Source organism: Prionailurus bengalensis, chromosome C1 (assembly GCF_016509475.1).
Source record: "Prionailurus bengalensis isolate Pbe53 chromosome C1, Fcat_Pben_1.1_paternal_pri, whole genome shotgun sequence".
In the NCBI taxonomy this organism is placed as follows: Eukaryota; Metazoa; Chordata; class Mammalia; order Carnivora; family Felidae; genus Prionailurus; species Prionailurus bengalensis.
Genome location: NC_057345.1, coordinates 20360864 through 20485808, shown reverse-complemented (window position 1 = coordinate 20485808; position 124945 = coordinate 20360864). Strand labels below are relative to the sequence as shown.

Genomic DNA, 124945 nt, shown 5'->3' with positions numbered 1-124945 from the left:
CGGCCTCCTGCTACTTGCTGCCAGTTCCCAGACTGCCCCACCCCATCCCCATCTGTCCCCGTCCCCCATCGCTGTTGCCCTCCCAGGGGTCAGTACCGGCCCAGCCTCTTCTGGAACCCTCCTCCTCCCTGCCTCCTGGCCTCCATTCAGCTTCTCCAGCTCTGCCTGTGCACACGGCTGTCAGAGGACCCTTTTAGCACCCCACTTTTATCTGTCATTCCTCAGCTTTGGAAGGTGCTGGCAGACAACCAGGGTGACCCTGTGTCCGGTTCACAAATGTGCTCCCAACCGGCCCAGCCTCCCTTAGACACTTTAACTCTTGGGCTGTCCTACTCCTCAGCCTCACCCCCAGACACCCCACTCTGATGTCCTGGTCTCCCACATCCTTAGGGCCCTCCCCAAAGACTCTGCTTCCTGTCCCTTCAACACCCCGGTCTGCTGGCACGCCCTGGTCCCCAGCTGCAGGAGTGGTCTCCCCACTTGCCGCCGCTGTCCCTCCATGCTGCGCTCTGCACTTAGACTGGGCAACTCTCACCGCGAAGAGGCAGGGACCTGGAGGCCAGTGGGTCTGGCTTAAACTTCTGGCTCTGCCACATGGTCCCCAGTGGACTTGAATCAACGACAATCTCTTTAAGCCTCACTCTCTGCCTTTATAAAACAAGGGCAATGACAGCAGCCATCTCAGGGGACCACTGAAAGGAGTGTCCCTTTACTCCATTCTCCTTTTTGATCATAGTACCCAGCCCTTTGGAGAACAGCCCCTCCCCACTTTACCCCTTGTGCTCCAGCCAGGACATCTTGTGGGGTGGCTCTGGAACCAGGCTACTGAGCTTGAACACGGTTCCACTCTTCCTACCTCTGTGCCCTTGAGCAAATCACTTTACCTCTCTGTGCTTATTTCTTCATCTGTAAAATGGGGACCATAGCACTGACCTCATTGGGCTGTGGTGAGGATAAATGATACTTTATTCCAAGGCCTAGAGCACAGTAAGCACTCAATAACTATCGGTGATTTTTATGGCCCCTTTATATCCTGTTTTCCCAAGGCTAATTTAAAGTTCTGCTGGGCTGGAGCAGGCCTTACAACTTTTTTCTGTTTTGGTGTGGTTGTCCTCTGTACAGGAACTCCACCCCCCACCCCCCCAACTCTCAGATGGATCCCAACATGCAAAACGGAGTTTTGAAAATGCAATTGCTCTCAAGTGGGGAGGGAGTGGCTCTGTCTTGCCCTGGAGAAACCCCAGCCCTGCAGGGTCAGGGATGAGTTGACAGAGGCTTCCAGGGCCCTGAGGGCCAGCAGCTAGAGCTGCCCTCAAGATCATCCTCAAGATGAACACAAAGGGCCCTCAGGATTCAGAGACCAAATCCTTGGCTAGTTCAACTAAAATGATAAGATGCCATAGAGCAAGTTAGGAAAGACGTCACTAAGGAAGTGGCTTTTAAGCCAAGCCTTGGCAAGGAGGGCCGTAACTTCAACAGGAGGAAAGCAAAGCAACAGAAATGCTGCCATCGTGCTGGAGAGCAGGGTCCTGGAGGGCCCTGAGAAGCGGGGTGCCATGGGGCGGGGCGGTGACCTGATCGCTGGGGGTCAGCAAGAGGAACTCGGCGACATGACCGATGGCTAAGGTAGGGGCCGGGGCTGGGGTGATTCCCAAACTGTGTACCCCTGGTTGCCCAGGGCGCTGCTCTGCACAGCCCCACCTGCCAATCAGTACTCATCTGCATTGAGGAGAAAGCCCACGGATGGTGGACACGGGAGGGTGCGGAGCTCCCACAGCCCTGGGCAAGGGCCGGGGGTACCGGAGGGAGGAGGACATGCCTGCCAGCTCTGCATGAGGTAAGCACTGGACGAGGACTCCACCACGGCCCTGCCAACCAGACCGCTCTCCAGGGGGCAGGACGGCAGGGAGAAAGGAGCTGAAGGGGCAAGAGACCACTGAAGGCAGAAAACAAGGACAAGACACCTTGGAGTCTGGAGTCAAACTCTTTATTGCCCTGCCCAGGGAGCCCCGCACAAGGAATCCATGGAGCGGGAGTGAGGGGCAGCACGTGCCCTTTCTACAGCTTGAAGATAAGGGGAGCTATGGCAGGTGGGAGGACACGGCTCCCCTCCCGCTCCCTGATGGCACTGGCTGCTCTGACGGCTCCCCACATCCTGGATGCACGGGGTGCCCTCACCGATGCGAGGCCCATACCTGGGGCTGGAGCCCAGTTCTGTTTACATTGCTCTGGGCTACAGGGGGTCGCTCTGGACATGTCAGCATCACGCTACCTGTCCAGGAAGGCTGGGGGAGCCCAGGCCCCAAACTGCAGGGGAAGAAGGGCTCAAATGCCGGGAAGCCCAGGGAGAGTAGGAAGCAGGGGCTGCAGGGGCTGGAGGACACCAGGAGACAGGGCACAACCTGCCCCTGGTGCAGCTTCTGGCAGACACTGATTGGGGGCCCATCCAGCCCTACTAGACCGTTCTAGAGGCTAGTAGTCAAGGTCCCAGAGCAGCTTAGCTTATGAAGGTTTCTCGGTGTCCTCCACCCACCCTGGGACCAGAGCCCTGGCAGGCAGATGTGCTCCAAATCCAGCTCTGGCCCCTTGTGCTGCCTTGTCCGGTGGTCCAAATGTGCTCCCCTCCCCACCGGGCACTGGGCTGAGGCAGAGGGAGCCCCGCAGGCAGTGGCAGGAGCAACGCTACAGAGGGAAGCTAAGGCTTTTCCAACAGATGAACAAAGAGGGTGCCTCAAGGGCGGGGGTCACAAGCCTGGGAAGGAGGGGACAGGGAGCTTCTTAGTGACCAGTGAGACACAACAAATACCCCCGCCCCATGCTCATCCTCAGCCCTTATTCCATCCCATCCAGCCCAGACCCCTGGGTCAAAACCAGCAAACCCATCCCTGCCTTTTGGGGTGAGAAAGAATCTGGAACCAAAAGGGGTGGCGACTGCCTCCTCAGGAGTGTGGTGGGTTCAGGCCATGAGGCAGCCATCACCGAAGGTTAAAGACGAGGCTGACAGTTAGGATGATGCCCAGGAGGAGGACGAAGGGCAGCCAGGTCTTCACGAAGGCCCCGACACTGACAGAGAGAGGGGAGTCAGGATGGGAAGGGCCCGATGAGTGGGAGCACTTCACAGAGCCCTGTCCGGGGCCGCTCCCGCTAAGGAAGCTCCTGGAACCACGACTTAACCCCCAAATTTGGTCAGGTAAGGGAATGGGGCCAGTCCAGCTCGGCACTGACTACACAGGACCACCAATCACAGTCCTATGCAGGGGCTGTTCCAGGTTCCTGGTGGGCATCTGACACCTCACTGGGCAGGCGTGTCTGCCATCTCTGGGCCTCACTGTTCCATCCACAATCACCCCTCTCTAGGGAGGCCTTCAGTCTCAGCGTGGAAGCCAGGCTGCCCTCTGCCCACAGCCCTCAGAACAAGGCCCACTGGGAGGGGAGGGATTGGCAAGAGTCAGCATAATGTTGTGGCTGGAGCTGAGGGATTGGGAGTCAGGGCTCTGCCTCAGTCTCTGTGTGACCACAGTTATGGTCTTCTCAAGGAGCCTCTAAAAGACTTTTGGACTTTAAAAAAAAAAAAAAAAAAAAAAAAGACCCCTAAGTGTCTCCTTTTTAGACGCTCTTAATGATGAGTGCAACTACAGGAAAGCTCAGAGAGGTGGCCAGGTGAGCCCAGGTGAGCGCTGCCTCCCAAGTGGGTGAGTCACTCAACCTCTCTGAGCTCCCTTTACCTGTTAATTGGAAAATTGCCTTTGACCTTACAGGTTGTCAGGCTCTGGCTTCAAAGGTCCTCCCAGGCCACCACTGAGGCCCACCTGCCCAGAACCCTGCCTCTGCTGAGGGATGGGGGGGAAGGGATCCTTGGGGCAGTTACCACACCCTTCTTTGAGGGTCTACCTGTTCACCTGACCTGAGCAGGCTCTGTGGACTCACAGCCTCTCCCAGGAGCCAGAATCATGATCTCCATTTTATCAAGGGGGGTTACAGCTTAGAGAGGCCAAGGCAGGTGGCTGAGATGTCACGGGTGGGACCCAGGTGGAGGTGAACTTCAGCAGAGTCACCTTCCTCTCCACCAGGAACTCAGCTAGTCGCTCTAGAGATTTCATGGCTCCAACCAGCATCTGCTTTGTCCCTGTTGGCTACAGGACTCCACAATGGCCCTGCTGGGATCCTTGGGAGAGAGCAGCCCCAGGGGTGAGCGGTAGGTGGACAGCTCACCTGACGTACTTCCCATAGAGCAGGCAGAAGAAGCAGAGCGTCACCATATTCCAGTTGGTGCTGTTGTTATAGCGCATCAGGTTCAAGGCCAATGCCACATGTGAGTGGCAGTTGTCACAGCAGAGACTGTGCTAGAGACGCAGGAAGGGCTGGGTCAGGCTGGGCTGTGGGGGCCTTGCCACCCTGGCTCCCGCTCTGAGGAGCAGCTCACCTACCATGCGGTGCTTGTACTCCTCAGAGGCGTCGTGCACGGCGGTGTCCCATGCGTTGGGCCCACTAGCGTAGACCTGAGCGGGGTCCAACTTCCAGTACCTGGGAAGAGAGAGGGAGTTCTGGGCACTGGCTCACCTCTTTTACGGTCACTCAGCTTCACAGATGTTCCCTGACGCCTGCTCCGTGCAGGGCCCTGAGCTGGGTGCTGAGGCTGTAGGGGTGAGGCGAGTCCAGGGGAAAGAGCCAAACGGTGGACAACTGTAACCCAGTGTGACATGCCCAGTGCCATGTGGATCCTGGGGAAGATACAGACTAGCTGATGTGGGGGGTATGAGAGGCTTCTGGGGTGACATCTGAGTCTAGTTTGAAGGAAGAGGGGTTAGCCACGCACAAAAGAGGAAATGGGCACGCTGGCCAGAGGAAGGAGCTTGAACAGAGGGAGAGGCACAAGACTGTGCGGGGTACACCAGGAATTAAGTGGCTGGGCAGTGCTGGGGGACTCACAGGGAGAAACAGAGCGATGGGACGTTGGAAGGTGAGTTGGGAGATGCAGGTGGGGCCATGTCGTGGGGGATGTGAATGTCACCCTGAGTTTATTTGCAAGCAGCATTCCCCTAGTCCCTCCCTCCCCCAAATGCCCGATGGGGATGAGGGGGAGAAGAGCCCATGGAGCTGAAAGCTCACAGACCTCAAGCTGAGACCGGCTGTTCCAAGCAAGGGAGTGCCCAGAGGGTCTCAAGTCAGGAAGTGCTGGGAGGGCAGGGTGCCCTCTGGCGGTTGTGTGGGGAATGGCTTGGTGGAGGAGCCTAGAGGCAGGGCATGGACTGGGGCTGCTCAGAGGCTCCTGTCTGGGAACGGGTACCCTGAAAATTGACCTCGAAAAGCAGCCTTGCAGCAGACATACAGCCCAGAGGTCCCTGGCCAACATTTCCACCTGCCTGAGGAAGTAAGCAGGGGTCAGGGAGCCACTTTCAGGCTGCCTCTGCTGTGTGGGATACCAATTCCTCCCTGGGACCTGACTAAGCGGGGGCAGCCTCAGACCATAGGGACTGTTCTGAGCATACTGACTGAGGCACTGTCACTAGGCCCATAGCTGAGGTGGGCCCCCAAAACAGAGAAAATAAAGGGGCGCCTGGCTGGCTCAGTTGGTGCAGCATGTGACTCTTGATCTTGGGGGTTGTGCGTTCAAGCCCCAAAATAGGTGTAGAGATTACTTAAGAAAAGAAAAGAAAAGAAAAGAAAAGAAAAGAAAAGAAAAGAAAAGGAGACCAAAAATCCCAAGCAAAGTATAGCAATAGCTCCTAGAGGACCTGACTACTTTTATTTTCTCTAACCAGAATTCCAAACAGTGCCTCCTTACACCTTAAATGGCTTGTTCACTCCTGAGGGGCAGAAGAATCTAGATTTTGGAATGAGACACCTGCGTGTGAGTCTCAGCTCTGTTACTTCCTGTGCAATCTTGACTAGACCTTTGTCTTTCCTCATCCTTCCAGTGGAGCTGAATATGACCTAGCAGAGCTGAGACAAAGTCTCAGAGTGTAGGCGGAGTGTAGGTAAAGGACCCAGCCAGCGACTGGTGCAGGAAGACGCTTGGCACAGGCTGTATGCTCTGGTGGGGCCTGGCCACCCTTCCCCTCGCCCCCTTCTCGGGGGGCTGGCTCCTGCTGTGTCTCAGAAGGCCTGCCCTGCTGCTTCGTGCAGGAGCCTGGCCCTAGGGCTAGTCACACGGGTGCTCTTCACTTACTTGGCAGGCTTCCCAAAGGCCATGTTGTCTTCCTGTTGAGGGAAAAGTGCAGAAGTCAGTGGAGAACGCGCATCTAGCCTGGCAGACAGACCTGGTCAGCGGTGGAAGTGCAGGGACTAAGAGGGGGTATGACAGGCGGGCAGAAGTGGGGCTGGGCTCTGCTCTGGGGCTGCCACAGCAGCTGAGGTGCCAGCAGCAGTTTCTCTGTGAGAAGACAGCGCTGCGGCAGGAGTGCACAGAAACCCGAGACTTGGAGGGGCCGCCACAACTGCCCCTCTGTGCGGCTCCCAGGCAATTTTCTCACCTTCTCTGGCCCTCATTTGCTCCAAGTTCTCCAGTCAACCTCTGACTGATCACAGGGAGGCAGTCCCCTCAGTGGTAAAAATGACAACACCCTCTGCGTTCCTGACCCAACGGTGGTGGCCCACGCAGTGGCAGCCTGCCTGCATTCAGAGCACGACTAGGGGTTGGGGAGGGGGCCTGAGAGGCTTCCTAGGAGGGACATGTTTCACTCAAGTCCTGGACCTGCCGCATAAGATCTGGGTACGGGAGTTATGCGGGGACAGATGCTGAGTTCAGAATCAGGAAGACCAGCTGACAGAGCTGGTCAAAGATGAATTTCTATAAAAATATACGAGTAAAAGACCTATGTCATGTTAAGATGATCACGACAACTATTAATATAAACATCTTGGTACCACCACATCTCTTCATTCCAGCCCATAACGGAGATGAAGCTGCCACCTGCCAACAGGCAGGATGCTGCCCACTCATCTGGAGGAAGCCCACCGTACCCATCTTGGGCACATCCCCAGGAGACAGACCTAAGAACACAGTGGGTTCACTCTACAAGCCCCACCTCCTCTTCTCCGTGGCCACACCCAGGGAACCATGTCAGCCTCCCCTGTGCCCCCACCTTGTGACTCCCACCTTCTGAAAGTCCAGAGATGTGCTTCCTGGATGATCTGACTCTCCACTCTTGCCTCTAACCCCTACCCATGTCTTGGAACCCCAGGGGTGGGCAAAGGACTGGGTCAGTTAGTTAAGAATCCTTCTGGCCACAGTGCCCTCCTGGCCTGTCCTGGAGGCAAGAGAAGGGGGAAAGGGGTCAAACACTAGTGGGCCAGGGCCAGGACTGTATGGGGCCTGCATTGTCCTGGGCCTCGGGGAGACTGGAAGGCTGCTTCAGACAAGACAGGCCAGCCTTCTGCTTAAGGCTTGGAGCCCACCAGAGGTGGGCAGAGTGGGAACTCACCGAGACGAAGTAGGGGCCTGCAAAATCCCGAATGACTCCTGTGGATGTGCAGATGCCCATGTGGCCGATGATGGGGAAAAACCACCTGTGAAAAAAGGACAGGGAAGGTACAGGGCTTAGGGGGGGTTTTCCAGCTGGTCAGACAGACACTGGGGACACTCCATCCGGTGTGAGAATATGTGAATATGATTTTATATAGCGAGTGTCAATTAGGGTGGCCGGGGGGACTGGGGAAGCAAGAAAAGAGGGGCAAGTACAAATGAACAGCACAATGGAACACCACTGCACGCCACGGAATGGCTGAACCCAAAGGACAATCACGTGGAGTGTGGTGAGGGTGGGGGGTGACTGGAGCTCTTCTCTGTTGCTGGAGGGCGTTTTTACTGCCTTCAAAAACTGGCAATTAGGCTATATGCCTCAGCAATCCCACTTCAAAAAAAATTTTTTTAACATTTATTCCTGTTTTGAGAGACAGAGAGTGACAGAGCATGAGTGGGGGAGGGGAAGAGAGAGAGGGAGACACAATGTGAAACAGGCTCCAGGCTCTGAGCTGTCAGCACAGAGCCCGATGTGGGGCTTGAACTCACGAACCATGAGATCATGACCCGAGCCAAAGTCGGATGCTTAACCAACTGAGCCACCCAGGTGCCCTTCAACAATCCCACTTGAGAGTATACACCCAACAGAAACAAATCCTTATGTCCACCAATGCCATGTGCACGAACATTCATGGCACCTTCATTCAAAATAGCTGGAAACATTTGTCAAAAGTCACTGAACTGCATACTTAGAATGTGTGCAGTTTATTGTATATACATTATACCCCAATAAAATGGATCCCCCTCCCCAGTTTTTATTTAAATTCCAGCTAGTTAACATATAGTGCAATGTTAGTTTCAGGAGTGAGATTCAGTGATTCATCACTTACATACAACATCCAGTGCTCATCACAAGTGCCCTCCTTAGTCCCCATCACCTGTTTAACCAGCCTCCCTCCATACCTCCCCCAATAAAGTTGTTTTTTTTTAAGTTTATTTATTTATTCTGAGAGAGACAGAGCTCAAGTGGGGCAAGGGCAGAGACAGAGGGGGACAGAGGGTCTGAAGCAGGCACTCTGCTGACAGCAGAGAGCCTGATGAGGGGCTCGAACCCACGAACCGTGAAATCATGACCCAAGCCAAAGTGAGATGCTTAGCCGACTAACCCACCCAGGCACCCCAATAAAGTTGATTACCAAAAAAACAAACCTAGAAATAATCCAATGTCTAACAATACTAAGAGGAGTAAGTAAATTAGAGTATAGTCATAAAATGAAATAGTATGTAACAATGAAAAAAGAACAAACTTTTACACACAACACATATTCTCAAAGACATTAGGCAGTGAAAGAAACCTTACATAAAAGTACATGTATAAGAGGCACCTGAGTGGCTCAGGTAGTTGGGTGTCCAATTCTTGGTTTCGGCTCAGGTCATGATCTAGCAGTTTGTGAGTTTGAGCCCTGTGTCAGGCTCTGCGATGACAGTGTGGAGCCTGTTTGGGATTATCTTTCTGCCCCTCCTCTGCTCACACACACACACACACACACACACACTTACTCTCTCTCTCTCTCTAAATAAATAAATTAAAAAAAAAAAGTACATGTATAAATCATTGAGCCACGTACTTAAGATTTGTCCCCTTTATGGTGTATATCTCAGTAAAAAAGCTTAAAAAAAAGTGGAGGGCATTTAAACCAATCTGTGTGCAGGTTTGGGGCGGGGATTGGAGGGTAAGGTTTTAGGGAAGGCTGCTCTAAGGAAAATAACAGTAAGTGGAACGATAAAAGATACGGATAAAAGCATGGTATATTCCAGGAACTTTTAAAGATCAAATTTTTTAAAAACCAAATTTCAGTTGGACCCCAATATGCAAAACATACAGGAACCCCTAAGCTCTCTGTAGTGTGAGAACCATGGTATTCCGGGCTCTACCTAGGTGCTGGACCAACTGATCCAGTTTAAGGACTCACAGGGGACAAAACAAAGGACTCGTTACAGGGCCAGTGGCCAAGTGCTGGGTTCAAAGCTGCACCTTGCTAGGGAGGTGGAGGCCGAACCTGGAGGGAAGCGATTATTAGGGGCTGGGGCAGTTAGCAAAGACCTTCACGGAGCACGTCACTTTTAACCATGGCCTGTGAAACGACAGGATGTCAACAGGCAGACGAAAGCAAAACTCCAAAGCAGCAAAGTGCTGCACGTGTCTGGAGAACGTGAGGGGACGAGAGTGGAGGGAAGAAGCGTGGCCAGTTCAGAGGCTATTCTGGAATATTGGCCAGAGATGAGATGCTAACTAGAGTATTGCTGGTAGGGTGGTGAGAAAAATGGATTCAAAAGGTCCTTAAAAGGCACACTGGGCGGTTTTATGACTGATGAGACAGAGGTCTTCCTAGGTCTGCAGCCCAGGCATCTGAAAGGGTGGTGCGGCCAGAGTGGTCTTTTGAGAACATAATTCAGGTTCCATCATTCCCTTGCTTAACACCCGTTCATGGCTTCCTATGACACTTAACATGCACTTAAGACTCCTTCTGACAGTTTGGCCCTGCCTATCCCTTGAAATAACCTCACTCCTCTTTCTAGCTGCTGTCTGCTTCTGGTTCCTCAAACACACCAAATCCTCCCACCTCAATGCTCTTTTTGCATTTGCCTCCATCTGGAACACTCTTCCCCTAGATCTTCACACAGCTGGCTGCCTCTCATCATTTAGGCCTCAGCTTAACTATCAACTTGGGAGGGCTTCCTTGGCCAGGCCTTCTAGAACAGCCATATACCACCCCAGATGTCATTCCTCTGCTTTAATTTCTTCACAGTATCTGCTGCTACCCGAAATCATCTTGTTTACTTACATGGTTACTGTCTGTCTCTCCCGTGTATAGAAGCTCCAAGAGAGCAGGGGTTTTCTTATTTACTATGGTCCCCAGAGCAGTGCCTGGCATGCAGCTGGAGCTATGAATTCATTGACTGATAAATGATGAATAAATCAATGTCCTGCATTTAAGAGTGGAGTCAGGCTCTGACGGCAGAGCTGGGTTGCGTCTTTGTTTTGGGCAAGTTACTCATTCCCAACTTTGTCAGTGAGGGGTGGAGAGGAATAATTACCTCAACGTGGGGCAACTGTTGTGAGGATTAAGTAGGCTATGTTTGCAAAGTGCTTGACACACTTCCTTGCATTTGGTAGTTGCTCAATGTTGTTACCATGAGGTGTTTATGATAAACACTTGCTATCTAATTGGCCAGACTGGCATAGAGTAAGTTGCTGAACAGCCACAGTGGCCACAGGATGGACACTGAGAATTACGGGAAAGTAGCTCCTCTGGCTTCTCAGACCCTGATCTCACCCGCCTAATTCTTTCGGCCAATTCCTTTCATCTGGTTTGACCAGTACCCCACATACCACAGCTGTGTCACAAATCAGAGTAGAGGCTGGAGACAACAACTCTCCAAGTAGTTGTCTGTCTGGAAGCTCCATGAAGGCAAGCTCCAAGGTGGCTTTATGGACTACTGTCTACTTAGACCTAGTACATAATAGACCCTCAATACTATTCATGGAAGGAAGGAAGGAAGGAAGGAAGGAAGGAAGGAAGGAAGGAAGGAAGGGAGGGAGGGAGGGAGGGAGGGAGGGAGGGAAGGATGAATCAGGTATTGACCCTAGAGGGTTCTACCTGGTAAGGTAGACTGTCTCAATGGAAAAAGCCCCATACTAGCTTCTAAGCCTTTATTTCCTCATCTATAAAACGGGGATGACAGTATCTATTTTCATTAGGTTGATGTAAGGACTGAACAAGATAATGAATATAAAATGTTTAGAATAGAGCCGAGAACAGAGTTCCTATCCAATCTTAGCTGCTTTTATTAGTAGCAGCAGCTATCATCTGGCTTTTCATGCAGAATTGTCAACATCTCTGAGGGGGTGGACAAATCTTTGGATTCAGTTGCCTCCTTTCTGATCCCCCTTCCAAAGACACATGACGGTTCCTTGTGCCACATCTATTCCTAGCTCTGCACTCTAGGTCAGCAATCATCACAATGCACTACAATGGTTAGGTCATCTCTCTCTCTCCCTCCTGCTGGAGGTTTAACAGGGAAACTATGGCTTATTTATCTTATGAACGCATGCATATAGATGTGAATAAAAAGGGGGTGTGAGCTGCTTCTAGCCGAGATGACTGGGGATCATGGTGCCTCCACCTTATGTTGCTATCAGTTCTCTGAAGAGCGGAGGACTCTACGAATGTGTTTCTGAGAACCGAGAAAAGCCAAAGAGGTCTTAAGAAAACAAGATGGGTTTCAGGGGACGCCTGGGTGGCTCAGTTGGTTGAGCATTTGACTTTGGCTCGGGTCATGATCTCGCAGTTCATGGGTTCAAGCCCCACATCAGGCTCCGTGCTGACAGCTCAGCCTGGAACCTGCTCCAGATTCTGTCTCCCTCTCTCTCTGCCCCTTCCCCTGCTCGCACTCTGTCTCTCTCTCAAAAATAAACACCAAAAAATAAAAAAATAAAAAATAAAAAACAACAAACAAAACCAAGACAGGTTTTTAGCAAAACCAATATATTCCCTATCTCTTCCAGTTATTCTCATGTTGCCATTTTATTTTCTTCATAGCACTAATTATTATCAGAAGTTCTCTTATTAGCTTATTGTTTACGGTCTATCTCCTTCCACCATGATTTAAACTCTATGACAGCAAGCACCATATCTGCTTTGTCTCTTCAAATCTTTATCACTCAGAACTACTCTAGGCACAAAGGGGTCACTGAGCAAATGTGTTACAAGCACACTCAATGAATAAATGAACACTCTTTCTTAAAATTTTTATTTTTAAAGGATTCAGACTTGGATGCTTTAAACAAATGCATAAACAGTTGAAAACACAAAGCAAGTGAAGCATTTTAACGTGATACAGAAATTAAAGTCATTTTTGGATCAGCAACATATAAAGCCAAAAAACCATCCCTTCTCCACACCACCACTTGGCTCTTTATGATGGAGGGAACAAATTTCTCTCATCAGGTGAGGGGAAGTAGTCAAAAGAGAGCATGTTGTGGAGTCAGAAGATTGAGTTTGGGATGCCCTTGCTTACTGGCATGTGAACCTGATCCAGACCTTTAATGGTGCAGAGGAAGCCCAGCTTCTTCATCAGAGAAATCCCCACCTTAGAAAGTGACTGTGAAATTCAGAGAAACTGTGAGGTTTTGTGTGGTTTTCATCAGTTGTCAAGGCTGAAATAGGACAGCAAGCCAGCTCCCCCCCAACCCAGAAGCTCCCCACTAAAACAGGCGGCAGAACTACAGGGGCACCTGCTCTCTCTCCTGACAAAAAACGAGGCCACAGAAGGAACACTGCTTTGAGAGGCAGACACTCTGGGACCTAAACTCGCCTTAGGACCGAAATGGTATGTGATCTCCAGGCTCATCATCTTTGAGACAAAGGGTTGGACTCCCAGATCTCTGGGGGCCTTTTCAATGTTGACATCCCAAGAAGCGGTGTGGTCCCAGCCACACTCCCACTCTCGCCTCGGGACTCCGTCTTCTTGCGTACAGGAAGTGATCAGCAAGCATTTGCTCAATGAATGAACAAAGCAGTGAATGAATGGAGATGTCTCCTCAGACCAGGTAAGGGGCCCCTCTTCTGCACGCCCACAGGTCCCGAGCTTCCCAGCCACGGAACCTTTCCCGCCAGTCTACAATTGCCTCTCTCCCTGACTAGACCAGGTGTAACGAGGGCGAGGAGCGTGTCCCATTCGTCAGCAGAAACTGGCTCCGCGCAGGGGGCGAGGAGTGCGGGCCGGACCCTAGAGAAGGGCTTGCAGGGCGTCGGAACCGGAGGCTGGCCTGGGGCCGCCCGACACTCCGCGTCCCCGGGTGGCCGCCGGGGGGAGACTCACGTGAGCACCGGGATGGGCGTCCACACCACGCAGTAGGGGAAGCGGCTCCGGTCCACGTCCATGGCGCTGCTGCCCGAGCCGCTGAACTGCTTCTTGTCCGTCTCGGCCGCCGTCGGCACCTCCACTTCCGCCATCCCGGGCGGGGGTGGCGGCGGCGGCAACAGGAGCGGCGAACTCCCTTCCGCTTCCGCCATGCTGCGCGCGCCCCGCTCCGGCGGGCCCCTGCTCCGGCGCCGCTCGCCCCGTGGCGTCACTTCCGGCAGGTGAGGTCCGCTGGCTTCGCCTTCCCCCGGAGAATTGGAACCGTATCCCTCCGGGCCGGGCCCGCCTGACTCCCGGTCTCGGCGCCCATCAGCCCGGAGTGTTTGCGCCTACACTGCACGGCTGCGGAAGGGATGCCCTCAGGCAGCGCGGAGTCTAGCGCGAGAGACTGAACAAGGAATTCATAATTCAGTACGCTGAGGCCTCCCAGGAGGTGTGATATAGTCACTATTTATTGAACACTTCCTAGGTGCCAAGCACTTGACATACAATGTTTTGCTTTTAATCCCCATAAACTGGTCAAACATGCGAATTTGGGTTATTTCCCTCAGGTTACAAGTTGGAAACTGAGGCTCATGAGGTGAGGTGAGTGGCCACGACTCAAACTCAAGTCTATCTCCCATGTCCTTTTCATTGTGGTCTCTGGCGAGGTAGTGCTAGGGTAGAGGAAGGACAGACTAAAACGCTGTGCGTGGTGTGTGTATAAGCAGGGGAGACTTGCCGGGAGATATTTGAGCTGTCTTGATGTTTGCCAGGTGGCACGGGGGTGGGGGTGCAGGGATGCGTGCAGCCGTGCAAAGAAAGAAAAGGCTTTGCAGAGCGCAGTGTGCAGGAGTGTGAATATCACCTTGGCTGGAACAAATCACAAACCTTAGATTTGATCCGATCCCTTCATTGTGCAAATGGAAAACTGAGGCTTAGGGAAGTTAACCAATTGTCTGAGATCACACACCAATATAAAGAAGATAGGCTTAAATCATGGATACATTGGGCTTTTAAAAGATGCCAAGATAGCCGAAGAAAATGGAATCTGCTGGGATGGGAAGGGGAAATGTAGGGTCAAGAAGAAAGGCAGCAGCTAAAAATCATGCTAGAGGGAAGTAGGGACAAAATCAGAAAAGTGGGAGCTATGCCTTTTTGGGAATGTATTTTTCTTCCATTGAATTACCCCCCCTCCCCCCCAATGCTGATCTATAATAAGCCTGCTATCCTTCCTGTTTCTAACAGCTAATATCTTAATACATTTTGGGGGTTATGTCTCATGGAACTCTAAGGTCCTGATTTCAATGAGCTAATATAGTTTCTAGTACAGATGTGCACTAGATGTTTATTGATTTAATGATTGAATGGGTGTTTTATAAAGGCCTTGCAGGGGCGCCTGGGTGGCTCAGTCGGTTAAATATCAGACTTGGTTTCCCCTCAGGTCATGATCTCGCGATTTGTGATATTGAGCCTCCTGGAGCCTGCTTGGGATCCCCTTTCCCTCTGTCTGCCCCTCCCTCACTTGCACTTTTTAAATAAATAAACACACACATTTAAAAAATAAATTAACAAAAAAAGGCCTTACAGAGATCACAGATGATGATGATTCTAACCTAGTAAAAACATTTTGAGTGGGTTTGTGCTTCTCCCCTGATCCACGTGTAGTGTGTGATCCTTGAAGAACAGCAACCAACATCTAGCACAGAGTTTGGAATAGATTCAGTGTGCAGTATATGTTTGTTGAATGAATAAGTTACACTACTTCTTGATTCAGTCATTATAGCTAATCTCTTCTGGATTACAAGCTCCGAGGAAGGTCTTTGCCTTATACATTCCTCCATCAGTGATGGTGGGTGCCCTTTAATCATTTATTGTACATATAGAGGAATAAACAATCAAAGAAGTCTTTCTTAGGGTCTGCCACAAATTTGATAGCACTAACACAAGTACCACATTTACGCTGACAACCTTCAGTGGCTTCTCATTGCACTTAGGCTAAAACACAAATCTCTTACCGTGGCTTACAAGGCCCCGCGTCATGCCCTTTGTCTTACTTGTTCACTACATTGCAGCCACCCTGGCCTTTTTTTCAGTTCCTCTCATGTGCCACACACTTTCATGCCCCCAAGGACTCGGCACACATTCGTCTGCTGAATGTTCCTCACCTCCTTAAACTGGCTAACTTCTATTTATCCTTCAAGTCTCAGATTAAATGTGGCTTTCTTGGAGAGTCCTTCCCTAAATCAGAAAGTCCCTGTTAATCTCCCTTGGAATACCCTGTTCTTTTCCTTTATAGTACATTTGTAGCTATGTATTGCTGGATTCCCCCACTAGGCTGGAAAGTCTTCGAGGGCAGAGACTATATTTGTCTTGTTTACTTCTGTAAACCTATTGCCTAGAAGTGTCTAGCACATAGAATTTGCTTAATAAACATTTGCAAAAAATGAATGAATGGCACACACAAGCTTGGTATCATAGGCTGGCTGCAGACAGTCCCAGGGCAGGAGCCTAGCTTATCACCTGCTACTTTTTGGTGTCCCAAGCTTCTTAAAGAGGACCATGGAGGCTGCTGGGCATGTAGTTAGGAGTAGTGTCTGATCAGAGGTCCTGAGCTCCTTAGCCTAGGCAGCTACAGAAGCAGAGTCATGAAGAGGGCCAGGTACCTGGAGGAAGAACCCAGCTCCTATGACTCCTTTGGGACGTCTCTCCCAGGTTTCTCCCCCAACCCCTCAGCCTGTCCACAAGGCCCCCTCTCACATGCACACATCACTTGGGTGTCCTCACCCAATAAAAAAGCCTCCCTGGCCTGTGACTTGCCTCCCTTGCTGCTGCCACCTCTATCACCCACAGACAGATGGGAAATCTCCATCAAAGACCAACACTTCCTTCCAGGCTCAGAGGATCACAGCAGGGTCCTGGAAGAAGCTCCTCTAACAGACAGCTCAGGAAAGGATTGACAGGGCTCACAGCTGCCCCTCCCCTCAACACACACACCGACCTAAAATAGGAATGACCATCTGGATCCACTTACAGGGCTGGCTGGGGGAGGGAAGGATAGTAGAGCTGGAACTGCCAAGCTGGGAAATCTTCGAGGGCAAGATGCTGCTTGAAGAGTGAACTCAGGGCACATTCTCTCCGTGGGAGTCACCCACCCCCTCAATTGGCCCCATTTATGAGTCCCCAGGGCTCACATACCACCTCCCTCAGGCGACCTCACTCGTCATCCTGGCATTCAAGGCCCCCATGGTCTGGCTCTAAACCCCAACCTGCTTTTCAAGCCTCATTGCCGTCTCCCTTGGGATTTGCTTGGAGTTAACCTCACTGGGCTGCCCTTCAGAGAATGAGCCCAGCACGTCATCCCTCATGGCATTGCTCACACTGTTCTTTCAGTGGAATGCCCTTCCCCTCCTCTCCTACACTACTTTCAAGGTTTCTGGCAAATGTTCCCTCTTTGCTCCCAGAGCACGAGAGCTGTGTTTTCTACCTATTGAATATTCATGTGTACTTGCATTAGCATTAGCTGTTTACATGCCTGTCTCCCCAGAGAGACTGTGAACTCCTTGAGAAGGGTTCTGACTGGATTTATTGGTCCTTGTAGCCCAAGCACAGCACCCAGCAGATAGGAAGTGCTCGTGAAATGTCACCATTGCTATCCGTTGACCATAGATGGTCTCCTTAAGGGCTCTGTGGAAGAATCACCTCAATCAATAATCCAGGGGAGCAGGGCCAAGCCAGGGGCAATCACTTCTGCAGGCTGGAGTTTCTGCTGGGCATGAGGCACTGTGCCTGGCATGTGGAAGGGCAGAGTCCTCTCTTCCTCAGTCTTCCTGCTTCTGCTCCATTCACTACCTTCTTTGGCTCCTAGAGACAGGGATCCTCCCCATTAAACCCTAAACTGTCTTCCAGGATGGCTCCAAACCGTTCCATGGTGGGGAGGGGACATTCCCCCCCCCCCCCCCAAACTCTTCAGACATTAGAGTTTACAAAACGACTTCCTTCTCTGTTCCATTTTATAGACGGGCAAACTTGCCCAAGATTACAGAAAGCACAGCCAGGACCAGAATCTAAGCCTCTTACTTCCAGGTGGCAGAAAGCACGATGGTTAAACGTGAACTCTGGTCAGCCAGCAAGCCCCGTGTTTCAACTTAAGCTCTGACAGTGGTTATCATACCTTAGGGAAGTAACTCAGTCTGTCGGCATCAGTTTCCTCATCTCTAAAATGGGAAATGCTAATTCACATCTTATAGAGTTCTTGCAAGGTTTATTTGATAGGCTATACCTAAACCATACTGGTCCCAAACAAACACTCAATGTTAGCTATTATAGCAGTGAAAACCACACACTACCATTGTAGAATCCTTACTCACTTAAAAAGCACTTTGATGCACCTAATCTCACTATGATTTGGGGCCTTCTTACAATGTGGTAAAGTAACCAGAGCAGGTAACAAGATACTCATTTTACTGATGAGGAAAATGAGCCCAGAGAGGTTCAGGAACTTTTCTGAGATCTAAGCATGTATTAGACTGAGTTGGGGTTTTGACCTTGATCCTGGTCACCTCTGCTGGTGACCCCTCTGAGGTCTACTGACGAGTGATGAGGCTGAAGCCGGCCTGAGATTCTGTAAATCACCACAAAATTGGTGAAAACTACAACCTCATTAGGACCAGGCTATTTTATACACACACACACACACACACACACACACACATATATATACATACATACATATATGTGTGTGTGTATATATATATACGTATATATATGTGTGTGTGTATACATACATATATATATATATATATATATATATATATGTATGTGTGTGTGTGTATGTATACACACACACACACACACACACACACATATATATATGTGTATATATATAATGAGCTGGGAGCAGGAGAACAAGACTGAACAATAGAATGCCCCCATGCCTGCCCTCTGTCCATCAGGATGCTTTTCTCCTCACATGACCCCTGCCAGACGGAGCACTCGATGGCAGGATGTACAGGGGAGGACTCATGATTCCCAGTGGAATCTAATGTTCAGGGACCATGCACACTTCACATTCCTATTCCACATCTTTCAGATAATGTAGAGGTTCCAGTAGGGCAGGGACTAGTCTGTTGTGTGCACTTTCATTAAACCAGTGCTAGGCACGTGTAGGAACTCAAAAAGTATCACAGCATTTAAATAAGAAAATGATTTTTAAGGACTTGGACCATGAATCAGAGATTAGGGATCCAGTCCTGGTTTTGCTTCTAACTCACTGGGGTCCTTGGGGAGCCCATTCTTTTCCAGCCCCTCTTTAGAACTGATTGTCTCTCTTTAGAAAATGTGGAGATTAGGGCTAGATCAGTGGTCCTCAGTTCTGGCCATGCTTAGAATGAATCTGGGATGCTTAAAAATAATGGATGGAGGGGCACCTGGGTGGGTCAGCTGGTTAAGCCTCTGACTCTTGGTTTCGGCTCAGGTCATGATTTCACAGTTCGTGGGTTTGAGCCCCATATCAGGTTCTGTGCTGACAGTGTGGAGCCTGCTTGGGATCTCTCTCTGCCCCTCCTCTGCTTGCTCTGTCTCTCTCAAAATAAATAAACTTAAAAAAATGGATATCTCAGATCAATTAAAACAATCTCTGGGGTGGGACCTTGGTAGTTTTTAAAGGATCCTGGGTGATTCTGATAGTATAGCCAGAGCTGAGAACCTCTGAGCTAGATGCCTTTTAAGTTCTGCAGCCATATTTTAGCACATGCTGAAGCAAAGAGATGGGCAGCAGGCCTCTAGGGCCATGTCTGCCCCCACAAACACAGGAGGTCCACTTCTAATGTGTTTTGCTATACATTCACCGGGCGGGCTTATCTGACCCCAGCCTCTCTTATCGGCAGGGCTGGTGACAGCTCTGGGTGAGTCACACATGTGGAAACATGTAGAAAATGGAGCACCATGCAATCTTTCTTACTCTCTCTCTAGTTTTGTCTTTTCCAGAATGTCATATAGTTGGAATCATACAGTGTGGCTTTCAGACTGGCTTTTTTCATTATGCAATATGCATTTAAATTTCCTCCATGTCTTTGTGGCTTGATAGCGCATTTCTTTTTATCACTGAATAATACGTTGTGTGGCTATACCACAATTTATCGATTCACCTTTTGCAGGACTTCCTGGTTGCTTCAGTTTGGGGCAATTATGAATAAAGCTGCTACAAACATTTGTGCACAGGTTTTTGCATGGACGTTCAGTTTTCAACTCATTTGGATAAATAGGAGAGCGACTGCTGAATCCTATGGTAAGACTATTTATTGAGCTTTGTAAGAAACTGCCTGCCGTCTTCTCAAGTGGCTGTGCCATTTTGCATCCTCACCAGCAGTGGGCATTCCTGTTGCTCCACATCCTTGTCAACATTTTCGGTATCTCATTTTTGACTTAATTTGCAATTCCTTAATGACATAATGCAAGCATCTTTTCATATGCTCACTAGTCACCTGTAAATCCTCTTTGGTGAAGTATCTATTCAGATTTTTTTGCCCATTTTTAAAATTGGGTTGTTTTCATACTGTTGAGTTTTAAGAGTTCTTTGTATATTTGGGGGTACAAATCCTTTATCTGACATGTTTTGCAAACAATTTCAGTCCTTGGCTTGTCTTTTTCATTCTCGTAATGATGATTTCACAGAGCAGAAGTTTTTAATGAAATCTAATTTATCAATTATTTCACGGATTATGCTTTTGATGTTGTATCTGAAAACTCATCACCAAACCCAAGGTCACTCAGATTTTTCTCGTTTATCTTCTAGAAGTTTTATTGTTTGGTGTTTTACATTTGGGTTTATGATCCATTTTGAGTTAACATTTGTGAACAATGTACAGTGTTTAAATCCAGCACCATTTATTGAAAAGACTATCCTTTCTCCATTGGATGGACTTTGCTCCTCTGTCAAAGATCAGTCGATTGTATTTATATGGATTTACTTCTGGGTCCTCTCCTCATTCCATTGATCTATTTGTTCCTTTGCCAGTACCACACTGTCTTGATTATCGTAGCTTTATGAGTCTTGAGTTGGGTAATGCCAGTCCTCCTTTGTTCTTCTTTGACTTCGTTGGCTATTCTGGGTCTTTTGCCTCTGTATATCAACTTTAGAACCAATTTGTCGATATTCTCAAAATAACTTACTGGGATTTTGATTGGGATTTCACGGACGCTATAGATCAAGTTGGGAAGAAATGACATCTTAATATTGAGTCTTCCTATACATGAGCATAACGTATCTCTTCATTTATTTTGATTTTCCTTGATTTCTTGAATCAGAGTTTTGTAGTTTTCCTCAAATAGATCTGTACATATTTTGTCAGAGTTATTCCTAAGGTTTTTTTGTTTTGTTTTTGGTGAATAGCTGGAGCACAGGGGATTTCTAGGGCAGTGAAGCTATTCTGTATGACAGTGTAATGGTAGATACATGACGTTATGCATTTGTCAAAACCCACAGAACTATACAAAGACTGAACCTTACGGACTTCAGTTAATAATGGTATATCAATATTGGCTCATTAATTATAATAATGTACCACGGTAATGCAATAAATTAATAGCAGGGGAAACTGAGCCAGGGAGGGGGGGTATATGGGACTCTTTGTATTATTTGCTCAGTTGAATGTAAGCCTAAAACTGCTCTAAAAAACAAAGTCTATTAAAAAAAAGAAAAAGAAAAAGGGAGTACCAACTCCAAATGAAAGGGAACTCCTGGTGAAATCTTCCAGTGACTCCTCCTTGCTTACAGGATCAAGTCCACAGCCTCTCACCAAGCACAGGGAGTTCTCTACAATTGGACTGCCCCTTCAGCCCATGAGCCAGCCTACCCTCTACAGTGCAGCTGAACTGAATCACTCAGGCTCCACGAGGGAATCTGGGACTTTACACTAGTGCCTTGGCCTGGAACACTGTCTCTCCTTTGCCTGGTCTGCAAGTGTCTTGAAGAAGCTTCTAGAAGACTTCAGTTTGGACACAAAGAAATAGTACCAGTCCAAAGCACCTGCTTCATAACACAGCCTATTGTGCTTCTGTTCCTGGTGGGATCTCCTTCCAGTCTCCTGCACTAAACTGAGCATGCCCTGCTGCCTCTCCCTCCAACCCCCCACCCCATTCTTTCCAAATGTACAAACAGAAGAATCACAAAATTCCAGCAGTGAAGCTGTTGCTCCCACGATATTAAACCACAGTCCTGAAACTTCACCAACACACCTTAGGGTGCCATAACAAGTTCATAGGGGGCACAGTAGGAGATTTTAAAATTTGAGAGATACTCAACATCAGTTGCTACTGAGAGATCTACTAGCTCAAGGTAGTTCATTGTTTCATCATTAAGTTGTGGCACATTCCTTTGATTATGTCATCTTTGAGAAGCTGGGTTTTTAGTGGTTGCTGTGATAAAAAGCAACTGAAAGTCAATGTGGAATAGGAAATGAGGGTGGTAGTGTCTAATCTGATTAGAAAGTTTGACAAGTTTTATAGTGCCCAACAAGCACACAGATCCCATTAGTTATTGTATTTAAAAATGAAATAGTTTTGGGGCGCCTGGGTGGCTCAGTCAGTTAAGCGTCCGACTTCAGCTCAGGTCATGATCTCACGGTCCGTGAGTTCGAGCCCCGCGTCGGGCTCTGTGCTGACTGCTCAGAGCCTGGAGCCTGTTTCAGATTCTGTGTCTCCCTCTCTCTCTGACCCTCCCCCGTTCATGCTCTGTCTCTCTCTGTCTCAAAAATAAAAAATAAAAACGTTAAAAAAATTTTTTTAAAAATGAAATAGTTTTTTCTAGTTTATATGTACTATTTTTTAAAATGATGACTGACTTGGTAGGACATAAATTCTTATAATGTGATTTCGGTTTAATTTCTTGATAAATTGAACTGTTAGGTATTTCTTTTGGTTTAGAGACTCCATGGGAAAATTATTGAGCCACTAATGCTGGGGTGAGTGCTGTGAACTGAGAAAGTTTGGGAATCTGGTCTAAGAAATCCTCTAATCCAGAGCACATCAAAAAATTGTAGGGTATAGGGCGCCAGGGGTGGCTCAGTTGGTTGAGCATCTGACTGTTGGTCCTTGGCTCAGCTCATGATCTCACAGTTTGTGGATTTGAGCCCCAAGCTCTGCACTGGCAGCCCCAAGCCTGCTTGGGATTCTGTCTCTCCCTCTCTGTTCCTTCCCGGCTTAGTGCGTACTTGCTCTCTCTTTCCAAAGTAAGTAAACTTACAAAACACACAAAACTGTAGGTTGTTAGGGGTACCTGGCTGGCTCAGTTGGTGGAGCATGCGACTCTTAATCTCAGGGTTGTGGGTTTGAACCCACATTGGGTATAGAGATTACTTAAAAATAAAATCTTAAAAAAAAAAAACAAAAACAAAAAAACTGTAGGTTGTGAAACCATTTAGTGGGTTATGGCCAGCATTTCCTCTCCTTAATAAAATAGAAAAGTAAATATGAATGATAAATAGAACATATTGCATGTAGCAAGGGTAATGAGCATTATTGTATAAAACTTATGTTCATTATATACATACAAATAAGCATGGGTATCTTGGGTCACAATGTAAAATGTGTATTTCTGGTTTGGGTTCTGATTTTAGAAGTCTGAAAAGCCACTAAGACTTCACCTCCTTATTTTAGAGTTGAGAAAACAGCCCCGAGAGTGAAAGCTGATTATTGCAATTCACAGCCACCAGTGCCAGGCTCTGCTGCGCTTCGCCCTGCTAGGCTGAGTGGCCACTGCTTCACAGGGATCCTCCAAGGCAGGTCTCATTCTACCCAGGAGAGGTATGGTTACTCAAAGTCACATAGCTACACAGGTGAGGGATCAGGTGCCCTCACTTTGGTCCCAAGACCCCCTCGCACCCCACAAATGCCAGCAGCCACACCTAGAACAAAATGGTTTTAATCAATTGCGTCACCCTCACTCTCCTGGGAGCGGAGCAACAAAAAGGCTCGGCTCCTGCCCCCAGAGGACAGTAAGGCTTAATGTGTCTCTCCACACTGCAGGGCCCAGGCTGGGGGAGGGAGGGGGAGAGGGGGGGAGGCTCGGAGAGAGGAAATGGCAGGTGGCTCCAACACAGGAAAGCAAAGGGGCCCCTGCTGGTCTTTGGGCCCCAGGGCCCAGCCCCAGTACTCCTGCTTTCCCCTCCCTGGCTGGAGAAAGGTCATGGAGAAGAGACAGGGGAGCAAGTCCCAGCAGCAGGAAAAGCAGCAGCAGCTGTTTCCTTCACCAATAAATATACTTCATTACCAAGCTAGAAGAGAAGGGCGGGAGAGGGGCTGGGTGGGGAGGAAGGGGGAGAAGCTGCCACCTGTGTTGCTGGGATTAAAGCAATGACGAGATGGTGCCAGACCCCCCACCACTATCCTCACCCCCCCTCCCCTGTCTTCTTAAAACTGTGAAAAAGCTTTTAACATGGCCCTCCTGTCTCCAGGGCTGCTCTGAAGCCTGACTGAGAGGAGGCACCTGGCAGAGACCAGGCGGAGGGAGGGAAGGACGGAGGGAGGGAAGAAGGGAGGCTGCAGCTCCCCAGAGGCTGCAGCTGGAGGGCTGGAGCCAAGTAAGCACTGAGGGGAAAGGGAGGGAGAGGGAGGAAGGCTGAGCAACTATGAGAGCAGCTCCCAGCTGAGAGCCAAGGGGGCAGAGAGATGCTTGGTGAGTGGTGGGGTGACTGCTGTCCAGTGTCAAGCTTGGGGCTGCTGAGGAGGGAGGGGGCTGAGTTACGGATTTTCCCATCTGAGTGACTCAGGAGACCCCCTCTCCCTCCCCCACCCCCAAGAGCAGCAGGGGACAGAGAAAAGCCATCACTTCTTTGGTCTTTGTGGCGGCTCAGCACATGGGGTGGGAGGGAGGGCAGAAAGGGCCCTTAGCAGAGAGTGCCACCTCAGCGAGAGAGAATAGGCCTGGCTGGGAGCTCTGGCAGAAAGGTCACAGTGAGGCCAAGGAGCCCCCAGAAAGAGGAGTGGGAGTGGTTGCAGTGCAGCGCAGAAGGGGATGGTGTGGTGCCCCACCCTCTGCCAGGGCCCTTGGGAAAGGCTAAGCCCCCTAAGCCCCCAGAGATGGCCAGTGAGAGCAGGCACAGGGTCCAGAGCTAGCACTGGGAGAAGGGCGAGAAAGCTCTAGTGCCCAGGCAGGGGCCTGGCCTTGCCTACTGTAGGACTCCCACCTTCCTTCTGCTTCCACCCTGAAACGGGGCGGGGGTGGCGGGTGAAGGGAGCTCGGGGGGGGGGGGCGGGGGGCATCCTTTCTCAGAACCTTCCCTGAAGCCATGGAGGAGCTAGCCTTGCCTGCAGGAGCAAGAGTGGCAGCAGGTCAAGGCCAGCCCTTAGACTGGAAGTCCACTCCCCTTCCTGCCGCCAGTTGAAGGGTAGGACAGTCCTTGAAGACAGCTTCAGCCCTTGCCTCCCACCCAGCCTGAGGCAGGTCAGAGCCCTCCAGGGATGTGGAAGCGGGCATATGGGTGGGGGGCATATGGAGGGGCTTCCCCTCCTGCTCTTCTGCTCAGAGCTGGGTCCAGTCAAGGGGCAATCTGCCCAAAAGTCTGAAAGCCAGCAAGTTGTAGCAACCCCCCACCCCCAATGCCAAACTAACAAACAAAACAGGGAAATGAAAAAAAATGTGGGGGGGGGGGACAAACCAAAACAGAACCCCCTGACCTCCTGCCCATGGTCGAGGGTCCAGCCAGCAGCAGGCGCTGGGGACCAAGGCCAGGAGGGTCTAGCTGGGCCGGCACTGAACCTGGCCCTCGGAGCTGTCCTCATCATCGGAGGCCCCAGCACCCCCACTGCTCAGGCCTGTGATCCGGTAGCCCATGTTGAGCAGCATCACCTCCAACGGGTCAGCATTCATGCGCCGCTGGTTGGCCTGGGAAGCGCCCTCCATGTCCTCCACAACTCGGCCTGTGAGGTCTTCACTCTGGGGGGCGGGAAGGCACACATAGTCCTGGGATGGATGTGTGGGGAAGTCGGGAAACACACACACAGCTGCAGCAATACATGCAGAGAGGGGTGTACAGAGCAGGAGATGCACAGGGGTGTCCATTTGTACATACGCCCTTATGTGTACATGGGTGCAGGCGAACGCACACACTGGGGTAAGTACAGGACACATGGTCACCAGGATATATATGTGAGGGAGAGGACACACCAGGGGGTTACACACATGGGGGGCCACATGGTAATATATACAACTGGGAGGGGACACAACATATATATGAGGGGGGTGCACATGCTGAGATACATACTGGGGGGGCATACCCATATCAGGGTACACATTGGGGGGGGCCCATACCAGGAAACAATAGGGACTCACACCAGGGTCTGCTGGGCATACTAGATACCCAGGATGGGGGCATTGTCTGTGTCCTCCACCCCACTCTTGTCTGTCATCACTCCCAACAACCCTTCATCCTTTTCCTCTCCCCTCATGGGAGAACCCCTGTAGAGTTCTCTTTAAAATTCACAGTAAATTGCCTCTGTAATTAGATGCACCACTTGACTTCTGTTTTTCTGGCTAGAAAGGGAAGGCAAGTGGGACAGAGGGCAGGAGAGGCCTCAGGCCAGCCTGCCTGACTACCCACCCTGGGAGTAGAGGGGACCACACCATCCTAAGTGTTCCTGTGGGCTGGACACTTTGCATCTGGAGGCATCACTTTATCCTTAAAGTAACCTTTTGAGGTGGGGCTGTCATTCCCATTCCAACGTGGACGATAAAAACCTGGTCAGAGGTAGTTCAGTCCCTCAAGTAGTGAATGAAGGGACCAGGATTCAAACTTAGGCTCACCAGATGCCAAAGCCCGCACACTTCTCATGTAACTAAGCGACTGGCTTTGCCCAGCTTCTGGGGGACACAACACAGTGGTATAGGAAGGGCAGGGTACCCAGGGAGCCTCTGAGGTACTGCTTTCATGCTCTCATGAGATGGTGCCGGAGCTCTGGTACCCTCCCGACCCTCCCGCATCCCTGTCCTTGGTTACTGTTTCCTGTGAGTCTCATCTTCTCAGCTCATTCAGGGATATGACCCCAGAAACCAGGAGCCAACTCCTGCTCCTGGAGCTGCCACTACATTTGGCACTTTCAGAACTTGATGGCTCCCACCTTGACATGGTGTTGAGCCCTTTGGTAAGAGCTTCTAGCCTTTGGGTGACTCATGTCCTTTCCCAACCCTCCCAGGCTCAGCTGAAGGCCTTGCACAGGCTCCAACCCAACCTTCTTCCCTGTCTAGTTCTGGCCATCTTCTCTACACCCTCACCTCTGGCCGGGGGTTCCAGAGCCGCACAACAGGGTCAATGCCGCTGGTGGCCAGGAAGCAGTAGCTGGGGTGTGGCTGCAGGCAGTTGACGATGGACTCGTCCCCCTGGAGTACGCGGACCAGGTTGGTGGTCTCCTTTTCCCAGATGAAGAAGGAGCCATCGTCAGAGCCACTGACGATGTACTGAGCGTTGCTGGCAGAGGGGCAAAGGGCAGGGAGGTCAGGTGGGGTACCGCCCTACAGCCTCAAGTAGAGGCTGTGTGGCTTAGGGCAAGGGGGAGCAGGGAGGTCTGGAGCTGCTGAGCCCCCCAAACTCTGGGGTCCTCACTTGACTTAGAACTCCCATACACATGGTAATCCTTTCCATACTACAGAGCTCCAGTTGCTGTCCAGCTAGTCTCTTAAACTCAGGATCAGGGACTGCTTGGGACCCCCCACGATACTCTCCCTCAAAGTACATTATAAGCTCCTCGTGTGCTGGATCAGATCTTGCATCTCTTAGGTCTTTGGGAACACTCTTGTCTAAGCCTTCCCTCAGCAGTCCTCGGCTTTCGGGGTCCAGTATCCTGATCCTACAGTACGTCTGCCCCCCACACACCGGTGACACTTAGAAGGGATCTTGATGGAGAGGTTCTTGACATTCAAGTGTCTCACCTACCCTAAGAAAGTACACCATCTAAAAGGAGGGTTGGGGGCGACAGGGTCTGATGTGACACGGGCTACGTCCCTCAGTACCTGGGGCACAGTTCTGAGAAGACAACTGTGCCTAGACTACCAGCTTCTGAGGCTCTTGCCTCATAGCCTCAGCAGAGGGAAGCACCAAGCATCCACATAAAGAAACCAAGCTCCAGCACATGGAGACAGAGGAGGAGGAGGTGGGGGCTAAAGGCATTGTCTAGGCCCCTCATTGGGTACTTTATGGATTACCTCATTAATCCTCATTATGGCCCCACGAGCGGGGATGGTTGGTTTCATTTTGTAGATGAAGAGGCTGAGGCCCACAGAGTTGTGAAGCCATTTGATCAAGGATATAGAGGCAGAGCTGGGATTTGAGACTTTTTTTAAAAGCATTATGCCCCCACACCCCCTTCAACCTCCTGTTGCCAACCAGGCTGTGCCCTCCTTCTCTTCAGGGCCTCGGACCTGCCAAAGAAATTGGCCTCCTTGATATCCGTGGTGGTGTTGCAGTGGCCACAGTATCGGAACTGGTAGTCGTAGCTTCGTTCCCGCAGCACCATCTCATCCTCCGAGATGGAGTCCTTGCGGCTTGTGCTGCGGAGGCGGACGGGGCCGCCACCACCACCACCAGCTCCCTTCTTCTCTTCTGGAGGCAGAGAGCAAGGAAAGGTGAAGCCTGTCCCTCTCTCCCCTCCCCCATTTGTCTCCACCCCGGCCCTGTTTTCAGCCCAGGTGCTAGCAATGTAGGGCTACCTGCCTAAACCTATCTGGAAAACTGGGAATGACTCTGAGGAAGAAGCATCTTTGGACCCAGCCCTTGAGGATGTTCAAGAGGTGACCTATGATGCTAGGAGGGCCTTGGCTCAGGTCCCTGAATAATGTCTAGAAGCCCCAAGAACGCATAGACCCATGCTTTCTGTTTCTGTGGAGGTGAGAGGCAGGGAGGGGAAGGTGAAGCACTTCTGAGAGAGCCTTGAGGGGGTGGTTTTTCTAAACAGATCCATAGCTCTGAAGGCAGTACGGTCCAAACCCTGGCCCACTGAAAGACAAGTTATCATGGATCCCAGCTGAGGCACTGATCAGTTAAGTGCCTTGGGTTAAAAACAAACAAACAAACAAACAAACAAACAAACAAACAAAAACCCACCAGTTTTCTCGTGCCTTAAAAGTGCCTTGATTCTGCCTGCCTCGGGGCCTTTGCATGTCTGGTCCCTAGGCCAGGGCCAGGAATTCTTGCCCTCCCACAGCTACACTTTGTATCCAGTTACCTCTTCCTCCTCATCCTTGAGATCTCAGCTTAAATGTCTCCTCCCCTAGAATCCCAGCCTTTCATCAAGTCCTACCCCATACACCTATACCACATCAGGCCCTCATGGCACATATCACACCGTTTCTCCTTCATCACTTGGTTCCTTCCCTAGAGCTGTGAATTCCTTAATACAGAAATACCATCTGACTTGTTCACAGCTGTACTCCCAAGACCCAGCACAATGCCTGGCACAAGGTAGATACTTGGTAACTATTCAAACAAGTGAATCAATCCCATGGTTAGTAAACTGCATAAGGAGAGAAGTGAGGATCCATGTCTGCCTCCAGAGCACAAATCCCACAGATCCCCAGCTCACTCTCCAATGCTACTGAGGTGAGCTGGGCAGGGCTTCAAATGCTCTCCGTGCAGGTAAAGGCAGTGTGTTCAGAGAGGCCGTGCTTCACCCGAGATCACATGGTTACCACTTGGCAGAGCTGAGGTTGGAGCCCGAGGTTCCACACCCCATGTGTGAAGCATTTCTGTCGCCCTGAACTGCGGCCTCTGCCGCAAGCATGCAAACTGGAACGAGTGCAAGCCTCAGTTGCTGCCCCTTATTCAGATGACCAACGGGACAGCCGAGGCCCTGTGTGTGAGCAGGTGAGAATGCCCAGCTGGAGCCACACGGCCTGATTGGGCTCAACTTACTCCTGTCTTGAGTCCCGGGCATTACACGAGGTGTTTGAAACGTGCTATTGCTAATCCTCAACAGAAACTCTGAATGGGAGGTGCGATCACTCTCCCTTTACAGATGAAAAACCTGAGTCTCAAAGAGACTAAGTGACTATCCCACAGTCACATGGTTTCTGAATTAGCAACTGAATCCAGGCCTCTCTGATCTCAGAACCATGTCCTCTCCAGATGTCATGTAGCACCTCAAATAGAGGAACAGCACCCTCTCCCCAGTGCCCACTCACCACCATCATTTTTGGAGAAGAGGGCTGCTGTGATGTCGCGGCCCAATGCATCACAAGCGCTGCTGTGGGCCTGCTCCGGGAACTTCCCTTTGAAGTCATCCAGGCACTCCAGGGCCTCAGCCACGTACTTGAGCTCAAAGAGGCAGCGGGCCAGGCGGAAGTGTGCCTTCAGGTGGCATGGGTTTAGGGAGATGGCCTTGAGGCAGTCCCTCAGGGCATCGTAGTGGTCACCATCCCTGGGAAGGCAGGGGAATGTGGCTTGGAGGTGGGGCTGCATGGCAATCAGGAGTCCACTCAGTCTCCCCTGCTTTCTGTGGCCACCTCAGTCCACCTCTGACAGATCTCAGGATAAGGGTATTTGGGAATGAAGAGAACCCTGGCTCAGCCCAGGCTTTGCTCCCCAGGAGACACAGTATATTAAGGAGATAAGTCAGGAATCCTGAAGTCTAAGAGGAGGATGGGGGAAAGGGAATGGGGGAGGGGGTAGGGGGTATGTGTGGGGAGAAAAACAAAAAAAAAACAGTGCCAGGCTGCCCTCTGCTGGGCACAGAGTGCAACTGCTCACTGGCTCACCCCAGGCACCCGCAGCTCTGCAGCAGAAGGCCTGGCATCTTGCCCACCTCAGGCTCCCCAAGCCCTCCTTCTCTCTTTCTCCAACCACCTCCTCAAATCCCCCCGGCTGGTCTTCAAAGCCATGGCCAAGGCAGGGGGCTCTCAAGGACAGTTCTGTGGTCTGGAGAAGCCAGAAGTGCCAGGCTGGGGACCCGGGGTCTGACCAGCAGGCAGCAAGCCCTCAGCCAGACCCCCCTCTGTCCTGGCTGACTGATCCACAGCAGCTGTGGCCTCTACCTCCCGGGGCTGAAGGATGGGGCCTGACAGACTGGCAGAGTCAGCTCTCTGGAAGCTGATGGTAAAGGGGGGTATGCACACCAGGAGCTCCAAATCGTCTCCACTCACTTCTTCCACCTCCCAAAGCATGGATAAAGGGAAGTGGGGATGGTTTTGGGGGGAGAGCAAGCAGGGACGGGTCAAAAGAAAGCCCCCGCTCTCCCACCCCATGCCAGAATATAGGGTACACTCCCCGCAGCACCTCTCATCTGTTCCCACCTCTCATTTGGAGAGCCAGACCGGTCACAGGGGCCACTTCTCCTTTGGCAGCTTTTTTTTTTTCCCCTGCTGGGCTGAGGTGGGCCTAGCAGCACTCCCCAGAGTTGATGCTCCTTCCACCAAAGCACAGCTCACAACCCGCCTGCATAGGGCCAAAGCATGCCCAACAGGGGAAATGTCCTCCTGACTCCTCTCCTACAGCACCAGAGGGAGCATCCAGCCCTGGCAGCAGGAACAAGCAGCTCACCAGTGTGGGAGGAGGCAGGGGACAAAGTGCTTTGAAGGCATGGCCTGCGTCAGAACGACTGGCTGTGATGAAGGAGGAGGGACTGTTTGGAAATCCAACTGCCACCTGCAAAGTGCCCCTCAGAGCTCCTGGAGAGAGCCAGACAGAGACCAACCAGGAGCCGGAGGGTGACAGCTCCCACTGCATCCAGGAGCAGATGGCAGCCCTGGAGAGACTGGCCTGGGACAGAATGTGACATTCTAGGGGTCACTGGCAGGCATGTGGGGATGGGGAGAGAGCAGGCTGGCCCCAGGGCTCACCCATCCAGACTCACTGCCAGATCAATCTCCCTGAAAGGACAGCCCTCAGCACATCCCTCTCCTGCTCAAAACTCTTCAGTAGCTGCCCATCATCCCACTGAATCCAGGCCAAAACGCCACCGCTCTGCATTCCAAGTTCTTCCCAGGCCGGCCCCAGGCTACCTCACAGACTCATCTCCTGCCAGTCCCTTCCAGAACCCTCTGCTCCAGCCAAATGGATTTGTTGTTCTGCAAACAAGCTCTTCAGTCAGGCCCCCACCCCCATGCCTTTGTTCACACCATTCATCTCCCTGGGAATGTCTTTCCCCCATAATCCCCTCCTCCTCTTCATCTCTTTGCCTAAGCCTGCCCACACTTAAAGCCCATCAGACTCCTCATCTTCCTGACACTTCCCTGACCCCAGCTAAAGTGACCTAACTTGTCTTAATGCCCATGGCACTTCACCTGACCACTCAAAGGCTTATTGCTTCTTCGACGATGATGAACCATAATCATGTCTTTGTCCTCGGTCCAGAGGCTGGGCACTCTGGAGCACAGGAACTCAAAGTGAGGAACTCTGTGTCCCTAGTACCTAGCACACAGTGGGAGTTCAGAGAACATGTCGAGGGCACCCATGGATTGGGAAGTCATCAGCCTCCCTTAGCAAGAATGTAGGAGTGAAACAGCTCTCGGCATAAAGCCTGGATGAGGACACCGCATTCTACTCAGTTCCTGGGACAGAGAGGCAAAACACCTTAGGATGGCCCCCAAACCATCACCTCCTGGGTTGGGTTGCCATCTGAGCACTTGGCAAACTCTTGATGCCTGGGCTAAGGCCTGTGGGGGTAGCATCTTCCCAAACCCCTATCTACCATCCTGCTGACTTGGGTGGGTTTCTTAAGCTTCCCTCCCTGGCCTGCCTAGTTGCAGCCAGACGATGGCACACCAGCTGGCCTGTCTGTCTGGGCAGAGCCGACGGATGCCAGACGGAGCAGAAATGGCTGTGGGCCCAGCTCTATCCATCTTCAGTCCTGGCCCCGGCTGGGGGGTGGGGTCTGCCTGCCTGCTTGCCTGCTGGTGCCGTAGGCAGAAGGGCTGGGAGCCCTGATGGTCTCCAAAGATAGCAGGTTCTTCAGGATATGGACCCACTCCTTTACCACCAGCCACTATGACCCAACATGACCCACAGCCAGCTTCAGATCCCTGGTATCTTGTGTGTCTTGGTCCAATGGTCTAAGAGCACAGGAAAGCAAGCCCAAGGTCAAGGGGCTACAGAATCATTTGAGACTGATACCAACTGAATTCACCAAATGCCTCTTTTCTATCTAGCAAGATTCTACTGCACCTTCATAGTCCAATTCAAGGCCCAATTATCTAACAGCTGGGATTAACCATTCTCTCAAGTTCTACTTGCCCAGTGGCCGCATCACTTTATAACAAAGCGCCACATTGAAGCTACTTGTGGACATGTTTCACGTCATTGTGAGACTTCCTGACTTCTAGTCTGGTGGGAGTTAGAAAACAGCCTAAAAAAACCCTAAGGGGCAGCAGGATGCCACTGCCACCTTCCCTGGAGGCCTCAGGAACTTGGTTCCATCAGGTCCTCTGCCTTCATCCCTCGTCCTGGCTCAGGCCCACTCACCACTTGCGCTTCATGTAGGCAGCAGCTCGGTTCCCATAGAGCATGGCATTGTGAGGGGCCCTCTGCACAGCCTTGCTGTAAAGCTGAATGGCCTGGGTCCACTGCTGGCAGGCAAAGGCCTCGTTGGCTTGCTGTTTCACGCGCTCCAAGTATGGGGGCAGCTCTACCTGGGGGCTGTGGTGAAGGAGAGCCAAGTCAGGCCAGCCAAAGAGGGTCCAAGCAGCCTCTCAGGAAGTCTGAAGCCCTGCCTGAGGGCCACCCATATTGTCTTGACCCCTGGGATTTGACCACTTGACCACTGTCATCTAGAAGAGGGGACCACTCTTATCCTTGGCCTAGGTTCCTCTAATAGGTAATAGGCACAATTCCAGATACTCTGAACCAGTGAAAAAACAGAGGGACAGAAATGAAGCTGTCTTGGACAGGTTAAAGGCAATTCTTTTTTTTTTTTTTTTTTTTTTTAAAGTAAACTCTGTGCCCAATGTGGGGCTCGAACTCATGACCCCAAGATCAAGAGTTGCATGCTCCACTGACTAAGCCAGCCATGTGCCCCAAAAGTGATTTTCCTTTTTTTTTAAGATTTCATTTTTCAGTAAATTCTATGCCCAATGTGGGGTTCAAACTTACAACCTTAAGATCAAGAGTTTCATTCTCTACCAACTGAGCTAGCCAGGCACCCCCCCCAAAGGTAATTCTTAATCAAACTCCTGGGCATGATAGTAGCTGACCACCCAAGCCCCTCCCATGGATCTCTTGACAGAGACTTCTATTTCTTTCAAAGTTTAGAGGATTTGAGCACACCTGTATCCAAAGCCCAGTATAGGGCCTGGCAGTGAATAGAGGCCAAGAGATGGTATGGGATGAAGAAAAATATAATGGGGGGAGGCCCCTCTGTGTTTAACACCTTTAAGAGGGAGCTCAGTACTAAGAGGTAGCTGGGCCCCTGGGTCCTGACCTAACTACTGATACCCAGGGACTGGAGCTTCAGTCTGAGTGTGACTGGGATCCTACCAGGTAGCAGAGGTACTGGAACCATTAGCCACACTCCAGATATACTCCATTACATCCCTTGTTTCAGTTCCCAGACTTTGAGGTATGTGCCTGGATGGACGGTTTACAGGACATGCTCCTCCCTCCAAATTACATTTTAAGGTATGTACCATAAGGTGTAATTGGGACTGGGGGGCTGAACAAGTCAGGCTGGACTCACCTGACATGTGCCCTACTCTCTGGCAGCCGGAAGCCATTGCTGTGAAGGTGCAGGCCATTGGACACGCCGTTGGATACACCATTGGTGGACATCTTGCCATTCTGAACTTCTGGCAGGGGTGGGGAGAAAGTAACAGCAACAACTCAGGAAGATGTCCTCATTTCTTTTCAGCAGCCCTCCAGCTTCCATCACAGAATCTGATGGTTCCACTATGGGCCATCCTCCCAGGTAAGATCCATTCCCAGAAAGTAAGTTCTGACAGACAGGCAGGCAGGCAAGAGCATAGGGAAAAGCCTGTGCGCCCTCTGCTGGTTGGAGAGGGACACAGCTTCAACTTGGCATTACTCTTAGCTGGGGGTGGTTGGAGGGAGTTGGGGGGTGAAGAGGTTTCCAAACCAACTGGAGGCCCTAGGAAGGAGTCAGTGAGGAAACTCATTCAGGACAAGAAAGAAGGGCAACTACTACACGTCCTCAAGAGAAAAGCCATGGAAAGAAACTGTTTTTCAGAGAGAAGTGAAAAGGGCTGTGATGCAAACCCCTTTGACAGATCTCTCTGACCTACTGTTATCTTCCTTCTTACTGTACAGAGTGTTCTTTCACAGAAACTACTCCTTTTGGAGGATCACAGCCACAGCACAAGGGAAGGGGCAGCCTCCGCAGAAGTGGCACACATTCAAGCTCCCCAGCAGAGATACCCCTAACCCAAGGGAGAACTTACCCCCTGAGGAGTGGCATTTTCTAGGCAAGAGGAAGGTGTATGGCCGTTGCTTGTAAGTCAGGTCAAACAAATAGACCTAGAGTGGAAGGGTTAAGAAAATAGATGGTGGCTGTGAGGTAAGAATGTGGCTGGACCAAAGCAAGGCTTTGGGGGTTGGTGGCTCTTAGGAATATAGTAAGTATTGAGCACGGAACCATCAAGCAAGGCCTGGAGGGGTTCCTATGGGGCAAACCTCAGGCAGGAAAATTCTCCTGGTTCCTGGCCTGTAGGATGGACTGCTTAAAACACTGTCATTAATTAGAATCACATGTTTAAGTTGGAAAGGTTCTCAGAAGTCACAAAGCCAAAGATCTCATTTTACACATGGGAAAACTGAAGTCTCAGAGAAGGGAAGCCATTTGCCCAAAGTAACACTGCTACTTACTTCTCTCAATAAACATTATCTATATTATCTAATGTTTAGTGAATTCTTACTTTACTTTAGGAGCTCTGCTAAGTGTTTTATATGACTTACCTCATTTCATCCTAGAAACAACCCCCTAAAGAGGTACTATTATTTTTTTAAGTGTGTTTATTTTTTTTAGTGATCTCTACACTCAACATGAGACTTGAACTCATGACCCTGAGGATCAAGAGTCACGTGCTCTTCCCACTGAGCCAGCCAGGCGCCCTAAGAAGTACTATTATTATCACCCCCTTTATAGACGAAGAAATACGGGCTCCGAGTTTATTTACCCAGGGCCATAAAAGCAGTAAGTGGCATAGTCAGGACATAAAACCAAGTCTGTCTGGCTCCAAACCACTCTGCTAGATGCCTCCCTACTCATCCTTATGCTACCTTTAGGCCAGGTGATGGCTCAGCAGTCTGAAGTCAGAGCCGTATTCTGAGCTCAGATGCTCGTCTATTCTCCATCCCATTCCTCTTGTACATAATCCACCTTGCCTTGTAATGTCATTAGCTGGTTCACGTGCTATGTCTGCCTTGTCAACTTGGGATGGATCATATTTCACATTTGTCTCCTTCATGTTTATAATAATGCCGGTCTCAGAGTAAGTGCTCAGTGAGTATTTGTAGAATAAGTGGATTTATGCAAGGCTTACTAAATATCCTGATTGAGAACATGCAAATAGAAGGTTTAGTAACCTGCCATTATCAAAAAACACTCCTAAAGCTGGCCTTAAACCACAGCCTGGCTGCATGCTCTCAGCCCCAGGGTTTCCTCCTAGGAAAATAGAGGATGAGGAAACTGAGGCTCAGAAAAATGAAGAGACTTGTTCAAAGTCATAGCACACAGATGGCCAGCATTTGAAGATGGGTCTGTCAGTTCTAAAGCTATGCTCAAGAAAAAGACAAAGCCAGGGCACCTCCTGGGAATTCCAATGATGCCACGCTGCTCCTATATTTCACTGTAAAGCCATTTACCATAAGGTAGGTGCTTCTTGTCTGCCTCATGGCAGTGGAAGTGAGGTACAAGCCCTGGATGCTGAATTTGGGTTGGTGGGGGCAGAACCAGCTTGGGCAGCCACACATACCTGCTCCCCTCCCATATTGACCAGCAGCTCTGTGCCATTGGGGCTGAAGGTCACATAGGTGGCAACCAGCACTCTCAGACGGTTGTTGTAATCAGGCAGCTTCACTGGCAGGTGACCTGTGGGAAAAGCTCAGTTACCCCAATGTGAGACTCCTCGTTTCCCCCAAGAGGAGCAGGGAGTTGTGTGAGGCCAACATGTCAATAACGATAGCAATTATCTTCATCATAAAAGCAGCTACATGTGTTGAGCATTTACTATATGCACTAGGCCAACTACTTTATATACTTGATCTCATTTAATCATTATGACCCCATTCTATGGAAAAGAAATGAAGACTCATCAAGGGTAAGTAATTTGCCAAAGGTCACAGGATGGCTGGTAAATGGCAGTCAGGATTAAAGCCTGAATCTGCCTTACTCTAAAACCCATGCTCTTGACCACCATGCCATGTTGTCTCTTTGCACCACCCCAGAAAGAGTCAGCACCCGGCCAAGAACTCGGGGCCAGAGCTGGGCTGAGCCCTACCTGCCACGTAATACTGGGCTGCGCCATCCGGAAGGGGCTTCTGTCGGTCACAGAAGGTGTGGACACCTGCTGAAGGGCTCTGCTTCATGCTCTTCCTGGTGGGAAGACAAACCATATAGGTTATAAGCCCTAGGCATACCCCTGGCTAGACCAGACCATACTCCCTATAGGAAAACCTAAATTTGTATCACTGAAAGGAGGTACCCTTAGCTTCCTTACCTCAGCAACCCTAAAGGTCCATCAGCTAGATAGCCATGCACACATACACAGTGCTTTACAAGTAGGTCCTGTCCATTGTCTTGGTCCTCATGACCACCCTGTCATCCTCATTTTATAGATAAGGAAGCTAAGGTTTAAGTCCCGCTCCAAGTCAGGTAGTGTGTGAGGAGCAGCAGTGGTTGCCCAAACCCACAAATGAAAGTAAAGCAGGCCAGATGTCCCTGCCCCTGTCCCAGAAGTCCATTGAAAACCCACGCTGGTGGAGCTGTTTCAGGTCTGGGACTTCTGTGGAGGTTCGGGGTATATTCTACTTTTGTTTTAAAAAAAAAAAAAGAATAAAATTACATGTGCAAAAAAGAAATTACATGTACAAGATTATAACTCTGTACAAATACTCATAGTAAAAGAACAAGCAGAAAATATACACAGTGATTTCTTTTAGGTAGTGGATCATTTGTAGTTTATTATACTTTCCATATTTTCCAAAACAAGCATGGATTAAATTTTTTTTTAATCACAAAATTTAAGGGGCACCTGGTGGCTCAGTCAGTTAAGCATCTGACTTCAGCTCAGGTCATGATCTCACGGTTTGTGAGTTCGAGCCCCTGAGTTGGGCTCTCTGCTGTCAGCCCAGAGCCCGCTTCAGATCCTCTGCCCCCCCGCCCCTCCTCCCGCACTCTCTCTCTCAAAAATAAACATTAAAAAAAATAAGAGAATTTTAAAAACCCACTTCAAAAAAGAAGAGGTCATGGCAATGAGGGACAGGGGCAGCAAGTTCCCAGGGACTTGCCCACAGGAGGCTGAACTATTCATACCTGTGGTTATGGATCATGCGAATGTCATAGAGCCTTACAAAAGGCCCACTGGCCCCTACTGCCAGGCAGTTGTTGTCCTGGGGGTTGACGGTGAGGCACTTGGCCTCCACCAGCTGGCCACAGTACTCTGTCAGGTCAATCAGCACCTCCGAGTGTTTGCTGTTCTCCCGAAGGTCATACTGGCTGTGAGAGAGGACAGTGTTAGGGGATGGGGATTGGGTCCTCCTGTGAGGCAGGGGAGAAGCCAAGGCTTTGTTATACAAAGGAACTGGGAAGGGCTTTGACCTGTTCATAAATAATAAGAATGTAAAAAAACCACCCCCATTTCCTGAGTGCTCACTGTGTGCCAGGCACCTGAAATAGGCTTCTCACACAATCTGTTTTATTTTTCATATAACTACTTAAGGTGAATACTACTGTATTTTTTTTTTTTTACAGAGATCAGTGATATTGCCATTAAGTACTATTTCTACTGATTCTAACATTGAGAAAATGATTTGTGTCTTGTGTCCCTAAGTGTTGTACATGGATTATCTAACTAAATCCTCACACCAGCCCCAGGTATCGTTAGAACGCTGAGGCTAAAGGCAAGTAAAGAACCTGTCTGGGGTGACACAGCTTCCAGTGTGAAGCTGGAATAGTGCGGAACTGGAAAGACAGCCTTTAACCACTTGGCTTTGCTCCTTAACTCCAACTTTTAATCTAATTTCTTGCAGGAGACAGAAGTACGGAGGTGATATAAAAGAGAATCTACAGGTCGTCAAGAGTTATCTAGAAACACTAAGCGCCAAGACAAGCCTGAGTCCTTACTCAGGTAGTAAATGTCATGCCAGACATCCCTGGCAGTAGCACACCCTTCGAAGCAGTCTGGGGGACTGTTGTGCTGCCACTCCACAGGCACAGAGAATGAGGAGGGTGTCCCCATGTGGTCACCCACTTCTTGCCCAGATATCGGCAATGATCTCCACCCTGTCTGCCTCACCTTTCTAAGCCGTCCTCACCAGACTGCTCTTCCTAGAATACTGTCTTTGTTCCATCAGTCTCCTGCTCAAAAACGTGCACAAATTCCTCAATATTTTTAGCATGAGCTTACTGTTAATTTACTTTTACCAAACTCCTCAGTCTGGTTCCCAAGACCTGACTGCCACTAAACTCGTTCCTCAGTTTTTTAACTGCCTCACTTACGATGACAGACAGAACTCTCTATTCCCCATGTGGCACATTTACCCCCTCCTTCACAAACTGTTCAAGCTGGAGACTCCACTCTGCTTTTCCTTGCCCATCCAAATCCTGTCTATCCTGGAAGGCCCAGCTTATGCTCACTGCTAGAACACCTTCCCTGACTGTGCCTGTGTCTAACTGCTTAGGCTCCAATCCTACCTAGATGCTTGGCCTCTACCTGCTGCCCTGGCACAGTCTGGTTAGGTAAGGTCAATAAGAGTAACACAGAGTTTTACCTGTCACCGACCAAGTGCTTTCTGTCTTCCAAGTACCATCCAAGGTTTCACAGGCACTATCTCATTTTGAGGCTCAGGCCAACAAGGGAGATATTATGATAATTCTCATTTTACAGGTGAAGAAACTAAAGTTCAGGAGTAAAGTTACTTGCCCCAAACACTGAGTGACAGAGGTAGGACTTGATTCCAGGTCTGTCTGACATCAGTGCCCTGCTTCTAACTGCTGTTTTATAGTTCGTGCATGACTTAGATATCTCTCCTCCTTTGTAACAGGGAAGAGCGAATCCTGTAAGATCTCAAAGGAGGCATTAAAGCAGGTTGGGGAGATAAGGTCACCTCTGAAGAAAGGAGTTAAAGAGCAATGAGACCATTTTAGGATGAAGAAAACTAGAGCAAAGATATGACAATCCAGGCCAACGGAGAAGGGGAAAGTCCGCTTTCCCATTTCTGACTGACTATTCCCTTCCCACACATATGCCCACTGATCAATTGTTCGAGAGAAATGTATCAAGCACCACTATGTGCTGGGCACTGTGCTGGGCTCTAGGGACACAACTAGGAACAAGGTAGAGATGGAGGTGCTCTGACAGTTCACTATTCAGTGAGTGATACAGACAAAAAGGTAAACCAAGAAGAAAATAAAATAAAAGAACTACAGAGGGTGATTACAGTTACAGAGGATACAATTAGGGTGCTGAGACAGAATGATGGGGGGGTGTACTTTGGACGGGATAGTCAGAGAAGGTGCTTATGAAGAGGTGATTCTTGAGCTGATCTTAGGGTAAGAAAGGGTCAAGCATGGAAAGAACTGGGGACAGAGAAAACCAGGCGGAGCAAATAGCAGGAGTGAAAGCCCAGAGGAGGCCGACATTATGCACTGGTGAGAGCAGGCTGACAGGCCCGGATGTAGTGCAGGAGAGGGTGAAGAGTGGGGAAACCGAGAGCAGACAAACAAATGTTCCTAGCTGTATGTCCCAGACAAGTGCCCTGGGCAGACAAATGAGGCTGGAACTCTGCTGGAGGGAAGGAGCCAGGCCTGTGGAAGGAAGCAGTATGGGAAGATGGGGCGGGGGAGCCAACATGCAGTGGGAGCAGGGGAGGCGCAGACCCCACTTGATGCCTCAGGCCCTTACCGGATAAGCCCATCTTCAGCAGCACTCCAGAATGTGTTGGGCCACATGGGCGCTGTGGCGATGCGTTTCACCCGGTTTGTGTGGTCTCCAAACATGTGGATTGTTTCCTTTACCGTCAGGTCGTGGACATGCACTTTGGAGTCGGCTGCCCCCGTGATTAAGATGCGGTCCCCAGCATGAGGCAGGAACTGCTCCAGAGAGATTGAAGAAGAGATTAGCAGGCAGTGGGGGTAGGGTTGGCCACGGAAGAAGACTAGCATGGATGTTAGCACCCTCTTTCCTTCTCCATATCAGGCAGGAAATGAACTCATCCAAGGCAGTCCATTAAGAAAACTTTGGATCTCAAGCATCAGCCCATAGGCCTAAAGGTCAAAGTTGGGACATACGCCTTTACTTTGCCGGAGTGGTCCTGACTTGTGCCAAACTGGACTACCTAAGAAATCTTCCTCTGATTCTTCCCCAGATAAGGGTTGAGTGGATGATAATCATAGTTGCTACCATTTACTAAGCATTTACCATCTGGCTGCCATCTGGGTAGGTATCTTATCTTATTGATACTTAAAATAAAAATTGAGGTTCAGCAGGATTGTGTTCAAACTCAAGTCTGACTCCCAAATGCATACTGCCTCATGAGGACTGTTTGATAGCCTGAGGATTACCTAATATATTAGTCTTAAGGTGAAAAGGACTTCCAGTGTTTTAAGGAGAAAGTAGTATTTTAAATTGGTTCAAATATTTCTGGAGAACACTCTGGCAATAGGTAACAAAGTAAAAACTGCTTCTATCTTTTGACCCCAAACTTCCACTTCTGAGAAATAATTTTATTAGAAAAAAGAGACCTGTGCAGAAATGCTCAGAGCAGCACTCTTCATAATAGCAAATACTAGAAATGGCTCAAATGTTGACCCTTGGGGAAGGGCTGAGCATCAGGAAGAAACATCTCCCTACAGTTATCATAAAGAATGAGAATCCCACCATTCTGACGAAATTCAGAAAATATTCCAGATGACATATGGTAAGAAGAAAACAGCCATAAACATAGCTTTGAACAGTAATTTTTAAAAGCATGTCATTCTATCACCTAGCTTTGAGGAAGAAAAATATTTAGTTGACTTTTTCTCTTTCTTGAGTTCAAAAGATTTAATTACCTTTTTTCTTAATTGAAAAGTTTCTCCCAATCCACAACAAGGCTGAATGGGTGCTGGGGGTGGGGCATTAGTCCGCATTTAAACAGCTCAAGTCCTACTGGACTTAAATGTTCACAAAAGAGCAATAATTCATTTTCTACATACCATTCTCTATTGGATCACCAGGACAAGGGATAGATGAAACAAATGAAATTTGATCATTTTTAGGGGCAACCAGCAGTCTTTAATCCTGTCTGAAGACAGAATATACTTCATGCACAACAGTAATAAATAGGCGAGCCCTTGAGGGCTACTGCCACACTCACCACACTCTGTAGTTGCCACCAGGGGGAGCTTGAGGGCTAAATAAATATCTGTGGAATGTTACTATCTGAAGAGAGAAGAATCCTTTTCTACACTTTCACACAAGAGGAGGCTGAGGGTCTGTAAATGTAAATGCCTTGCCCCAAATCATACTATTAGGAAGTTACAAGACCATTGTCAAATTCTGGTTTCTGAACTCAACATTTTGTGCTCTATAATGCCAAAGTGATGGCTTAGGTCCCTTTCCCAGATCCCACCCCAAAGATTCAGATTGGACCTAACACTTTTCATGGGGCAGAAACCATCTGTTTGCCATGCAAGAGGTGAAGAGGCATTGTTCTGTCTCTAAAATTGCAGAAGATCATCTAGGATTGGTCCCTGGAGCAGGAGGTGAAAATCAGAGCTTGGGAAGGAGGCAGGGTTTAGGGAAGTAAGTAGGTTCTTGGCTCTCAAATCTACCTTCTTCATGTATCTTGTAATTCTTCTTGATATTAATTAGGAAAATATTTCTTAGATTAGTGAGGCTTTCTAAAGGACAGTCTCACTCTCACGTACATCCATTATAGAATTACAGGGCTGGAAAGGTCCTTAAAGGTCATTTCCTCCAAACTTCAACCTGGCAAATAAAGTTCCCAGTGTCGAGAGTACCTCAGTGCTAGGACACTTGCTATAGTCTCAAAGGGCCTATTCTACCTTCTCCAAATTGCTCTAAGCATTACACAGTTCTTTACTTCATGAGGTCCACATTTGCTTCTATGGACTCGGAGCCACTAATGCCAAGTCTGTTGCCTGGGACCAGAAGGCACAAAGTTTCATGTCACTTCCATTTCGAGGACTTCAGAGGCCTGAAGACACTTGTAAGTCCCCTTCCCACCTCTCCTCAGCTCAACTCCCTTCCACCAACAAATCAGCAGCTCACACACAGAACAGCTAAAACACCTGTGGCCAGGTGCCTTTTTACAAATCATCTTATTGAACTATAATATCAAGCCTGTGGATTGCTGCTTCCCTTTTAAAATTAAATGATTTATTTACTCATTTATTCATGGGTCCAGGGGATTTTCCTAAGCTACTTCCTATTTACAGATGAGTAAAGAGGTTCAGAGAGGTCAGGTGACTTGCCTAGGTCACACAGCTTCCAAGAGGCAGATCAGGGAGTCAAACACAGGTCTCCCTGCTATCTAAGTTCATGGTTGGAACCATACCACCCACCATCACCACTCAAATAAATATAAACATCATTTCATCTAGAGCTGGCCTAGATGCTATAAGTGAGGAAGCAGAACACGGAAAAGAGATGGGGTTTCAGGAATCACCATCAGATACTCAGATCACAAAGGTGTCTGCGACCCCAGGGAGTACATGGAACACATATGTGCAGATACAACCATGCACACAGACCAGTCATGCATGCCTTTCACTCGCTCTGTGCCTTATCCTGCTCACCTTGACAGAGAAGATATTTGCAGTGTGTCCTGTGTGCATGGAGAGCAGCTTCTTGTGGTGCAGCGGGTCCCACACAATTGTGTGCTGGTCATCGGAACCAGAGGCCAGCAAGCTGCAAGCAGAATAAGGGGTTCTACCTCTCCCCTTCCGGCCCCGCCCCCCCAAACCCCACGTTCCCCACTGATAGGGAGTGAGGCCACACAGAGCGTGAGGAACAGGAGATGTCACAGAATTCAAGCATATGTTGTAAACATCAGTTGATTCTCTTCTACTTTGTCCTAAAGATTTCTCATTATTCCTTAAACACATTAGATTATCAAAAACACAGGGTTTGGATGGTCATCCAATTTATTGTTCAACAGTGCGTTGATAGTGGTGGACTAAACTTCACTGCACAGAAACGAGCAGTAGTCTCTTTTCCCTAGATCTACCAAGAAGGAGGAAAGTCCCCTCTCCCAGCCTCTCCACTCCCCTCTCCAGCACCCTCTTCGGTACTCTAGTTCATACTCACTCTCCTTTCTCGTTCCACTCCAGACAGTTGACACACCCTGAGTGACCCTGGGGAGTAAATGGAAAGGGACAAGAAGACAGCCAGTTAGAGGTTCTCTTGGGGAACTCAATACTGAGAGGTGGAACTGAACAGGTGAACCAGCCTTTCCATCATCAGTGTTTTCCAGGTGCATGTGAGTGACCAGAATTGAATTAAACTGCCTGGTATCTTACAATATATAAAGTACTTTAATATTATGATCTCACTTGATACTGAACAACTGAGCCCTAAAGGGCAGGTTTCATTGATCCTATTTTGCAGAAAAGTAAACTGAAGTTCAGATGAAAGTAAGTAGTAGAAGTGAGATCCAAACAAATTTCTGCTCCTACCACTGTCCCTTCAAGGGACATCCCCTCAGCCACAGAAAATTTGCCCAGGAATATCTAACCCAAAGGAAGCCAATTAACTAGAAAGTTGATCTTTCATTCACTTGGCATATACTTAATTTATCAAGCACCCATTGCATACCAGGTGCCGTTCGGACACTGGGGATACAGCAGTATACAAAACAAAGTTCCCGATCTTCTGGAGCTTACTTCAAGTAGGTAGAGCCTGGTATAGTAAGGTTAACTGGGCCAGAGTCTTGAGCTTGGGGATGTGAAATGAGAAACATGGAGAGAGTGAGGCAGTTATCAGTAGACACTGAGGTTGAAAGCATGCACAGAGAGAAACCATGGTAAAGCTAGAGCTATGAGGAAACAGAATCCATGAAAAGCAGAAGGTATAAAGTGGCAGAACCAAGTCTTACATGGGGGAAGGAAAGAACAAGTCACTAGGCATTCCTATATACTGGTTTCTGTTCTCTCATCCTCCTTCATTCCTAATGATACCTAGATTTTCATTTATTTATCTCTATGTTCCAAATTAGACCATGGGTTTCAGCAAGTGTAAATCCATTGTCCTTGACACACTGATAGGTTTAGGAACTTAGGCATAAGCCAAATTGGACGTGGCATTTACTTGGGCACAGGGATTGGCTCAGAAATAAGCCTGTGACCCCAATCAGATGCAGGGGGCACAGTGGCTGGGAGGCTTCCTGAAAAGGAGTTTTCTCATTCTCAGGAGACAGTCTATGAAAGAGATACCTTTCTTCTTTCAGATTTTGGGTATACCAATGTGACACTAGGAATTGCCACCACAAGGGAAGCCAGCCTGAGAGTGAGGTCAATACACAGAGGAGTGACCAATACTAATGCCTACTCTACTTATGGACTTCCAGTTAAGCGAGACAATCAGTTCTTTACTGTTTAAGGTCATTTGACTTGGGCTGTTACTTGTGGCCCAAAACATGCTGATAAACTCCCAACTCATTCTTCAGGTCTCAGTTTGTAGGCACTTTCTTCAAGGTGCTTTTCCTATCCTGTAAATTTGGGAAGGAGGCATACCCTTCCTGTGGGCTCCTACTGTCACGCTGGATTATGACTCTGTGTTGACATGGTAGTCTGCTTCACCAGACTGAGCCCCGAGAAAGCAGGCTTTGTGTCTTATTTTCACTGCATCCTCAAGGTCAGATACAGAGCCCGGCATATATCAGTTGCCTGAATGAACAAATGAGTCCAGTGAGACTAGTGGGAAGAATCGAGAGATATGAACAAATCTAATTCCCCAACTGTCTAGTTAGAACGGCTTTTCCTCTGCCTTCTCCTTCCCTCTTACCCTTTGTCCTATAAAGATTCTTAGCTAGGTTGAACCACATTTCTTTCCAGGTTCTGCACTTAACGTGCATTCACTCTGTTCAGACTTGTCAGACTACTTGTTGACCTGAGCCTCTCACTCTCCCATGGCACTTGGTTGAAACCCCACACATGGCTCTGATCACTCTTTTAGGGTCAGAATCATTTCTGTCCTCAGCTCTTTCATTTTCTCACCAGGATGTAAATTACTTGTGCCTGGGCCGGGGTGGTGGTGGTGAGGGGGTGGTGGTGGTGAGGGCGGGGGTGTCACATCTATAGCTTGCAATCTCCCTTGCAATACCAAGAGCTTTGAATGATTGCCACTTACTGAGAGCTTACAAAGGGCTGGACACAGTGCTAAGTACTTGTGGTAGCCAGAAAAATGGCCCCCAGAGGTCTGTGTCCTGATCCTCTGCAACCTATGAATATGTGATGTTTGGTGGCCAAGGAGACTTTGCAGATGTGATTAAGGTTAAGGTCCTTGAGACAGGGAGAGTATTCTAGATTATCCAGGTGGTCCCATTATGATCATGTAAGTTCTTAAAATCACAGAACCTTTCCTGGCTGCAGAGAACTAGAGAGATGTAGGTGTGAAAGGGATTTGTCTTGTTATTGCTGGCTTTGAAGATGGAAGAAGGGGATTACGGGTCAAGAAATGCAGTAGCCTCTAGAAGTTGGGAATTGCAAAGAAACGAATTCTACCCTACAGCCTCCAGGAGGAACACAGCCCTGTCCAGATCTTGCTTTTAGCTTGGTGAAACCCAGGTCAGACTTCTGATCCACAGAACTGTGAGATAATAAATTTGTGTCTTTTTGAGCCATTAAGTCTGTGGTAACTTGTTATGGCAGCAATAGGACACTAATCCAGCACTCTGTATCTGTTGTCTTGTTTAAGAAATAGGTATCACTACTCATTTCACATATAAGAAAGACAGCACTGAGAGAGATTCGGTAACCTGCTGTGATACTGTAATTTATAATAAGAAATATGTAATTGGTCTTCTTCCCATATCTGAACCCCTAAAGACCTTGGAATTTCCTAAGTGGTAAGAGTGAAAAAGATGTCTTGATATCCGTAACAAACCCCTTTCAACAACACCTGAGTTTATTTAATGAAGTGATTTTTGGAAAGCGCCTAAGGATGGGGTCAAGTTGCTAAAGGAACCAACCATATGACTGGAGGTCGTTAGAACTTTCAGTCCCACCCTCCTGACCTCTGGGGAGGGGAAAGGGGCTGGAGGTTGAATAGTTCACCAATAGCCAATGATTTAGTCAATTGTGCCTATCTATTGAAGCCTCCACAAAAACCCAAAAGAAGAGGTTCAGAGAGCTTATGCATTAGGAAACATGTGGAGATTTGGGCGAGAGCAGTACACTCCAAGAGGGCATGGAAGCTCTGTGCCCCTTCCTACATACTGTTTAGGTATCTCTTCTATCTGGGCTGTTCCTGAACTACATTCTTTTAGAATAAATGGGTAGTCTAGTAAGTAAAATATGTTTGAGTTCTGTGAGCCATTCTAGCAAATTAATCAAATCCAAGGAAGAGGTTGTTGGACCCTCCAATCTACAGATGGTTGGTCAGAAGCACAGGTGACAACATGGACTTGTGATTGGTGTCTGAAGTGGGGGGTGTAGGGGGTGGCAGGGCAGTCATAGGACTAAACCCTTAGCCTGTACAATGTAATGCTGTCTCCAGACTGATAGTGTCAGAATTGAGTTAAATTGTAGGGCACCCATTAGGTGTTGGAGAATTGCTTAGTGTGTAAAAATAAACAAAACCCCGCACATATTGGACCTGCCAAGTGTGGCACCGCTAACAGTGGTGACATGAAGCAGGATTTTAACTTGAGAGCCTGAGCTCTTACGTATTGTCTGACAAAATGGATGAATGCTTCTAGAATTATTGTCCGCAAATCAGTAATCCATCCAAAGTATGGAAGACAGACGCCACAGTAGACAAATATGATACTTATGACTAATTTTCATATGGTAGAAGCTAGTTTAGAGGTAGGTAAGTTGAAGAGAGTATAGAGAAAAAGCTCAAACCAGATTCTAACAAAAATAAAAAGTAACTATTGACAAAAAATATTAATAAAGAGCTTTATAAGTTAGAACACATGTTTGGGAAGCTACTTAATAGGGAGCAGAGTAAGGGGGGGTTACTTTGGCCTTGATAACTAAAACTGGCTTAGATATTGGGCCACAATCTATAATTACATTGTAAAATTCAATGGAAGGAAATATGCCTATGATCTATCAGAATTAAAAAGTGGGTAAAAAATGAAGAGAGAAAACCTTAAACTTTTAAGAAACTGGGAGCAAGGATGTTTAGAGATGACTCCTAGAGAGGAACAGACCTTTGTGTGCCTCCCTGGACCCTTGGAAATACTGCTGTTTAGTAAGCTTTGCACACTGGGGACCTAGAGGAAACAGAAAGTGCACAGAGATAGAACCTGTAATAAAACTTTTAAATCTCACTTAAGTTCCAACCTTTTAGATCCTGCTTAACTTCGTTAAATATTGATTACAATTACTATTTGTTGTAAGTCCCTATAATTTGCTGAGTAGCATGGTGTATAAGAGGAGGAGGAGGAGGCAGGAAGAAGTATTTTATCACTGACACTGCTCAGAATTTTAGGTGCATAATGATGATAAAAAGCAAATGGACTTTTAGTGGGTTTTATTACTGCTTTAAAATTCTTTACAAACTATGTACCCCTTATAGCCTGCATTGCAGTCCCCACCTTGGTATGCCACTACTAGGTAGAATGCTAGTTAGTAGTATACACAATCTCATTATTACTCCCTTTTCACAGGTAAGACCAAGTCTCAGAGATAACTTACCCAGGGTTGCACAAATTATAAATACCAAAGCCCAGGTGGGAACCCAGGTCAATATAACTCCAAAGTATTTCTCTATGCTGGACTACCTCAGATACCATGTGTATTACTTCCTGTATTAAGAAGAGATCTCGGGGCACCCGGGTGGCTCAGTCAGTTGAGTGTCTGACTCTTGATGTTGGCTCAAGTCATGATCCCAGGTTCGTGGGATCAAGCCTCGTGTCAGGCTCCGCTCTGAAGTGTGGAGCCTGCTTGGGATTCTCCTGCATTCTCCCTCTGCCCCTCCCCACTGCTTGTGCTCTTTCTAAAATTAAAAAAAAAAAAATCTCATTGCTACCATCACCTTAAAGACTGGCAGTTTCATGTAAAGTTAAGCTTATATTTACCCTATGACCTAGCAATTCCATTCCTAGATAATCACTTGAAAGAAATTAAAACATTTGTCCACATAAAGACTGACATAAGAATATCCATAGATGCTTTAGTTTTGAAAGCTCCAGAGGCAGCTGGCTGGCTCTGTCAGTAGAGCATGTGACTCTTGATCTCAGAGCTGTGAGTTCAAACCCCACATTGAGTGTAGAGATTACTTAAATTACTTAAAAAAAAAAGATGTTATTATTTTTTTAAAAAATCTCAAAATTTAAAAAACAAAGGCTCCAAACTGGAAATAACCCAAATGGTCATCAACAGGAAAATGGATAAATAAAATGTAGTCTATCCACACAATGGAGTACTACTCAGCAATAAAAAGGAACGGACCGCAGATACATGCAACAACATGGATGAAACTCAAAAACCATTATGCTAAGCAAGAGAAGCCAAACACATACAAAAATATACTATCTAATTCCATTTACAGTAAGCCTCAGAATTAGCAAAACTAATCTTTGAAGACAAAAGCCACAAGGTGGTTGTTCTGAGGTAGGAGGGTTGACTGGAAAGGGTACTGTGAGAACTTTCTACCATGATGGTACTTTCTTTTTTTTTTAATGTAATTTAAAAAAATGTTTATTTATATTTAAGAGAGAGAGACAGAGAGACAGAGCTGTCAGCACAGAGCTCGATATGGGGCTAGAACCCATGAACTGTGAGATCATGACCTGAGCCAAAGTTGGACTCTCAACTGACTGAGCAGAGCCACCCAGGTGCTCCAGTGATGGTATTTTCTAACTCGTTACAGATGGTTGTTACACAAGCGTCAAACTCATTTAACTCAATACTTGAGACCTATGCACTTTATTTTTGTGTAAAGCATACATCAATAAAGAGAGAAAAAAGGTAATAATAATAATAGCAATAGTAGCAGCTGATATATACTGAGCACTATCTCACCATGTACCAGGGACACTATTGTGCCCTTCATATATAATTTTAATTTTTACAACTGTCTTATGATGGAAACATCATTACTATTCTCATTTTTCAGAGGAGTTAAAGGTTAATACCCAACCCCATATTGTATAAATAGTGTAGCCAAACGATGAACCCATGTCTGACAGATTCCAGAACTCGGCTGTTAACCATGATGTTAGACTGCCTTTTTAAATTCTAAACTTTCTCTCCTAAAACTTAAATGCTTGCTATGTGCCTGCCAGTATTATACCGGGCTCAGAGAGACATAACTGAGTCAGACAGACGCGTCTCCTGTCCTCACAGAGCTGATGAGTTTTGTTTTCTCTTCCTTTACACTAAATATATAACATTAGCGTTTCCCCATGTTATTATAAACTCCTCATAAGCATCACTTCAAATGGCTATAGAATATTCCTCCAAAAGTTAAACTGTATTCACCTCTACCTTAGTGTTGTACATTTAGGTTAGTTCCAAATTTGGTGAGTTGATGTATTTTAAAATTCCAGTGGGAAAAGAACATTTACAGGTGACTGGTCAGCCCAGAGTAGGCATAATGTCATGTTTTTTATTTTTATTTTTTGCATTTGGCTGGAAATATATAAAATCTGTGTTGTAATGCTAGATATAGCCCATGCTACTTAGGAGCCTGATGACCAGTCGTGGTGTGGCAAAGTGTACTTAAATGGAAAACATTATTAATAAATACAAGTTAGTAGACAGCAATCTATCAAGATGTGGGATCCACAGGGGAAAAATAATAAAAGTCATTCTAGTCATTCAGTTCTAGAGGGAAAAAAATGGGACCCACCATACATGGGAATAATAAAAAAAAGAGAGAGAAGCAAAGAGCTAGGAAGTCTGCAAATCAGTGTGTATACTGGTATAGCCAAAAGGACTAGGGAGCCTTTTGTCTAAATTTACTTTTTACAAGAAGCTGAGACTGGTTAGTGAGAATCAGAATTGTAAAGTGAAAGAGTTGTCTGGGTTCAACTCTGGCTTGACCTCTTCCTAGGTATATGGGGAGTCACTTAAGATTCCCAGAACCTCTGAGTTTTCATTTGGAGATGGGGATGATGATAATGTAAACCTGACAAGATCATTGTGAAAATCACGTGGTATAATACATGCACGCACACTTGGGTAAATGCTGGCTCCCATCCCTGGAACTAGTCCTCAGGTATATTCTCTCACCAATCTGTGTGTGTACCTTCCAGATGCTACTTTCAAAGACCCCTCCCACACAGCTAGGATACTCACATGGGTACACACCTTGAACAACTGGATTCTCTCCTATCTACTTACTTTTCCAAAAGGGTTTATTTCTGCAGCTATTAAGTTGCTACCCTAAACTATGACCAAACAGAAAATTCATTTATTCAATACCCATTACATATAGGGTACTGAGAGAGAAGGGAATAAACTGGAAGATAAACAAAAACAGGTCCATGTCATGGCAACATGAGACAAAGATCTACCATAATAAAGGAGAGAAATACCCCAACACCTAGAAGAAGATAGGAGCATCAGGCTTTAGGAACAAGCTTAAAGGATTTTTGAGGATACCAGCTTGCACATCCACATGCAAAAGAATGAAGTTGGACCCCTACATCACATCATATACAAAAAATAACTCAAAATGGATCAAGGACCTACATATGAGATCTAAAAGTATGAAACTCTTAGAAGGAAACATGGGTATAAATCTTTGTGACTCTGGATTAAGCAATTATTTCTTTTCTTCCTTTTGTGTGTGTGTGTGTGTGTGTGTGCGCGCGCGCTGTAAATGATGACTAATGGTTTCTTAAACATGACACCAAAAGCACAAGTGATAAAAGGGAAAAAAATAATTTGGGCTTCATTGAAATTAAAAACTTTTGTGTGTCAAAGTCACTATCAAAAAAGTGAAAAGAGGGGCACCTGGGTGGCGCAGTCGGTTAAGCGTCCGACTTCAGCCAGGTCACGATCTCGCGGTCCGTGAGTTCGAGCCCCGCGTCAGGCTCTGGGCTGATGGCTCAGAGTCTGGAGCTTGTTTCCAATTCTGTGTCTCCCTCTCTCTCTGCCCCTCCCCCGTTCATGCTCTGTCTCTCTCTGTCCCAAAAATAAATAAATGTTGAAAAAAAAAATTAAAAAAAAAAAAGTGAAAAGACAACCCCCAAATGGGAGAAAACATTTTAAATCACATATCTGATAAGGGTCCAGTATCCAGGATATATAAAGAATTTTTACAGCTCAACAATAAAAAGACAAAAAAAATTCAATTAAGAAATGGGCAAAGGATCTGAATAGACATTTCTCCAAATAAAATATTCAAATGGCCAATAAGCACATGAAAAGATGTTCAAAATCATTAGTCATTAGGGAAATGCAAATCAAACCACAATGAAATACCACATTACATCCAATAGGATGGTTATTACAAAAAAGACGGGTAAGTTTTGGTGAGGATATGAAGAAACCAGAATCCTCACACATTTCTGCTGGGAATGTAAAATGATGCTGCCACTTTGAGAGTTTGATAGTTCCTCAAACAATTAAACATAAAAATAAACAAAAACCGTATGATCCATGAGAAAACTAAAAATGTACACCCACACAAAATCTTGTACACAAATGTTCACAGCAGCATTATTCATAATAGACAAAAAGTGGAAACAACCAAAATGTCTACCAACTACGAATGCATAAACAAAATGTGGTATGTCCATATAATGGAAGGTTATTTGGCCATAAAAAGGAATGAAGTCCTGATTCATGCCACAACATGGAGGAATCTTGAAAACATCATGTTAAGTGAAAGAAGCCACATACACAAAAGCCATATATTGTATGATTCCATTTTTGTAAGATGTCCAGAATAAGAAAATCCACAGACGCAGAAAGTAGACTGATGGCTGCCAGGGATGTGGAATAACTGCTAATATGGGTAAAAGGTTTCCTTTGGAGGTGATAAAAATGTCTTGATTTTATAGTGGTGATAGTTGCACAACTTTTTAAAAAGTTTCTATTTACTTATTTTTGAGAGAGAGAGAGTGCACAGACAAGGGGCAGAGAGAGAGGGAGAAAGAGAGAATGCCAAGCAGGATCCACGCTGTCAGCACAAAGCCCAACGCAGGACTCTATCCCATGAACCCATGAGATTGTGACTTGAGCTAAAATCAAGAGTCTGACGCTTAACTGACTGAGCCACCTGGGTACTCCAATAGTTGCACAACTTTGCGAATATACTAAAAGAAAAAAAACCTCAATGAACTGTAACCTTCGATAAAATAAAAAATAAACTAAAAACAAGCCTACAAACTAGCGGCAAGCTGCATTTGGCCCACAGGACATAATTTGCTAACCCCTGATCTAAAGTATATTCTTCGAGGGTGTCTGGGTGGCTCAGTTAAGCATCTGACTTGGGCTCAGGTCATGATCTCATGGTTTGTGAGTTCAAGCCCTGCATTGGGCTGTGCACTGACAGTGTAGACCCTGCTTCGGATCCTCTGTCTCCCTCTCCCTGCCCCTCCCCAGCTCATGTGTGTGCTCTCTCTCCAAACTAAATAAACGTTAAAAGTAATAAAGGATATTCCTTGAAATCTCTCCCAAAGTCAGGTCTTACTTCCATCTTTTTCTTTGTGGGTAACTAATAAAGTTGGCATACAACTTACTTCTCAAAGACAACACTGTAAAAAAACTCTAACAAGTCTTTGTTAGAATAAGGTTATGTTATGAAACTTCCCTGGTCTCCTAACTATATTAAAAAAAACCCAATCTAATTTGATATGATTTGTTTCTAGTGAATTTATGCTCAAATTATGTAAGAAACAAAACAGAAATAGAAAAGCAATCAAGCCAGACCATGAAGGTGAGATACATGTTTGTAACTTATTTAAGGAAAATATTAAGAAAATTAATAAAGCAAGAAAATAAATCCACCAAGCCAAGAACTATTTGTTAAATCTATCATCTATCTATCTATCTATCTATCTATCTATCTATCTATCTATCTATCTATCTACCTATCTTTTTAAAGTAAGCTATATCCTCACCATGGGGCTTAACCTCACGACGCTGTGATCAAGAGTCACACATTCTACCAACTAAGCCAGCCAGGTGCTGCTAAGCCCTTTTAAAAAAGTAGACACACGAGGCACCTGGGTGGCTCAGGTGGCTGAGCGTCCGACTTTGGCTCAGGTCATGATCTTGCGGTTTGTGAGTTTGAGCCCCCATCAGGCTCGCTGGTGTCAGTGCGGAGCCTGCTTCAGATCCTCTGTCCCCTCCCTCCCCCCTTCCCTGCTTGCGCGCTCTCAAAAAAAAAAAAAAAATTTTAAATAAAAAAGTAAGTAAGGAGACACACGACTGAGGTAGAAAGAATTATGAACTGTGGGGCCAGACAGGCCTGACATAAATCTCATTAATCTTATTTCTACCACTTTTGTGACCTTGGAAATGCTCAATTTTACTCCCCTTATTTGTAAAGTGAGAATCCTTTCCTCTCCCTCTGTCTACCACGTGTGGAACAATGTTCCACAATTGCCAAGAAAACCCACAAGTAAAAGAAATAGAATGGATCAAAGTGTGTTCAAAACTTTAAGGTGGGGGGTGCCTGGGTGGCTCAGTCAGTTAAAGCATCTGGCTCTTGATCTTGGCTCAGGTCATCATCTCGCAGTTCATGGGTTTGGGCCCCACGTCCGGTTCTGTGCTGACAGTGTGGAACCTGCTTGGGATTCTCTCCCTCTCTCTCTGCTCTTCCCTGCTCGTGCTCTCTTTCTCTCTCTCAAAATAAATAAATAGAACTTAAAAAAAACCCAAAAAACCAAAACTTTAAAGTGGCCTTAGAAGATCCTGGTGATGCAACCAAAAATGAAAGTGGCCCCCCAAAAGTGAGGCCTGCAGGCTATAAACTGAAATCCCAGGATATTTGGCTCCTGTCTAGTTATGACATTAAAAATCATTAAGACAAGATGAGTTAGCAAAGATGTCCAAGGGAAATATATAGCAGAACATCTTAGAATTAATCCTAGTTAATATTAAATTTAAATCCTCTAATCTCAATTTCTTTTCTGCCTATCTTACTCAGTTACTGCCAACACATCAGTTCTTTGTATTTTCTCAATGCACATTTTTAACTTTCTATTTTGAAACAATTTCAAACATAAAAAAGGTACAAGAATAGGACAAAAACAAGCATATATACCTGTCCCCTAATTCATTAATTGCTAATATTGCCATATTTGCTTACTCCCTCTCCCTTCCTCTCCTCTTTCTCTACACACACAAACATGAACACACACACACACAAATTTTTTCCTGAACCATTCGAGACAAAGTTGCAGACTTCAGGGCCCCTTACACACTTAACTACCTCAGTATGTATTTCTAAGAAGAAGATCATTCTTTTATTTCACCAGAGCACATCTATCAAAATTGAGAAAATTGACAATGATATAATACTATAATTTAGTATATAGTCCATATTAAAATTTCACCAAGTCTCCAATAATGTCTCTTTGATTTTCCTGATCCAGGATCCAATCCAGGATCAAACACTGGGATGACACAGTGGTCAGCTTCTTTTTGGTCTCTTTTATTTTTTTATTTTATTGAAAAAAATTTTAATGTTTATTTATTTTTGAGAGACAGAGAGAGACAGAGCATGAGCGGGGGAGGCACAGAGAGAAAGAGGGAGACACAGAATCTGAAGCAGGCTCCAGGCTCCAAGCTGTCAGCACAGAGCCCGATGCAGGGCTTGAACTCATGAGCTATGAGATCATGACCTGAGGTGAAGTTGGACGCTTAACCAACTGAGCCACCCAGGCACCCCTGGTCTCTTTTAATCTGGAACAGTTCCTCAGTCCTTCTTGTTTTTTATGACATTGACATTTTTAAAGAAGATAGAAGCTATTCTGGAGAAATGTTTCACAGTTTGGATTTGTCTGATTATTTTCTCATGATTAGATTTAAGTAATGCATTTTGACAGAAATACTACCTAAGTAATCTTGTATCTAGCTCAGTGTACACTATTAGGTGACATATGTGTACAATTTGTCTTGTTTAAGGTGGTATCTGACAAGTTTTTCCACTATAATGTTACTATTTTCCTTTTGTTATCTGTGAGGGAATGCTTTTCCATTGTGCAACTAAATGTCCTCCATTCACATTTCCACTCAATAGTTTCATTCACTGATTATTCTTGCCTGAATTAATTACTAGGATGACGTGGTATGATGGTTATAAAATGGCAATTTGTCCAGCTCTATCATTTCTTCATTTAGGAACTGGCAATCTACTGGAATAAAGGGCTTTTCTCTGTCTCTCTTCCCCCCCTCTTTCTTCTCTCTCTCTCTCTCTCTCTCTCTCTCTCTCTGTCTCTCTCACTAGTGTAAACTCAGATTTTTTTTTTTAAGAGAGAGAGAGAGCGTGACTAGGGGAGACGGACAGAGGGAGAGAGACAGGATCTCACGCTCAATGTGGAGCCTGACACAGAGCTCAATCCCATGACCCTGGGATCATGATTTGAGCTGAAATCAAGAGTCAGACACTCAACCTACTAAGCCCCCCAACTCAGATATTTTTTACTCAGTGGGTTTTAATTCATTATTGCCACTATTCATCCTGATGTTCAAATTGTCACAGATTTGGCCAGTAGCATGTCTTTTGAGCTAGGTTCTGTGTCCTTAATGGTACGTTTCTTTCATTTTTCATATATTTTTTTACTTTTTGTTTATCTTCTGCTTTAAGATGTTGTAGGCTCATCTTGTACACTCCTTGTCCCAGAGCTGGAATCAGTTATTTTTTCAAGGACTCCTGGTTCTTTTTCGTGGGGAATGCTATTTGAGAAACCAGTAACTTATAGCCATTGAGGTATTATTACTTCTGGACCCTATCAAAGACAGAGTTGGAAATAATGTATAAATATATATGAATATATATGTATTTGTTAAACCATGAGATCATACTGATACTGCTAATTCCAATCAAATACCTCAGAGCTATTCTTTGCCTTTCCATATTCCATATCTGAATCTCCCTTCTCCCACATTGAGAAGGGAACAACACTCAAATATCTATTATATCAATATTATATTTATTATTAACATTAATATATTTATCTCAACAAAACTGATATATTTACTCATCTGCCCAATTCTCCAATACAAAATAGTTATGTAATTGCTACAGCGATACCACTGCAAATGACAAATCTACTATCTAGAGTTCAATCAAGATTTCTTTAAAGTTTGTCTTTAAAATACATATGGCCAAAGAATACAAAGTACTGTGTTCAAAAATTACTTGGATTAGTTGGCATCCTTCTCCCCAACTTTGTTGATTTTATTTTACTTTTTTGAATGTGCAAAACCTCAACATGGTTCTAAAAGTAAAAAACTCTACAAAAACGTCCAGAAAAAGGTTACTCCCTTTTCTCTACCTCTCTACCCTATATCTTCCACTCCCTAGAGGTTTCATTAGTTTCTGCTTACCCATCTGGGCTTGTGTTTGCAAAAATATGCAGGTACCCATATAAACTCTTCGTTAAACCAAAATTGGCAAAAATTATATTAAAATATCCCTTAAACATATGGAAAAGATATTCAATTTCTCTCATAAGAGAAATGTGACTTAAAACTATATTGAGATACCATTTTTAATCTGTTAGAATGGTAAAATTCAAAAGCTTAAACCACACAGTCCATTGCTGAGCTCTGGAGAAACAGGCACTTTCATGTATTGCTACTGGGAAGGCAAAATGGTGCAACACGCATGGAGGGAAATTTGGCAATATCTAACAAAACCTCATATATATTTACCTTTTGGTTAGCACTCAAACCTCTAGGATTTTACCCTAAAGATACATTTCCAGCAATACATGTACCCAAGGTTATTAATTATGGTATTATTGTAATTATGAACGATTAGAAACAACTATAAGAGTCCATACATGGGAAATTCATTGAATAAATATTGGTTCATCTACATAATAGAGTCGTAATAAGAGGTCTATGCACCTATGAAAAGGACTCTATGAACTTATACAAGTGCTTTCCAAGATATATTGGTAAGTGAAAAGAGAGAATATATACATATATATCTCAAGTCATGTTTCACTCATTCTTCATCATCAAGTCCTCCACGTCTAGTCATTCCCTCTATTCTCTCTTCACATGCTGCCTTTATGTCTTTACTTGCCTTCCTCTTCCCTTAAGAATTCATGACTCATTACTAAAATCATTCTCTTGCAACATTCATCTGACAAAACCCCAACCCTGGATTATATTCTCCTGTATCTTCAACTTTCCCTCTCTCTACTGATTCCTTTCCCTTGGAATTATACATGCCCAAGTTTCTCTAATCTAGAAAAGTACTTCCTTGACGCCAAATCCATGTTGAGCTATGCCTTCCATTTCTCTTCCTCTTCACAGAGAAGAATGAAAGAGTAGTCTATACTCAGTATTTTCACTTCCTCACTTCCAGTAATTCCTATTATCTATACCACACACCACAAAAATGGTGCTTGCCAAGGTTACCCTTGCCGTAAATCAATGTAGCTTCCCTGACCTAAATCAATGGACACTTCTTAATCCTTACCTTACTTGGCCCCTGGTAGTATTTGATGGTGCTGACCACTGCCTCCTCAATGAAACTTTCTTCTTCAGGGTTCTGTAGCATCACCGTCTCTCTGTTTTCTCTTCCTACTCTTCTAGCTTGTCTTTCTTGGTATCCTTTCCATATTCTTTTTTGTTCACATGGCCCTTATGTTTGTCTTCTTTATGGCTCTATCCTAGGCTTTCCTCCCGCTCTAAACATTCCCCAAAGGCAATCACAACTCACTTTCATTGTTCCAATCTCTATACTGCTCACTGCTCCCAAATCAACACCTCCAGTGTGTACCTCTATCTTAAGCTCAGACCCAAGTATTCCAACTACCTATCCAGAAAGCGCTAGACAACACATAACATACAGCTCCAGAGCCTCCATACTGAGCTTGTTATCTTTCCCCTCAAACCTATTCCTTTTCCAGTGCTCCCTAAGGCAGAAATTTGACCTTCACTCTTGATTCCTCTTTTCCTAATGTTTCATATCAAGTCACCAAGAATTCTATTTATTTTATCTCTTAAATGTCTTTCAAATTCACTGACTTCACTCTATCCAAATTACCATTATCCTGGTTCAGGTAATCCATCACGTCTTCTTGAATCACCGCCACAGCCCCTTAACTGGTCTGGTATATTTAGACCTATGCAATATTGATTTTGAAGCCAAGATAATTTTCTTTAAAGCTTAATTCTGATCACATTGCTCCCATTGAATAAAAACTATTCAATGGTTCTCCATTGCCCTTGGGATCAGACTCCACGCTGAGCATCATGACCTAGGATCGTGACCTGAGCCAAAATCAAGAGTCAGACACTCAAGTGGTTGAACCTTTAGGGCGCCCCTTGGATGCTTTTTCAATAGGCATCTCTGTGGATATAAATTCTACATACACAGGAAAGGTAACAAGACACCAGAGTGGCTGAACTCTGAAATTTCAAGTAACTCACAATGCAAACAACAAAGTCAAAAAATAAAAATAGAGCCAGGTTACTAAACTGGAAGGTAGAGAAATAGTATGGGTGAACAGGGATAAGATTTAAAAAGTGAATTTTACTACAGAAAATTTAAAAAGCCAATCAAACCAAGAGGTTTTTAGTGAACACCCACTAACTGTTCAGCGCTATACGTCCTAAAAGTATTTTTTTGCATTTCCTTTTGCATTTTTCAAAAGCATACAAAGTAGCAAGTTAGGAAATCCAGGGGAAAAAATCTTCCTCAGATAATAAAGAAGAAAACATTATAATCAATAACCACAAAAAGGAGATTTTACCTTTTTTATCCCATCTCCAGTCTCCAATAATCCCCTCTTCTTAATGCTAAAAATAAACTGCTGTTAACCAATGTGCAGTCCATATATGACAGTGGGTGGGAAATAAAACAAGGAAAGGAAATGACTGTCAAGTGTTTTAAAAAGTTAGATGCCGGTCTGCCCTTCCCCCATTCATGCTCTGTCTCCCTCTGTCCCAAAAATAAATAAAAACGTTGAAAAAAAAAATTAAAAAAAAATAAATAAAGGGGCGCCTGGGTGGCGCAGTCAGTTAAGCGTCCGACTTCAGCCAGGTCACAATCTCGCGGTCCGTGAGTTCGAGCCCCGCATCAGGCTCTGGGCTGATGGCTCGGAGCCTGGAGCCTGTTTCCGATTCTGTGTCTCCCTCTCTCTCTGCCCTTCCCCCATTCATGCTCTGTCTCTCTCTGTCCCAAAAATAAATAAAAACGTTGAAAAAAAAAAAAAAGTTAGATGCCGGGGCGCCTGGGTGGCTCAGTCGGTTGAGTGTCCGACTTCAGCTCAGGTCGCGATCTCACGGTCCGTGAGTTCAAGCCCCGCGTCGGGCTCTGGGCTGATGGCCCAGAGCCTGGAGCCTGCTTCCGATTCTGTGTCTCCCTTTCTCTCTGCTCCTCCCCAGTTCATGCTCTGTCTCTCTCTGTCTCAAAAATAAATAAACATTAAAAAAAAATGAAAAAAAAAAAGTTAGATGCCATCAAATTGGCATCTCAGGAAACTTTAAGAGCTTTCTACAAATAACAACAACAATATCAGCTAATATTTGAGGGCTATATAACATGACTTTACATTATGCTAGGCATTGTACTAAGTACTTTAGATAAATTAACTTGTTTACTCCTCCTCATAAACCTAACAGGATATGTGTATTATTTTATTGATGAAGAAATGTGTGCTAGAAGAGACTTATTCAAGGTCATATGACTCACAATGGCATTTCAATTACTATTTGGCCAAGGGGAGGTGTGAGATACTCACAAAAAGATACACTTCCAACCTCAAACTAGGAAAGAAGGAAATAAGATAGCCTTTTTGGGGTGGCGGGGTTGGGGGGGGGGGAGACAGCCTTTTAGGAGTTAAGATTCTAAAACTCATCATGGCTTCCATCATACCACACGTTCTCCCACCTCTATGCCTATTCTTTCTATTTCCTGTGGCTAGAGGAAGAGTAGGAATGGATAATCTCTGTATGTTGAGACACCTTGGCTCTTGATCTTGAGCTCTCCTCTCTCACTTCCTACTTTATCCCCAGGAGACATTATCCAGTCATCTTGTTTCATGGCTCTTATAGACTGGGGGTTCTTGAACTTTTGTCTTAATACCCTTTACATTGTTAAAAATTACTGATGGGGGCCTGGGTGGCTCAGTTCGTTAAGCGTCCGACTTCAGCTCAGGTCATGATCTCACGGTTGATTTCAAGCCCCACATCGGGCTCTCTGCTGTCAGGCACAAAGCCTGCTTCTGATCCTCTATCTCCCTCTCTCTCTCTCTCTCTGCCCCTCCTCTGCTCACTCTCTCTTTCTCTCAAAAATAAATAAAACATTTGGGGCGCCTGGGTGGCGCAGTCGGTTAAGCGTCCGACTTCAGCCAGGTCACGATCTCGCGGTCCGTGAGTTCGAGCCCCGCGTCGGGCTCTGGGCTGATGGCTCGGAGCCTGGAGCCTGTTTCCGATTCTGTGTCTCCCTCTCTCTCTGCCCCTCCCCCGTTCATGCTCTGTCTCTCTCTGTCCCAAAAAAAAAAATAAATAAACGTTGAAAAAAAAAATTAAAAATAAATAAATAAATAAATAAATAAATAAATAAATAAAACATTAAAAAAAATTACTGAGGCTCTCAAAGAGCTTTTGTTTATATGGGCTTGCTTTACGTATTTACTTATTTAATTTTATTTTTTTTTAAGTTTATTTATTTATTTTGAGAGAGACAAAAACAGAGTGAGAGGGAGAGGGGCAGAGAGAGAGGAGAGAGAGAAAATCCCAAGCAGGCTCTGAGCTGCCCAGCACACAGCCTGATTCAAGGCTCGAATCCACGAAGCTGTGAGATATGACGTGAGCCAAAACCAAGAGTCGAATGCTTAACTGACTGAGCCACCCAGGTGCCCTGGGTTATATTTATTGATATTTACCATATTAGAAATTAAAATGGAAATCGTTCATATTATTTCATTTAAAAATAACAAAAATGATAAGTTAATACATTTTAAATGAAAAGTAAATATATTTTCTAAGACAAAACTATTTATTTATTTTTTTTTTAAATTTTTTTTAACGTTTATTTATTTTTGAGACAGAGAGAGACAGAGCATGAATGGGGGAGGGTCAGAGAGAGAGGGAGACACAGAATCTGAAACAGGCTCCAGGCTCTGAGCTGTCAGCACAGAGCCCGACGCGGGGCTCGAACTCACAGACTGCGAGATCATGACCTGAGCCGAAGTCGGCCGCTTAACCGACTGAGCCACCCAGGCGCCCCTAAGACAAAACAATTTAATAAGAAGAGTGGCATTGCCTTACATAACGTCTAGCTTAATGGAAGATAACTGGGTTCTCATACCTACTTTTGTATTCAGTCTGTTGCAATATGTTATTTTGGTTGAAGTATATAACAAAAATACATCCTCACAAAGATATGTAGTTGCAATAGGAAGGAGTATTTTATTTTATTTTTTTATTTTTTTTAATTTTTTTTTTCAACGTTTATTTATTTTTGGGACAGAGAGAGACAAAGCATGAACGGGGGAGGGGCAGAGAGAGAGGGAGACACAGAATCGGAAACAGGCTCCAGGCTCTGAGCCGTCAGCCCAGAGCCCGACGCGGGGCTCGAACTCCCGGACCGCGAGATCGTGACCTGGCTGAAGTCGGACGCTTAACCGACTGCGCCACCCAGGCGCCCCGGAAGGAGTATTTTAATACCCTTTTCAGATAACTGTAGATATCATTCTTTGATATTGCACCAAAACTCCACAAGTAATGAGTTCTTATATTACAATGTAGGATCTGAAACCACATAAATGAACTATCGGTACCCTCCTACATTCAAGTGCATTGGTCTAGTTTGCATTACGCATAGCTCTTTTATGCATGTTATGAGTCTGTTACATCATATGTTGGTCATTTTGACAACAGTGACTCACTGAATTTAAAGATCTTCAATGCTAACATTCATTATACAATATTGTTGACATTTGTTTGTATCACCACGGATGGAAAAAGCCTTTTAAGTATTGAGAAGTTACCACGCTCATGGTGGCAGATACAAGTTTTCCTATATTCTCATTCATTCTCTCTCTCTCTCTCTCTCTCTCTCTCTCTCTCTCTCTCTTATTTTGCCTAAAAGTTCAAGTTTTATCCTTGGCAACAAATATTGTCAGTTGTTTTCCTTAAAGTGACAGCTCATTTCATTTAAAAAAAATTTTTTTTAATTATTTTATTTACTGTTTTGAGAGAGAGAGAATCCTAAGCAGGTTCCACGCTATCAGTGCAGAGACTGATGTGGGGCTCAAACTCACAAACTGTAGGATCATGACCTGAGCCAAAATCAAGAGTCAGATGCTCAACCGACTGAGCCACCCAGGTGCCCCTCAGTTCATTCATTTTTAAGAAAATGTCTGCCATGGGGCTCCTGGCTGACTCAGTTGGTAGAGCATGTGACTCTTTTTTAAAATTATTATTTTAAAAAATTTATTTATTTATTCATTTTGGGAGAGAGCATGCACACACAAGTGGGGGAAGGGAAGAGAGAGAGGGAGACAGAGATTCTCAAAGCAGGGTCTGTGCTGTCAGCACAAAGCACAACAAGGGGCTCAATATCATACACCAAGAGATCATGACCAGATCAGAAATCCAGGGTTGGATGCTCAACCCACTGAGCCACCAGGTGCCCCTAATCATTACTTTTTAAAGTTTATTTATTTATTGGAGGGGGGTGGGCAGAGAGAGAGAATTCCAAGTGCCCTCTGCATGCAACTCTTGATCTCGGGGTCGTGAGTTCAAGCACCATGTTGGGTGTGGAGCCTACTTTAAAAAAACAAATAAAATATTGGGGCACCTGAGTGGCTCAGTCAGTTAAGCATCCAACTCTTAGTTCATGGGATGGAGCCTCAAGTTGGGCTCTGTGCTGACAGCATGGAGCTTGCTTGCAATTCTCTCTCTTCCTCTCTTTGCCCCTCCCCACTTGCTCACACTCTCTTTCAAAATAAATAAACTTAAAAGTAAATAAATAAATAAAAATGTAAAAAAAGAGAAAATGTCTGCCCAAATACTCACATTTGAATAACCCCAGTTTTTGTCTGGTAGTCATTATTTAAGATGGCACTTCATGAAAAAAGTGGCTAGTAGGGCTTGCAACTCAAACAACAGCACAAGTGCTTTTTCCTCAAGACAACCACAATGGTGCAGTACTTCCCATCCCATAATACAGAATACGAAAGAGATGTGTACTTAAAGGATGAAATTTAATAAAACTACTACCTTCTATTGCTTCACATCAAGGACGTTTTAAGTAAAACTTGTTGTTGTTTTTTTTGTTTTTTGTTTTTTTTGGTTACTGCAAATGCATGGCGTTAATAAGTCATTGAGTTTGATGCAGTATTTGCCTTGATTCATGCTACGGTGAATCACTTTTTTTTTGCAAATTTTAAATGAGCTAATTTTTGTTTTTGCTTTTGTTTTGGAAACAATTTCTTAATAATACTATGAAAGTAGTTTGGGCCTCATGGATTCCCTTGAAAGGTCAATGAGGATCCCCAGGGGCCTGCAGACCACACTGAAAGATGCTACTATAGACTATCTCTCTGTCAGTCACTCTCCAGTGTTTATTCCAGTCTATGCCTCTCTCCTGATCCCAGACCCACTGGACCCTGTAAAAATGATAGATATGTCTTTGCTGTTACCAAGGCCCGAACTGCTTGAACTCTGAATCCTATCCCCTCCAGCATTCCCCAGGACTTTGTTCCTTCAATTATTCTGTCCTCCTAAATCAGCAAACTTTCTCCTGCTATCAACATACAGTCATGTGCTAGTATTTCTTCCCATTCTTATGAATCCCTCCCTTAATCCCATAGACCCTCGTAGCCACATCTCTAGTTCTCTGCTTCCTTTTGTAAATAAATTTCTTCAAGAGTTATCTACACAACTCAGTAAAGCTGAAAACAAAAATAAAATGACTTGGAAGGAAAGAAGTGAGGGGGATAAAAAAGATGTCATTCTTCCTCCAATTTTCTGAAATGACTCCCCATTGGTTAAAGCCAACCCAAAGACGGAGGACAGAGAGCTGAAGAAAAGAAAGCTGAATAGTAGACACAGAGGGGCAAGAGAAGAAACTATCTTTTACGGTTTATCCTTTTTACTGCCTACATCCTGTCTCCTTTCACCTAGGGGCAATTTTGTAATAAATAAATTTCCATCACCTTCTTAAAAAAAGAGAGAGAAATTGGGACCTCATCAAAATAAAAAGCTTCTGCACAGTGAAGGAAACAAGCATCAAAACTAAACGGCAACCGACAAAATGGAAGAAGACATTTGCAAATGACATATCAGATAAAGGGTTAGTATCCAACATCTATAAAGAACTTATCAAACTCAACACCCAAAAAACAAATAACCCAGTGAAGAAATGGGCAAAAGACATGAATAGACACTTCTCCAAAGAAGATATCCAGATGGCCAACCGACACATGAAAAAATGCTCAACATCACTCACCATCAGGGAAACATAAATCAAAACCACAATGAGATACCACCTTACACCTGTCAGAATGGCTAACATTAACAGCTCAGGCAACAACAGATGTTGGCAAGGATGCGGAGAAAGAGGATCTCTTTTGCATTGTTGGTGGGAATGCAAGCTGGTGCAGCTACTTGGGAAAACAGTATGGAGGTTCCTCAAAAAACTAAAGATAGAACTACCCTAAGACTCAGCAATTGCACTAATAGGTATTTATCCAAGGGATACAGGTGTGCTGTTTCAAAGGGACACATGCATCCCAATGTTTATACCAAGCACTATCAACAATAGCCAAAGTATGGAAAGAGCCCAAATGTCCATCGATGGATGAATGGACAAAGATGTGGTATATGTATATAATGGAGTATTATTCTGCAATCAAAAGGAAAGAAATCTTGCCATTTGCAACTACGTGGATGGAACTGGAGGGTATTATGCTAAGCAAAATTAGTCAGAGAAAGACAAATATACGACTTCACTCATATGAGGACTTTAAGAGACAAAACAGGGGCGTCTGGGTGGCTCAGTCATTTAAGTATCTGACTTCGGCTCAGGTCATGATTTCGCAGCTCGTGGGTTCTAGCCCCACATCAGGCTCTGTGCTGACAGCTCAGAGCCTGGAGCCTGCTTCGAATTCTGTGTCTCCTTCTGTCTCTGCCCCTTCCCTGCTCATGCTCTGTCCCTGCTTCTCTCTCTCTCTCTCTCTCTCTCTCTCTCTCTCTCTCTCTCAGAAGTAAATAAACATTAAAAAAACATTTTTAAGAGACAAAACAGATGAACATAAGGGAAGGAAAACAAAAATAATATAAAAACAGGGAGAGGGGCAAACCATAAGAGACTCTTATATATGGAGAACAAACAGAGGGTTCCTGGAGGAGGGTGTGGGAGGGGGGATGGGCTAAATGGGGAAGGGGCATTAAGGAATCTACTCCTGAAATCATTGTTGCACTATATGCTAATTTGGATGTAAATTAAAAAGTATAATAAAATAATTTTAAAAACAAGAGAGACAAAGGAGAGTTCTCTACACTGTGGTTGCCACTTTTTTACCTCCAATTCACTCTCACAACCCCTCCAGTCTAGCATCTACTCCCACCATTCCAATAAAACTGCTTCAGTAAAGACCACAGTCATTGTTCTATCCTCATCTTACTGAACCTTTCAAAAGCATTGAGCAGAAGCGACCATTCCTTTCTTGTAATATTCTCATTATGTGGGCTTTCCACTCTCCTGGTTTTATTTCCTTTCTACTTCACTGACCACCCCTTCTTGGGTAACTTTCTTGGGTAGCTGGTAATCAACTCCTGAAAGCGGGAGTGTCTCCACAGCCAGGTCTTGGGCCCTATTCTCTAGAGGTCCATAGACATTTGAGTCTCTGGATTTCTCCCTACAGTCCACAGCTCTCTCTCCCAATTAGTACCATCACTTCCTACTTGACATCTCCACAAAGCTATCCAACAGGCTTCCAAATTTAAAATGTCCAACCCCTGAATCTTTCCCAAACCTATTTTTCTCCCAGTCCTCTTCTTTCCATCTGCTCTCACTTCTCTAAGTCTCACAAGTGGCAAAGCTGGGATTTAAACTAGAGTTTTTGTTTCTTTTTTGTTTTGTTTGTTTTTTACATCTAAATCTGTGCATTCCTGGGCACCTGGGTGGCTCAGCTGGTTAAGTGTCTAACTCTTGATTTCAGCTCAAGTCACTATCTCACGGTTGTGGAATTGAGCCCCATGTCAGGCTCCATACCTCCGCGCTGGGCATAGAGCCTGCTTGGGATTCTCTCTCTACCCCTCCCCTGCTCATGCTCGCGCGCTCTCTCTCTCTCTCTGTGTCAAAAAAATCTGTACATCTGGACATTCTTTCATACTATGCACTGCTACATAGGTTAGGGAAGTGCAAATTGAAATAATTCACCTTAATGTAATTTTGTATTTGAGTTCCAACCTTTGGGAAACAATAGATGGGATCCTTTTTTGTGTTCATAGAAGTTTCCAAGTCTATTCTGAACAAAGTTATTTAACTACGAAGAGATGGAACAGAATATGGGTTGGATGGGGAGGCACAGCCAGTCAGTGATCACTGTCTACTCAGCATCCACCAGAGCAGGGCTTCTCAACCACGGCACTGTTGGCACTGGGGCTGCATATTTCTCTGCTGCACACTCTCTGCTGTCCTGTGCACTGTAGGAGGTTTAGCAGCATCCCTATCCCCTTTCCACTATATGCCAGTAGTACCCTTCAAGTTTGGACAACGAAAATTGTTTTCAGATGTTGCTAAAAATCCCTTTGGAGGTAAAATCATCCATGCCCTGCCCCCAACTGCACTAGAGGGAAGTACTTTGAGTTATATTCCAAAGGAAATATAGAAAGAAACTACAGAACAATAAAGATAAACAAATTAGTAGAAATTATGTCTTCAAAGAATTTTTAGAAATATGGAAAGCAATCAAGATATAAAAAGTATAAAACAGTTTACCCAACTGTGTAAATGGTATGAGCCCAATTTTGTGGGGGGAAAATTTATATAAGCATGGAAAAAAACTGGAAGACTTAAGAATCATAATTGTTACTCATTGAACTAGTTTGCTATAATCCAGGCACTGTGTTAGTCCTTCACACAAAACTCATATAATCATTACAGCTATGCTCAGTTATTGTTCTAGTTTACAGATTGGGAAACTAGGGGTAACATGCACAAGGCTATATAGCTGGGGAAGAGATAGGTTTTTGGTTTTTTTTAATGTTTATTTATTTTTGAGACAGAGAGAGACAGAGCATGAATGGGGGAGGGTCATAGAGAGGGAGACACAGAATCTGAAACAGGCTCCAGGCTCTGAGCTGTCAGCACAGAGCCCAACGCGGGGCTCGAACTCACGGACCGTGAGATCATGACCTGAGCCGAAGTCGGCCGCTTAACTGACTGAGCCACCCAGGCGCCCCAAGAGATAGGTTTTAAAACTAAATTTATGCAGCTCTAATACCCATCTCTTAACTAGTATTCTGCTTCATAATACACAAAGGCAGTATACCAAAGGTTAACAATGTTTATCTCTAGGGGCGCCTGGGTGGCGCAGTCGGTTAAGCGTCTGACTTCAGCCAGGTCACGATCTCGCGGTCCGTGAGTTCGAGCCCCGCGTCAGGCATCTGGGCTGATGGCTCGGAGCCTGGAGCCTGTTTCCGATTCTGTGTCTCCCTCTCTCTCTGCTCCTACCCCGTTCATGCTCTGTCTCTCTCTCTGTCCCCCCAAAAAAAAAAACCAAAAAAAAAACGTTGAGAAAAAACAATGTTTATCTCTAGATGATAGAATTTAAGGTAATTTTGTTTTCTTTTCTGTATTTTTCTGTCTATTCCATATTTTCAACTATGGTAATATTTATTACTTCTATAATCAGAAAAATTGGGGGGCACCTGGGTGGCTCAGTCAGTTAAGTGTCTGACTTTGGCTCAGGTCATGATCTTACGATTTGAGTTTGAGCCCTGCCTTGGGCTCTGCACTGACAGTGTGGAGCCTGCTTTGGATCCTCTCTCCCTCTCTCTCTGCTGCCGACATCGTCCCCCCATCAAAAATAAATACACATTTAAAAAAAAAGAAAAATTTTAAGTAAAAATTGTGAAGACTACTTGGTAACATGGAGAAAAGACTTATTATATGTTAATCATATGTTAATATGTATCTTAATTTAAGATACAAAATTCAATGTAAGGTACGATTACAATTATGTGAAAATATGCAGGAGATAAAAGGAAGTACACAAAATGCTAATAATTGTTTTAGGGAGATGGGACTAAGAAGTGATTTTTACTTATCTTTTCCATATTACCGTTAATGTAGTTATATTTTATTTTAAAAAAATTTTTAATGTTTATTTAATTTTGAGAGAGAGAGAGAGAGAGAGAGAGAGAGAGAGAGAGAAAGCGCATGCGCACCCATGGGGGAGGGGGCAGAGAGAGAGGGACACACAGGATCTGAAGCAGGCTCCAGGCTCTGAGCTGTCAGCACAGAGCCTGACGCAGGGCTCAAACTCATGAACTGTGAGATCATGACCTGAGCCAAAGTCGCATACCTAACTGACTGAACCACCCAGCCACCCCACAATGTAGTTATATTTTAAAATGGATAAAAGTTTATAATTTAAAAAAGCAGTAACAACCATCTGTAATCTCACTACCCTAAGATAACACTGTGAACATTCAATAAATTTCTTTCTAGTCTTTTTCTAAGATCAACAGGATCACTTATATATACTAACTTGAAGGAACCAAAGAGAATTCTTACTCAACCTGCAGGTAATGCTAAGTTGGACAGGACAGCTAAATGTTGGATTCAAAACATGATCTGGAGGAAGGAAAGGCCTGGAATTAACACTATGGAGTGTCTCTGTTGGACACAACGAAAGAGTTGAACTTCTGGATTAAAGGCCTGGCTCTCCATGGACTGGACAGGACAACACTGGACAAGATGCTTGGCCTTATTACTAAACCCTTTTTAAGAAAATACCCATTCCCTATATACCTCCCCACAGCATTTCTTTGAAACTAACATGAGAAAACACTATGTAAAAACACTTTGTAAACTTTAACTTCCTTTGCAAAGGTAAGAATAATTACTGTCCAAGTCAATAGTAAAAACAGTGGTATGCACCTCAACAATATTTTTCCAAACACAAAGCAAATAATATGACCAAAAAACAATTTCTGTGTGACCATGTCAATCACTAACCTTGATTTACCTGCCTATGTTTACCTGCTTAATAAAACTGCTAGAAAGGACAGGAAACCATTAGGTATGACCTGCAGAGAAAAACTTGTTTTTGCCTCGAATAATGCCAGAAGGGTTCTCTACAGGCAGAGAATTAAGAGCCAGCCATCTGCATCTAAGGTGCAAACTTGATTTCTTACCTGTAGCTCTGCTTCCAGGCCCAGTCGTCTGATAAAGGGGTCAGTGACATGGTAGCGACGCTCAAAGCTCAGAGCACCCCGCTCCTGCGGGACAAAAACAAACTCAGTTTCATTGATTCAATTCAATATGATTTACTACATGCCTATTATATATCCAGCACTGTCCTGGGCACTGCAGGAGCTACAAAAGGTAGTAAGAAATTGGGCTGCAGGAGCCTGTACTATACTTGGGCAGGGATTAGAGAATAATAAAAGAGTATAAAATTAAGCATAGGGTGCCTGGGTGGCTCAGATGGTCGAGTGTCTGACTCTTGATTTTGGGTCAGGTCATGATCTCACAGTCCATGAGATCAAGCCCTGCGTCAGGCTCTGCGCTGACAATGTGGAGCCTGCCTGGGATATTCTCTCTCTCTCTCTCTCTCTCTCTCTCTCTCTCTCTGCCCCTAATCCATGCATGCTTGCTCTCTCTCTCTCTCTCTCTCAAAATAAATAAATAAACATTAAAAACATAAGCATTAAATTGTACTTGTTGGGTTACAAAAGGCAGAAAGAAAGAAAGAAAGAAAGAAAGAAAGAAAGAAAGAAAGAAAAAGGAAGGAAAGAATGAAAAGAAAGAAAAATTGAAAACAACAAATAAAGGAGTTTCCATCTTTAGGTTAGAGAGAGAGGGTGGGCATCACCTTTAGGACACATAATATGGGGGGTATTCAAAGGAAAAAAATAATTTGCATGGTCCCTCCAACTCTATGATTCTGTGCCTCTAGGAAATGGTCCTTGCCCTTGAGGGCCACCCAGTCTAAAAAAATTACAAACAAAACCTCTCACAAATGGACAAAGCCCCTAAAGGATTCAGGGATGAAGGGGAAAATATACAAAACACAGATTGATGTGCTCCGTACACTAAGCACATAGCTCATGTATACACTCAATCCTTTTTGATGATCATAGCTTATGCTGCATGCCACTTAATTTTTTAAAGATTTTTAATTAAAAACATTTTTAGCACTTAACCTTTTCAAAGAACTTCCTGTGTTCTTTCAGATTTCATTCTCTATGATCAGTCTTAAAGGCAGACACTATTATCATTTAACAACAGAAAACACAGGGAGGTTAAAATGATTCAAGTCTTATAGGTAATTAGGGCAGTGGTAAGATTAAGCTCCTGACCCAGCTTGGGGTTCTTACTATAGGAGCACATCAAGTCCTGGTAGAATTTCTTCCATTAAATCTCTGTGTTCCTTTACAGCAGGTTCCCCTGACAAAGCCTGGGCTATCTTGCTAAATGAACTTGACAGCCCCATCATCCATTCATCTCACAGAATGTACAAACTGCACAGGACAGGTGCAGAAGACCCTTAAAGAAAAGAAAAAAGAGTCTAAGCTGAACTGGGACTAAGACTCTTCTAGGGTCTGTTACATCCACAACTTAGCAGCTGGAGCAACATGAAGATGTCATATTTTCTTCTGCTACACCCACCCCCCACACACACCTACATATGTACACACAGTTGTGTACACACATGCACAACACACATGCACAGTACACTGGTGGCTCCCCTCCCCACCGACCTCCATTAATTTCAGCAGCCCAAGTACAAAGCACTGGGATAGAGGAGTCTCCATGAATTCCATATTCTTGGGCAAAGAAGATGGGAGTCAAGAGACCTTGATTTTAGTCCTAGGTCTGCCACTAATTAGCTATGTGACTTCAGGCAAGTCACCAACTCCAGACCTCAGTTTCTTCAGCTGTAAAATGAATCTGTTAGGAAGAAAGGACTTCATGCTCTGGTTCAAAGGGCTGAGCTGCTTACCTTGATCTGCCTACGGATGAGGTCTCTAGTTATGTTGACTTTTGCCATCTTCTCTTAATGAATTCAACAGCAGGAAGCTATAGAAGGATCTTCAGGACCCTTGAGCATTCCAGCCAAGCCCAGGTCCACAAGACACACATTTAATTACCTGGGGAAAAAAAATCATCAAACCTTGAGGGATGGAATAAGGTGGCCTCAGAGTCCTGGTTCCACCCCTAAAACATCCCACCAGCCTACCCAGTGAACTGGCTATTGCCTGTGATTTATGACATGGTGGGCTGGCTCTGCTCCATAGTGTTGAAGAACTTTTGGAAGGTAAAGAGGGTGGGAGGGGGGAGACAATGACTCAGAGCAACAGGAAGTATTGGAACAAACATTGAAAGAGTCATGCATGCTTCACCAGAAAGTGGGGGGTTGGATAGGAGTATGAAGGAAGATCCTAAAAGTAAGAACAAGGCAAGCAAGAAAGATGTCAACTTCCACTTGCTCAATATGCAACTGTGGCAACCAGTCTTTTTTTTATTTTTTTAAATTTTTTTTTTCAACGTTTATTTATTTTTGGGACAGAGAGAGACAGAGCATGAACGGGGGAGGGGCAGAGAGAGAGGGAGACACAGAATCGGAAACGCGGGGCTCGAACTCACGGACCGCGAGATCGTGACCTGGCTGAAGTCGGACGCTTAACCGACTGCGTCACCCAGGCGCCCCAACCAGTCTTTTAATTATACTTTGAATCCCTGCTGCTCAGCTTGGCTCTCTCCAAAACCAAATCAGTACCACAGACAGAGCACTCAACCCTTTAACAAATTGATAGAATCAAAGAGTGGACCAGAAATGTAAAGGTGATCATGTCTACAATCCAATCTAATAAAGAGATCCCTCTTCAATATCCTGATAGGTAGGCTTTCAGTCTCATCTCCTGAAGCAACTTATTCCTTTGTTATAAACTCTGATGGTTAGAAAGACCTACTAATCTCATTTCTGATAACTTACATAAGAAATTACAAAATATAAGAAATACAAAAGTCTATACCCAAGCATATTCATCACAGATTTTGTAAAAACAAAAAAACTGAAAGTACCAAATTTTTCAATGGTAGAGGAATGGCTAAACAATGTATAGCCATATGATATTAAGCAGCATTAGAAATGTTACTTATGAAGGAAAAATGCTTACATTACACCAAATGTTTCCAAGATAACATGATGCTTTTTCAATAAATACTATTATCAAAGCTGTGTTTAAAAAGGAATTACAAGGGGCACCTGAGTGGCTCAGTCCATTAAGTGTCTGACTTTGGCTCAGGTCATGGTCTTGCAGCTCACGGGTTTGAGCCCCGCGTTGGGCTCCGTGCTGACAGCTCAGAGCTGGAGCCTGCTTCGGATTCTGTGTCTCCCTCTCTCTCTGCCCCTCCCCCGCTTGTGCTCTGTCTCTCAAAAATAAATAAACGTTACAAAATTTTTTTTTAAAAAAGGAAATATAAAAAATAATAATAGCCATCTTTAAACAGTAGTGTGACTGATTTTTTACCTTCTGCTCTTTGAGGTTTTCAATTTTTTTTTCTACAAAAGCACATTAATATTGCAATCAGAAAAAAATGCTTGAGAAAGAAAATAAACGCAGAAAAAAACTCCAAAGCTTTTAAAAGAAAGTTCTACCTCCTGTTATTTCCAACCTTTGGTCCTGGTTCCACCTCTGAAGGCATGCAGGAGGTCTAGTCTTTCTTCCCCATTTGGCCCTTTGTGCTGTGATGATGGCTCTCAGGGCCCACCAGGCCTCCCTGCCAACTCTCCCCAGCCCGCAGGATTCCCAAGACCACTTCTGGATCTCCTGGCCCTGCTTTTCCATCAGTTGCCCTCCTACAGACTCCTAGCACACCCTCCTGAAATCACACTCTCTCCACCTGTTCTGTGAGCAGACTCCTTCTTTTCCTTTGGCATTTAATCACAAAAAGAAACTCTCTATATAAACACTATGTTATCGCAGATTTTTTTCTTTAGTGCTAGGCACAGAGTAGGACAATAAAAATCTTGCTATCTAATTAGATGTTCTCTTTCAGCCTGAGTACTTTGGGGCTTATGCCTCCATGATTGATTTGGGGATCATAAGCTCTTAAAAGGGCAAGAGCCTTCCCTCACAATGTGGAAACCATCCAGCATTGCATCTTTGTGAGAATTACCAGAGAGATACGGAAGCCACTGGCACTGTTTAGGATCACAAAACCTGTGAACATGAAGAACATGTAGGGATGCCAACTGTAAACAACTATGGTTTCATGAGGACTTTTCCAGAGGCCTCTGGCCATCAAATTAAAAATGTGAATTTGGACAAACTGGCATAAACTAAACACTGGCCTGCAATTATGTTTATGGCTTTAGTTTGTGATATACTGGCCAAGCCTCCCTGCCCCCCCAAAACAACAGTAATTTCCCCCACAATCACCAAGAATATAGAGTGAGACTTATCATAATGGAAAGAACACCAATGTCATGGAGTATACCTGGTATTAAGTAGGACCAGCTATGTGGCCTTGGTAAACTCTCAATCTCCCCAAGTAGGTTCTCATTCCTGTGTCTCATAGGCACAGGAAGAATTGGAATAAACACTGAAGGGGCCACAGACGCCTCACCAGAAAAAGGCTCATTCTTCACCCCCAACAGCCTTATTCTTGGAAGACTACTAGAAAGGTCAAATGAAATAATGTAGGTATAAAGTTTTTTCTTTAATTTTATTTTTAAAAGAATGTAAGTACCTTTATCTGCTAAGAAATAGTAAATTGCCAAATATACACTTATTATGTACTAGGAATTGTGCTAAGAGCTTTATATAGTTATTCGTTCAACAAATGAGTGCAAGAAGGACCTCCTCTACGTCAGGTACTATTGCAGACCCAGGGGATACAGCAGTGAACAAACCAGGCAAGTTCCTTACTCTCACAGTACTAACATTCTAGCAGGAGGGAATAGATAATAAACAAAAATACAAATAAAATAAGAATATCCCAGGTGAAAAGTGCTGTGATGACAATAAAATAACTTGATGTTAAAGTGATTGATGGGCTACTTTTAGACTTGAGGTCAAAGAAAATGTAGTACACATTTGTGGAGTTTCTAGATGCTCAGCATTTGAAGCCCTTCCTATATTTTGAGAATCCCCCATCTAATGAGTTTAGAAGAAGACAGAGTGCCTCTCACTATGAAGTGAGAATAGTTCAGACTAAGATTCCTTCTCTGAAGATCCCTTACAGCTAGAGTGTGTGCCTATGACCCAGGCTATGCCGATGAGACATATCAGCCCCAGACTTTCATTGGGATCTGGGATCAAAGAATCAGAGGACCAGCGAGAGTCCATGCTGGCAGCAAGTTGTGGCTATAATGGCCATGAAGGTCCAGTCATCTGGTGGTGGTGGTGTAAGCTGTATAAGCAGCAGTAGTGACCTCATGGATTGATTCTGTAAACGATTTTGGCCGTGGGTCCTGGCTGCTACCCAACTTCCTTCGTTTTAGCCCAGTCTGCAAGCTTGGCTTTGTGGCCTTCCCTGATATTTTGTGAGTTTCCCTAATAACCTTTCAAGAATCAGCCAGAGTTGGTTTCTGTTGCTTATACCTATAAATCCTGCCTGATACAGAGGAGCTCTCTCAAAAGATGACACTCAAGCTGAAACACGAATGACAAGAAGCCACAAAGAACCTGGAGAGGACACATCTGAGGAGAGAGAATAACCACTGTTAAGGGTGCAGAGGAAGACTGGTTCAAAAAGCTTGTACAGTAGATAGATTCTATTACTATCATCATCTTACGGAAGAGGAAATAAAGTCATGAACATGAAACAATTTTCACAATGTCACACAGGTAATAAATGGAGGTGGAGCAGGGAGAGCTGTATGCACACTCTTAACCATTTTGTATGTATGAATAAATTACTATGGTACATAATTTCCCAGAGTAATATCACTATGACCACCCATAAGAGTCAACTAATCTGTTACTACTCACTCTTTAATTTTCTTAAAACGTTAACTGGGTTTTTACCAAATACCAGGCACTGTGCTAGACGTGGAGGAATACTGACTAGGATGAAAGACATAGCACCTAAAAAGCAGAGAATCAAAGGCAAGGGACTTAAGCTAAGATTGGTGTGTGCTTGAAAAAACTAAAAGGAATAAAAGAGGGAAAAAGCAGAGAAAGCAGACAAAAAAACCCCATACTACAATTCAGGTAAATGGTAAAATAGAGAGTGGGATTCAAAACAGTACCAGACTAGGGGGCGCCTGGGTGGCTCAGTCAGTTGAGCGTCCGACTTTGGCTCAGGTCATGATCTCCTGGTCTGTGAGTTCGAGCCCTGCGTTGAGCTCTGTGCTGACAGCTCGGAGCCTGGAGCCTGCTTCTGATTCTCTGTCTCCCTCTTTCTCTGCCCCTCCCCCACTCATGTTCTGTCTCTATCAAAATAAATATTAAAAAAAAAAAAAACAGTATCAGACTAATAGGTAGAGGTTAAAAAACCAAAATGTCAAATTTAATATAACTGCTGCTCAGTTAGCATTGTGGTAAACATTTCTGTTCCCATCCTGAGAAGAGATGACAGCACACTGGCCGATAGCTCATTCTGGAGCACAGTCCACCTTCACCACCCCCTCCCAGGAAACAGGGATTCAGCATCTTCCACAAACTTTTTAAGGCAGGCGTGTGTAACTGAAAAAACATTTCTAAGTAGAGATTATTCTAAAGGTTCACATCAGGAGGGAAATACCCCTAAATATGCAAGAAGTATAATTAGTTTCGGACTTCAAAAATTTCTCAAATATAAATAATTAGATCAATAAATGAATTGTTATTTGAATATGAGGAGATTTAATTATGGTCAAATTTTAAAAGCATTATTTTAAGGAGTATCCTGGAATAGTCAATTCTATAGAGCAAAAAGAACTCACGGATATAGAATGACATGATGGAGACATTTGGAATTGAAGAAAGGAAGTTATATATTTATGATTAAACACCAGAAAAGACTACATCAAGGGGATTTCTCTCTGGTGCAGTATGCAAATTGTATGTTCAGTTCTGCCGAGATGCAAAAAGACTGAAATAAGTGACTTCAAGAATCCATAAGATAAAATTTCCAATGCCTAGTATGCTAGGCACTGCACTAGACTTTGAAAATCCAGCAAAGAACAAGCCAAACACAGACCCTTCTCTTCAAGAGCACACAATATAGTTGTCATGAATTGAATACCAATGGTACCAAGACTATTGTAACTAGAGCTCCTCAGAGGGACTGAAAAAGGCTAATTTAACTGAATGACCAAAATGAACAGCCGAGACAGTAAATTCAGAAGGAGCAACAAGGAATAATAAATTAAATCTTATTTATACTCATTTATTCACACACCTTAGAAGAAATGACAAAAATGACAGTGGGGGAAACAAACTAAACATAGGGCAGTAGAGTAAGAAAGGTGACTTGGAAATCGCTAACAAAAAACTAGAACTGTAACAGACCCAAGCAACTTTAAATGTGTATTCTTCATTCTAAAGATAGCACAATGAACTGAGTATACCCTTATGTTTGCACTTAAAGCTCTAGTAATATTGAGGGCTAATTTTGCAGAACATGAAAGTTCAATACAAAATCTCTCTAGCTAAAGTACAAAGGGTTGAACATGGCATCTTCTGTCATTACAGGCCAGCTCTAGTTGATACTCAATGATAAGAAGGAAGAAGGAAGCCAGTTTCTGGGAGTTGGGAATGTGAAAAATATAAAATGCCTATGACACAGAGGAAAGTATATGACATAATGTTATAAAGAAAACATGAACTGCCATGTATATTGATACACTGCCCAAAAGGTATTCCATTCCTAGAGTCTAGAATGTCTAGCATGTCGCCACTTAACCCTATCCCTTCCACAGACCTTTAACTCGGGCTACTGGGAAACTTTTTTCCACGGGCATCTCTGCTATTACAAAGGAAGCTAATAAGAAAATTCAATTAACAGCTCAATTTGGAGGAATTAATCTACTCCATAATGCAAAGGGTACCAGTAATATAATAGCCTGAGGTTAACAAGCCTTAGAACAAAGTACGCCTGGCAAATGTTACTCATCTGGAACCAAAGATTGAACAGTAACATCCAAATAAACATGAGGAAACACCCATTTCAGGTGTGCCACAGTCCTTGTTTGAGTTAATGTAGCAGAAAGGGAAGTGAACTTAAAATACTTAGGCACTTGGGCCTGCAGTCCAGCCCCCTCACTGTACCCATTAGTACCTACTTAGACAGTTATCCAACCTTTCTGAGTTTCAATTTCCTCATTTGTAAAATAGGGATACTCATTTATTTCAATTAGTTGTTGTGAGGAATAAATGATGAAATATATATGAAGGTACAAAATAGTACCTGGATTACAGCAGGTGCTCAACAGATGTTATTAGCCAAATCTGAAGTCTAGTAAGACTTGATAGCTCCTGATCTATGCTCAGTGGCATGGTTACAACATTTCTCTTACTTCCTTCCCTACCAGAGAGACAGAGCTGACATTGGGGATTCCATTGTAGGATGGTGGGGCACAGAGAATGGGATCTTTCTCACCTCTGCTAGCTTTGAATTGCAAGATCAGGAGGAAAATGGTGACTTTGCTAAAAACAAAGAAACTCCATTCAACAGTCTGTACAAGAATGGTTAGGGCAGGATTATTCATAACAGCTAAAAGGTAGAAACCCAAATGCCCATCAACTGATGAATGGACAAACAAAATGTGGTGTTTATTGTGTCTATACAATGCAATGTTATTTGGCCATAAGAAGCAATGAAGTGCTGATACGTGTTACAACATGGATGAACCCTGAAGACATTATGCTAAGTGAAAGAAAGCCACATGTTGTATATAGGTTTCTCCTGCTATCCAAAAGCAAAGTGTTCCTATGAAACCTATCCTAAGCTGCAAGGGCATAAAGCGAAGAAGCAATTACCATCAGTTTATTAAATGGAAAAAATTTTTTGGCATTTACAGACCCCAAAAATAACTTCTCTTAGGCTTTTCTGATACCATCTTGCTAAAGGATGAGCAAAATAAATAAATAAAGCACACTGTATTTTATAAAGCACAGATGCTCACAGACACAGTTCAAAGCTATGGTGGTTGGATGCTGAGTGTAGTTCCCAGGGTGGAAGCTGGGAGGAGCCACTCTCGCCACTCAGGGTGCACACTGCCACTATAATAGGCTCACCGCAAAACAAATGCTGAGCACTATATTTGATTTTCACCCTTTTCATAAAAGCAAAATTCCCCTTTGGATTCTCTTCGGTTAGTGTAAAAGGTACTGATGTAGATCTTTTGTAAAAGTGAAGTGGCATAACATGAACTTTCAAGAATCGAGGGATATCTATAATTCCATTTATAAGCAAAGGCCAGAATAGGCCAATCTATAGAAACAGAAAGTAGATTTATGGTTTCCTGGGGCTAGAGAGGACTTTAAAGTGTATAATTCAGTGGTATTTAGTACACTCACCATGTTATACAACCATCACCTCTAGGTAGTTCCAAAACACTTACATCACACCAAAAGAAAATCCCATACCTATTAAGTAGTCAGTCCCTCTTCCTTCCTCCCTCTAGTATCTGGCAACCACCAATTTACTTTCTGCATCTATCAATTTACCTATTCTAGATTTTTCAGATAAATGAAATCCTACAATATGTGACCTTTGCGACTGGCCTCTTTCACTTAGCATACTATTTTGAGGTCTATCCATGTTGTAGCATGCATCAGTACTTCATTCCTTTTTATGGCTGAATACTATTCCATTGCACCGCTATATCACATTGTATTTATCCATTCATTCATCTATCTGTTGGTTGTCATGAATAGTGCTGCTATGAATGTCCATGTACAAGCATCTGTTTGACTACCTGTTTTCAATTCTTTTGCGTATATACCTTGGCGTGGAATTGCTGAGTCATATGGTTGTTCTATATTTAACTTTTTGAGGAATTGCCAAACTGTTCTCCATAGCAGCTGCACCATTTTACAATTTCACCAGCAATGTAAAAGATTCCAATTTCTCCACATCCTTACCAATACTTGCTTTTTAAAAAAAATGTATTTATAGCCATCCTCACGGGTATGAAGCAGTACTTCATTGTGGTTTGGTGTTTCTTTTTGAGGTAATGAATATGTTCTAAATTTGACTGGTGATTGTTGCACATATCTGTGAGAATACTAAAAACCACTGAATTATACACTTTAAATGAGTGAATTGTATGGTATGTGAATTATATCCCAATGAAGTTATTATATTTTTAAAAAGGAACTATTGATACCAGCAACAATATGGATGAATCTCACAGATTCTGAGCAAAAGAAGCCAGACTTAAGAAAGTACATACTGGGGGGCCTGGGTAGCTCAGTCGGTTAAGCGTTTGACTTTGGCTCAGGTCATGATCTCGCGGTTCCTGGATTTGAGCCCCATGTTGGGCTCTGTGCTGACGGCTCAGAGCCTGGAGCGTGCTTCAGATTCTGTGTCATCCTCTCTCTCTGCCCCTCAGTACCACCCCCCCTTTCAAAAATAAGTAAACATTTAAAAAAAAAGGTACATACTGTATGATTCCATTTACAGTTGACTCTTGAACAACACAAGTTTGAACCGTGTGGGTTCATTTATATGTGGAGTCTTTTCGATAAATACAGTATAGTACTGCAAATATATTTTCTCTTCCTTATGATTTTCTTAATAAAACTTTATTTTCTCTAGCTTACTTTAAGAATACAGATATAATACATATAACATACAAAATATGGGTTAATTATTTGTTATCCGTAAGGCTTCTGATCAACAGTAGGCTATTAGTAGTTAAGTTTTTCAGGAGTCAAAAGTTATATGCCAATTTTTGACTGCCTGGAGGGGGTTGGGCAGAGTGGGTGCCCCTAACCCCCACACTGTTCAAGAGTCAACTATATATGAAGTTCTAGAATAGGCAAAAATACAGTTAAAAAAAAAAAAGAAGTGTTGCCTGAGTGCATCCAGATTAATAAGAAAAGGAGCCCTGAGAACTTTCTAAGTGACAGAAAAGTTCTATATATGAGGGGAATATGGCTATATAGGTACTGGGGGTATGGGTGACATGAGTATATCCATTTGTCAAAACTGTACAATCAAGATTAGTGAATTTTAATGTTGGTAAATTTTACTTAAAAAATAGAATGGAGGAGGGGCGCCTGGGTGGCTCAGTCGGTTAAGTGTCCCACTTTGGCTCAGATCTCAGGGTTTGTGAGTTCTAGCCCCGCATGGGGCTCTCTGCTGTCAGCACAAAGACCACTTTGGATCTTCTGTCCCCATCCTCTCTCTGCCCCTTCCCTGTTCATGCCCCCTCTCTCTGTGTCAATAATAAACACTTAAAAAAATAGAATGGAAGTGGAAAGCAAAGGAGGTATAGATAAAATAAGAATGGCAGAATGTTGACAGTTATTGAAATAGGATGACAGATAAATGGGGGTTCATTATTCTGTTCTATTCTGTTTACTTCATATATATTTGGAATCCTCTCTTATCAAGGCCTTTTAAAAATCTTTCTTTCCTATTAAGAGTCACTCAAAACATGGAAGACTGATTAATGAAACAGAAAACTGTTAATCATATATAGTTAAAAAATCACGTTCAAGACATATATGTGACCATCTTAGCCTTAAAGGGAAAAAAAAGACAAACCAAAAGTGTACGTATCTACAATGTTATAACAAGAAGGATATGTGTTTGGGGTGCCCGGGTGGCTCAGTCAGTTGTGTGTCCAACTTCGGCTCAGGTCATGATCTCATGGTTCACAAGTTCGAGCCCCACATCGGGCTCTGTACTGACAGCTCAAAGCCTGGAACCTGCTTTGGATTCTGTGTCTCCCTCTCTCTCTGCCCTTCCCCTGCTCACCCTCTGTCTCTCTCAAAAATAAATAAAAGCATTTTTAAAAATTAAAAAAAAAAAAGAAGGCCAGGCATTAAAAATATGCCAGTGGTCTTCTCCCTGGTAAGACAACAGGTAATACACACACACACACACACACACACACACACACACACACACACGTGTGTGTGTGTGTGTGTTACATACATTTTTTTTCCTGCCTCAAAATCAGAACTTATGAAAAAAATATATATTTTTTTTCTTTCTGTTTCTCTGTATTTTCCAAGTATTCTATTGTGAACATTTATTGTTCTTATAGTAATATAGAAATAGCCATTAGGAACCAGCTTTGGACTGAAAGAAACCTGAGTCTAAATCTGGCTCTACTATATACTAGGCTGTGTGATCTTGGGTAAAATTATTTACCTTTAAGCTCCCGGGTTTTGTTGGTTTGTTTGTTTTTTACCTGCCATGTAGGTATATGAAGTAATATCTACATCATAGGGTCACTGGGAACATTAATAAGACAATGCATTGCAAAACACTTAGCACAATACCTGGCATATGGTAAGTGCTCAAGAAACACTGGCTACTTTTCATTTGTTACACAAAGATAATAATAGCACCTACCTCAGGGTTGTTGTGAGGATTACATGTGATAACTGGCACACTGGAAATACTTATTAACCGTGAGTGACAGTATTATTTGCAATAAGAAAAATTGTTTAAGAAAAGCCTCCTCTCAAAAAATTAAACATAGAGTTACCATATGACCTAGAAATTCCACTCCTAGGTATAACCCAAGAGAAAGAAAAACAAATGTCTACACAAAAACTTGTACATGAATGTTCTCAGCCCCAAGGTAGAAACAACTCAAATGTCCATCAATGGATAAATGTCCATAAATGGACAAATAAAATGTGATATATCCATATAATGGAGTATCAATCAGCCATAAAAAGGAATGAACCACTGATTCATGCGACAACATGGATGAAACTTGAAAACATAATATTATTTGAAAGAAGCCAGTCACAAAAGGCCATATATTGTATGAATCCATTTACATGAAACATCAAGAACAGCAAAATCTACAGAGAAAGAAAGATTAGTGGTTTCTTGGAACTGAGGAAGAAGATGGGAGTGACTGGGGTGGTGGTGACAGCTAAAGGGTATGGGTTTCTTTGGGGCATGATGAAAATGTTCTGGAATTAGATAGTGGTGATGGGTGCACAACTTTGTGGATATATTAAAAAGTGCAGAATTAAAAGGGTAGACTTTATGATACAAGAATTGTATCTCAACTATAAGAAGAAAAGTCCTCAAACCCTTTTCTTCTTTTCTCTGCCTCAAAATCAGAACTTACAAAAATTTAGCTCTCACCGTTTCCTTCGTCTGTCTCCTGCCTTTAACTATAATTATTTTGTGGCTTCTCTTCTTTAAAAGACTAAAAGCATCCTGAGGGCCAGCTCTTCATCTGATTCATCTACTGAACCTCCTAGGTCTCCAAGGAGTGATGTGGGCTTAGCAGGTGCCAATGAGTACTTGCTGAATGAATGACAGCGTGACTGTCTTGCATATGTATAGCACTTTGTAACTATCAGAGTACTTTTGCTCATGCTTTTAACTTGAACTTCGTAACAATCCAGTGAGGAAGCTAGAAAGCTATTTTCATCCCCGTTTAACAAGGGAGAACTGAAGCACAATGCTACTGAGGAAGAAACACTGGACCGGAATCTAGGGTCTCGTGCTCCAGGCCAGGCTCTGCCTCTAAGTGTCTTAAAGACCCTGAGTGAGGCGCTTCACTCTCTCAGCCTATTTCCCCATCTGCAAAGTGAGAGGTAGACTCTAAGATGAGCTACAAAATCCCTCCCACTATCCTGTGATCCTAAGGACACACTGCCAGGTAGCAGTAGAGTGGAGATGGAACCCAAGTCATCTGTATTCTTTTTCCTCTGGACAGTGCCTCCCACTGTAGAGAGATGTCCCCAGCTAGAGAGACCACTGGCCCCCGCCCCCTTCCAACATTATGAATTATGCAAAGGATGTATGCAAGTTTCCTTTCACTCTATTTGCAGTGGTTTACCTACTGGAGCAATCCTATAGAAGAGAAAAACATGCACTTTCAAAGCAAAAAGGTCCCTGGAAGTGGCATAATAAAGTAAAGAGTTGGGTACTGGAGTCTGGCAGACCTAAAGTTCAAATCCCAGTTCTGCCAACTATCTTCTGTGTGACAACATTTCTAAATCTCAGCTTTCTAATCTGCAAAACAGGATGATAATGCCTATCTTCACAGAGTGAAGAGCCACACACATAAAATGCCTGATATCAAGCCTGGTAAAAATTAAAAAAAAAATTCTTTTAATGTTTATTCATTTTTGAGAGAGAGAGACAGACAGACAGACAGAGCGTGAGCAGGGGAGGGGCAGAGAGAGAGGAAGACACAGAATATGAAGCAGGCTTCAGGCTCTGAGCTGTCAGCACAGAGACTGACATGGGGCTTGAACCCATGAATCACAAGATCATGACCCGAGCTGAAGCTGGATGCCCAACCGACTGAGTCACCCAGGTGCCCCACCTGGTAAAAAATATTTAGTGAACATTCAAATCATTTCATAAGTGTTATCCAACAGATTCCTCATAAACCTATGAAGGTAGGTACTATTATTATCCTCACTTTACAGATGAAGGATCTAAGGCACAGAGAAGTTAATTTCCCTAAAGTTAGTTATTAAATGGAGAGTCAAACTAAATAGTTCGACCCTAAGACCAGGTCACTGGCCACTGAAAAATAGTTATTGTCTTTAATTAGATCATGTCTAAGCAGTCTTACCTAAAAGACACCATCTCTTAGCATTTAGGTTTTAACTAAGCATTTAACTTAGCATTTACGGTTTAACTAAGGAAGCAAAATCACCTAGACTCTGACGGTCTCAGACACAAATTTCAAAAGTATATTTCAAGGTCATGGACTAAGTTGGCGCAAGGACAGCATCTGGGAAAGGTTTGGTTGGTGGAACAGGCCCATCAGCAAAATGTCTTTGGAAAAGTTCTTTGCCATCTTCAAGGATCCTGGCTCAAATGATTCTATACGGAGTTGACTAAAGCCTTCTCTGTGAAGTCCATCCTAAGAAATGCTTCACTTTGGGTGCCTAGGTGACTCAGTCGGTTAAGCGTCCGACTCTTGGTTTTGGCTCAGGTCATGATTTCTTGGTTTGTGCATTTGAGCCCCACATTGGGTTCTGTGCGGACAGTGCAGAGTCTGCTTAGGATTCTCTCTCTCTCTCCCTTTCTCTCTGCCCTTTCCCTGCTCTCCCTCTCTCTCTCTCAAAATAAATAAACTTAAAAAAAAAATAAATGCTTCACTTTGTGGGAAACTCTGGATGAAAACTCACCTCGATGGCTTATCTGCATGAATGGGTTCTGTACTGCCATTCAAGCTTTGTGAAAAATCTTTCTTGATGTTTTCAGAACTTTGCTTTGCAGTGATTATAGCTAATTTATCTGCCTTCATCTAGGGCCACCATTACCTTAAGATAGTGGAAGGGAACAGAAAGAGAAAAGAGAGCATATTTGGATAATGCTGTCTTCTCTCACTGTATTTATATGAGCATCTGCAGTCTTGGATTTTGCCCTTAACTGCATCTTTCCAAACTCTGCCTGATTCAAAGTATGCCTCATAGGGAAGCCTTTGAAGTTTTACCCTCTAACTTTCCTCCTAGCAGAAAGGTGAAGGAAAAGTAAGCCAATCAATGTGGAAATGCTTCCTTTCCAATTCAATTGCAGCTGTGTTACATCCAGATGTCTGGCTCAAGAAGGAACCAGGTAAGCCACTGGCACCCAAACACTCAGGTCTCAACTGGTGAAGTTCCAAGACCAGAAATGCCTGATTCCCATTCTGGGAAAGGCTCCCTAAAGGTTCATGGATAAGCACAGTTTAGAGCTTTCTGAAAATAGAATCTTGGGGTTATGAACAAGGATAAAATTTTGCCACCATCCTGATCCTAACACTGCCTCTGGAGAGCCCCTAGACAGCTACCTGGGTAAGGTCGGATCCTGCTCTGCCCCACTCCCCAAGGAAATGGGGTTAATACCTCCCCAGATGGCTACAGGGAGGATTAAGGGTTATTATTCTTGGCATCCAGCTCTATCACAGCTCTAGCAATTGTGACCTTGTCCATTCTAAAATAAGACATTAAATGTAAAAATGCAAACAGTGATCTCTGAATCTGACTGTATAGTGGGGTAAGGACTTTTTTTCCCTACAAGGCCTTTGACACTTCCTCCTATACTCCAATGTGTTGGCTGAATCCTCCTCTCATTCAGGCCTCAAGTTTTTAAGGTATTAGTCACTAATGCCACAAAGCCCTTGAAGGGGTTAGCAGCTATTACAAATAGCACAAAGAGTGAACCCCAAAATTCTCAGGTCTGAATTCACCCTAAAGAAATAAACTGGTACCTTTTTATCCCAAACCCAAGCTCTCAAGGGCAGTCAGTGACATTTAGTGAAAAGTGTATGTTATATCATTTAGTACTCATAAAACCATCGTAAGGAAGGTACTGTCATCTCGTTTCACAGATGAGGAAACTATAGCTCAGAGAAGACACACAACTTACTCTATGTTACACAGCGAAGATGGTACAGACAAAGGTTCAAATATCAGCCCTACTACTACTAACTGCGTAACCTCTAGCACGTTTTTTTTTAACTTTCTGGAGCCTCCATTTCCTCCTTTGTCAAGTGGGAATAATAATAATTCCCACTTCATAGGGGATTTGAGGATTAAATGAAGTATTGTAGGAAAAGTGTCTAACAAGTGCCTGGCACACAGTATGTATGCAATATGCGTTAGTTTTTTTACAGATCACAAAAACAGGAGTTTGACTCCATTTCCATATAATAATAGGGTTTAAAATACTGAAAGACTACTCAGTCAAATTACCTAAATAAGTATGAACTCCTCTAGTATATCCTGGATAAGAAGTGGCAAAGCCTCTGCTTGAATACCTACAACGATGGGTAACTCACTCCCCCACAAGGTGGCCCATTTTGTTTTTAGAAAACAAATTCTCTCCTATCCAGCCAATATGCACCTTCTTCGAATTTCCATCTCTTGATCCTAGTGCTACACCCTGGTTTGAATTCTGAACATTTCCTTTGTTAGCTGTGTGACCTTAGACAAGTTATTTAATCTCTCTGAACTTGTATCTTCACATGTATAATAGGGAAAATGATTTCTGCCTACCAGAGCAGTGATGAGGGCTAAATTAGATAAAGTAAAAACACCACCTAGCACACAGTCCAACATACCAGGCCCTCAATAAATGTCAGTCACATTTTTGAATGTACTCTAATTGGTAAATACCTCTTAAAGTAAGTTATTCATAATTAAATGTACCACCAAGGGATTGGTTTCTGATGAAAACCGTCAGGAGTTTTGAAACTTAGGAGTTATGGGAGTCCCTCTGCAATGGCGGCCCAAAGATGCAGTGGAATCCAGAAAGGTAAGGATGAAAGAAGAAAGGAGTCAGGATCACTCAGTGACCCAAAAGAAAGATAAGTACCACCATATTACATGTTGTCTAGGATTCCCTCTCTGAGACCCAGGACTGCACACGTGGGCCACATTCCCTAACTTAAAAAAAAGAGAAGAAAATAATTAAAAAATAATTAAAAGTCACAGTTCTGGGTCTTCGTAGCAATTGGCCCCTCAAAATCCAAAGATGTTTAGCAGAGGGCTTTAAGATCTTCAGTCGTATACTTCCAGATCCTGAAGTCTACATGTGCGAAAAAAAACCCTAATATGATGTCCCATGAGTCACTATTGAGTTCCTTTAAGCTAGAAAATTTGTCAGCTGCATGACAACTCTAAAACCCAAAAGTGGCAAATTGCCAATGTTAATACCATCACCACAAGCATTACACATATTCTCTTTCTTTCAGTAACTCCAAGGTAAAGAGTCTCGGGCAGACATATGAGTTGTTGCTCAATTATTCTTCAGAGGTGACCCAAAGCACTGCTTCTACAAATTGAGATGTGGCTTGAACATAAGTGCCCCCCAATAGGTCAAAAGAGGGAAGGATAGCAGGACCCCAGTATTAAAGCAGCAGGATCACAGACTATGGCAGAAAAGGTTGTTTCCCATTTGCCAATGAAATACAACAACCTGTAATGAAGATTCACTGTTAGTCTCAGAGTTAGCCCAAATGAGCCTTACCAGTTACTCTTTGGTCTGTGATAGAGGATCAAATTATTATACTCAACAGCCAAGATTCAATTCAATCTCTTTAAAAATATAAGAATTACAAGGAAGAATAGGCCAAAACTCAAACCAGAAATAGCCTTAAGTAGGTCCTTCACTTAGCGAAGAGGCTGGCCACTCCGGAGGGACTTTAAGGTACAGAAAAGCTTTGTTCAGACCACTGAGCATATCTGTGCCCTAGGTAGAGATTTCATAATGTTTTTGAGTCAGGAGGTGTCTTCCGAATAGTTTTCTTCTCAAAACTGTTCCAGGCTCTGTTAAAAGGGAACACTTAACTGCCACTTTACTCTCATCATCTACCCCATCCTTGCAAAGAATGGGGAAGTTACAGCCACCCGATCAGGCTTCTAAACTCACAAACCTAAGAGGAAAACTTTAAAGTTGCTCTACCACTACCTCAGGAAGTTAAAGGAAGTCACTGAAAAAAAGGGCTTTGAGGAAAACAGTCAAATTAGGCAGCCAGACTTTAGTCATAAGTCCTGACACGTCTTTTCTAGAGACCCTGGTAGTACACCTGCAGAGGAGAGTCAGAGGTCACTAAGCAAATTCAACCTGGCTGGCAAGGGGGAGGGGGGGTACGACCCACTGCAGCCTTCAGTGACAAGAATCGGATCCTACTGGTTCAACCTCTCTTCTTTTCCACACTTCCTATTTCCCTTTGAGGTGGGTACTGAAGAGCCCGTTCCCAAGTAAAGGCCCTCTGTATGGGCGTTACAGTCGCCTGGTGGAAACACCTTGGCAGACTTCAGCTTGGTGCCAGGATGGGCCACTGAAGGCATGTGCAGCTGCAAGAAGCCTGACCACGGACGGACACACGGGACGGACGGACGGACGGACACACACACACACACACACACACACACGCACACACACGCACACACACAGAAAGAGAGAGCGAGAAAGAGCGAGCGCGAGAGCGAGCGAGACAGAGCGAGAGCAGGAGGGCAGGAAACTAAGAGAGCAGGTCAGGTCAACGTAGCCCTCCCAGCACTTCCACCTGCCCCCTTCTTCCTGAGACCAGCGCCAGATCAGATGTCAAACAAAAAAGTCCGCAAAAAAGTCCCGTGATGGGACGACTTCCACCTCTCCCTTGGCAGAGCCTCCCTGAGCCTCCCGCACCACCCACGTCCCGGCCAGCCCTCCATCCCCACCCCGCCCCCGGCCCACTGTGCCCTTCGCCCCAGCGAGGCCTGCCCCCTCTCGGGACACCCCGGAGCCCCGAGGCAGGCGGGCTCAGGCCCCCGGGCCGGCAGGGCTGCGGCCGGCCCAGAGCGAGCGGCCCGTGTGCCGGGGCTGCGGGAACCGGTTCTTGCTTCGGCGCCCGGCGAGGGCAGGGGGCGGTGGCTACCCGTACCTGTCAGGCCTCTTCCCAGGACCGGCGGCGGCGCAACTTCAGGAGCCCATGTCCGTCCGGGGGGCCCGGCCCCTCTCCCGGGAAGGGGGGGCGCGGATCCCGGGGAGGGGGCTGGGGGCCCGGGCAGCTCTAGCCCCTTCCCATGCTCCCCGCCCGGCGCCTGGCCCGGGCCGGACAGCGCCTCCGCCCGCCCCTGCGCACCGCCTCACACCCGCGCTCACACACACCTCACACTCCCTCGCGCGCTCTCACACACGCACTCCCCTCCCTCCTCCTCCTCTGTTTATCTCCTCCAGCTGTCTGGGGACCCAGGAGAAGCCCAGCACTGCGCCTGCGCCACGCAGTCTCCGCCCCCGCCCCGCGCCTCACAGCCGGAGCTACGCTACGGAGAGAGCGTCCGGCGGTTTCCAGAATAGCTAGACGGGCCCCTCCCCCCTCGCGCGCCCGGTCAACGTCTGCTGCCGGCGGTGCCTACTAACCTGCTAGTGGGGGAGACCCGCACCGCCGCGACCAATCTGCTCTTGCGCTCGCCGGACCGGCAGCCAGTGGGCAGGCGGGAAAGCCGGGCTGAGCCCCGGCGCATCCTGGGAGTCGTAGTTTCTCTCCGTCGAAGAGCTCCTGCCGGGCGGGTTCACCCCGCCCAGTTGCCATTAGTTACCCTGACGCACCGCCCACCCCACATCCACGTAAAATGCTCCCTCGCGTTGCTTCTGGGGCACCTCTCACACTCACCCAAATGCTTCTCAGAGCCCGGCGCTGTCTCCTAAGAGCCTTACCGAGACTTCCTCAGATCCCCTGAATTGGGAGACTTTTCAGGCTGGGGCCCCAGTGCCCCCCCCCCCCCCCCAAAGCCGACCTTCATCTTAACTCCTTCCTGACCTGGGTGGCTGCTGAAGAGGCGCATTCCTCACTCTTGTTCCTGGGCCTCAAGGAAGAGGAGAAAAGGTAATCAGTCAGTTCTACGCAGAGTGGCTTGGAGGGGAGCCAACCACACACAACTCTGGAAACCCTCAGGCTGACAGAGACAAGGTCCATCTGAGACTAACTGGTGGAGGCACTACTGTTCCCACCTCGAAGGAAGAGGAAGTTCCAGCCTAGTGGAGTGCCAAGTCTGACAGAGGAGACACCCTCCTCTCTAAGGAAGTTGCCAAGGTGACAAGGGAGGCATCGTGCCTAACTTATGAAGGCAGAGACCGGGCCCCACCCATGAAGCGCCTAAAGTCAGAAAAAGATATTGTCATCTCTTGAGAATGGAAACTTGTCACTCACCTGTAGGGTGCCATTTGTCAGATAAAAATAATTCACTTTTATTGAGCATTTACTATGTCACCACTGTATTGAGTATAATTTTTAGATACTATCTGGGTTTTGCAGAAAAGAAAGCTGAGACACAAAGGTTAAAAGCTGCTTGCCCAGGGTCACATAGCTGACAAGGAACCAAATAGGGATTCAAACCTAGATCTGTATTACAGCAGAGTCTGAGCTTTTGAACACTACCTGTCCCTCCAGTGAGAACCAGGCAGTACCCACTCTCAGAAAGGAAGATACATATTTAGCATTTATAGTGTCTGTCCCATGTTTATCACTCCATGACTTGCTTGTTTTTTCCTGCTTCTGCTCACATCAAGTGTATAAATTAGTCTGTGAGCTCCCAAAGGGTGATTTCTTCCCATTTGGAGGAGTTAGAACCTACTTGCAAATTCAGCTTTGTGAAATGCCTATAAATGTGGGTCATTCTTCCTGATTTCTCCCCCACAGATGTTCCACTGAATATAAAAAATCATAAACTTTAGGACTAAAAGAGAGCTTTAAGATTATCTATCCGTAGCTCTCCAGGCTCAGGCTGAAACCCTGGCTAAGGTCACTGGCTCAATTAAATTGAATAATAGCTAACATGTATTGAACATTTACCATGAGAGATAAGTTCTTATCAGCGAATTAAGCAATACTCCCACAAATCACATAGTTGGTACAGTTGGGATTAAAACCCAGATTATTTGAATCCAGAACTTCCATTTTCAACCATTGCTCTATGCTGGCAATGTCACAGAGACTCTCAGAAATACTGACAGAGGGGCACGTGGGTGGCTCAGTCAGTTTAGGCATGGGACACTTAATTTCAGCTCAGGTCATGATCTCATGGTTCATGAGATTAAGACCTGAGTCAGGTTCTGCCCTTGAAGCCCAGAGCCTGCTTGGAATTCTCTCTCCCTCTCTCTCTGCCCCTTCCCTACTCATGCACATGTGTGCATACTCTCCCTCTCTCTCTCAAAAATAAACAAAACTTAAAAAAATAAATACAGAGAAGTGTGGGTGATGTTTCTGTGATTACTAGCACAGTCTTTGTTTGACACATAGTAGACACTCAGTAAATATTTGTTTAGCAGAATGAACTTTGTTGTTACGGAATGGATGATAGGATGAAAAATATTAATAATAGCTGCAGCTACAATTAATTGATTATTTTCTGCCAAGAGCTCGCTTGCCCTCTCATGCACTCTCTTTCCCTTTTCTACATATATGAATATATATGCATATATGAGTATATTGCATATCTATACATGTATATGCATATATGTATGTACAAGTGTATATATTTATCTATGTATACACACCTACATTCACACACTAACCACAACCACCTTATGATTTAGGTATTATTCCTACTCCCATTTTTAAAAATATGTTTATTTTGAGAGAGTGCGAGCACGAACCGAGGAGGGGCAGAGCATGAACAGGGGAGGGGCAGAGAGACAGGGAGAGAGAGAATCCCAAACAGGTTCCAAGCTGTCAGCACAGAGCCCAATGCAGGACTTGATCTCACAAACCTGTGAGATCATGACCTGAGGCGAAATCAAGAGTTGGACACTTAACTGACTGAGCCACCCAGGTGCCCCCCCCTCCCATTTTTACATAGAAAAAACAGATTCAAAAAAGAAGATATTGTCATCTCTTAGAATGGAAACTTCTCATTCTCGCTTCCAGCCATAGATGTTTGAGAACTTTCTAATTAAGAGAGCTGGGCTACTTTGGGAGGTGGTAAGCTCTCTGTCTTTGATAGTATTCAAGGGTAGGATAGTTCAGGATACTGCAGAAGCAATTATTCTATTGGGTAGATATTTAAGTGATACTTCCAATATTCTCTTGTTTGGCTTTTGGAAGCAGACAAGGATTATTCAAATAAGGCTTGTGACAATGAATGTAGCTCCTTTTTCTCTCCTAGGTGCACTAGATAATGCCCCAACTGAGCAGCTCTGCAGAGGCAGTCACTGATACAACCATTTTCATTTCCTGATTGGACTCCTGGGAAAAAGTGGGTATATTCAACCTAAAGTTGAAGATTCTCTTATTCTACAACCCAGAAATTTTACTTCTAAGAGTTTAGAGGAAACATTACATGTGTGCACAAGGAAACACGGCAAGGAACACTACTTCTGGCCCGTTGTGATAGCAGAAAAAGTCAAAAAAACCTAACCTATAGGGGAATGGATGGATGAATCATGGTTTATTCATACAGCAAAGCACTACACAACCATATTTTTCTACGAAAAACACACGTTAACTATCAACACGTAAGATGTTTATCCATGCGCCAGCTAAAATCACTGAGTACCCCTGCTCTTCCTGTGTTGCCTCCCACTTCCCTCACTGATACTTTGTGTCTTCATCTGTAACTAGGGCTAATAAATCCCTCACAGGATTGTGGTTTAAAACAAATGAGGAAGGGGCGCCTGGGTAGCTCAGACGGTTGAGCGTCTGACTCTTCAGTGCAGGTCATATCCCAGTTCGTGAGATCGGACTCTGCGCTGACAGTTTGGAGCCTGCTTGGAATTTTCTCTCCCCTTCTCTCTCTGCCCCTCCTCTGCTTGTGCTCTCTCTCCCCAAATAAATAAACTTAAAAAAAAAAAAACAAAAACACTAGGGGCACCTGGTTGGCTCAGTCTGTTAAGCGTCTGACTTGGGCCCAGGTCATGATCTTGCGGTTTGTGAGTTCAAGCCCCGTGTTAGGCTCTGGACTGACGGCTCAGAGCCTGGAGCCTATTTTGGATTCTGTGTGTGTGTGTGTGTGTGTGTGTGTGTGTGTGTGTGTCTGCCCGCCCCTCCCCCACTCACACTCTGTCTCTCTCTCTCTCTCAAAAATAAACATTTTAAAAAAACATTAAAAATTTTTCTAAAAAATCAGGGAGATAACTTCTGATACTTAAACTCAAAAAAAAAAAAAAACCCAGATCAAATAGAATTCCAGTGTTTAAATGTACATGAGGAATAGTTAACCTTGCAGGCAATAGATCAAGTTTCCTTCCCCAGGGACCGGGTTAGTGCATCAAGGCACTAAAAAGCCAAAACTCTGTTACCTGTTGGAAGAACAGGTTATTTAGCCTCTTTATGCCTCTGTAAATAGAGTATACCATATGCCGCTATCTACTTGACAAGAGTTATAAATAGAAATTAGCAGTATGTATGTGGGACACACTGAAATTATGAAATTCAAATTTTAAAACACCAGTGAATTGGAGGACTGACACTACACAACGTCAAGACTTATTATAAAGCTATAATAATCAAGTCAGTGCAGTATTGGCAAAAGCACAGACAAGTATGTGAACGGAACAGAATAGAGAACCCCAAAGGAGACCCACGCAAATATAATGAACTGATTATTGACAACGAAGCAAAGACTATTCAATGGAGAAAAGGTAGTCTTCTCAGCAAATGGTGCTGGAATAACTGGACATCCACATAACAACAACAAAAAAATCTAGATACTGCCCTTACTTACATCTTTCACAAAAATTAATTCATATGGATAATATACCTAAATGTAAAGCACACAACTATAAAACTTCTTGAAGATAACTCAGGGGAAAATTTAGGTAACCATGAGTGGGGCGATGAGTTTTTAGATCCGTGAAAGAGAAACATGGAAACCTGGATTTTATTAAAATTAAAAACTTCTGTTCTGCAAAAGACACTGTTAAGAGGATAAAAAGACAACCTACAGAGTGTGTGGGGGAGTGTGGATTTGCAAAACACATATCAGCTAATGGACTTGTATTCAAATTATATAAAGACCTCTTAAAACTCAACAACAACAGGGGCGCCTGGGTGGCTCAGTCAGTTGAGCGTCCAACTTCGGCTTAGGTCATGATCTCACAGCTCATGAGTTCGAGCCCCGCGTTGGGCTCTGTGCTGACAGCTCAGAGCCTGGAGTCTGCTTTGGATTCCGTGTCTCCCTCTCTCTCTCTGCCCCTCCCCTGCTCATGCTCTGTCTCTCTCTCAAAAATAAATAAACATCCCGAGAAAATTTTTAAAAAAACCTCAACAACAACAACAACAACAACAACAAAAACAACCCAATTAAAAAATGGACAAAGATTTGGACATCTCACCAAAGAAGATGTACAGGTAGCAAATAAGCATATGAAAAGATGTTTCAAGATGCTCAGCATCAGATGTCATTAGAGAACTGCAGCTCAAAACAACGTACCACTATACGCTTATAAGAATGTCTAAAATCCAAAAAACTAACAATGCCAAATGCTGGCAAGGATGTGGAGCGACAGCAACTTTCATTCATTGCTGGTGGGGATGTAAAATGGTACAGCCACTTTGGAAGACAGCCTGGCAGTTTCCTATAAAGCTAAACGTAGTCTTACCATATGATCCTGGGATTGCACTCCTAGGCATTCACTCAAATGAGTTGAAAACTTACATCTACACAAAAACCTGCACACACAGATTTACAGCAGCTTTATTCATAACTGCCCAAAACTGGAAGCACCCAAAATGGCCTTCAAGAAGTGAGTGGATAAATAAGCCATGGTACATCCACACAACAGAATATTAACCAATGATAAAAAGAAATTAGTGGGGCACCTGGGTGGCTTAGTTGGTTAAGCGTCTGACTCTTGATTTCAGCCCAGGTCATGATTTCACATGAGTGAGTTCTAGTCTGTGAGTTCTAGTCCCACATCGGGTTCTATGCTGACAGTGCAGAGCCTACTTGAGATTCTCTCTCTCTCTCCCCGTCTCTCTCTGTCCCTCCCCTGCTGTGCTTTCTCTCTCTCAAAATGAATAAATAAACTTTAGGGGCACCTGGGTAGCTCAGTGGGTGTAGCGTCCTACTTCGGCTCAGGTCATGATCTTGCCGTCCATGGGTTCGAGCCCTGCGTTGGGCTCTGGGCTGACAGCTCAGAGCCTGGAGCCTGCTTCAGATTCTCTCTCTCTCTCTCTCTCTCTCTCTCTCTCTCTCTCTCTCTCTCTGCCCCCCCCCTCTTGTGCTCTCCTCTCTCTCAAAAATAAATGAATAAACTCAGGTAGGACCAATCAGAGCTAATTCAGGGGCTTTTCCTACAATGATGGCAAGGGGGTGTCTGTTTGTTCTCGACTGGTAGCTGTGTCCAGGTCCTCTAACCCTGGAGCTGCAGTGACCAGCACTGGGTGAGAGGTTGGTCATCTGAGGATGGATCAACACGGAGAAGAGTAGAAGTGAGTTGGAGGGAGACAGAGGGAGGAAGAGGAAGAGAGAGAGAGAGCTGCCGGATCCAGCCTGAAGACAGACAAATACCCGGGGACTTTTCAGTTGCAAGAGCCAAAACATTCCTTTTTATTCTTAAGTCAGTTAATTTAATGTAGTTATTTAACAAGCACTTAATAAATGCCAGGAACTAGTCTAAGAGCTCTACAAATATTAACTAGTTTACTCTTTGTGACAACCCTATGAAGGCAGGTAGTAGAGTATTTTCATTTTAAACATGAGAAAACAGAGGCATGGGATAGCTAAACAACTTGGCTGGCTCTCTCTTGGGATGTTTGTCCTTAGAACCTGGCGACGATTTGACCTGACTCCAGACAGATCCCACACTTACTCCTTTGGCGGTAGTTTTCAAGTTCTCCTCGTCTACCTCCATCTTTCTCATTAGTACCACAGTCACAGACCCTCTATACTGTTCTGCATTTAATAGCTTCCCTTAAGTTCACTTTCAATCAATTCACTTCTTTGATTTGTCCCAAGCCATAATGTCAGCGACATCATGAGCTTGATGCCCTAGACCTATCTCTCTATGAAAAACACACGTTAACTATCAACACGTAAGATGTTTATCAACACGTAAGATGTTTATCCATGCGTCAGCTAAAATCACTGAGTACCCCTGCTCTTCCTGTGTTGCCTCCCACTTCCCTCACTGATACTTTGTGTCTTCATCTGTTAACTAGGGCTAATAAATCCCTCACAGGATTGTGGTTTAAAACAGATGAGGAAGGGGCGCCTGGGTAGCTCAGACGGCTGAGCGTCTGACTCTTGACTTCAGCTCAGGTCATGATATCAGTTCGCGAGATCTGACTCTGCGCTGACAGTTTGGAGCCTGCTTGAGATTCTCTCTCTTTTCCTCTCTCTTTGCCCCTCTTCTGCTTGCTCTCTCTCTCTTTCTCAAGATAAATAAATAAGCTTAAAAAAAATGAGGAAATAACTTAGGCACTGCTTTGTTGATTGTAAATCATGAAACACAGGGAGGTACGATAGCTGTTAAGATGACTAACTCCCCAAGGGCAAGGATGAGGGTTTTGGGGTTTTGACCTCTTATGTTTCATCTTTATACCAGTCTCTTTCTCTACATGCCAGTCTTACTAAGTTGTGTTTATGTCCTCGGATGGGCTCTGTTTCTCTCATTGGAAGATTTTTGCCCAAGCATTCTCTACACTGTCACACTCTTCCCATGGGGGCAGAGTGTGCTTTTCAAAACTGGCCACAGTGGTATTTTTTGTCCCATGGTTATTCTATGCCAGTAAGGTTTGGGGGAATTTGATTTGTGCCCATAGTAACTAGAACACCTCCTCTCTTTGCCTGGCTCACTCCCACTTGTTCAGCTCTCAGATGAAATGCCTCTTCTTCTAGAAGGTCTTCCCTGAGCAAAACTGGGGTAGGTCCCTGGTCATAATCTCCCATAGCATCTTCTACTTCCTCGTTTGTGACTCTTATTTCACCTGCCATGATTTTTTTTTTCACTGTTGGCTTTTCCTATTCTGTGAGCCCTCTGAGGGCCGGGACCATGTCTGCCTGCAGGATTTCCAGCAGCTAGCCTGGTGGATACCTGCACACAGGGGCTCTCAGTACTTATTGAGGGAATTAATGGATATAGAACTAAATGAGACCAGTGACAGGTTGCAGCTGCGTGAGGGAGGCTGGGACAAAGTTTAAAAAGAAAGGCAAGGTAGTTGAACAGCACCAAGCTAGGGAAGTGTGAAGAATGATAGAGGCCAGAAGAGCCTTCCTAATCTAGTTTTGAGGATCAGGAAGAATGGGCTACCCGGGAGTGAGATTTGAACCGAGGCTTCCCAGGAAGATCCACAATATGCACACACAATGTTTTAGTTGAATCATACATGCCCATCTTGTCCTGCCACAAAATTCTCCAAATCCTTGCTACTTAAAATGTGCTCTAGGACCGACCACAATGGTATCACCAAGGAGCTTGTTAGAAAAATGCAAGTCCATGGGCTCCACCCCAGACCTACTTTTTAGTTTATTTATTTATTTATTTAGAGAGAGAGAGAGAGAGAGAGAGAGCGCGCGCGAGCAGGGAGGGACAGGGGGTGGGGCGGGGCGGAGAGAGAGAATTCCAAGCAGGCTCCATGCTGTCAGCACAGAGCCCGATGCCGGGCTTGAATCGACGAATTGTGAGATCATGACTTGAGCCGAAATCAAGAGTGGGACGCTTATCCAACTGAGCCACCCAGGTGCCCCAGATACTGTGTTTTATCTAGATAAATAAACACATCAAAGCTTAAGGCACTGTACCTTGATTGCAGAAGCTGTAATTTTTGGACTTAGTACCTTACACGCATTCAAACGTCAGCTCCATGAAGGGAGGGTTTTTACCCACCTTATTCTCTTCTGTATCCCCCAGTGCTTGCATATGATTAAAAACCCAAGCTGAGAGCTAGGAAACCTTATGCACTTAGTGTTACACTCTCCAGTGCTCTCACAGAGGATCCATAGAATACTGAAGCTGGGAGGGCCTCAGTTACCAGCCAATGCTGTCTGTTCAAACTACCTGCAACAATGGGGGGGGAGGGTGCTCTATATCTGTGCTGTCAAATATGATAGCAGCTACCCACAACTGTCTATTGAGAGCTTGAAACGTTGGTTAGTATGACTGAGAACTGAATTTTAGATTGTAGTTTTAATTAATTTAAATTTAGCCACACATGACTAGTGGCTACCACATTGTCATCACAGGCCTAGACAAATCCTTTGTTCAATGGACAGGAAGACTGAGGCTTAAAAAAAAAATGTCAGTGACTTGAGTAAGCTCACACCGCGAGTAGATGGGCACCTCGATGTGATTTGATGAGCACTGAAGGTGAAGCGCACAGAGCTTAGAAAGAGACTGGTCTAGGTCTCTGGTAGTGGTTTCAGGCCCAAGAAACTGGGCAACTCAAATAACTTCTCTGGGCCTCACAACTCTTCTGTAAAAGGAGGCTTTTACGTTGCATTTGCTTGCTCTAAAATCCCTTCTAATTGTTCGCGTTGAAAGGTTCTAAAGGGCTCTTTTTGTGCCCTCCTTGCACAGTGCCACCTAGTGGCGCTCTATGAACCCTGCATCTCCTCCTCCATCAATTTCTTGATGGAGGATGGAAACTTGTGAGTTGACCACTCCCTTACTGTGAGTGATTTGGCCATCAGATCCCACTCCAGTCTACTCTCCTCACAGACTTGGGCAGCAGTTCGGTGCTGGCACTGCTAGATGTCCCAGGGCTTTTCCTGACCACCTCCCACGCCCTTCAACCACAGGAACAAGCTTTGTGGCTTTGTTCTTGGTGAAGCCATACCCAACTTACATGTCAAAAGTCCCTGTGTCTGGTCCGTGGCATGGCAGCCACCTCCTCTGCCAAGCCCCCGGTTTGATTTTTTCTCTCTCTCTGGACACAGCTCAACTGATGACCAAGAAAAGAGCCAAGCAGGTGGAGATCCATGAGGCCCTTAACATCAATCTGGAGACCAGTGCAAGAAAGATTCTCGAGGTTCTTACCCCCAGGATCATGTGACCTTGAGCAAGTTATTTAATTTTTCTGAGCCTCAGTTTGCACAGTAGAAATAAAAAATATCTATTTCTTGGGTAGTTTGGAGAATCAGAAACAATATGTACTTAGTGCATAATAGGTGATCCATAAATGGCAGTTGGTTATAATCACAGTAATAATATACACCTTCTATTTGGTTGGGACTGATATCTGAACTCTAGGGGATGCAGAAGAGTTGTAGAAGATGTGATCCCAGGAGGCTGCCACAGCAGTTGTAAACAGCAGCCTGCCACGCGGAAGCAAGAATAGATAATTGAAGGCAGGGTATAATTAAGTGCAAAATGGTGGGTCATGGCCTGAGGGTGCTGCAGGAGCACAGAGCCAGGAAAGATAATAATCGTCCTCATGTCTCATCACACTTCAGTGTTTACGCCGTTCTTTAACATCTATAATTTTACTTATAACAGCTGTGAAGTGGATATTAATGTTGTCAATCCCATTTTACAGAAGGAACTGAGGCTCTGAGCAAAGAGGGGACTTGAGCTAGAGGCATCCTGACTCAGTTACATCCTTCTTTCCACTCCCCAGAAGGTTTTCTGGGTTAAGTCTGGACTTGGGATGGTCTTAAAAGTTGACAGGCATCAGAGAAACAATGGAGGTTCTTCAAGCAGGGATACGGATTGGGGATTCAGGGGAAGAGAGTATGAAATTGGCCCAGATGAACACCGGGATCCCTCTGAGTGGGGAGAAAGCCCTGATTCTATACACTAAGGATTCCTAACCCAGCCTGGTGGGGCAGAAGAGGTTGGAGAGGGCTTCCCGGAGAAAGTGGCATCTAGGCTGAGACCTGAATGATGAACAGGTGTTGGCTAGACCTCCCAGGGAGAAGAAATATGAGCGCATTTGGGGAACTGGAATTGGTTCAACCAGGCAGGAGCAGAGTGTGTTAAAAGTGAAGCTGTGGCCAGATGGGGCAGAGCCTTGTAAGCCACATTAAGATCTTAAACTTTATTTCAGGCCACTGAGGAATCAATGGGATGTTTATCCAGGTAATTTGAGCTTTAGACAAATCACTCTGATTGCAACGTGGAGACTGAATGGCAGGGGACAAACTGGAGACAAAGGCTGGTAAGGAGGCTGACGCAGCACCCAGGCAAGAAAGGAGGGCTGCCTGGTGGAGAGAGCATAGCAGAGACTGAAGATCTTGCAGATTTGGGAGACAATTTAAGAGGCAGAATGGACTGGAGTTGCTGATTGATTGGAAACTGCTGGTGTGTTGGTGGGGGGGGGGGGTGGCGGGGAGAGTCAGGCAGAAAGAGAGGAGGTGAGGATGACCTCTGGTTTCTAGCTGGAGCAGTTGCGTGGGTGGCTGGGTTTATCCCTGGGCTGGGGAAGAAGAGGGAGAAGCAGTCCCTTGCAGGGAGAGCAAAGGGGAGGGGCTTTGAAGGGTGAGGGGATTTAGCAGCAGATGGGGATGAGGGGGTACTCTTAGTGGAAGAAAGCAGAATTTCCTCTTTTTATTCATTCAATACCTTAGGGACCTACTATGTGTCAGACACCAGGAATGCAGCAGTGAACCAAACAGACCAGGTCCTTGTCCTCATGAAGTTTACATTCTAGTGGGTAGAGACAGACAAGAAGCAGAGCAATAGGTAAATATGTTAAGGTAGGGCAGTTGCTATGAATGACGAAGAGTAAACGGAGGTGGGTGATGGAGGCTGCCATTTGGATGGGGTGATCAGGAAAGGCTTCTCTGACTTATAGGCAGAGATTTGAACAAAGTGAAGCAGTGATATGGGGAGCAGCGGTTCACCCTTCTGGGTAGAAAGAAGGGCAGGGCTTAAAGGGAGAGGTTCTCTGTATGCTGGGGCCACGCTAACCATGGCAGGGGGTGAGTTCGGAAACCGGTTTTGCTTTCTCCCTGTTCTGCCACTTACCAGCTGCATGATCTTGGGCGCGGCACTTACCTTCTCTGAGCCTCAGCGTTCTCATCTACAAAATGGGTATACTACTACAGAGTTGCTAGGAGGACCAAACAAGGTTATGCATAGTGCCTGGCACAGAACAGATTTCTCAGTAACTGTAGCCTTTTGTTTTCTTTTTCCGTGGAGGGATTAAAAGTTATAGGATGGAGAAAACTGATTTCATTGAGCTGAGGTGAGAATCTGATAAATTCTGTCATTGAACTCTCGTGGCTACGACTGGCTGGTGCATACCAATATGTTCTGTCACTTCCTTTTCCTCTCCCTTCTTTTCCTCTCCCGGCTTCTGACCTTGATGTATTTGTTTCCAAGCAAGCCTGCTGAAGAGAGACTGATATTGGACAATTCTCCTGACGGCACGGTATCCTAGGTTCAATCTAGAAGTCCCTCTTTTGCACCCGAGCCCCCTGTCCCACCCGATGAGTGGTTTCAGTTCACTCTGGGAGGAAGGAATAAACAGAGAGGGTGTGGTGGAAAAAATGACTCAACCCAGAGCTTGGTGATTTTTACAAGAAAGCTCCACCCTGCCCAGGGGTCTCTGTGCTAGGTGGGCGGCTCCAACCCTTACCAGGTGTGACATGTTGAGATTCTAAATGCTGAACCTCCAAGGACCACTGAACCAGCACCGAGTAGGGGTGGCAGGGTGGATCTTGGAGGTGGTCATCTCTGTGCTAGTGACTTGGATTCATGCCAGAGCTTGGCCTCTGCAGGCAAAGAAGGAAGAGCATGTGGAAGGAAGGGGCATCAGAAGGGGAGGATTGTAGGGGGCCTCAGGAAGCTGATCTGTGTGACCATGGCTGAGTCATTGTGTAATCAGTCACACCCTTGCTCAATAGCCTTCAATGGTTCCCCATTGCCACAGGATAAAGTCCTAAAGGCTCAACCAGAACCCAGCCTACAGTCTCAGGCGGTCCTGCTACTCTACCCCTTCACATGCTTCCTACAATGCTTTCTGCTTAGAATAAGCAAGACTGTCTTTTTTTTTTTCTGATGCTTTTCTCCATTTCATATATATGTGTAGTTGTATATATGTCTATATTTCAGTATGCACACATATATACACACACACTCACACATCATATATATATAAAACCAAAACTTTTCCTTTAGAATAATTTTAGATTAAAAATTTTTTAATGTTTATTTCTGAGAGAGAGTGCAGAGTGCACATGGGGGAGGGGCAGAGAGAGAGGGGGTCAGGGGACCCAAAGCGGCTCTCTCTGCTCTGACAGCAGAGAGCCCAATGCAGGGCTTGAACTCATGAACCGTGAGATTATGACCTGAGCCTAAGTCAGATGCCCAATGGACTCAGCTACCCAGGCGCCCCAGAACCATTTCAGATTTAAAGAAAGATGTAGGGGCAGCCCCAAAGGTGCAGCCTGGGTGGCTCAGTCTGTTGAGCGTCCGACTCTTAATTTCATCTCAGGTTATGATCCCAGGGTCGTGGGATCGAGCCCCGCTTCAGGCTCTGCGTTGAGTGTAGAGCTTGCTTAGGATTCTTTCTCCTCTCTCTCCCTCTGCTCTCTACCCCACTTGCACTCTCTCTCTCTCTCTCAAATAAAAAAAGAATTAAAGAAAAGGTACAGAGATAGTCAAGAGAGTTTCTATATACGATTTACCCAGCTTCCCCTAATATTAACATCTTGTATTACTGAGGTGTATTTGTTAAAACTAAGAACTCGACATTGATACATTTCATTAACTAAACTCCAGACATACTCAGATTTCACTAGTTTTCCACAAATGTCCTTTTTCTGGTCCAAGATCCCATCTTGTAGGATACTATGTTGCATTTACTCCTCATGTCTCTTTAATCTCTTCAAGTCTGTGACAGCTTCTCAGTCTTTCCTGTCCCTATGGCCTGGATAGTCTTCAGAAGCACTGATCAGATCTTTTGCAGAATGTCCTTAATTTGGGTTTATCTGATGACTGTGGGTTTAGAGGAAGAATAGCACGGAGGTGAAATGCCCTTCTCATCATATCCCCCTATCAGAGTGCACGTGCTACCCATGTGAATTATTACTGGTGACGTCACCCTGGATCACTCCGTGATATCTGCCAGGTTCCTCCGCTGTAAAGATACTTACACCCACCCGCATATCCTACTCCTTCCCCTCCCTCTGCTATTTCCATACTCTATTCTTAAGCAACTCACCAAGGCCAGCCCACACTCAAGGAGTAGAGAGCGGGACTAAGGTCTACTTTCCGGAAGGGGGAACAACTACATAAATTATTTGGAATTCTTTAAAGATCTGTCTCTTCTCCCCTATTCATTCATTCAATCACTTATTAATATCATAATGAACTCAGCTCATATATATTTATATTATATTTTGGATTATAATCCAATACTATACTGTTGTGGTTTTTTTAAAGATTTTATTTTTTTAAGTAATCTCTACACCACAGTGGGGCTCGAATTTACATCCCCAAGATCAAGAATCACATGCTCCTCCGACTGAGCCAGCCAGGCACCCCTCCCTCAATACTATGTTATTTATGGGGCCCCTGGGTGGCGCAGTCGGTTAAGCGTCCGACTTCAGCCAGGTCACTATCTCGCGGTCTGTGAGTTCGAGCCCCGCGTCGGACTCTGGGCTGATGGCTCGGAGCCTGGAGCCTGTTTCCGATTCTGTGTCTCCCTCTCTCTCTGCCCCTCCCCCGTTCATGCTCTGTCTCTCTCTGTCCCAAAAATAAATAAACGTTGAAAAAAAAAATTAAAAAAAAAATACTATGTTATTTATTTTGTTGCTCAAATTGTGGCTCCCAGCTTTAGCCACTGGGAGCGCTGTCAGGATGACTCTTGTGTCCTTTGCCACACCTTCATCGTTTTGTTTTTTGAGCTGTACCTCACCGCCACAGGATAAAGTCATTAATTATATTCATTCCTTTGTATCTTCCTCCTGAAACCTTCCCCTGACCTGCAAAGCTGGGATTGGGTGCTCCTCATATGAGCATTTGTAGCACCTAGTACTTATTCCTGTCCTGATTCTATATTAATGCATGTCCATGGAAAACAAGTTAGAAGATGCAGATGTTTAAGGAAGAAATCAAGCTAGCATTTTCACGGTCCAGGGGAAAACTGTCTAATGACCACAGTGGTATGAGAATATAATGGGTTCTCTTTCAGATTTGTGCTTCATTCACTAGCCACATGGGGCCAGTGAGCACATGAACTGTGGCTGGATCTGAGTTGGGATGATTTAGTACCAAAAAAGAATGTAAAATACCTCATTAACAGCTTTTTATATTGATTATATGCTAAAAGGATAATGTCTTGAGTACGTTGAATTAAAGAAAACGTTATTGGGGCGCTTGGGTGGCTCAGCCGGTTAAGCATCTGACTTCAGCTCAGGTCATGATCTCACAGTCCGTGAGTTCGAGCCCCACGTCGGGCTCTGTGCTGGCAGCTCAGAGCCTGGAGCCTGCTTCGGATTCTGTGTCTCCCTCTCTCTCTGCCCCTCCCCTGCTCACACTCTGTCTCTCTCTGTCTCAAAAATAAATTAAAAAAATAAAGAAAACACTATTAAAATTAATTTCACCTGTTTCTGTTGACCTCCTCCTCTTCCTCCTCCTCCTCCTTCTTCTTTTATTATCTTTTATTATTATTATTATTGTATTTAACAGAAAAATTTAAATTATATGTGTGGCCTGCATTATATTTCTGTCAGACAGGGGTGCCCCATGACCAGATGTATTTGAGCACTGAGTGGATTTTGGTAGAGTGGTGATGGCAACAGTGGAGGTTGGATTAGGTGACATTTATTTATTTGTTTGTTTATTATTTTTGTATTAAAGTATAATTAATATATAATGTCCTACTAGTTTCAGGTATATAATAAGTCAACAGCTCTATGCATTACTCAGTGCTCATTAAGATAGTGCCCTTGATCCCTTTTCCTATTTCTCCCTTCCCCCTCCCCACCTCTCCTCTGGCAACTATTAATTGTTCTCTGTACTTAAGAGTCTGTTTTTTTACTGAGAACAAACTGAGGGTTGATGGGGGGTGGGAGGGAGGGGAGGGTGGGTGATGGGTATTGAGGAGGGCACCTTTTGGGATGAGCACTGGGTGTTGTATGGAAAGCAATTTGACAATAAATTTCATATATTTAAAAAAAAGAGTCTGTTTTTTTGTTTGTTTCTTTTTTTCTTTGTTTTGTTTCTTAGATTCCACATATGAAAGAGATTATAGGGTATTTGTCTTTCTCTGATTTATTTCACTTGGCATGATACCCTCTAGGTTCATCCATTTTGTTGCATGTATATATATATATTTTTTTTCTTTATCCATTCATCTATAGATGGACAGTTGGGGTTTACTTGCATACCTTGGCAATTGTAAATAATGCTGCATGACCATAGGAGTGCAAATGTCTTTTAAAATTCATGTTTTTGTTTTCCTCAGGTAAATACCCAGTAATAGAACTACTGGATCATATGGCAATTTGGTTTTTAATTTTTTGAGGAACTTTCATGCTGTTTTCCATAGTGGCTACACCAATTTACTTTCCCACAAACAGTGCACAAGAGTTCCTTTTTCTCCACATCCTCGTCAACACCTGTTATTTCTTGTCTTTCATTTTAGCCATTCTGACAGGTATAATGTGCTAACTGATTTGTGACTTATGATTTCCATGTCACTGGTGATCAGTGGTGATGAGCATCTTTTCATGTATCTGTTGACCATCTGTATGTCTTCTTTGGAAAAATGTCCATTCAGTCCTCTGCCCACTTTTATTTTTTTTTTATTTTTTTTTTTCAACGTTTATTTATTTTTGGGACAGAGAGAGACAGAGCATGAACGGGGGAGGGGCAGAGAGAGAGGGAGACACAGAATCGGAAACAGGCTCCAGGCTCCGAGCCATCAGCCCAGAGCCCAACGCGGGGCTCGAACTCGCGGACCGCGAGATCGTGACCTGGCTGAAGTCGGACGCTTAACCGACTGCGCCACCCAGGCGCCCCCTCTGCCCACTTTTAATCAGATTGTTTTTATTTTTGTTTTTGTTTTTGGTGTTGAGTTGTCTAAGTTCTTTATATATTTTGAATATTAGCTCCTTGTCAGATATATCATTTGCAAATATCATCTTCCATTCAGCAGGTTGCCATTTTGTTTTGTTGATGGTTTTCTTAGCTCTGCAAAAGCTTTTTATTTTGGTGTAGTCCCAATAGCTTAATTTGCTTTTGTTTCCCTTGCTTCAGGTGACCTACACATCTAGAAAAATGTTTCTATGGCTGATGTCAAAGCAGTTACTGTCTACATTTTCTTCTAGGAGTTTTATGGTTTCAGGTCTCACATTTATGTCTTTAATCCATTTTGAATTTATTTTTGTGATTGGTGTAAGACAGTGGTCCAGTTTCATTCTTTTGCATCTAGCTGTCCAGTTTTTCCCATACCATTTATTGAAAAGACTTGCTTTTCCACATTGTGTATCCTTGCCTCCTTTGTCATAGGTTAATTGACCATATAAGCTACTACTGGGCCGCTACTCTGTTCTACCGATCTATGTGTCTGTCTTTGTGCTGGTACCATACTGTTTTTGATTACTACAGCTTTGTAGTATGTGTTGGGATTATGACACCTCCAGCTTGGTTCTTCTTTCTTAAGATTGCCTTGGCTACTTGGGGTCTTTTGTGGTTCCACACGATTTTTAGTATTATTTGTTCTAGTTCTGTGAAAAATGTTGTTGGTATTTTAATAGGGATTGCATTTAAATCGGTAGATTGTCTAGGCAGTATGGACAGTTTGACAATATTGGTTCTTCCAATCCATGCGCGTGGAATATCTTTCCATTTCTTTGTGTCATCTTCAAGTTATTTCGTCAGGATTACATGATCTTTTTTTAATAGGTTTTATTTATTTGTTTGTTTATTTTTATGTAATCTCCACACCCAGAGATTGAACTCACAACCCTGAGATCAAGAGTGCACACTCTTTTGATTGAGCCAGTCAGGGACTCCATGATTATGTGATCTTTATTTTTATTTATTTATATATTTTTGGCATTATCTGATCTTATTTATTTTATGTATTAAAAAACCCTTTTTTAATGTTTATTTATTTTTGAGAGACAGATCACGAGCAGAGGAGAAGGAGAGAGATAGGGAGACACAGAATCCCAAGTAGGCCCCAGGCTCTGAGCTGTCAGCACAGAGTTCAGCCAGGGACTCGAATTCACGAACTGTGAGATCATGACCTGAACTGAAGTCAGATGCTTAACCGACTGAGCCACCTGGGCACCCCTAGGGTTACTTGATCTTTAAAGTAGATTTTATCCTTGAGAGCTTATGATTCTATTCCTCTAGTCATTCTCCCACTCTTTGACTATACCTATACTCTGCTTGTGCCAAATTGTTCTCTTTTTTTTTTTAATGTCTATTTATTTATTTTTGAGAGAGTGAGAGCAAGTGGGGGAGGGGCAGAGAGAGAAAGAGAGAGAGAACCAAATTGTTCTTTTTTTTTATTTTTTTTTCAACGTTTTTTATTTATTTTTGGGACAGAGAGAGACAGAGCATGAACGGGGGAGGGGCAGAGAGAGAGGGAGACACAGAATCGGAAACAGGCTCCAGGCTCCGAGCCATCAGCCCAGAGCCCGACGCGGGGCTCGAACTCATGGACCGCGAGATCGTGACCTGGCTGAGGTCGGACGCTTAACCGACTGCGCCACCCAGGCGCCCCTAGAACCAAATTGTTCTTATTCCCCAAACATTCCCTTTGGTTGTTTCTGAGCCTTTGTTTACTGGGTATGCTCCATCTAGAATGTCTTCTCTACTATCTCTTCTGTCAGAATCCTACCAAACCTGAAAAGCAACTTACATGCCCCCTCATCCATGAAGCCTTTCATGGCCCCTCACAGCCAGAAGTAAATTCTAAACATCTCCAGCTCCACTATCCACCACCCCCTCCATACATTCCGTACTTTGGCAATTTGCTGACTTCCATCCCCCTACTAGATTGGAAGCACGTTGAGGGCAGGGGTAGATGGCACAGATACTTGTAAGAACCAATGTCCAGATCCACAAACTTTACTCATGCTCTTTCTGAAGACCCACCTTTTGGAGAACACATGCTGAGGTCCAGGGCCATTTTCTTTCCCATCTCCCCTGCTTACACTTTACAAAAGCCACTCACCCAAGTTTTTACCCACAGCATTGGGGGGTGGAGATGTTGCACTTCAGGGCACCAACTAAAGATAAAGGATTCTAATGACTGAATAATAGGCATTTTGCCAATCGGGCAGTTGCTAGTTCTTTGCTTTCAATAAAGTTGAAAGAGGTTCTAATTTTGTTGTCATTAAAAATAACTTTTGATAACAGACCGCTATGTGATTTTTGTCTTGTAACCCAGAAGGAATTCAAATAATTAGGTGACATGATTATATTATTGTAACGAAGCTCTCTCCATTCTCTTCTGCTTATTTATGTGAATATGGTTTCTCAGTGATTCTATTTATAAACATAAAAAATAGACATAAAATTGTAGCTGAACCCAGCTTTATTCCAACAATAATAATATTTATCCAGAAATACATGAACTGGGGAGCCTGGGTGGCTCAGTCAGTTAAGCGCCCCACTCTCCATTTCAGCTCAGGTCATGATCTCCCAGTCATGAGATCAAGCCCCTCAGGCAGGCGTGGAATCTACTTAAGATGCTCTTTCCCTCTCTCTTTGCCCCTCCCCCACTTGCACATGCACATGTACTCTCTTTCAAAAAAAAATTTTTTTTAATAAATAAAAATTAAAAAAAACACAGAAATAACATGTACTAATTGCAAAAAGTCTATTTCAGTAAAAGATGCATTTCCAATATTATTTTCCTGTTGGCTTAATAATTACTTAGGTTAAAAAACAAAATTCCACTGAGTAAATTTGATGATCATGAATCAGGTAGGATCCCATCTCGCAAGTAGAGAGGTGCTTGGAGGAGTTGTATGAAATGGAAGGTTTTTACAGGAAGGAGCACAGGCCATGAAAACTTATTAAAAAAAAAACAAACAAACAAAAAAGAAAGGCAAGACCACCTTCCTTGTTGCAGGCAAGATCTTTTTCCTTTTGGGGAAAAGGCAGAGGGTCTTGATATGCAGACTACTTCCTCTTCCTTTATGGGATGGAGAAGGCCTATGCATGGATTACCCCATGGGTGCTTATCAGAAAATTCCTGACTGACTGATTAGGATTTTACATTTCTTGGGGAGGTTGAAAGAGCATTTCGATTAGATATTAAGCCCTGGTTTGGTGACTTGGCCTGGCTCAAGTAATGCCTTGTGGGACCTGTGGTTTTCTTTTCTTCTTCTCCTTCTCCTTCTCCTTCTCCTTCTCCTTCTCCTTCTCCTTCTCCTTCTTCTTTAATGTTTATTTATTTATTTTGAGGGGGAGAGAGAGAGAGAGAGAGAGAGAGAGAGAGAAAGCTTGCACACACGCACAGGGAAGGGGCAGAAAGAGAGAGAGGGAGGGAGGGAGAGAGAACCCTAAGCAGGCTCCTCACTGTCAGTGCAGAGCCCAGGGCTGGGCTTGATCCCACAAACCATGAGATCATGACCTGAGCCAAAATTAAGAGTCAGATGCTCAACTGACTGAGCCACCCAGGCGCCCCTGTGGTTTTCTTTCCTTTTTTTTTTTTTTTAACATTTATTTATTTTTGAGACATAGAGAGACAGAGCATGAACAGGGGAGGGTCAGAAAGAGGAGGAGACACAGAATCCATAACAGGCTCCAGGCTCTGAGCTGTCAGCACAGAGCCCAACGTGGGGCTCGAACTCACGGACTGCGAGATCATGACCTGAGACGAAGTCGGACGCTTAACCAACTGACCCACCCAGGCGCCCCTGTGGTTTTCTTTTTAACATGTATCAAAAGATATATATTACATTGCTTCGATCAGTTGTGTAATAATACACATAATAATACCGGTAATCTTTGTATTATTTAAATTTCAAAAATTTTCAAATTGTAATTTATATGTACATTTCTCTTGAAGTATGAATTAGGTAATCAATAACAGACTTTCAAGCATAAAATACATCATCCTAGGATAACAATGTGTGAGAGGAAGCAAAATGTAACTATACATTCGAGAAGAAAAAAATAATGATATAGCATTTCTGTCTGTTAAAGTAGAGTTTGTTCCAGTATGTTCTCAAAATGAATGATAGTATATTGGTGATGGGACAGTTTTATTTAAAATATTGATATTTACAGTATTCTAGGAAGTGTATTCTTCACAATGATTTACATTTAAGATGAACATTTTAGTTGTCAATTAAAAACTATGCCAGGGGCACCTGGGTGGCTCAGTCAGTTGAGCATCGGACACTTGACTTGCCTCAGGTCATGATCCCAGGGTCATGGGCTGGGATCCACACTGAGCATGGAGCCTGCTTATGACTCTCTCTCTCTCTCTCTCTCTCTCTCTCTCTGCCCCCTCCCTTGCTCACGCTGTTTCCTCTCTCTCTCTTAAAAAAAAAAAAGCCAGATATCCTGCCTGTGCTTCTGAAGACCATTCTTTGCCCTCCCCCCCACCTCTACTCCCCTAGTTGTCTGATTTTGATGGAGGACATCAATGGCTCTGTGTCTTCCGGTCTTGGTTTGGGTTGGGCCAATGCGGAGCCTTAGCAGGAGACAGAAGGGGAAAACAAAGTGAGGTCAGTGACTCTATGGCTCTAGTTCCTACTCTCTGGAGGTCTAGTTTATCTGACCCTGCCCCTGGACAGAAAGTTAGTGCTTCTCTCAAGCAAAGGACTTGTCCCTCTAGGCCTCAGCTGGTAACAGCCTGGCTGCTGCCTATCCCAGTTTCCTGCAGGATCCCTTGTGATTTTTCTCTACCTCGCCCACACCTTCTAAATTACCCCTTTGTATATGGTATAACTGTCTTGAATTGTCTTAATTTGAGTGTGCCATTCATTTTCTGTTAGAATTCTCACAAATGCAGAAGGGATGCAGAATTTGAAAAAAATCCCCTGGGGCGCCTGGGTGGCTGAGTTGCTTAAGCATCCAACTTTTGATTTTGGCTCAGGTCATGATTTCACTGTTTGTGAGATTGAGCTCCATGTCAGACTCAGTGCAGAGCCTGCTTGGGATTCTCTCTCTCGCTCTTTCTCTCTGTCCCTCCCCTGATTGTGCGCCCTGTCTCACGCACACGTGCTCTCTTTCTCAAAATTAAAATAAATAAACTTAAAAAAAAATTAAAAACCTCTTAAGGGAGCCAAAAAAGCAAAAATTCTGAAGACCACTGATTCACCCTATAGCCTCATCCAGTCATTCAATAAACATTAACTGCATCATACCTAGTGCTCCACCTCAGAGATGAATTACATGGGGTCCCTCTCCTCAGGTAACAATAATTGAGTGGGACAGAAGACACACACATAATTAAGCAAAGGGCAACATAATGGAGAATGATATGTGCTTTATTTTTTAATTTATTTTTTTATTTTTTAAAGTAAGCTTCATACCCAACCCGCAGCCCAACGCAGAGCCCAACACAGAGCTTGAACTCACGACCCTGAGGTCAAGACCTGAGCTGCGATCAAGAGTCAGATGCTTAACCCACTGAGCCACCCAGGTGCCCTGATATGTGCTTTAATAAAGATATGGGCAAGGGGTGCCTGGGTGGCTCAGTGGGTCAAGCATCCGACTCTTGATCTCAGCTCAGGTCTTGATCTCAGGATCATGAGTTCAAGCTCCGTGTTGGGCCCCACACTGGGTGTGAAGCCTACTTAAAAAAAATAAAATAAATAAAAGTATGGACAATAAGTTGTGGGAGCGCTAATTCTACCTGGGGGACCTGGGGATAACTTCACTGGGAGGTTTCATTTGTTTTATGGCCGCAAAGTTAAGTAAGAGCTTGCTGGATGGAAAAGGGAGAAAGGGCATTCAAGGCAAAGGGGCAACGTGAATAGAGAACCAATGGTTATCAAAGGATTGCTGAGTCATGGCTGTGTTTCCAAAGGTGGTTCAAAAAGCACAAAGAATAAAGGAAATAATATGTAAGTATGATTAGGTTAAAATAAAGAACTTCTACATGGCAAAAGGCATTATAAACAAAATTAAAATACTAAATGGATCCCAGGAAGAAGATAATTGCAATTCATGTATAAAGAACACCTAGAAATCGGTAAGAACTAAAGATAAGCAAGCAAGTTGAAACATAAGCAAAGGACAGGAACAGACATTTCTGTAAGAGGAACTCCCGAAGGCGGAGAAATGCAGATCAACACGATTAGATAGCACTTCCAAAGAACAAATGTAGAAAAGGGAAAAATAATAATTTTACAGTGGAGAAACCTGGAAGCACCACATTAACCATGTGGTTGAGGGTAATCATGTCACCAGTAGTAAGTCACGTGGGTAGCACGTGCCCCCTGATAGGATGTGATGAGAAGGGCACTTCACCTCCATGCTATCCTTCCTCTATACCCATGATCATGAGGAAAACATAGATAAACCCAAATGAAGGACATTCTGTAAAATATCTGATCAGTGTTTCTGAAGACTATCCAGGTCATAGGGCCAGGAAAGGCTGAGAAGCTGTCACGGACTTGAAGAGACTAAGGAGACATGAGGAATAAATACAATGCAGTCTCCTAGATGGGATCTTGGACTAGAAAAAGGACGTTATGAAATCTGAATTAATCTGGAGTTTAATTAATAGTAATAATCTGAAACACCTGGCTGGCTTAGTCGGTAGAGCATGTGACTCTTGATCACAGGGTTGTGAGTTTGAGCCTCGCGTTGGATATAGAGATAGCTTTGGAAAAAAAAAAAAAACAACAAAAAAACAAGTAATAAGCCAATGTTGGTTTCTTAGTTTTGACAAATCTGTCATGGTAATATAAAATGTTAATATTAGGGGAAATTGAGTGAGGTGTATGTGGGAATTCTCTTGACTTGTTTGCAACTTCTCTTTTGATTTAAAGATATTCCAATGTAAAAAGTTTATTTAAAAAAATGCTGAGACACTATTTTATACCCGTCAAATTAACGAAGGATAGAAAGTCTGACTCAAACAAGTATTGAGGAAGATATGGGAAAGGTGGGTCTCTTATACTTACAGGTGGGAGGGCAAAAGATGCCTTAGGAAAGGGTGCCTGGCTGGCTCAGTCAGTAGAGCATGTGACTCTTGATCTCAAGGTTGTGGGTTTGAACCCCACATTGGGTGTAGAGATTAAAGAAAAAAAGATACGTTAGGGAAAACACTTTTGTCTAGTAAAGCAGAGAATATACAAACCCTACAATCCAGAAATCATTTTCAAGTATATAGGAGAGGAATTCTTTTTTTTTTTTTTTTTTTTTTTGAGAGAGAGAGAGAGGGCACAAGTGAGCAAAGGTCAGAGAAAGAGAGAGAGAAGTGGGGGTCACCCAAAGCAGGGCTTGTGCTCACCTGAAGCGGGGCTCGAGCTCCCCCAATGTGGGACTTGAACTCACAAACCAAGAGATCATGACCTGAGCCAAAGTCAGACACTTCATGACTGAATCATTCAGGAGCCCTTAGGGAGAGGAATTCTTAAGCATGTGCACCAAGACGCATGTGTCAGGGCAATTGATATGGCATGGCATTGTTCACAATACCATAAAATTAGAGCAACTTCAATGTCCATTAAACCTGGATGGAGTGTTTGAAAAATAAATAGCAAGAAAGCCAAGAGGGCTAGACCAGAGAGAAGAAGGGGAAATGGTCAGAGATGAGGCCAGAGAGATGTGGGGGCTACATTGGATGGGGGGTCTTAGAAATCATAATGAGGACTTTGGAAGGTCCTGAGCAGAGGGAGGCAGCATATGACTTGGGCTTTAGAGGGCTCCCTCTGGTTGCTTTGTTGAGACGAGACTGCTCAGGGGCTTTTGTAATAACTTGGGCAGGAAATGGTCGTGGTTTGGTCCAGAGTGATGGCGGGGGAGGTGCTAAGGAGTGCTTGGGTCCTGAACATATTTTGCAGATCTAATTGGCAGTATTGACATGAAAAAGGTTCACTAGTGAAGTTTGAGGATTGACATGAAAGAAAGAACGGATGACTCAGGTTTTTGGCCTGAGTAAGTGGAAAGATGGAGGGACTGTTCCCTGGATGGGGAAGACAGTGCAAAAAGCAGGCTTGGGGCCAAGGTGGTGGGGAGAAGACCTGAAATTCCCTTTTGGACGTGCTGAGTTTGAGGTTTCCATCCAACAACCAGGTGGACATGTGGAGTATTCAGTTGGACACCGTAGCCTGGAGTTTAGATCAGATGAGATAAAAATCTGTGTATGATATGTACTTAGATGTTATTCGAAACCTCAAGAAAGGGTGAGATCACCAGAGAAATGAGTATCAATGCAGAGCAGTGCAAAGGTGGGAACCAAGCCCTGGGGCCCCAGGATACGCAGACTGTGTGCAGGAGGCTGCGGAGGAGAGAGTGGAGAAGGGGAGGATTCAGCAACAAGACCAAAAGGCCAGTGGGGCAGAGGAGGAAGGGCAGGGGTGGGGGGGGGGGGACCAGGAGAGAGCAGAGTTTCATCAGCTAATTGAAGAAATGAGTTCAAGAAGGAACAAGTGATCACAAGCATTGAAGGCTCTTATAGGTAAACCAAGAAGAGAATTGAGGAGTGGCTGTTTGAGCAACGTGGAAGTGTGGAGGGGAAGAGTAGGCCTCCCCAAAAGATATCACTTCGGTAAAAGGCTTGTTTTTTTTTTAAATATGTATTCATTTTTTTTTGAGAGAGAGAAAGAGAGACACAGTGCAAGTGGGGGAGGGGCAGAGAGAGTCAGAGACAGAATGCAAAGCCGGCTCCGGGCTCTGGGCTGTCAGCACAGAGCACAACGCGGGGCTTGAGCTCACAGCCATGAGATCATGACCTGAGCCCAAGTGGGACACTGAACTGACTGGGACACCCAGGTGCCCCCAAAGGATTATTTTGATCTGGAGGTAACTGAGAAGAAGCAGATGCAAGGAAGGCTCTCTGCCCCGCCCCCCCCTTTGGATGAAAGGAGGATACAGATTTCCAAACGTGTCCCTGCTCCTTCTCTACCAGGAAGGACAAGAGTTAATCCCTGAGGCAGCCTTAGACCCTTAGCCTGGAGATAGCACCAGAGGAGTCTGTATAACAAACATCACTAATGAACCTTTCTCTATCGTTAGTTTCCCATATGTTTGCCTTCCCACAATTTGCTGCCCCTGGAGACAGGTTCTTTTCCATTGTCTTGTCACTTCCCTAAAAATGTATTGTCCTTTGCTAAGATGATATATAAGCCCAAGCTCTAACTAAACCTTTGAGTCTCTCATTGCTGGGTATGTGATCCATGTGTTCGGGAACTACTGTTCGCTTCTCCTTTGTTAACCTGTCTTTGGCCAGTCTCATTTACAGGGCCTCAGCTGGAGAACCTAAGAGGGGCGGAGGGAGAGATTTTTTTCCTCTCCAACAGAGGCCATGAGTTACATTGACAAGAGGGTTTGGGTATGGCGTATGGGGGTGAAAACCTAACTGGACTGGATTGGGGAGAATGGGAGGTGAGATGATGCAGACAGTACAGACAGCTCTCTCGCTCGTGGCAGTAGCTGGAGGGTGTGTGGGCTACAGAGATGTGTGTGTTCAAGTGTCAAAATAATACATTACCCCACAGTAGAAGTTGCCTGTCATTGATAGAAGTTGATGTACATAACATTCATGAGAGAGGTTGATGTCAATAAAAACTCAGAGACTTTTTAAGATTTGATAAAGTAGTACAGATATCTGTTATATATATATATATATATATATATATACACACATATATATGTATATATATACATATATATATACACACACATATACATGTATATGTATATATACATGTTGAAAGCAAATATAAGAAACTGTAAGGGACACCTGGGTGGCTCAGTCAGTTAAGCACCTGACTTTGGCTCAGGTCATGATCTCATGGTTCGTGGGTTCGAACACCCCCATCGGGCTCTGTGCTGACAGCTCAGGGCCTAGAGCCTGCTTTGGATTCTGTGTCTCCCTCTCTCTCTTGCCCCTCCCTCCCTTGTGCTCTGTTTGTCTGTCTCTCTCTCTCAAAAATAAATAAACATTAAAAAAATTTTGGGGGGGGCGCCTGGGTGGCGCAGTCGGTTGGGCGTCCGACTTCAGCCAGGTCACGATCTCGCGGTCCGTGAGTTCGAGCCCCGCGTCAGGCTCTGGGCTGACGGCTCAGAGCCTGGAGCCTGTTTCCGATTCTGTGTCTCCTTCTCTCTCTGCCCCTCCCCCATTCATGCTCTGTCTCTCTCTGTCCCAAAAATAAATAAACGTTGAAAAAAAAAATTTAAAAAAAAATTTTTTTTAAAAGAAACTAACAGCTGATAATTCAGAGAGGTGAAAATTTTGGTGTTTGTTATATTATCTTTATACTTTCAAATTGTCTTATAAATCACTAGGGGGAGAAAAGTTTATGGGCCCGAACGTATGAAGCACCTTGTGTGCCATGCCGAGAATGGGGGTATCCAGCTGTCTAAACAGAGGATGACCACGGCTCAGAAAGTTCTCCCTGAAAGCTGTGTGTGTGGCCAGCTTGTGTACAGCAGATTGGAAGCGGGAGTGATACAAAGTCTACTTTAGTGGATCAGGCTGGAGTTTTCCAGAGTGAGGATGGGACCATCGGCTTCAAAACCTCCCGAAACACTTAATAAAATTTCCAGCCCTGGACCCTTCCCTTCCAGCCTGCTAAATTCTAACCTGTCCAGCAGGGCCAAGCAATCTGTATGTGGAACACAGAGCGGCAGCAAGTTCAGGGGACGATGGGAGGCTGTGTTTTGTACCTGGAGATGGAAGTGCCCATGGGATGTCCAGGGGGGGAGTGGATGTGACTATCAAGTTCACCGACAGGTGTTTATCAGCTTCATCATCAAGCTCCCATTGCAGGAAACACAGGGACTTGCACATAGTAGGTACTAAATGTTTATTGAGTGAATTACGATGAATTAGCTTAAAAGCTCCCTCGCTGAATTCCAAATTCTAATTCCTGACCTTCCTTCCAACTCTCTTCTACTTGCCCAGGGTGTGTGTGTGCTTTCACACTGGCTATCAGCCTAGAGATAAGCTTATGATTCAGTGTTAGACAGACTTGGATCCACACCTGGCCCCTTTTCCCCCCAGCTTGCTGGGCACAAACAGCTCTCCTCTTGGAGCCTTGATTTTCTTTTTTTTTTTATTAAAAAAAATTTTTTTTAATGTTTATTTATTTTTGAGAGACAGAGACAGAGGATTAGTGGGGAAGGAGCAGAGAGAGAGGCAGACACAGAATCTGAAGCAGGCTCCAGGCTCAGAGCTGTCAGCACAGAGCCCCCCCCCTCCCCCCCCCCCCCCCCCCCCCCCCCCCCCCCCCCCCCCCCCCCGTGGGACTTGAACTCACAAACAGTGAGGTCATGACCTGAGCCGAAGTCGGCCACTTAACCAACTGAGCCACTCGGGTGCCCCAGAGCCTTGTGCAAATAATATATCCTGTCATGCATTCATTCTTTCATTCATTCACTCCCTCATTAGGGTTCTCCTGCCTGGAGCTGACATCCCATGGTGGGGGAAATGGCAATAAACAATAAATATAGCAGATAGGTAAATTAGACCGTATGGGAGAATGTGCTACGGGGGAAAAAAGGAGCAGAGTAAGGGCTGAGACTGGGGGGTAGTGGTGGTGGTTGGGCAGGGAAAGCATCGCTACTAAATAGAGTTATCAGGCAGTAGGCCATGTGCAGAAGGGAGATTTATGGGAAGGCTTGAGGGATGTGAGGGAGTGAGCCAAGTGGATATCTGGGGAAGTGTGTTTCAGGCAGAAGACACAGCAAACGCTTAAGGCCCTGAGGCAGAAGTGTGACTGACAGTGTCGGAGAAATAACCAAGAGGGAGTGTGGTTGGAGTGGTGCAAGTGAAGGGAGAGTGGAAAAAAGAACCTTGCAGGGGTGTGAGATTACATAACAAAGGAAAGACATAAACAGGCACTGAGCGCTAACTATTTGCCAGGAACAGAGATTGACATATTTCAGTCATTTAATCCTCACGGTAACCTTGCAAGGCAGGTGCAGGCATACCTCATTTTATTGCGCTTTGTGGATGTTGCATTTTTTTACAAATTGAAGGTTTGTGGCAACTCTGCATTGAGCAAATTTATTGGTGCCATTTTTTCTAACAGCATTTGCTCACTCTATGTCCCTGTGTCACATTTTGGTAATTCTCACAATATTTAGACTTCTTCATTATTAGCTTCGTTATAGTGATCTATGATCAGTGATCTTCGGTATTACTATTATAATTGTTTCGGGGAGGCATGCACGGCACCTGTATAGGATGGCAAATTTAAGTGATAAATGTGTGTGTTTTGACTGCCCCACTCCATCTCTCTCCCTTTCCCTGGGCCCCCTTTTTCCCTGAGATACAGCAATATTGAAATTAGGCCAATTAATAACCCTACAGTGGCCTCTACGTGTTAAAATGAAAAGAAGACACACTTCATTCACTTTATTTTTATATATTTTATATATATTTTTTAAAAAATTTTTAATGTTTATTTTTGAGACAGAGACAGAGCATGATCAGGGGAGGGGCAGAGAGAGAGAGAGGGAGACACAGAATCCGAAGCAGATTCCAGGCTCTGAGCTGTCAACACAAAGCCCCATGCAGGGCTCGAACTCATGGACCTTGAGATCATGACCTGAACCGAAGTCGGACACGTAACTGACTGAGCCACCTTGCACCCACACCTCATTCACTTTAAATCAAAAGCTTGAAATGATTAAGCTTAGTGAGGAAGGCACATCGAAAGCCAGGATAGGCCATAAGCTCGGCCTCTTGTGCCAGTTAGCCAAGTTGTGAATGCAAAGGTAAAGTTCTTGAAAGAAATTAAAAGTGCTATACCAGTGAACACACAAAATGATAAGAAAGTGAAATAGCATTAATGCTGATATGGAGAAAGTCTGAGTGGTCTGGCTAGAAGATCAAACCTGCCACAACATTCCCTTAAGCCAAAGCCTAATCCAGAGCAAGGCCCTGACTCTCTTCAATTCGGTGAAGGCTGAAAGAGGGGAGGAAGCTGCAGAAGAAAAGTCTGACGCTGGCAGAGGTTGGTTCATGAGGTTTAGGGAAAGAAGCCATCTTCGGAACATAGAAGTGCAAGGTGAAGCAGCAAGTGCTGATGTAGAAGCTGCAGCAAGTTCTCCAGGAGATCTAGCTGTGATAACTCATGAAGGTGGCTCCACTAAGCAACACATTCTCAGTGGAGAAGAAACAGCCCTCTGCTGGAAGAAGATGGCATCCAGGACTTTTACAGCCGGGGAGAACTTGATGCCTGGCTTCAAAGCTTCAGAGGACAGGCCAACTGTCTTCTTAGGGGCTAATGCAGCTGGTGAGTTTAAGTTGAAGCCAATGCTTATTTCCTGTTCTGAAAATCTTAGGGTCTGTAAGAATTATACTAAATCTACTCTGCCCGTGGTCAATCAGTGGAACAACAAAGCTTGGATGTCAGCACATCTGTTTACAACATGATTTAGTGAGTGTTTTAAGTCCACTACTGAGACCTGCTGCTCAGAAAAAAGGATTCGCTTCAAAACATTATGGCTCATTGACAATGCACCTGGTCACTCATGAGCTCTGATGGAGATGTACATTGAGATGAATGTTGTTTTCATGTCTGCTGATACGATGTCCATTCCACAGCCCATGAATCCGGGAGCCATTTTGACTTTTGAGTCTTATTATTTAAGAAAGACATTTGAGGGCGCCTGAGTGGCTCAGTTGGTTAAGCGTCCAACTTCGGCTCAGGTCATGATCTCACAGCACGTGAGTTCGAGCCCTGCAGTGGGCTCTGTGCTGATGGCCCAGAGCCTGGAGCCTGCTTCAGATTTTATGTCTCCCCTTCTCTCTGCCCCTCCCCTGCTCATGCTCTCTCTCTCTCTTTCTCTCTCTCAAAAATAAATAAACATTAAAAAAATTTAAAAAACAGAAAGACACTTAAAAAATACATTTCGTATGGCTACAGCTGCTTTAGATAGTGATTCCACTGATGGGTCTGGGCAAAGTAAATTGAAAACCCTCTGGAAAGGATTCACCATGCTAGATGCCATTAAGAACATTTGTGATTCATGGGAAGGGGTCCAAATATCAACATTAAAACAGGAGTTTGGAGAAAGTTGATTCCCACCCTCATGGATGACTTGTGAGGTTCAAGACTTCACTGGAGGAAGTAACTGCAGATGGGGTGGAAACAGCAAGAGAACTAGAATGAGAAGTGGAGGCTCGAGATGGGACTGAATGGCTGCGATCTCATGATAAAGCTTGAATGGATGAAAGATTGTTTTCTTATAGATGAGTAAAAAAGTAGTTTCTTGAAATGGACTCTCCTTCTGGTGAAGATGCTGTGAAGATTGTTGAAATGACAACAAAGGCTTTGGAACATTACATAAACTGAGTTGATAAAACAATGGCAGGGTTTGAGAGGATTGTGTCCAACTTTGAAAGAAGTTCTACTGTGAGTAACATGCTGTCAAACGGCATAGCAGAGAAATCATTTGTGAAGGGAAGAGTCAACTGATGCAGCAAACTCCATTGTTGTCTTATTTTAAGAAATTGCCCCAGCCACCCCAGCCTTCAGCACCTACTAACATCAGTCAGCAGCCATTAACATCAAGGTCAGACCCTCTACCAGCAAAAAGATTATGACTTGCTGAAAACTCAGATGATGGTTAGCATTTTTTAGCTATAAAGTTTCCTTTTTTGGGTTTTCAAATACTCCTTTTTAAAAAAAGTATGTTATTTAACTTACTTTTTTTTTTTTTTTTAAGTAATCTCTACACCCCACGTGGGGCTCAAACTCATGACCCTGAGATCAAGAGTCATATTGTTCTACCGACTGAGCCAGCCACAAGTCCCAAATAATCCTTTATTGAAATATTTTCGTTCGTAGTTCTTAACGAGCTGGGCATTCCACTGCACCACTATTGACGTCATCAGGGTGGCAGCCATCAACATTGCAGCCCACAGATTGGGCAGTCCCAGGATCTCTTTAATGGTTCCAGAGAGTTCTCTGGCTAAAGATCTGTGCTGCATATGACGGCCAGTGTTGACAATCTCATCAAAAGTGATATTTCCACTGTGTTTAATGTTTTTCTGCTTCTTTCTGTCTCTTGGTGGTTCCCTGAGGGCTTTGATAATTAGGGCCGAGGCAGAAGGTAGCTCTTCAATCTGGGCCTGTCTGTTCTGAATGGTCAGTTTCACTGTAATCCTCACACCCTTCCGATCACTGGTTGCCTTGGCAATGTCATCACCAACCTTTTCTGGAGATAGACCTAGGGGGCCGACAGGTCCAGGGCAGACAACTTCCCCAATGGTGCACCTCACGTATATGACTTTGATCTTGTTGGGGTTGAACTGAGGTTGCATGGCGGAGGCACCTGGTGTCGGATTAATCCGGACTCGAGATGACCAAAGACAGTTGCACCTTCACCTCCTGCAAGGTGAAAGCCAAAAAAAACATAAAGTATTTTTTAATAAAGTTATGCACAGGGGGGCCTGGCTGGCTCAGTCAGTAGAACATGTGACTTTTGATGTCAGGTTGTGAGTTCAAGCCCCACATTAGGTGTAGAGCTAACTTACTTAAAAAAAAAAAAAAAGGTAGACACAATGTTTTTTTTTTTTTTAAGATATAATGCTATTGCACACTTACTGGACTGCACTATACTATAAATATAACTTTGGTATGTACTGGGAAACAAAAAAATCTATCTGACTTGCTTTACTGTAATATTCACTTTATCGCAGTGGTCTGGAAATGAACTTGCAACATCTCTGAGGCATGTCTGTATTATGGTTGTACCCACCTCTTTTTTTTTTTTGAGAGAGAGAGAGAGAGGAGAGCATGTGCATAGAGGAAGGGCAGAGGGAGAGGGAGCGAGAGAATCTTAATTGCTCTATGCCCAGCTCAGAGCCTGATGAGGGGCTCAATCTCACAACTGTGAGATTATGACCTGAGCCAAAACCATGAGTCAGATGCTTAACTTATAGAGCCATCCAGGCACCCCCCACCACTTTTTAAAAATGTGAACTCTACGTCCAATGTGGGGCTTGAACTCATGACCCTGAGATCTAGAGTCACATGTTCTACTGAATGAGCCAGCCGGGGTGCCCCCTCACCCCACCACCTCTTATACACATGAACAAACTGAGTGACAGAAACCAAATGTGACCTGGTCATGATGTACAACTATTAAGTGACCCAGCATATTCTTTCCTAATACCACACATTATTTGCCACATATCTGTTGATGTCGTAGCTACAGCAATTCTGTAAAATTCCCATCACTTTTAGTGAAAAGATTCAATGAGGGGACAGAGGAGCAGACATGGCCTAGGCAGGGGGAGATGCCACCCAGGGTCCAAGCATCCTGAGACTGCCCTAGATCTGCAGGGGGAAGGGTCTGCCCAAATGTGACTCTCTGAGTCAAGAGAAGTATGGGCCTTGAATGGTTAAAAACCGAGGACTTGCCAAAACAAGGTTATGAATATTACAGTATATTTAATATTTAGTTCTAATAAGATCATGCTTTTAACATGCATAATACACAGTGATATGATTTATCTGAAAGTCTTAAATTCATAGCACAGTATATAGGTGGGGTGGTCTCATGATGGAACCAATTTCGCAGATGTGAAGGCCTTCCTTCTAGACTACCAATGATTCTTTGTGACTGAATGTGTAACTTCATGTAGTCTTAACACCAAAAGTCTACATCTGAGGCCCTCAGGACACACAAAGAAAGATAATGATAAATATATGTGGTGTTGCTAGGTGCTGCTCTAAGCTTTCCAGCGATTCCCTGTGTACAGCCATGACCTCTTGAATCTTACCAGTTCCAATGGACGCCATACATTCAAATCTCAGTTCCACTACTGCTGTGGGTTGAATTGTACCCTCACAAAAGATGTTGAAATTCTAACCCTCAGTACCTGTGAATGTATTTGGAAATAGGATTATTGAAGATGATCAAGTTAAGATGAAGTCATTAAGGTGGGCTCCCATCCATCTGACTGGTGGGCCTTGTAAAAAGGGGAAATTTGGGGGCTGATTCCCCTTAAGTGGCTCAGTCGGTTGAGCAGCTAACTCTTGATTTCTGCTCAGGTCATGATCTCGTGGTTCGTGGATTCAAGCCCCGCATCAGGCTCTACACTGACAGAGCAGAGCCTGCTTGGGATTTTGTTTCCCTCTCTCTCTGCCTTTCTCTCAAAATAAATTAAAAAATAAAAAAGGAAATTTAGACCCAAAGACAGAGACCCAAGGAGATCACCATGTGAAGACTGGATTTATGGTGCCACAATCAATGAACACCAAAGACTGTCAACAAACAAGCTAGGAAAGGGGCAGGGAACTGATCTCCCTCACACCCCCAGAGAAAAACAACTCAGCTGACACCTTGATTTTAGACCTGTAGTCTCCAGAGTATGAGACAAATTTCTGTTCTTTATTTTTTTTAAACAATGTTATTTATTCTTGAGAGAGAGAGAGAGCTGGGGAAGAGCAGAGAGAGAGGGGGACAGAGAATCCCAAACGGGGGCTCTGTGCTGACAGCAGAGAGCCCAAAGTGGGTCTCGAACCCATGAACCAGGAGATCATGACCTGAGCCGAAGTAAGGATGCTTAACTGACTGACTCACTCAGGCGTCCCTCTTTATTTTTAAAGAATGTTTTATTTATTTTATTTTGAGGGGGTGGGGAGCAGAGAGAAAAATCCCAAGTAGGCTCCACACTCAGCTCAGAGCCCAATTTGGGGCTCAATCTCACAAACTATGAGATCATGACCTAAGCCAAAATCAAGAGTCAGACCCTTAACCGACTGAGCCATTCAAAATTTTTTTTTTAACGTTTATTTATTTTTGAGACAGAGAGAGACAAAGCATGAACGGGGGAGGGTCAGAGAGAGGGAGACACAGAATCTGAAACAGGCTCCAGGCTCTGAGCTGTCAGCACAGAGCCGGACGCGGGGCTCGAACTCACGGACTGCGAGATCATGACCTGGGCCGAAGTTGGCCGCTTAACCGACTGAGCCACCCAGGTGCCCCCCGACTGAGCCATTCAGACACCCCAAATTTCTGTTCTTTAAGCCACACAGTTTGTGGTACTTTGTTACAGCAGCCCTACCAAATGAATGTAACTATATACTAACTAAGTTTTCTGATCTGCAAAGCTGGAATCATAATAATGGTTCTATATGCTGTGCTGTATTCTAAATACTTCATGTAGATGATCTCATTTAGTCATCATGGCATCCCTCCAAAATAGGTACTGCTACTATTTCCACTTCACAGATGAGAAAGCTAGGGAACAGAGAAGTTAAGTAACTTGCTCAAGGTTATATAATAACTAAATACATAAGGTAATAATACATCCTTCACAAGACTGTTAGGAACTCTTCATGAGACTGCAG

At 44.7% G+C, this 124945-nt stretch overlaps 2 protein-coding genes, 1 long non-coding RNA gene and 1 pseudogene across 7 annotated transcripts; 1 reads left to right on the top strand and 3 right to left on the bottom strand.

The window, feature by feature from the left end:
• Positions 1 to 1971: 1971 nt before the first annotated feature.
• Positions 1972 to 17300, bottom strand: TMEM222 (transmembrane protein 222). The gene is made up of 6 exons (XM_043574178.1): positions 13349 to 17300; positions 7425 to 7509; positions 6170 to 6201; positions 4428 to 4524; positions 4213 to 4343; positions 1972 to 3063 (listed from the first exon to the last, which is right to left on the bottom strand). The coding sequence occupies exons 1-6, from the start codon at positions 13540 to 13542 to the stop codon at positions 2976 to 2978; spliced, it is 627 nt and encodes a 208-aa protein (XP_043430113.1). The 5' UTR covers positions 13543 to 17300; the 3' UTR covers positions 1972 to 2975.
• Positions 17301 to 23275: 5975 nt separating this feature from the next.
• WDTC1 (WD and tetratricopeptide repeats 1) lies at positions 23276 to 89836 on the bottom strand. Of its 5 annotated transcripts, none has more exons than XM_043574173.1 (16): positions 89539 to 89836; positions 72028 to 72175; positions 70217 to 70300; positions 43833 to 43879; positions 43322 to 43433; positions 40425 to 40612; positions 37835 to 38017; positions 36801 to 36895; positions 36276 to 36391; positions 34743 to 34818; positions 34025 to 34133; positions 32815 to 32988; positions 29541 to 29776; positions 27783 to 27963; positions 26640 to 26832; positions 23276 to 25304 (listed from the first exon to the last, which is right to left on the bottom strand). In XM_043574173.1, exons 2-16 carry the CDS (start codon positions 72073 to 72075, stop codon positions 25107 to 25109), a joined length of 2040 nt encoding a protein of 679 aa, XP_043430108.1. In that variant the 5' UTR covers positions 72076 to 72175; positions 89539 to 89836; the 3' UTR covers positions 23276 to 25106. The 5 variants fall into 5 exon arrangements, with proteins under 5 accessions (XP_043430108.1, XP_043430112.1, XP_043430110.1 ...); XM_043574177.1 differs by having other exon boundaries at positions 26640 to 26774; XM_043574175.1 differs by having other exon boundaries at positions 34025 to 34130.
• Positions 89837 to 89949: 113 nt separating this feature from the next.
• On the top strand, positions 89950 to 93253 carry LOC122480148. The gene is made up of 2 exons (XR_006296518.1): positions 89950 to 90483; positions 92762 to 93253. It is a non-coding gene; the product is annotated as an uncharacterized LOC122480148 (long non-coding RNA).
• A 28182-nt stretch (positions 93254 to 121435) lies between these two features.
• Positions 121436 to 121957, bottom strand: LOC122482063 (annotated as a pseudogene).
• Positions 121958 to 124945: the final 2988 nt, after the last annotated feature.

Bases quoted from the DNA above. Each gene is read 5' to 3' on its own strand.
- TMEM222 (XM_043574178.1), bottom strand. From the start codon at position 13,542: ATGGCGGAAGCGGAAGGGAGTTCGCCGCTCCTGTTGCCGCCGCCGCCA. The intron at 4,525-6,169 runs GTAAGTGAAGAG...CTCTCTTCCCAG, and splicing joins GCCTTTGGGAAGCCTGCCAA to GTACTGGAAGTTGGACCCCG. The intron at 3,064-4,212 runs GTGAGCTGTCCA...TCTCTCTGTCAG, and splicing joins CTCTATGGGAAGTACGTCAG to TGTCGGGGCCTTCGTGAAGA.
- WDTC1 (XM_043574173.1), bottom strand. From the start codon at position 72,075: ATGGCAAAAGTCAACATAACTAGAGACCTCATCCGTAGGCAGATCAAG. The intron at 40,613-43,321 runs GTGAGCAGGATA...TCTCTGGAGCAG, and splicing joins CAAATATCTTCTCTGTCAAG to TTCCTGCCTCATGCTGGGGA. The intron at 36,896-37,834 runs GTATGAATAGTT...TCTTCCCACCAG, and splicing joins CGCATGATCCATAACCACAG to GAAGAGCATGAAGCAGAGCC.